This window comes from Podarcis melisellensis (assembly GCF_964234715.1).
Source record: "Podarcis melisellensis genome assembly, chromosome: 4".
NCBI classification, from domain to species: Eukaryota; Metazoa; Chordata; class Lepidosauria; order Squamata; family Lacertidae; genus Podarcis; species Podarcis melisellensis.
The window spans coordinates 36,606,710-36,750,888 of record NC_138531.1 but is presented as its reverse complement, the minus strand read 5'-3'; the positions used below and the strand labels follow the sequence as shown (position 1 = coordinate 36,750,888).

The 144,179-nt window shown below is 42.0% G+C and overlaps 1 protein-coding gene across 2 annotated transcripts; it reads right to left on the bottom strand.

Annotated features, from left to right (window-relative positions):
• Positions 1-52,223: 52,223 nt before the first annotated feature.
• Positions 52,224-142,852, bottom strand: STS (steroid sulfatase). 2 transcript variants are annotated; one of them, XM_081907624.1, is made up of 10 exons: positions 142,831-142,852; positions 131,441-131,623; positions 129,752-129,873; positions 129,240-129,362; positions 125,101-125,524; positions 118,706-118,842; positions 98,981-99,118; positions 82,147-82,306; positions 73,908-74,029; positions 52,224-53,313 (listed from the first exon to the last, which is right to left on the bottom strand). In XM_081907624.1, exons 2-10 carry the CDS (start codon positions 131,584-131,586, stop codon positions 52,934-52,936), a joined length of 1,752 nt encoding a protein of 583 aa, XP_081763750.1. In that variant the 5' UTR covers positions 131,587-131,623; positions 142,831-142,852; the 3' UTR covers positions 52,224-52,933. The 2 variants fall into 2 exon arrangements, with proteins under 2 accessions (XP_081763750.1, XP_081763749.1); XM_081907623.1 differs by lacking the exon at positions 142,831-142,852 and adding an exon at positions 136,944-137,079.
• Between the last annotated feature and the right edge of the window lie 1,327 nt (positions 142,853-144,179).

The window sequence follows — 144,179 nt, the reverse complement described above, 5'->3', positions numbered from 1 at the left end:
CTGCATGCTTAGTCCCCAACCAGCAGTTTGTTGAGCAAGGAAGGTCTTCAGGGGGGTTGTACACACATTCGCCAAATGTGTGTAGTACCCCCTGAATGATGGAGGTCCCTGTTAAAGCAAGGCCCTTGATTTGTGTGAGGCATTCTACAAATGTTCCAGCAAACGTAAGTAGAAGCCCCATGAGGGATGGTGACGCCACAATGTATGGCTGATGTGTCAAAGTAAGGGTAGCAAAAACACAGCTAGGAAGCTCAAATCATATATATGACTACCACTCTTCTTGGAAATAAAACCAATGTCCAGACTTTAACATTCAAAAGCTTTACTTGCAGAAACTTATAGATGAATTTAAACAGGTCTGGTCCTGACCGGAAGGTTACAGGAATCAGCAAGGGAAACCCACATGACCTGAAAGTGTTGCTGTGCAATGCCAGGTCAATGATGAATAAAACCACTGCCATCCACGACCTGATTGTGGATGGAAGATTTGACCTGGCATGTGTGACAGAGACCTGGTTGGATGAAGCAGATGGGCCTGTCCTTGCCGCTGCTTGCCCACCAGGTTTCTCTTACGTGTCAGTGTTTGTAAAAAGCAAAAAAAAGGAGGAAAAGGTTCTGACCTCCCTTTGCCTCTTCAGCCTGGTCCTCGGACCCTTGTCGGCACAAAAAGAGTCCACGAGAATATCCTTGCAGAGTTTTATTCTTAAAAGTCTTTGTGCAAAACACGACTGAATAACTCCACACACCAGCACCAACCAACCCAAACACCAGCCTCAGCAACAAACTAACATTTCTCACTTATATATACAACTTGGTGCAGACCGCTGAGTCATGCTGACCCAGCTTTATTCGCATTAAAGAAACAGCGGCCATTTTAGCCGTGACACCCCTTCTGTTTCTTTAAATGCGAAAAACCCCAACAGAAACAATACATACATACATTATATACATAAACCCAGTTTTGTCATCAGTTCATTATGGCATGTTGCTGGCAAAGGCTTGGTGAACAAATCAGCAATATTATCTTGTGATTGACAATACTCCAGTTTGATTACCCCATTCTGTACACAATCTCTAACATTCGCATGACGGATAGCAATATGTTTTGATGCGGATTTCATTATTTCCGAGCCCGCTAATGCAATGCACGATTGGCTATCTTCATACACTTGGATAGGCAAATCAACTTTACAATCTAGATCTTTTAGTATCTGTATAAACCACATGATTTCATTGCATGCTAGCGACAGGCTCCCATATTCTACCTCACAGGATGAGGTTGCAACAAATCCTTGTTTCTTTGACTTCCACCCAATTATGGAATTGGCAAACATCATAACCATTCCACTTGTAGATTTTCTGGTAGCTACACAGCTTCCCCAGTCCGGATCAACAAATACTTCTAGTTTTTCATCTTGTGTACTAGATATCTTCAAACATACATTTAATGTGCCCTTTAGATATCTGATAAGCCTTTTCAAAGCACACCAATCAGCAGTACTGGGTTTAGATACACGTTGACTCAGAACATTTGTAGCACATGCAATGTCTGGCCTTGACCACTGGCTTAAATATAACAGTGATCCTATTTTTGAGTGATACAACTCAGGCTGATCAAATTTATCATCACACACTGTCTTTGGGAAATCTGGTGTCATGGGAGTCTGAACTGGCTTGCAGTTTTCTATGCCAAACTGCTCTATCAAACGAAGAATTTTCTCTTTCTGACTCAATAGGAAGCTTCCATCAGCCTCCTGCCTTACTTCTACTCCCAAGTAATTGCTTACAGGCCCCAAGGCTTTAAGCTTAAACCTCTTTTCCAGTTGACTTGTGAGCTTCTGGATCTCATCTGTGGAACTCCCTGCCACAAGCAAATCATCAACAAAGACTAAGAGCATTAGATATTTGTTGCCTGATCCCTTGGTGTACAGGCATGGATCAGCCACACTCCTTTTAAAACCAAGTTTTACAAGGGCTTCATTTAAACACTGGTTCCAACACCTTCCACTTTGTTTGAGACCATAAACAGCCTTTCTCAAACGCCAGACTGCACCATTCTCCTCTTCAAACCCAGGGGGTTGTCTCATTAATACTTCATGGTCTAAATTTGCATGCAGATATGCAGCATCAACATCAAAATGGTGCACTGCTAGTTGTCTTACAGCAGCAATGGAAAGCATTAAGCGAAAAGTTTCACTCTTTACAGTGGGAGAAAACACTTCATCATAACTCTCCCCTTTAATCTGAGTGAACCCTCTGGCTACTAATCTGGCTCGAAAACGTGGTTCCCCAGATGCAAGGGTTTTCCTTTTGTAAACCCACTTGCATGACACCACTCTGCCACCAGGTGGCGGCATTATGACCTCAAACACTTTGTTACGTTTAAAAGAGTCCATTTCTTCTTTCATAGCTTGTTCCCACAAAGCACGTTCCCCAGGGGGTAAGTCTAAGACTTCATTATAACTTTGTGGTTCCACACAACTCACATTGCATACTCTCACTCCTCCTAGGGTCAAACGCTGAGGAGGTACACCCTTGTTTGAACGCTGGGAGCGCCTAGGCACTATTACTTCTTCTTCCCCCCTTATCTCTGGCTCTTCTTCCTCTTCCTCTAGAGAAGTATTATCTTTTGCCACATCTTTTGGGGAAATCTGTGCCTCCTCCTCCTCCTGCTCCTGCGTTGCCAATGGCTGAGAAGAAGCCTCTTCTCTTACTTGCAGGGGCAGTAGGCAATCTGGGTTGGCATGGATCACAGTCCATCTGTCCTGGTCAGCGAAGTCTGCACTTCGTGACAGAACTACTCGTCCTGGGCGTAAATTGAAACGCCACCCTTTGCCATAGGACTGATATCCCACAAACCGCAGTCTCTGCGCTCTAGCACCCCCTTTCTGGCGCTGAGCTTTGGGGATGTTTACATGTGCCCAAGCACCCCAGTTATGGAGCATTGTCCACTCTGGTTCTTTCCCAAACAACACACGATAAGGAATATCTTTTATAGAGCTAGACCAGGTTCTATTAATCAAAAAGTTCGCTGTCAGAAAAGCCTCGCCCCACAGCCTATGGTTGTGACCCAATCCTGCATCCACTAGCAGGCAGTCCTTTACTGACTGTATTACAGCCCCACGTCTTTCACACAGACCATTTTCAGCAGGGCTATAAGGGTTAGTCAAACGATGAGTGATCCCCTTACGTCGCAACCATGTCCCAAATTGTTTGTTCAGAAATTCTCCACCCCTATCTGTTTGCAACTGCACAACAGGGCGAGCGAAGAGCTTTTCAGCTTGGGCAACCCATTCTCTGAATGTGGGGAAACACTCAGATTTCTGCTTTAACAAAAACAACCAACTAAAACGTGATTTATCATCAATTACCAGAAAAGCATATCTGGCGCCTCCTTCAGTCTTCTGTGGAAAAGGGCCTATCACGTCACAATGGACAAGTTCTAAAACCTCTTTAGATACTCTGTCACTTTTAGAAGCCACAGGCTTCCTCTTAGATTTGGCCATTTTACATACATTGCAATCTAGGAAACAGTTACAGCTGTTTACTTTTAGGTTCTTGCACACCTTTTGCATCTCTGAAAGCACACGGAAATTGGCGTGACCCAGTTTTCTGTGCAGTTCATGTACACACCCCTTATGAACTGGCAAATTATCCTGAACCACCTGGGCTGCTTTAACAGGCTTGTCCTGCATTACATATAACCCATTTTCCAACTTTGCATGGCCACATACCTGAGTTCCATTCTTTATCAGACAGCCATCCCGTGTGAAGTTAACACTATACCCTGCATTAATCAAACAGCTTACAGACAGCAAACAATAGTCCAAACTGCTGACAAACAGAGTCTCTGGTAGAGTAGTGTTCAAGCACTGCAGGAAACATGTTCCCTGGCCATCAATCTTGCTTCTACGACCATCAGCAAGATAAATTGAGTCTTTTCTATCAGCTGGCTTCCCCAGGGTCTTAAAGTCCTCCCGACTGTTGCAGATAATCCTGCTGCTCCCAGAGTCCAGCAACCATGTTCCTCGAGGTATCTTCCTCTCCTCTCGAGAAAATGCAGAAACAAACTGAGCAGAACGCGTGTTCTTCTTCTCTGAAGAGAACCCCTTCTGCTTACGTTTCTGCGTTGATTGCTGTCTCTGCTCCACGTTGTCTCCTGGAAGTCTTGCCCTGCATTGACGTTGGAGATGCCCGGGTTGGTTGCATCTATAGCATCTCCTCACTGCCATGGCCAAGTCCAAACCTTGGCGTTGCTCCATTGGCAGATTCTGCTGCTGGCCCCCTCGACTGTAACTCCTCCGCTCTTGGAGTTCAGCTTGTTTATCTGACCTTCTTTCTGCTTCTTCGGTCAATCTTCCAACCACATACTCAAGGGTCAGATCTCGGGGACGCATACTCTCCATGCTGTTAATCACGGGCAACCAGCTTTCAGGCAAACTTGAAAGAATAATGTAGGTTTGGTCAGTCTCATCATAACGCTTACCTCTCTGCTGTAGTTGAAGAAACAGAGATTTCAGCGTTTGAAGATGAGTTGCCAAACTCTCACCTTCTTTCATAACAGTCCTGAACAGCCTTCTAGTCAGAGAAATTATAGTTCCAGCAGTTTCTCTGACATGCATTGCCCTTAATAAATTCCAGCACTCAAACGCTGTGCTGGCATTTGCTACATGCAATAACTGAGAGTTGCTCAAACACAGCATAATTTGGGCACGAGCCCTTTCATCTAGCCATTTTTTCTCAGCAGAGTCAGTCCTCAAAACCTCAGTTTCAACACAGTCCCATAGTCCATCTCTCCTTAACAACTGCTGCATTTTAATTGACCAACTCAGCCAGTTGCTTTCTGAGAGAAGTTCAAAAGGGATTCCTCCCCCAATATTTACAACTTGGGAAGACTGGAAATCTGCCATCTCTGCTGGTGCTTGCTGAGCCCCTTCTGTGGGGCCTCCAGCAAACTCTCCAGATTCTCTCTTTAGAGTCCCACTAGATGGTCCTGGCTGGCACTCACCGGCTTCTAGCTGCTGCCTCTGTTGACCCTCAGGTCCCGCCTGGCTCTGCAACTGGTGTAGCCGCTCTGTGAGTCGCCTACTGTGATCCTCTAGCAGTTCAAACTGTTCCAGTAGCCGACGCTGAGTGCTTTTCTGGTCCTCAGATCCTAGCTGCTCCAGCGTCGCTGCAGACAGTTACAGCTTGCCACCAACTGCTCCAACGCACAGCCACCGGCTCCATACACCACCAGGACTCACCAGCTCCCTGCTGAGATGCTGTCAGTCGTTTTGCACTCTGCACATGCTCAGAAACACTGGGCCCATAACCTGTCAGTGTTTGTAAAAAGCAAAAAAAAAGGAGGAAAAGGTTCTGACCTCCCTTTGCCTCTTCAGCCTGGTCCTCGGACCCTTGTCGGCACAAAAAGAGTCCACGAGAATATCCTTGCAGAGTTTTATTCTTAAAAGTCTTTGTGCAAAACACGACTGAATAACTCCACACACCAGCACCAACCAACCCAAACACCAGCCTCAGCAACAAACTAACATTTCTCACTTATATATACAACTTGGTGCAGACCGCTGAGTCATGCTGACCCAGCTTTATTCGCATTAAAGAAACAGCGGCCATTTTAGCCGTGACATTACGCACAGCAACCCAGGTCATGTGGGCGGGGAGGGGGGGGTTGCAGTGATTTTTAGGAAGTCATTAGTCTGCACCAGGCGTCCTATTGGGAAGACCCAGTTTTCTGAGTGCATGTTCTGGAAGTTTGGCAATAGGGGCAGCACAGGATTCTTACTGGTGTACCAACCTCCCCGCTGCACCAAGGATTCCCTGCCCGAGCTGCTTCAGGTCGTGGCGGATATGCTCCTGGAGACACCCAGCTTGGTTGTTCTGGGGGATTTTAACATCCATGCCGACACGACCTTACAAGGGGCCGCTCGGGACTTCATGGAAAGCATGGCCTCCATGGGGCTGTCCCTGAATAAGTTTGGCCCAACTCATAGCTGTGGACATGCCTTAGACTTGGTGTTTACCTCTACGGATGTTGGTGATCTGACACTAACTAAAAGCAAAACAAAGAAGTGCCATGGTCAGATCACTTCCTGGTGCAACTGGACTTCTCCGCAACCCTTCCCCTCTGCAGGGAGGTGGGACCGATTCGGATGGTCCGCCCCCACCACTTAATGGATCCAATTGGCTTCCAGAGAGTGGTAGGGGATGTTTTATCCCAAGTTGATGGCCTTTCAGCTGATTCCCTGGTGGCACGCTGGAATGCGGAGTTAACCAGGGCTATTGACTGTCTGGCTCCGAAGCGCCCTCTCCGATTGCATGGAGCCCAGACAGCACTGTGGTTTTCCCCGGAGCTGAGGGCAATGAAACAATTGTTGAGACGGCTAGAGCGCCGGTGGCGGAAAACTCATTCTGAATCAGACCGGACACGGGCTAGAGCTCAACGTCGAGCCTACCAAGTGGCAATGGCGACAGCGAAGCGGGCCTTCTTCGCCGCCTCCATTGCATCTCCAGAAAACAGCAGCAGGAGACTTTTTCAGGTGGTTCGCAATCTATCGAAACCACCTGTACCACGGGGTCTGGTAGGGACCCCAAGATCTCCTGCAATGCTTTTGCAAAGCTTTTGCAAAGATTCAGAAGGAGGTAGACTCCACCGTGGGAGCAGAGCCAGGGCGGGAGAGTGCTAGAACTCTCCCTGTTACATGGGATCAATTCCAATCTGTTACCTCCCAGGATGTGGACAGGCTGCTTGGACAAGTGAAACCGACCACCTGTCTCCTTGATCCTTGCCGATCCTGGCTGATAAAAGCGAGCCGGGAAGGGCTGGGTGATGGGCTCTGCAGGGTGGTGAATGTTTCCCTCTGTGAGGGAGCCTTCCCAGACCCGCTGAAAAAGGCGGTCATTAAACCGCTTCTTAAAAAAACATCTTTAGACCCAGCCAATTTGGCCAACTATCGCCCAGTCTCAAATCTACCATTCTTGGGCAAGGTGATTGAGCAGTTGGTTGCTGAACAACTCCAAGCATGCCTGGAAGAAGCGGACTATTTGGATCCCTTCCAGTAGGGATTCAGGCCTCACCATAGGACTGAAACTACATTGGTCGCGCTGGCTGATGATCTCCGGCGGGCTAGGGACAAAGGTGAGAGCTGTTTCCTAGTTCTGCTGGATCTCTCAGCGGCCTTTGACACCATCGACCATAACATCCTTCTGGACCGTCTAGAGGGGTTGGGAGCTGAGGGCACTGTCATATAGGAGGCTCCTTCCTCCTGGGCCATGTCCAGAAAGTGGTGGAGGGGATGAGTGTTCAGACCCCTGGGCTCTCACTTGTGGGGTGCCTCAGGGTTCCGTCGTCTCCCCCATGCTTTTTAATATCTATATGAAGCCGCTGGGAGAGAACATCAGGGGGTTTGGACTGGGTGTTCATCAGTATGCAGATGACACCCAGCTCTACCTCTCCTTTAAATCAGAACCAGTGAAGGCGGTGAAGGTCCTGTGTGAGTGCCTGGAGGCGGTTGGAGGATGGATGGCGGCTAACAGATTGAGGTTGAATCCTGACAAGACAGAAGTACTGTTTTGGGGGGACAGGGAGCGGATGGTTGTGGGGGATTCCCTGGTCTTGAATCGGGTAACTGTGCCCCTGAAGGACCAGGTGCGCAGCCTGGGAGTCATTTTGGACTCACAGCTGTTCATGGAGGCGCAGGTTAACTCTGTGTCCAGGGCAGCTGTCTACCAGCTCCACCTGGTACGCAGTCTAAGACCCTACCTGCCCACGAACTATCTCACCAGAGTGGTGCATGCTCTAGTTATCTCACGTTTGGACTACTGCAATGCGCTCTACGTGGGGCTACCTTTGAAGGTGATCCGGAAACTGCAATTAATCCAGAATGCGGCAGCTAGACTGGTGACTGGGAGTGGCCGCCGGGACCACATAACACCGGTTCTGAGAGATCTACATTGGCTCCCAGTACATTTCCGAGCACGATTCAAAGTGTTGGTGCTGACCTTTAAAGCCCTAAACGGCCTCGGTCCTATATACCTGAAGGAGCGTTTCCACCCCCATCGTTCAGCCCGGACACTGAGATCCAGTGCCGAGGGCATTCTGGCGGTTCCCTCATTGCGAGAAGTGAGGCTACAGGGAACCAGACAGAGGACCTTCTGGTGGCGCCCGCCCTGTGGAATGCCCTCCCATCAGATGTCAAAGAGATAAACAATTACCTGACATTCAGAAAACATCTTAAGGCAGCCCTGTTCAGGGAAGTTTTTAATATGTAACGCTGTACTGTTTTTAACATTTGATTGGGAGCCGCCCAGAGTGGCTGGGGAAACTCAGCCAGATGGGCGGGGTATAAATTTATTATTAATTATTATTATTATTAATTATTATTATTATTATTTTATTATTATTATATTTACAGTCACAAGCTCATCCAAGCATAGATTTACAGTCTCTTCTAAGTTTTAAACAATTGCAGCTCCTAAGAGAAATTTCCTCTCTTACCTTCTCATGCAACTTTGCTTTCTTTCAGCAGAGAAGAAGCACTCCAACACTCTATTCAACTTAGCAGTGTTCACAGTGGATTCTAAAACACACTCATCTTGCTTCACATAAAATGGATTCTCTCCTTCACATAAAATGGATTCTCTCCTCCCATGTTATCAACGTTATCCAATCACATGAGGACTACTAGAGAACTCTCTAGAACTCAGTTACCAACCTATCAAATTCAAACACAGTAATGCATACAAGCACTTACAATTTTAGTTAATTAAATTACTATACTTAACATGATGGACATTGTTTAAGTTTTTGAGGCATAGGTTTGACCAGCCTGATGCCATTGCAGCTGAGTAGTAAGAAAAAATAAAGTGAAATGGATCAGCTTGTTTCACCACATGGTATGTTTTGTCTTTAATTACAACACCCACTTCTTCCTAGAGGGGCCTCTTAATTAGCGATTTGGGTTTCAAAAATTATACAACATTCCCGCACCAGAGCATATTTTATAATTAGATGATGATGATGATGATGATGATGACGACGACGATAAGAAAGAATCTCCTAAGATGCTGATATGGCAATCTATCCTTGCATGGGAAAATTTACAAGAATAGATAAAAGGGGGGAAAGGTGGAGAAGGAAGCTGCAAGTGATTTTGATCGCCAAGAAAAAATGCTATGTGATGAGATGTCTTTGAACATTACCAAGGACAATGGTTATGTTAATTTGTCTGTGCCAGAAAATGGAGTTATTTACAGCCTTGGGCTACTGGTTTACGTTCATGTTGTTGCTTCTGAGATTGCTTGAATGAGACAATCAAACAACTTCATAGAGCTGATAACAGAAAGATTTATACCGCTGCAGTAGAAACATAAAGGGGGGGGAAGGCGTCTGTTATTTTGTGATGGAAAACATAAGGAGATGTAGTAAGTGTGGGGAAGTGGGGAAGAAGACAACTGGCATTAAGTCTTAAGGGCAAGTAATTGAACTTCCTTAATTAAGAATGAGGCATATGATAAATCACATTGAATTGACTGAGGAACATGAATGGACTGAAAAGGTACCAGTTTTGAGCTTTCACTCTTACTTTGTTTTATGATGCCATCAGCAGGCAAGGGGACATCTGTGTGTGTCTATATGAGAAACTCAAATGTTTAAAACCCAGCCTTGACCTTGCACTATATAAATGAATGGGGAGGCCCATGCATTAGGGAAGTGATGGCCAAAGGAGATGAGAATAAAATTGCCCTCAGCCACAACACTTCCTAACTTTCTATCATCTTCATATGGACTTTTCTTCCCAGGGATCATTTTCAGTCCGTGTCGGGAGTTCTAAATATTGACATAAATGTAACCACTTGGAGAAAATGTCTCTGAAACATGACAGGATTATGATGCTGGTTTTTAAAATCATGGGTTTTTAAACATGGGTGTTATAAAGAAAGTGAACACGGAAAAGAAATTGGAACTCACAAGGAATTGCAGGCAAAGGAAGAGAGAGGAATGGATTCTATAGATTTTCTTTTTTTCTCTCCACTCCCTCCCCAAGCGAATTGCTCATTAAAGAGAATAGTTAGGTACAGGTTTGGGTTAAATTTCAGCCCCTTAACAAATACCTCAGGACCTCCTGATCCTTTATATCCTTGATTGGTCACTGGTGTCCGCCATGGCTCAGGTATATGCCTCAAATTCACAAGGATATGTTGAGGTCAGACAGGCCTCCTCCCTGTTGAACTTCTAGAGCTCATTACAGGTTGTTGTTGTTGTTGTTGTTGTTGTTGTTGTTGTTGTTGTTGTTGTTCTTCTTCTTCTTCTTCTTCTTCTTCTTCTTCTTCTTCTTCTTCTTCTTCTTCTTCTTCTTCTTCTTCTTCTTCTTCTTCTTCTTCCAGCAGGTTGTTTAATTGAAATTTGATTTTATATATTTAACTAATTTTTAGTCATATTGTATTTAGTCTCCTATAGACTGCTTAGAGGCAACTATCATAAAGCAGTAAGCAAATTGTTGAAGCAATACTAATGATAATAAATAACATCAAATGACTCAAAGCTGTACCCATTCCAACATTCACTGCAGCTAAACTTTCTGACTCTGGATCTTCTTATCATCACTTGCAAGCAGCTTATTTCAAGGCACACCTTAGAAACTCTTGGTGTGAGCTTGATTTCCCCTGCCTTTCTTTCATCAACCACAAGGCAGCTTCCAGACATCTTCAACTCACACAGGGACATGTAAGTGTTGTCCCATGTTCTAAATGCTAGCATATTTCTTCCTCTCACGGAACATTGACTTCTTTTTATTGAATCTGAAGAAACCTTGATACAACTTTGGTGTGTACAAGAAATACATGGTATCCAGAAGGCTGCTTCATACATTTTTAATTTTTACTATTCCACTAGGACAGCTTGCAAGCATACGCTACAACTGCTCATAAAACTCAACTTTCCCTTTCCAAGATTAATATTAATGAAAGGTCAATGGAAAAAATTCTCATATCTACAACTATGATAAATAGGCAATTTTCTAGCAAAGAAAAGGAATCTCAACTAGTTCTAAGGCCTATAAGGGGAGGGGACACTGCAGAAAGCAGAATGTTTACATGACAGAAATATGACTGAACTTTTTTGGTCTTATGATATTAGATATTGATACAGTAGGAATATCACTACAAATGCCTTTATAGAGTCATGGAAAACAAAGGTTTTACTCAGTGCTTTTTTCCCCTTAAAAATGTTTAGGGTTACTCTTATTTTCCTACTCATATTGAAACGCTGCCCCTCAATGAGGGCAAACATAGATTCACAAAATGTTTAGGGGCATGCGTACTGAATGTTTTACTGAATGTTCCATCAGTTTGCTTTTCAACACAAAGGCAGCAATATCAGTGTAAGGGATTCCCCACTCTTAAAAAAACAACAACCCCTCCTTAACCATACATTTTGGTGGCTATTTGCAAATATCACTCCTTCCCACTGGATTTTGCAGTGCTATTTTTTCTTTGTTTCAATAACAAGCACAGCTAATCAGGGGCCATGTCTTTAACATGATGGTATCAAAATGTGGCCTGAGCTATCAGATTTGGTTATGTGCATCTCCTCTTTTCTCACCCCTGTCCCACTCAGAGGTGGGGCAAAGTCCACCCTGTTTCAGATTTTCTGCCAGACGAAAGCCTCCCTCGTGTTGACATGTTCTGCCAGCATCTTTTGGCAATGTATTGGGCATTATGTGGGCACCCGGTGATTCCTACAGCCCCTCCACCAGCAGATCTCTACTATGTAATTGCACTCTTAAAGTATTTATACTACCCCATGTTTTGGGGACGGGAGACTGAAAACATTTGGTTTTATGACGTGATAACCTTTTTTTAAATACTTAAACACTTCCCTGCAAGTATTTTTCCTCCCTCACAAATAATAAAATGGTGTGCCTCAAAGATTCAAGCAGGTTTGACTTCTGCAACATAAACATTCAGTCCCAAGGAATGCATTTCTCTAACTTAACAAGGGTGGGGGAGATGCCTGAAATGATTTTGCTCCCCCTATGCCAAAGGAGTGAGAATAACATAAGAAAGTGATTGCCAAGGCTCCATGCTGCTCTCCGATACTGTTGGCTCCAGCTGGTGCAGTGACGTAACTTGGGCTGTTGTGCCATTCTAAGACTCACCCCTCAACCTCATCACCTTCACAGCAGCAGCTGATGTTGCTTTGAATATTTTACTGTGGCCTGCAATTTACTAAGCTCTAAAGGCTCACATGACTCCATTTGGAGAAAAATCCATATTGGGAGGGAGAGAAAGCTTTGCATTCATGCCTTGTTGAATATTTCCTTTTCAGCCATGCCATGGACTGAGGGGCAGCCTTCAAATCATGAATTTTAACAAAAGACTGCTCTCCAGTGGTCATAAGAACATGCTCTATTATAGTACAGAACAGTCAACTGGAAATCAATCTGGCAGGGTACTTATTGTTAAGGAAATCAAAACAAGTGAAGTAATAAAAGTCTAGGGACAATTTCTCTTGAGACTTTGCTAGTGGAAATGACAGGTGTTTGGGGATAACTATTCTATTGGCATCTAAGCCATTACAGTATGATCACTGGCCAGAGCAAAACTTAACCATAAGTACCTAGGAACAGCCTAGGTGACCTAGTTTGTCATAGAGACAGCAATATGTGTGATCAATAACCACACTTTTGCTGGTGGATGACTGGTATTGGCAACCCCAACTCTACAGAGATGGGGTGCCATGTTCAGGAATAATGACTGAATTGGGATCTATTCTGTCCTTCTTGCTTTATTTATATGAAGACACATTTGAGTAGCCTCACATTCAGGAGGTCAGAGGGGATATCATTGTTCTTTTTTCAAAGTGTGGTTGAAAGGCAGCTATAATTTAGGGGGCAGTGTTGCTGAAGTGTCCAGTTAAATGCTTTATGGTGTCCCGGTGTTTGGTACATTTCTTTTATCAGTATGTTAACAATACACACATTTCAATTCATGCTTCATCTTTTTTTATCACCATTACCTCTAGAAGGAAAATGCCACATAAGTGATAGTTGGGAGGCATGACTATCTCAGTGTGCTCCCAGAAGATGAAGGTGGTTTGGAAATAAGAAAAGAACTAAGAAACAGCAAGAGCAAATTCCAATAATAGCAAGCCTTGAAGTTTCTATGAATCTTTCAAGGACTTTGGATGCTGTTTTTCTCTTTTTTAATAAACGGTCCTTCTGCATTTTCCATCTTGAATCTCTCTATAAAGGACAGTTTCCCAACACCCCATAATACTCTTGTGTGACCAAACAACTCAAATGTCTCATGTAGTTGAGAGGGTGCTGAACCTGTCTTTCATTTGGCACAGGAGACAGATATAGCTCCATCTCTGTTGTCTACTGAGTATGCCTTTTAAAATGTTTCACTTATAAATGAATAGCTCTAGCCTTCTTGAAGTATTCCAAACTGGCAACAAAAAACACATGAGGGGGCAGGGGGGGACAAGTGTGAGCTCCACTGCCCCAACCATTTCTGTTTCAACACCTCCCAGCTCACTGAAGGTGACTATCCACAATGTGCTGCCTTTTTTAAATCTGTGGAGGCTCCTCATGTGTTTCAGACCTGGGAGATATCAGAGCACATGATGAGGTTCCACTGATGCAAAAGACTTGTGTCACACACACACACACACACACACACACACACACACACACAGCCACCTTCCACAAGTTAGTTGAAAACAGCAGTGGTGGTGGGTAGCTAGTACGCTCACTACTTTAGAACAACCGGGGTAAAGAAATGTGGTGCCACAGTTGGGGATACTGTAGCTAATATGGCTTTCCCCTCTGTAGTCTTGACATCGGCTGACCTATCCCTCCTGTGACCCTTGGCAGGTACCCAATGACGCCGACCTCTCACCCTGTCTCTGACACTGAAACAGGGAGGGCTGTTTACTGGGCAGATTACTGGGCAAAACCACTGACAGCTCTGATATGATATAGGGGAGGAGGCTTCTTGCTTTCTACCCTGGTGTTGCAGTGGTGAAGGCAGGGAGTGACCTCTCAGGTGGGCGCCATTGTCATTATAAGAGAACAAGGGAGGTGGTTCATGGTGAGTTTTGGCACCTCTTTTTCTAGAAAAATAGCACTGGTGGTCACTATTGGATTGACAGGCCTCCCGAGCCAACATGGGGTCTCCAAGTTTGTCTACCTTCCTCCAGGTGACAGGTGGAGGGCTTGAATGGCCAGCTGGGTGACAGAGCTTTTGGTTGTTGTTGGTGGTGGTGATGATGATGACGGTGCAGGCAGCTTGTAAGCTGCAAATTATTGCACTGAATCTCTGGGGGTCTACACTTCCCCCCTCCAAATTAACCTTCAGGATGCAGTAGTGTGAGGAAATGTAAAGGAAGAAAAAGAACTGGGTTGGGTTCAAGAGGAGGAGGGGGTTATGAGTACCTGGAGATCTACATTTGGCCCTCAATTCAGAGTTTCAGAGGCTCCAGAGCTCACTGGGAAGTGGGCTGAGGGTGCAGGAAGTACTCTAGTCTGTATTGTGTTTCAGATCAATTTGCCACTAATTTTTTTAACCCCTCATACCGTAGATTCTGGCGTATAAGATGACTTTTTAACCCCGAGAAGAGGTTAACAAGTCGGGGATCGTCTTATACGCCGGGCACAGCTTTCCCCTGGCACAGAGCCTGCCCACTACTGCTTCGGAAGCTGCTGAAGCTGCCGCCACCGCAGCTGCCAATTTGGGGGGGTCATCTAATACTCCCAGTAGCCTAATATGCCAGAATCTATGGTAATTGTGTGATAGTGAAGGAATTCACAATATAGTCAGCCTTGATGATCCATGTCATTATTATTTTTTTAGGTTCCTCTTATTTCATCTCATCCTGCCACAAAAGCAGTTGTGTTGAGCATGCATTAAGAAATGCATCTTTTTTCCTGTGGAAATGGTTACCCATTCACCCTGCTCTTTTTCACCATTCTCAGCAATGCAACCCAATCTTAACATTTGTTGTTGTTGTTTAGTCGTTTAGTCATGTCCAACTCTTCATGACCCCATGGACCAGAGCACGCCAAGCACTCCTGTCTTCCACTGCCTCCCGCAGTTTAGTCAAACTCATGCTGGTAGCTTCGAGAACACTGTCCAACCATCTCGTCCTCTGTTGTCCCCTTCTCCTTGTGCTCTCCATCTTTCCCTACATCAGGGTCTTTTCCAGGGAGTCTTCTCTTCTCATGAGGTGGCCAAAGTATTTGAGTCTCAGCTTCAGGATCTGTCCTTCCAGTGAGCACTCAGGGCTTATTTCCTTAAGAATGGATAGGTTTGATCTTCTTGCAGTCCATGGGACTCTCAAGAGTCTCCTCCAGCACCATAATTCAAAAGCATCAATTCTTCGGCGATCAGCCTTCTTTATGGTCCAGCTCTCACTTCCATACATCACTGCTGGGAAAACCATAGCTTTAACTATACGGACTTTGTTGGCAAGGTGATGTCTATGCTTTTTAAGATGCTGTCTAGGTTTGTCATTGCTTTTCTCCCAAGAAGCAGGTGTCTCTTAATTTCGTGGCTGCTGTCACCATCTGCAGTGATCATGGAGCCCAAGAAAGTAAAATCTCTCACTGCCTCCATTTCTTCCCCTTCTATTTGCCAGGAGGTGATGGGAGCAGTGGCCATGATCTTCTTTTTTTGATGTTGAGCTTCAAACCATATTTTGCGCTCTCCTCTTTCACCCTCATTAAAAGGTTCTTTAATTCCTCCTCACTTTCTGCCACCAATGTTGTGTCATCTGCATATCTGAGGTTGTTGATACTTCTTCCAGCAATCTTAATTCCGGCTAGGGATTCATCCAGCCCACCTTTCGCATGATGAATTCTGCATATAAGTTAAATAAGCAGGGAGACACTATACAGCCTTGTTGTACTCCTTTCCCAATTTTTAACCAATCAGTTGTTCCATATCCAGTTCTAACTGTAGTTTTTGTCCCACAGAGAGATTTCTCAGGGGACAGATGAGGTGACCAGGCACTCCCATTTCTTTAAGAACTTGCCATAGTTGCTGTGGTCGACACAGTCAAAGGCTTTTGCATAGCCAATGAAGCAGAAGTAGATGTCTTTCTGGAACTCTCTAGCTTTCTCCATAATCCAGCGTATGTTTGCAATTGCAGAAGTAGATGTCTTTCTGGAACTCTCTAGCTTTCTCCATAATCCAGCGCATGTTTGCAGTTTGGTCTCTGGTTCCTCTGCCTCTTCTAAATCCAGCTTGCACTTCTGGGAGTTCTCGGTCCACATACAAGGGGAGAGAATTTTCCAGATAAAAAATGGTGGTGTTACAGCTGAGAAGGAGAAATCTGAGTGTTCATTTTTTAGGAATTCACAAAGTTCACCTTGTTGCTTGTTGGGTAACAGCTCTAGAAAAGACATGACAGCACCAAGGTAACAAAGACTACTAACAGTTGGAAATGACAAAGGCTACTCTTTGCTTTTGTTTCATTTTAAAGATGCTCTGCTACCAGCTGTGAAGGATGACCTCCTAAGAGCAGTGTGAAAGATTTGTCTGCTGCGTATGTGTGCAGAAAATAATAATAATTTAATGCAGGTCACACAGGAAGACAAGAAGGGGAAACTATTGAACTGTTGTGATTCCGAGCGTGTTTATCTGGCCATAAATTTTATTTATTTCAACAGAACTTACTTAGAGGCAAGTGTTCTTAAGGACAAAAAGCCGAAGACAAAAGAACATTTTGTTACTTATTTCAATCCCACTCTTCCCTGCAAAGAAAGGTAGATACAAGCCATACACTGAAAGCACATCCAATACACATTTAAAGCATATGTTAAAGGTAGTGGTAATTGTAGTTCTATGACGGGGAAACTAAAGTTCCCAGGATTCTTTGGGTGTTCTTTCAATTCATTTTAAAATAATACATTTTAAAATAAAAGAAAATATATTTAAAGCATTTTTAAACAATTAAGAACATCTAAAAACAAATTCAGACAAAAAGCCATCTTAAGAAATACCTAATCTCATAAAACAATAGAGCAAATAACATAGAGAATCAAAACACACCAATATTTTAACAAGAGAAGGGGAATGTGAGGTATTAAAAAGCAAAGAGAAAAAGGAATTGAGTCAATCACACCTGTAGATTCCTTTTCATACTCCAGAACAAAGGTACAGGAACAGGGGGAGACATAGTAACTATATATTTTTAGGAAAGCATTTGCTGTGTTCCCATGATACTCTTAATCTCTGCGTCATGGATTCAAGCCCCACATTGGGCAAAAAGATTCCTCCATTGCAGGGGGTTGGACTAGACGACCGTCAGGGTCCCTTCCAATTCTATGATCCTATGAAGGAGACTCCACCACCTGTCTTGGGAGCCCATTCCTGTAGCTATGTCTCTGGAAAGCTATCATTTCATTTAAAACAGGGCTAGGGATGAGAAAAAGTCAAAGAGGGGTAGTGGAGTGAATCTCTACCCACCCACATTCAAAAACTACTCCAAGCAAAACAAAGAACAGCATATGCAATCCTAACAGGCAGGATAGCAAACTTGTAGGCTTCTGTTTGTTCAAAGTGGCATGCTTGGAGTTTATTACTATTCATCTCTTGCTCTTCAAGTGCTGTGCTCAACAACTAGGTATGAAGGTGATAATTACCTCCCCGGTGCAGGCAGAAGCTGATTTGCATATCTACCCAAGGGAAGCAGGATGGCTCTAAATGTGTATCAGAAACACTCCCTTGTTTGGAATCTGAAGTGTATTCCTCCCCGCCACACAAAGAGAAAGTGGTAAAAAATAAAGGCAAAAGGCTGGTTCAATAGTAATTATTTTATACTCTCTTGTTTATCCCTTATGCAACAGGTATAAAGGCCATGCTTTGCATCAAGTTGATATATTGAAGGTTTCTGAATGCTTCTTACTGTGTTAATATTAAATCAGTAGAGGTAGATTAAGCTTCTCCCTGTGCAATCCTATGCGTTGTCAGCTCAGAAATAAGTCCCATTGCATTTAATGGGGTTTACTCCCAGGTTACCATCTAAATTCTTTGCTGGCTTGTTTATGGGTGTTGAAGCACAGCAGTCTATGTCTCTGTTTTTCAGATGAGAGGACCATTCAAAACATATGAAAAGTTGCACTCCTGTATCCAGACAACCTGACTTATGCCCAATCATGGAGAATATTGTGTATCCTTAAGGATTCACATATCGTAAGAGGGGGCCCAAGCAGCTACAGTCTTGTTTTGCTTTACTGCGCATGGCTTAAAGAATGCACAGCAGCAATACTCGAGTTGTGGGAGTAGTTATGTCATGGGGAAACCAGCTTTAGTGACATCTGCACTAACCCTTCATATAAAATAGCTTTATGAATCCATGCAAGCTAGTCAAAAAGAGCAACATGACAAATATTTCAGAAATCAAAAGATTTGTTTTTGTTAATTCAACATCTATAAATTCCATATAGAGGAAAAAATACAATGAAATTATGCAAGGAGATAGCACATCATGGGCTATATTTTTCTATCCAGAAACCATAGAAAACTATTGCACCTTTCCCCCCCCCCTCTCTCTCTCTCTCTCTCATCTATCTATCATCTATCTATCTCTCTCTCTCATCTATCTATCATCTATCTATCATCTATCTATCTATCTATCTATCTATCTATCTATCTAATCTATCCATATCTATCTATCTATAATCTATCTATCTATCATCTATCTATCTATCTATCTATCTATCTATCTATCTATCTATCTATCTATCTATATCTATCATCTATCATCTATCTATCTAGCTATCTAGCTATCTATCTATCTATCATCTATCATCTATATATCTATCAACTATCTATCATCTATCTATCTATCTATCTATCTATCTATCTATCTATCATCTATCTATCTATCTATCTATCTATCTATCATCTATCTATCATCTATCTATCTATCATCTATCTATCTATCTATCAATCATCTATCTATCTATCATCTATCTATCTATCTATCATCTATCTATCTATCTATCTATCTATCTATCTATCTATCTATCTATCTATCTAATCTATCTATCTATCTATCAATCATCTATATATCTATCATCTATCTATCTATCATCTATCTATCATCTATCATCTATCTATCTATCTATCATCTATCTATCTATTTATCTATCTATCTATCTGTCTATCATCTATCTGGGTTGGGAGGGTGACTCTGCAGTACCGCCCCCTCACCCCGCCCAACACCAGCTATTCCTGACGCAATGTAATGGGAAAAGGGTACTTTTCTCTTCTGCTGATGACCAGACAAAGACGTTGCATGAAAAGCATAAATTGTTCATCAGAAACCTAAAGAATTCTAACTAATGAATCAGCACAGACCACGGCTCTTGGCCCAGCCTTTCCCAGTACACATTACCTTAGATATTCTCTCAAATGGATAGTTAGTTATAGGCTTCACCTTGTTTGTGAAAAAGCATGACGTGTGGAGAATGGGCCCTGACAGCTTTATTACAAAGGCTACTGACTTGCAATAATGTGCTTATGTTGCATGAACACGAGTCCAGCATGTCCGGGAACTCACAGACCTGATTGCCAGCATGACCAAAATAAGGCCAATGGCCAGGTACAGATGTCTTGCAATATCAACATGGAAATTGACCAGCCAAGGTACAGAATTTGCTCGGTCACCCTTACCATGATAATGAAAAACTAATGAGATTTTAATTGCTCATCAAAATAAATTATTCCCCTCCAGCCAGAGCAGCTTTTTCAGGACTGATATACAGTAAACTATGTTAGCAAATAAATTCACAACTACATATTGGAATGTCAAAAGGATGCTTGAGTCCCGATACCAAGCTAGAACTGACCTTAAAGTAATCTTGCCTGACCTCTGCAATGAAACATATTCCTCCCTACCCAGGAGATTGATGCTAAACTACTCTTTCTAATCCTGGTTCTTCCATCTATAGATACACTGCGGCCTCCATTGTGTTAACAGCAACACAGCTGCCTGTTTCAAGTATAGCGTTGTTATAAAAACAGGGTGGAATTCAACTAATATTGACTCAGTGTAGTCTCACTGGAATTAATGGATCCAATTTAGTCCTTAATTTTGGTGTCTCTACTCTGAGTAGGCCTAGTATTGAATTCCACACACTATATATACCGGTAGATTTTGCACAGAACACCATTCTGGCCTATTTCTCTGCCTGTTAGAAATGCCTGAGGAAGTACATTAACATCAAAGACCTTACGATTAGAGTACCAGATGTTTCTCCTCTATTGGGAACACTCCAGAAATACATCTTAGCGCCAAGAAATGAAGTTTGTTGCCTGAGGTGAGGTGCACAAATATTTAGTTTATTTGACTGAATGTACTTATTAAACTTGCCTTGCTCTATAATTGTAGTCATTTCATGGATCTAGGACAAGGTGAATGCCACCAAAACAGAAACTTTTGTTTCATGCGTACCACCAATGTGGAGGCCACCTACCAGTAATTGAATGAACAGAAATAACTCTTTGCTCTGGCAGAATAACTCTGTGTTCATTTTACTCTAATGCATTTTCTTCTCAGGTTAGATCCAGACTCCGTCATGGTTAGAATAGACCCGCTGAAACCAGTGGATGTGACAGGTATCTGGATCAACCTGTTTTCTTTATAGGCTTTTTCTATATAGCACTTCAAGAAGAGTTACCACTGATTTTGCTTAAATATATGTCAAATCAAATGTGTGGGTTCTGACTTGGGAAAAGAATGAAAATTCTGAGTGAATCGAAAAAGCATTTCAATTGGACTAGTGAATTTTCTCAGAAGACTCCCTCCCATTCTAAGCAAGAGGCTACGGATGAACTGTCTTCAACTCTTTAATAAGCCAGAATAGCTGATGGTAAGTCACTGCTCATTAAACTAATTGACTTCACAACAATTTCGGGATAAACTGCCTATCAGAACCTTGAGTGAAGGATGGTTTAAAATGCAATGAATAAATGTGAGCAGGTCCAATGATGCCGTTAATATGTGAAGTGGATTGCCATCATATAACAAGGGACAAGTGTTCTGTGATGTTGGAATTCTTGGATTGTATCTTTATTGAGTTTATCTTGAGAGATGCCACCTTAAAAAATGAATAGTCAAAACCAGCCAAATGTTACTTTTCTCCTACTATTTTATCATTTGATTACAGTGGTTGTTGAAGAATGGGGAGAGGAGGAAACTGAAATGTACCTTGAGCCTTAAGTAAACAAGTGAAGAGACTGATGCCACACTAGACTTTATCTGCAAGGTATCTATTTGTCAGGGTGTGTGTTTTGACAGCCACATATATCCATTTGCTTAAGTTCTTTTATGTGCCCCTGTGAAAGGACAGTACATCTTAATTTGTTAAACTGAGGGAATTAATGAGAGCTGAGATAGTTACTCAGCAGCCATGAAGACTTGACGGACTGTTCGCATTTTTAACTCATGTCACGTAATTGCAATAAGTCATTTGCGTGTATATTACCTTTCTGCAGAATAGTTATTTAGGAAGTTGTTTCTTGTTCTATTCACCGAACACAAAGTTTGGGAATTGCTGCATGTATCTATGCTGCACAATTGAACTTCTCCTCAGTGGGTTAGGCCGAGAGGCCCAAGATAGATCTAATGTTTAATCATTGCGTGCTGAGGTCCCCCAAAACACCCCTACCCCAATAACTCACACATCACACATAATTTTTGTTTAAGGTTTTTGGCATAATTTTGGCCACAACTTTATTATCATACAAATTGTGAGTGGTTGCTTAGGCATTGGTTATGACTAGCTATCCCCCCCCCCCCCCCGCCTTGGGGGATAGCACTGACTCGCAGATTCCAGCGAGAGTCAGTGTGGAGGAACAAGAACAGGGCAACTGGGGCTGAGACACAGACCCTTCAGTTCCTCCCCGCTTGCTCCTTGGGGTCTTACGCGGCCCGCACCCGATTCCAGGGGTTTGCACAAGGGGATGGTAAGCCCCAGAATTCCTTTAACGGAATTCCCGTGCAGCAGCAGCATTGGAGGGGCAGGCACAGCCAATCCATACCCCTCCACCAACCAATTTAACCAATGCCTAACCGCCAACCTTACAAGTTGTGACGATTTGCTATGCAGTAGGCAAAACCCAATTGGCACACACTAATCAGCCAAAAGGAAAATTCCTACCAGGCCCCCGCACCAATGCGAACGACCCCATGACAGGCATAGCAAGGTCAAAGCGGAAGCCCAATCACGGGAGGGCGGGCGGGTGATCCGGTGTCCACAGCGAAAGAGAAAGGAACATGCTGTGGACCTTGCTTAAATAACCACTGATCCCACCCCTAAATTGGCAACATCAAATTTACCCCAGTAACACCAGCCACCAATCTGATCCAAGCCCCTTGAATCAGCCTGGCTGGCAACCGTGGGTGTTTTGTCTGGCCCCATCCGCAACACGTGCTCTCTTTTTAATGAGAACACGCTTTGTCAATGATCAATTGACAGCTATCAAATTATAACTTGCCCATGATTAGCTTCAACTGAGGTCAAGCTCTAACATCAACACAGCCAGCAGAGGAGGAAGTAAAATCTTCCCTTGCCCACCCACAACCAGCACTCCCCTCCAGCTGGAAGATAAGCAGCCATTTCTGGAGATGGTTTAGGTCAGGGGTGGCCAAGAGACTACAATCTACTTACAGGATTAAAAACTCCCTTTAGGGAGGAGGAAAGCCACGTTTTTAAGGGTTTTGGGGGAGAAACAGCCACTCACCAACAAATCACTGGGGAAACAAACATCCTCACTGAATAAACTCCATCTTCTGTTCTGCAGGTTGTGCAACACTGGAGGGCTGGGCCAGGTGGCGGGGTCGGATTCAATTTTGCCAACTCTAAGGAAAGGGAGCCAGCGATAGACCACAATCTACCAAAACCTCCCAGGGATCTACCAGTAGATCACAATCAGGGATGTCGGACATCCCTGGTTTAGGTGACTTCTGGAATTTAGCGTTTACTTTGGAGTGTGACACAATTTGTTCTGGGTGACCTCTTCTGCTGACAATAGCTAAAGCAGCTTCCTGGCTTTCTTGGGAGCTAAGTGCAATAACTCAGATGGTTCCCCCACTTCTGTAAACTAAAAACTTGATGAATAAACTCTGTAATATGTTTAGTCTGCTTAGTAAAGTGAGTCTGCTATGCACTAAGGCTGCATTAAATGTTATCCCATTTCAATTTTGGAGCTGAAAGAAACAACAACAAAAAATCCTATTGCGAGAATATTCTCATTGACTGATCCTGTTCACAGCTACCGTTTACTTTATCTGTTGCCAAATGTGAGGAAAGCTGAAAGAGCTTTGATAAGATTATCAAATTTCTCCTGGGCTTTGGAGCATCTCCATTTGATTGCCTTTCCAACTATCCACAACTACAATGATATCAAAATTAAAGGAGAAAAGTTCGTGCTGACAACCTTGTCCATCTTGGGCCCATTAATGAACTGGTTTAGAGATAAACAATGTGGTGGTTTGTTTTTTTTTCAAAGTCTGTTTTCAATCTTATTGTTACAAGCCACTGCAGTCTCGGCCGAGCCATGCATGAGATTCCAGGGGCTTAGCATTCAACCAGGGTCTTTTCAGGGAGAAATAGGGCATGGGGGAGTCAGCAATGTCTTTGAAATATGGTTTATTAACACATCTGTACAATCTGAGTGTAGATGAAGGAAGTGCAACATTCCCATCTCAGGAGCGGCTTAGCCTTCCCTGTCACCTGTCATTCAGAGCCATCCTGCTCATTATCTCTTTGTTTCTGCTTCTCCCCTCCACAACAGCCCATGGAATTCTGCCCCAGCCTTCCCAACAAACCTTTAGATTTGAAAAGGACTTTTCCCCCTGTGACATCATCCCCCCTTGTCATCTTGGCAACCTGCCAACTCTCCTGTCTCTGTCCACTGCTCAGAGCAGGTTGACAGTTCTTTTGCATTCTCAATGGCCCTTAATGGCTCAGTGCTTGGTTCCCCATTGTTCCTTAATGGCTCTGCACTTAGCTAACTTGCTCAGGCTGGTTTTCATAAGCTAAACCAAGAATTTATTATCTGGCATAGTTCTGCAGCTTGTATTTTCCCTTCATATCTCAAATATTATCTAAATGCTACCATTTATTAGTTTCTAATATTCACTCTGGTACCCCAGTTATAATATTAGAGTTCTAAAAATGAATGTGCATATGTTTTTATTTTCTTTGAGAGTAGCCTAAAAGGAATGTATTTCACATACATTATTTGATGCAGTATTGACCCAAAGTATTGGCTCATATTTAGGATGTTAAGCATCAACAGAGGTGTATAACTGCCTCTCCTGTTTCATCACAATCTAGAAATATTTCAGTGTCAATTGATGAGAAGTGGGCTTCATACTGCTATTAAAATGCTATAGTAACATTCCGTGGCATTTGGGAGAATTAAAAGGGGAAGATAGTATCCATGAAGAGCCATGTGAAGTCCTGAATTTAATGCTCCCCATCCTCAAAATGTCCCCTTGATTATTGAAAATATCTGCAGTAGGAGAGCATTTTCTCTCTTTACTAAATCATAGTGGTCCTTATGACAAATTAGTATGCCTACATTGTTGTACTGCACTGCAATTGAAAACCAAGGCCAATAGTGGCTTTCTGAAAGCCATCCCAGAACTTCATGGCTGACATGAGTGTTGAATCAAGGATATCAAAACTTGCATTTTCACAATTGTAGATGTTACATCTAAACAAGCTCACCTCTTACCTTTTCTCTTCATCTCTGCCTCTGCCAACAACAATAATAATATTTTTGTGTTGAGTCTCTTCTTTCTTCAATTTCTCTAAATTCTATGCAATGCTGCTGTTGAGTCATAAGGTGCTATAAAAGGAGATCCAATGAACTATCTTCTTCTGATAGAAGGAAGAATCTTTGCAGTAGCCATGTTAAAGAACTGCCAGCATTTAAACTCCATTTACAGTGTGTCAGACGTCACCACACTAAGAGCACCACATTTAACACATTTAAAGGCAAGCTTTCAGAATAATTGGATACCTCTCATTCCCTTTTTAGTCACAAAGTTTTTCATTCCTCTTCTCGTTTACTAAGGGAATTCTTTCTATTTTCCCCCAGAGTGAGTTTTGCTCCCAACAAGTATTTGGTTTAGTAAGAATGTTATTTTATAGCAGTTCATTTATTTTTAAAAATGTATTTATTCAATAAATGAAATAAGACATAACAGAATGCACAAAAGAAAAATACAGTTAATGTCCTTTGCATGCACCTGGGCTAAAATTCACAAATTGCAAAACAAATATTAATAAATTAAAGCCTTAAAGTTAAGTCAGAAGTATTCTGTCGAGTTGGAAAATCAATGAGAAAACTTTTATCTTTCTTACCTGGGTATTTGGAGGTCTTTTGGAAAAGCAAATGTAACATGCAAATTGTGCGGTATTGAGAGACGGTTATGAGTTCCAGATGTTGGCATATTGTACTGGAATAATGTGAACAATTGTTCAGCATTTACATGAAATATAAAGTATTGCAAAGTAGTCAGAATATATATATATATATTCATTTGGCCTCTGCTGAATCTGGGCTTATAGGTAAATTTCTCTGCATCCATGCAGGAACTCCCTTTGTTTACACCTTCTAAATATTTCCAATGTTTCACTACTAGCTTTCTTGTAGCTATGGTATCTTATAGGTTCTTTACTTAACTACAAGCTGTGGGATTGCCCCAAATGCTCCAAAGAGCCAAGGATCGTGTTATGATCAGATTTATTTCTGCAAACAGTGTTTCCTCAACTTGAGTCTGACACTCCCATCATAGGTGATTCCCCTCCCCCAACCACCACCCCCATTCCGAAAATAAAAATTCTGAGATTTCAGGAGGATTCATAGTATGACATTCATTTAAAATGTGCATCTTTTTGCAATATTGTGAGCTTTAGTGTGTAGGTGATCGCTACATAGTCATTAAGTAAAGTGATTTATTCCATCAAGTCATAACAGTGCAGCCTTAACTCTTGAATTCAAACAGGTGGACTTGGCCTTTTTGTTTTTTATGAAAGCTAATAAATAAATAAATATGGCATTTTAAACTTTGCCTTTTTGATATACCCTTTAAACCAGTGTGATGCGCTTTGTTTCCTGTCACCTTGATTCTTCTTGTTTCGATTGACCTTTTGCTAATAATTCCACATATATTCACCGGTATGATAACACATGGAAGAATGTATTCTGTTTGTGAAAAGGAAATTACTAGATAGTGGAAGGGTAGCTCACTATACTTGTAAGCAGAGTCAGCCCAAGACATTTTGCTCCCTGAGGCAAAGCAACAACTACAACCTTCCCCAGCCAGTTATGGTCCATGGTAGTACCCAGTGCACCTGAGACAGAATTATCCACAAGCGTGTTTCCACGTCTATGGCATTAAAAATATACTGATAATACAGTAACTATCTAACCATTTGCTGGCTTTTCATGACTGGAAATCATCAGCCTGAGGCAGTTGCCTCACTCTGTCTAACTTCAGAGTAAACCCTACTCGGAAATCACCCCTACACCCTATGTCATCATTGTAGAATTCATAATCATAATATAGGCCTATATGGAATCTTTCACCAGGTTTATAGATCATGTGTAAAAGTAGACCCATTAAAACAGTGGTTTTCAACCTTTTCGAGTCCAGAGTGCCTTTGACCAACCACATTATTTCTGCAGCTACTCTGTACCTCCATCATCAAGGTGAAGGCCACATGAAGCTGGAAATCCTCAAAGTGCCTCCAGCAGTAAAAATAACAGCAATAATTAGTTAAACAACTACAATATTTGCTGCCCTACCATGAAACTCAAAATCATTTGCCTGTGCTAGCCTACCTACTCTGCTGAATGGTTAGGCTAACTTTTCCACCATCTTGATGATACTAAAATAAAATAAAATAAGATATTCATTTTTAGAAGAGACTTGCTGCGACTGCTTCTATTCACAACAGAAAGCCTTCCCTGAGATCTTCAGAAATGTCACCATTCCCATTCACCCCCGATAATCCACCCCATAGTATCAAGCAAAGTATCAGTATTTGAAAAGTGTTGATTCAGCTTTAACCAAAACAGAGGTCTTCTCTAGACCATGTGCTGTCTGAGCATTCAACCTGATTTGCTTGCACAAAGTTACACAGTTTAGACTATGGACAGTCTTTATTGAGCATTCATTCACTGAGCGTTGTGGGGAGGTTTAGGACAATGAGAACACACCCTGATATGCTTGTGTGGTGTTTATACATCTTCCTGTTCATCCAACACCTTTCAGTACATTTCCCCACCCCTTTCCTAATTGCATGCATTTGGGTGTCCTTGTGAACCTCTTGCATCTTAGCCTGTGTCCTGTGAACGATGAGGGATAATCAGATGACCCTCCTTGAAAGAACATGTATGGGCATTACAGACTGTGTGGACTACCTGCCTTTTCATATACCTCCTGGTAGGTGCCTACACATCTTCATATTTGTCTGGTGTGCAAAGGTGTGCTTAGGACTCCTCTACGCAAAGTGCCTGATTGGGCCAGGGTCAGCACCTCACATGGAGAGGGCTTCTTGAATGTAGGTTAATATGCAAGTAAAGGCCATTCAGATGTAGTCTGAACAGAAAATAGTGTGGCTGTGGTTCACAGCAATGGGGTCCTGCTACTGCCTTTATGTGTCCCATGGTGCGTGGCGGGTGGTGGTGGTCAGGTATCATCTGTATCCCCCTGTAAATAGGAAAACTCATGCAACAAAGCAACTGGGTGGAATTCAGTAGCAGCAGCAGCAGCAGCTACCAGATGCTCCTAACAATTTTTCTTAATGAAAGAAACCTGCCCTTGAACATGTCTGTCTCCAGTTCATTTCTCAGATGTCTTTTACTTTCATTTACCCCCTTCCCCATTGTTCATTGTGTACAGCTGTTTAAGCTATTTTTAGATACAGACAGAGATTGTCTGCAGCCCTGAGTAAATGAATCTGTCACATTGAAAACCAGCAGTTGCAGACATACAATGGCGAGTGAATTCTGGGGCATTTCAGGGTATGTCATCATTAGCTCATTGTGTTTGTGTGTGTGTGTGTGTGTGTGTGTGTGTGTGAGAGAGAGAGAGAGAGAGAGAGAGAGAGAGAGAGAGAGAGAGAGAGATTTGTGAAAATAGTGTGAGAACCTATTGCATCCTGCCCTGGATATTGTTTCATACTACTAATATTCCTCAATTCTAGTTTTACCTCCTGGTTTGTTAGTGTACAATGTTAGCACTAACTTTCCTGTGATATTTTCAGAATATTAGTTATTTGCAAAGAAAGGTAATATTTGAGGGATTATAAACCACTGTCTTCCCACTTCATTATCTAGCACCCTATCTGCACAGTATATGATGTTCATAACCTTTCCACCAAGCAGGAAAGTTACCATGTGGTTAACATCCCCAATCACAAACATTCCATATAGCTCTGGCACCGGGGTGGGGTGGGGTGGAGATCAGGCAGGCGCAGGGCTGGCACATGTCCTGGGGCATGGTACTCCACTTGCAGGGGTGTGGCGCCCCACATGGGTGGGGGAAAGCCGCAATGGCACCCCACCAGGATCGTGCTGCCAGGGGCGGTGCGCTCCCCCTGCACTCCTCTTCCTCAGCCAGTGCATATAGCTAATAAATTTTCCATGGCCAGAACCCCTCAAACTCTTTCTCACCTTTGGGATGTAATGATATCTGTTCCTCAACCACACACACACACTCAGTGGTACCTTGGTTTAAGAACAGCTTAGTTTATGAACAACTTGGATTAAGAACGCTGCAAACCCAGAAGTAGCTGTTTTGGTTTGTGAACTTTGCCTTGAAATAAGAACAGCTTCCTGTTGAGTGTGTTCCATTTGTAAACTGAGTTCCCTGATGCTATGGGAAAGCATGCCTTGGTTTAAGAAAGCTTTGGTTTAAGAATGGACTTCCGGAATGGATTGAGTTTGTAAACAAAGGTACCGCTGTATGTGTAGATAAATAGATAGATATAGATAGATGATAGATGATAGATAGATGATAGATAGATAGATGATAGATAGATAGATAGATAGATATAGAGGTGTATATATGGCTTTTTTGAGTCAAAACTCACTCGTCAGAATCAGTTCTGGCACCTCTCAGGGGGGCACCATTGCCATTATAAGAGAACAAGGATGTGTTCCAGTCTTTTTCTAGGGTTTTTATTTTCAAAGTGGTTTTATTTAATGATGTGAAGTTCAGATATTGTGGTTTTTCCAATTACCTGTTGAGAATCACAAGAGTTGTGATGCCTTGTTGCTGAGGTTCTCTCGTGCAAGCGGTGAGTTAGCTAATTTGACTGTATTCATGGGAGATTGCCACCGGGATGTCACTGATGATCTATTGGTTTTATTTGGAGCTTGGAGAAGTGGTATATTTGGGACGTAGCAGCATGAATATTTAATTTCTAATATTCCTGTTTTATGACAAAGTTATTTGAGTTTCGATAAAACTGTAATATAGTTCAGTACTGTAATGGGGATGGTTTAATACAAGCTATTTTTACACATTAAATTTAGAGAACTCTAATGGCATTATAATGGGGAGAGAACAGACTGAATTTTCCCATCAAGCAGGGTAGAATGCTGGTCTTTTAATTTCATGGAAATGGAACAAAGAGGACTTTGTTTTCCCTTCCACTTACGAAAACACATATTTATATTCCATTGTCACTGTGGAGAAGAACAGTTGTATGCCTTTGAACACTTGTGGTGGGAAGTTCAATCTCCTCTCCAGCGTGGCATAATCAAACCAACACAAATTAATATTGACAGCCAATGTGGCATATCAGTTAGAGTGTTGGACTAGGACCTGGGAAACCAGGGTTCAAATCCCCATTTGGCCATGAAGCTCACTGGATGAAGCAAGTCCAATTAGTGTGATTAACTTCTGAGGTAACATACCTAGGATTCAAATTTAACATAAATTGCAGCAACGTGTGCATGGGCTTTCCAATTTGGCTTGCAAGTGGTTTGCGCAAGCTGTGCCTACTTGCTATACATCTGACATCATTTACAATCAGTTGTAAGGGTTTTCAAAATGTTGTACAAGTGGCTTTGCAAGCCCCACCAATCAACAGGGCTTACATAGCACCATGAATGGGGTCATTGTGACATCACAATTAGAACGGGGGAGATAAAGATCTATCCCACCAGTCAGATCTAGTTCCCCACCCCTGGCATAGCTGGTAGCACCATTTACACACCAGATTAACTTCTGGCAGGCTTATGTGTAGATGGTGCTATGTTATGCACAATTCAGTCCAAAAAGCATATCATATTGGGCCAGATTCAACTAATGGGTCCCACTAGTGGAAGCCCAAGCAAGGACTTCTGCTGGAGCAGTGGGGCTTTCTCCCCCGTGACACCCCCCCATTGCTTTGGCAGGGGAGGATGGGGCATCCTTCAGAATGTGGGGAAGGAGGCAGGGGGAATTGTTCCATCAGGGAAGCAGAAATGATGCTCCTTCGCACTATGCTGAATTCCTCCTGTTGTGTATATTATACACAATGCAGCTCATAATGCACCACTAACAGGAAGCAGGAGTTAAATAAATAATGTGGATTGCATCAAAGTGTGTACAGATCAGCAGATGGCAGGGCCAGCTCCAGGTCTGCTAAGACCTGATTTTGCCAGGAAGCTGAGATCAGAAGGAGATGATTCTGTTACTGTTTGGGTGTGGTGATGGTGTGGTGATGGAGCTACAAGCAAAGCCTATCATTGGTTATATTCAGAGAACTAAAGTTTGAAGGGTTGGATAAGCAGTTGTGATTTCAAGAATATTATTATGTTTGATGCAGATATCACCTTCCCCATCCACCATGTGTTTCTGGCAATGGAACTGATAAAAGTGTCATGGGTTCCAGTACAAAATGGCTGCCATGGGCAGAGAGAGAGAGAGAGGGAGGGAGGGAGGGAGGCTGTATCTAGACATGCCAAAGAAGCATTTGAGTTTAAAGCATTGTAAATTTAAACAGGGAAAACAGGTGGAGAAAAATGGGACTACACATCATCATCTGGTGGCACAACATTATATCGCACATACAATACATATAAATTGTTGGTTTTTTAACCAGTCTAGCTGAGTCCAGAGAAAGAGAAAGAGAGCAAGGGAGGCCAGTACTTTGTATCAGTGAGTATTGTCACAAAAAGGCCCTTGTTTTCTCAGACTGTCATACTCAGAGCAAACCTTCTGAAATAAGTGGACTTAATTTAGTCATTTATTTCAGTAGGTTCACTCTGAGTAAGACTAAGTCAAAGACAACCCAGTTTTAATATACTGAATACTTGGCATTAAGTCAGGGAAGGCTTATAGCTCTTCAGATATCATTAGATTTCAAGTCCTATAAGTCCCAGACAGCATGGCTGTCAGCTGTGATGGGAGTTGGAGTCCAGCAACATCTGGAGGGCACAGGTTAGTCAGCCCTGTGTTAGGTCCTGTTGATAGCAGCTTTACCTGGCTGTGTAGAAAACAGGACAGGATATAGGCTATCAAGGTACATCCTGAAGATTGACACCAAAATAAAATATACTGCTATCCTAGGGACTGGCTGGCTCCAATCATCAAGTTATGCCAGTCTCCTATTAAATTTGCCTTGAACAATTAGGTTTTTTGTTCCATAGAAATCACGGCACCATAATTTCCTTTCTTTATTTTGAGCTCAATCGAGGATTAAGAATAGTAGCAGAATACCAGAACTGAAGGGAAACAAAGATGTGCTTGCTCTAATTTGTATGAAATAATCATTAAAGCCTCTTTGGAACAAGTGGGGGGATCATCAACTCCAACTTACAGTCCAATGCATATATTAGCAATGGCTAGTTATTAATCTTATAACCTTTTCTAATTAACAGTGTAAACTCTAAAATGAATACAAATGGAGACTATCCAAGGACAAAATCTACTTTAGGCAAGCCTCTGTTTGGAAACATTTATTTCACTTATCTCTAAATAATAGCTTTCAAAGGGGGGAAAGCCTGATTGCAAAAGAGCAAAGGCTGTAAACCTAACCCCATATACCTGGGAATAAGCCCCACTGAATTCCAATAGAACTTCTCAGTAGACATGGTTAGGATTGTGCTATAGCCTTAAAACTTGTTTCACAGATTGCTTGTCAAATCTGAATTTTTTTGGTTTAACGATACATGTTTCAAACACACAAACAAATCACTAAAGTTTCTTAGAATGGAGGTCACTGGCAGACCTAGCTAGCAACTGTGGTATACCCATACCAGGCCCTCTTTTTTTGGCGGGGGGGTCTTGATATTATTGCTGAACAGCGGCATAGCATGGGGCAGAGCCACAGGGGCAGTTGTCATGGGTGCAAAATTGTTAGGGGCCCAAAAATTAAACTCCTGGTACTGCCTCAATACGGGATGTGGGTGGCGCTGTGGGTTAAACCACAGAGCCTAGGACTTACCAATCAGAAGGTCGGTGGTTCGAATCCCTGCGATGGGGTGAGCTCCCGTTGCTCAGTCCCAGCTTCTGCCAACCTAGCGGTTCAAAAGCATGTCAAAGTGCAAGTAGATAAATAGGTACCGCTCCGGCGGGAAGGTAAACGGTGTTTCCGTGCACTGCTCTGGTTCGCCAGAAGCATCTTCGTCATGCTGGCCACATGACCCAGAAGCTGTATGCCAGCTCCTTCGGCCAATAAAGCGAGATGAGCACCGCAACCCCAGAGTCGGTTACGACTGGACCTAATGGTCAGGGGTCCCTTTACCTTTACCTTTACTGCCTCAATACAGCTGTGCACTTCCGTTGCCAAGCTCCATTGAAAATGGCTTCTCAATGTGAACTAAGACGTGACCTCTCCAGACAACAGAAAGACTCTTCTTTTGTTATCTCTGCAGCTGCGATCTCCTAGGTGACGCAGAAAATGTTTGGCAGTTGAATGTGCATGTGTACTCTGTCTGTTTTCCTCTCTCCACTCAGCCCCGGGCAGTGGCAACACAGGCTACACCACTGCTACTAAGTAACAGCAGGTTGTGAGGCCAGTACAGTTTGATTTCCTCTAGAGATGAATGGACCGATTAAAGCCCAGTCTGTTCTGTTTCTGAGTGACATTTCAATGGGAAATCCTCAACAACCAGCCCCAAAACACACATTTTTTAAAAATGAAATAGAACAAGGGTTAATGCCACCAATGTTTTACTAGGAAAGCTCCCTTTATCTTCTAACAAGTGATTAGCAATGCCAGAACTGGAACTGACTCATTCTGTGATCCAAAATTTGCAATTGCACATGTAGACTTCAGTGAATGGGGGGAAGGGGGTTCCAGCGCCAGAAACTGTGTGTGTACACCTGTTCACATTCCTGATCCCATCTCAGATGTGTCCATGGAACCTGCTTCCATATGTGCATCATATTTGCTGCTTGGCTAAAAAAATGTGGTTTGTGGGAGATAAACACTTTGAGGCATTTGTGACATGCAAAATATTATGTCAACCCTAATTGATTCAAGTAGATTGTAGTCAATTGGGGAGAGGGTCACAGCTGATTCATCAGTGTGTGGCTTTGGAAAACACAGGCTTTCAGTATAATAAACCTCAGGTTTGGCACAGGGAGTTGATTAAAAGCAATTATCTGCTTTATATACTATCAGCGATAAGGGGTGATAATGAAAATGACATTGTCAGAAGACAGTTATGCTGAATAAAAATTATCCCACTTCCTTATATACATTGTTAATCTCAATGGATGCAAAGGGAAATTTCGCTTTGTGCCAAAATGTCATCTAAGTGCAACTTGGATGGAGTAGCTGTATTTGTCTATTGCAGGAAAATAAGGAGTCTTGTGGCTCTTTAAGTAAAAAAGAAAGAAATAACATTTCCATGCTTGTTCCAGATTAGATTTCATACATCACAAACACATCACTGTTTCTCACACTGATCACTTCTGAAAGGCTGAAACAAAATTAACATAGGATATTTTAATGTACTGTTCCAGAATCCAAGCATTGGGTGGCACTGTGGAATGCTTACACAAGGGATTATACACTCAGAATTCTGTTACCCACCCACAGTCAGGCTGATACCATCAATAATATGTGGGCGGTTCTGTGGTTCTGTGGTCACTCTTTTACTGAATCAGATGGAAGGAATGGCTCACAACTCTTAAACTAGGTCTAGGAACCATTTATCTATTGCACTTGTGTCTTGATGGCTACTGCAGGGCTGTGGCTGGCTACTGCAGAAAACTGAATGATGACCTGGATGGTCAGATCCAATATGGCTGATCTTCAGTTCTTAATAACTGCAACAGGTATGCGGAAACTTAGTTTTATTAAGCAGCTACCACATACCAGGGTTCCTCCTAATAAGTGAATGCTGTGAAATCTCTCTCACTTGAAGGCTTCTAGTATAAATATGTGTAAATAAATCATATTTCAAAGACACTGCAGACTCCACCATGCCTCATTTCCCCCAAAGGAACAAAGACCTTGGTTGAGTGCTGAGACCCCTTGGAATCTTGTGCACCACTTGGCAGAGATTGGAGTGTTCATATGTTTTGTTCTGGAAGAATACCTGGGAGAGCTGTACTTACAGAGAAGTTTCTGAAAAAGAAGAGTTTCCCATCAACATGCCAGAAACAAACAATATAACCAGTGTGACGTCCTTCGTATATGTTAGTTGATGCTTGCCCCCAGGGGAAAGTATGCAAACCTTTCATTCTGGGTGTCATGGCAACTAGAGGTGCAAAATCAATTACAGATTCAGCTCAAAGGATCGGGTTGTCATGCGGCATTTTTAAGAACACTGGGATGGCTTCTCAGATGTAGCCATAGATGTTAAATTGAGGCTGGTGTTTCTTGTTTTCTTTGGGTGTTCCAGGTGGGCCTTAGAACTCCCCTCTCTTTTTAACACTATATCACGTCGCTCAGGAAATCATGTTAATTCTTTATGTTAAGAATGCTGCACAGTTAGTGGTAGCGGCTAAAGATACTACTTGCCACAGAGTCTGTGCAATTATATGGGGGAACTAGCTGGTGAATCACTGGGACACGGGTAGCGCTGTGGGTTTAACCACAGAGCCTAAGGCTTCCTGATCAAAAGGTCGGCGGTTCGAATCCCCGCAACGGGGTGAGCTCCTGTTGCTCAGTTCCTGCTCCTGCCAACCTAGCAGTTCGAAAGCATGTCAAAGTGCAAGTAGATAAATAGGTACCGCTCTGGCGGGAAGGTAAACAGTGTTTCTGTGCGCTGCTCTGGTTCGCCAGAAGTGGCTTAGTCATGCTGGCCACATGACCTGGAAGCTGTACGCCGGCCAATAAAGTGAGAGGAGCGCCGCAACCCCAGAATCGGTCACGACTGGACCTAATGGTTAGGGGTCCCTTTACCTTTACCTATCTGGTGAATCACAAGCACCAGTCCATTGGTGCCAACCTCCCCCTTCCAGCTGCATTCTGCCAGCTGCAAGGGAAGTGGCTCCCAGGTAAGGCAAAGCCACAACACTAGCTTCCTGTCAGTTGGGTCCCAATGCAGTGCAGTGGTTGGCAGAGGTTGGCACAGTGCAAATAAACCAATGGAGTCACCACATGTGCACCACATCGACTTCCCCATCTTCCCTCCCTGCCCCACTCTTCTCAGTAAGCAGTAGTAACCCACCTGTTGGGAAGTTAACAAAGTGGCTCCAGCAGAGCAAAAGAACATTTCAAGGAACACCCCAATCCTCATTATTGTTCCCATCACTGAGGAAAACAATGCGCATATTGTTGCTAAAGGAAATGAATGCATTGATAATAGGACAAAGGCATTTATTTTTTGCAAAATGCCCCGGACTTCTAGAACATGGGGCGGCGGGGGGGGGGGGACCTTTCTTTTATGCCCTGCTTACCACCCGCTCCTTTTGTAAGAAATACCTGTTTTCAGATACATTAACTCTGCAACTTTTCTGGTCAATCAAACTGACAATGACAAAAATAACCTCTCATTTCAAGCATACAAAGTCATATCAATCAACTTCATTTTTTTTCATGGTTCTTTAAGAATTTGAATCCTGCCGACATGAACACAAAAGCTATTTCTAGGGCACTCTGATTACAGAGAACTCAACATTTTTGACATGCTGAGCACAAAGTTGAGGGAATAAATCCTCTTCAAATGCTTGCCGAATCTTTGCAATCCATATGCATTTAAAGATATTGAACAGTTTATTGATAGCCACTGCATCAGGGCTGACAGTTTTAAGGACATAATTCCAAACATATAAAAGACGACTTCTCCAGGAACAACTGTGGAAGAAGTACAAATTGAAGAGAAAGCTCTGCACTGGCGTGTTTAAACATTTCTAGAAAGCTGAATTGTTTGAGGTGAAATATGACTGGAATGCTTTCATTGTTACTGCAGTTCTGTGGGGCACACCAACTTTTCCTCTGCTCGCAACTCAGGTTTTTTACAAGAGACTCACATTGGCACGTTTTACAATATGAGTCTGCTTGAGAATCAATAGTGCTGCCCCAATACATTTGACTGCCTGAAGCGACACATCAAATTGCTAACGGGCAGAGGTGTCTCTTTGCCAGCTTTTCCAACTAAGCCGACCTTCTGCCAGCCGCTGCCAATGGAGTGACACAAGAATTACTTCATTGGTGCCAACCTCTCCCTTCCACCTAGCAATAATGCAGGTGGCATGTAGTTCTGCTGATGGGATTCTTGCTGATGGGAGTCAGCAGAAACCCCCAAATGGAGTGTTCAAAGGACAGGAAGTGGCCAGGACTGATCTGGCCCAGAATCTGTTGGGGCCTGAGCTGGTCTCATTGCCAATGTTTGATGGCAAGGGATTTGATCTGGGGCATCAAGTCCAGCCTAGCCCATTCATCTGTTTACTGTCTTTTCACACCTTCCACCCTGGACACCATCTGCAGTGGTGGACCTTGGAGTCTCAAAATTCAGTGCCCTCCCCACCTGTTGCTTTCTATTCTTAATTATAGTTGTGGTGTCTCCTGCAGGGACCCTGAAGCTCTGCACCCAGTCCTACAGAACCAGTCACAATCCCCTAAATCTGCCTCTGACCTTCTGTGGCATCACCACTCCATACAAGCCTGTCAGTGGAAAGGAAATGTTTGGAATGTATTCAAAAGCTGGTTCCAGCCCCCATATTGTGAAGATGACCACTAATGTAATACACATGTAATCAATTCTATCGGAACCTTTCTCTCTCCCTTTCGGAGATGGAGGAAAGCTTTACTTACTACATAGAAAGGTTTCCAGTTTCCACATTCTAGGAAGCATTTCATTTTTGCAAGAGAGAGCTTGTGACCAATTGCCTGATTCTATGTGCTTTATGATGAGGCCATGGTACAAAAAAAAGGACAATTGTTTCTGTATGCATGGTGGCTGGATCCTTCTGCTGGAATCAGGGTGCTGGCAGCTTCACAGTTTGACACATTTACTACAATTAATTTCAATTAGGAGCAGCAAATGTAAATGAATGTTGAAACACAGTCAACGTACCCATGTGCTGTGTCTCTCATCATTAGACATGATTTTCATTCGAGGCAATTAGTAGAACTTGTAGACAGTGAATTATCTCTTCTAAACAATCAGAGACATTGGGTAAGCTTCATGGTATGACAATCTTTAAATAAATTAATATGCTGCTAAACTTTATAATGAAACTTGATGTGCCCGTGTTATTATTGTTAAGATAATTAGTAATGCATAAGAAAGAGGGAACTTCAACTTTCCTTCTGTGTCCATGTTCTCCATTTCAGAGCTTATGAAAAAGTGATTACGCACACACATATTTTGAGCATATTATTTCAAGGCTCCCATCTTGCAGGTTCTCCATCTGCATTTACTATCTTTAGGATTGATTAGTGAGGAAAGCAGCCAGTTTATGTGGTTAATTAGGGCTAAATGGTCCTTCCAGCATCATTTATCTGGGTCAGGTTGCAACCTCAAAGCCACAGTGCTATCCCTTGTTAAATTCACTGTCCTCTGCAATGAAAATAATGCAGGCAATGTAAAAATACGACACGTGATGTTATTGCTCCTCTGTGCCAGCTTTTAGAATTATGCAGGGTGTCCCCCCTTCCCTGGTGAATGTAAGTTATGTGCCAGAACTGACTTCAGCTTATAAATATAGATGAACTCTTGACACAATAGACACTAATGTGGACTAATATAAATAGAATTTCATTCTAGTTCTTTTTTTTAATAAATGAAATGGATTTTACCTCTTCTTGAGTAAATGCAGGGGAAAGGCTCTACAGTGATTACAATACAAACTCTTGTTTAATCCAGCTATCCCAGCTAAAATCATGGTCTGTATTCACATAATTTAAAAAAAGATGTCACAGGGAAGCTTTATTTATTTTTGCAAGGATTATACCTCACCTTTCTGAGCACAAGTCCTCCCAGAATAGTCTCAACTGCAGTTTTTTTAAAAACCAACCAACCAATACACCTATAAATATATAGACCAGTTAAATATCAGATTACACAAAAGCAGCAATGATTTGGGGGGAAGGATATGTCATCATGAACCATTATGAACCATAGCGTTGTCTTAGCAATGTACAATGTTTGTGTGGCCATTATAAATTAGCCATTTTCTATATCACGGGTGGCCAATGTGTGGGGTGTGTGTGTGGTTGTGGTTCCAGATCTACTGCTACTCTAGCATGCACTCAATTAACTTATGCAGTCCATTGTGTCTTGAACTGGTTGTGCCTCTAGCCTAGGGAGAAGACAAACAGTAGACTTGTGCAAGGATTTTTTTTTCTTGGAGTGCTACACATTTTTCATAATATTCATTTTGTTATTAATTTACTAAAGCCTCATTTATTTTATTATTCATTTATTCATTCATTCACTGACACTGCATTCATTCTGGTACTTCCATTTGTCTTACTTTCACAGTTTTCTGGCTGTCATGTGCAACAGTGTTGGCAAAAGAAGGCAATGTATTACCTTATTTATTTATTTAGACATATATATACCATTTAATTGCAGTCATCTCGAAGCAAAGTAACAGCTCCAGTCTATAACTGGGTGGTGGATTCTCAACAGCACAGTTTTTCTCCCGAATGCCCCAGAAATGGTGTTTGCCAGAAAAAAGATGTCTGATCAATATTACCAAGTACCCTATGCCACAGAATACCACTAGGTGTGAGGCATTTCAGATCAAAAACGGCAGCCACCACAAAAATGGTGACTGCTAGTGGGACTAACATATTTCCTCAACAAAATGCCACAGAACAATGAAAGGTCCATTTTTATTATGGGGGAAGAGGATGGCAGCCACCAGAAATGGCTGCCAAAGTTAGAAATGGCTACCAAAGTTAGTATTATTACTGCTACCGAAATAAGGGAAGTCCTTCAATTCTTAAATTGTATGATTGGAAATCCTTGACAGAAGTCCCATATTATTCCTTAATTCTTCCCTGCATTCATTTTGGAATGGACAGAAATGAAACTGTGAGCACATCTATACAAAGGTGTGCAATACCTTAGAGTAGGTACTGTATGTAGTACAGGTTTCACTTTACATCATAGCTCTAGATCAGGGGTCAGCAACCTTTTTCAGCCGTGGGCCAGTCCACCATCTCTCAGACCATGTGGTGGGCTGGACTATATTTTGAAAAAAATAATGAAAGAATTCCTATGCCCCACAAATAACCCAGAGATGAATTTTAAATAAAATCACAGATTCTACTCATGTAAAAACACACTGATTCCCAGACTATCTGTGGGCAGGATTGAGAAGGTGATTGGGCCGGATCCGGCCCCTGGGCCTTAGGTTGCCTACCCCTGCTCTAGATCTTCTGCAGGGGATGCCATGAATGTGACACTCTCACTGCCTATGACATCAGTGCCACATGGTGTTCATGGATGGGGCTTACATGTTTTAAGAGATCAGGATGCTAGCCAGCTATAGCCTTATATCCTTGAAATGTAACACGGAAAAATGTTCTGGATCTTACTTCTCATGCTTAATTACCAAATTCTATAAATATTCTATTGTAATGCGCTAACAAACGTCGTCTTCATTTTTTTGGCAGTTCTTCAACGATCCTCCATAATGTTCTCAGTAACATGGAAGGCAACAACAAGCATAACAAACCGCAAACAAGAGTTGTGAATTTGTGGCTTGTACAAGAAGATAATGAAGAGTTGTGCCTGGGATGTCACAGCAGATACTACTTGCATCTCTCTCCTCACCCTGACTTCCGCTTTGCTTTTTCAATAAATCTAGATCATCTTCTGCGTACAGAAGTCCGTATGGCTTGGCTTATATTTTATTCTAAGTTGTCTCTCTTCATTCATATAGATATATGTTTTCTTCCTTGTTTGTTGAGGTCTCTGGCCATTTTGGGGGGTATTTTTATCTTCCTGGTGTTGATGTCCTTATCTTTCCACCATAAAGTCAAATATGCTTTATTTTCATGGAACAAGGATTTATTCTGATGGTGGCAAATGCTCATCTTAGCAAGTTTCTAACTGTGTATATAGAAGAATGTCTTTTCATTTTTTATTTCACCCTTTGTTTTCCTAGGGTGATTTGTTTCAATGAGCTGGCACTCCTTTTTCTTACTCTCCTTTTGAAAGCACTTTTTTGTGTACAGGTAGAGTACTGATTGGCAGTGCCATCCCTTAGACTGTTTGCGAGGAAGGAGGCAGATAGTTGGGGGGTGGGAGTCTGACTGAGGGTGAACTGGTGATAGTGGGACAGCAACTGCTTATAAGACTTCCTTGGGCAAGGGGTGGCATTGCTAGAAACACCTCTCCTGTTGTGTTGCTTTAACAATTTTCTCTAAGTCCTGACTTGCTCCCTGGATCTCAGTGACAAACAGTGCATCTTTTTTAAAAGCACTGGTGACAAATATGTTGTTTCCTTTACCTCTGAAAATACTAAAATAAAACTGAAGACCAACCTAGCACCACATCCTGTTCTTATACTAGTCAGCCAGCTACAAATAGGGAGCCCAGCTGCAGCACTCTACCCAATTGGGATTTCCAGCAACTGGTATTCAGAAAAATTCTGCCTCCAACAGTGGATGCAGAAAATAGCCATTATGGCTAGTAGCCAGCTTTATCCTCCATGGATTTGTATAACAACAACAACAACAACAACAACAATTTCTTATTTATACCCCGCTTCCCCAGCCACTCTGGGCGGCTTCCAACAAAATATTAAAATACAGTAACGCATCAAACATTAAAAGCTTCCCTAAACAGGGCTGCCTTCAGATGTCTTCTAAAAGTCAGGTAGTTGTTGTTCTTTTTGACATCTGATGGGAGGGCGTTCCACAGGGTGGATGCCAATACCTACAAGGCCCTCTGCCTGGTTCCATGTAACTTGGCTTCTCGCAGTGAGGGAACCGCCAGAAGGCCCTCTGCGCTGGACCTCAGTGTCAGGGTAGAACGATGGGGGTGCTCTTTTAAAACGAAGTAGCAAATAATTAAATAAATACAGGGGTTGGATTTGGCAATGCGAAACTGACACTCAGGTTTTTTGTATCTGGAGCTACTTACTCGTATCAGACAGTCAGCTATATAAATTATATCTTGGTGATAGTTTCAGTCAGGTTTCATCACTTTCCCCTTACAATAAGCTATTCCTTCCCTGAGGCCTCCTTTCTAAGCAATGCATAGAGTGCTTTTTCTGATAGTAATCCTGATTTCGACTCCCCCTACACTTAGTCCTACAGAGTAGACCGACTCAGGCATCGCATTGAAACAGCAATTCTAGAAGTAGAAATCTTTTATGTTTCTGAATCCCTGCTTACAACATAATGTCTAAATTGCAGGCAGCTGGATCTTCTTACAGACCACTCAAGATCTATTGATCTGTTCACTTTGCACCTCTTGTTTTGACCTCAGAGTGGCTCATTACATTCATAAAGAACAACAGATCCGTTAAAAATCCTGACATTTTAAAAATAAAACCATCAAAGAAACAGAGGTGCCAGGGCAAATTGGATCAAGAAGTTAGACATTCTGAATGTTAAGAGGTACAGATAAATAAATGGCTGAAACAAATAAATAAGGTGTTTTCTTTGCACCATTTCCTGATTTTAATTCCCAGAAGTTGCTCTTTGCTCTGTCAAGCCCAGCTCTACCATAAAGGGAAAAGTGAAGCAGCCACTTCAGGCATTGGATACGAGAGGGTTGAGAGCAGCAGCAAGGGGTTTGAGGACAAAGATTGGTTTGCCAATGCAGCCTACTCTGTACTAGCCTACCAACCTCAGGTACAATGGATATTCTCCTGACACCAGTGTTGAATTTGATTGAAGTGAAATTCCACTCTTGGTATAGGTAGCTTTTATACATGTGCCCTAAGGGGGCTAGATCTTGTTTTTTAGGCAGGTGAGCTATTGAGAAAAGCATATAGCCTCCTTGTGGGTATATCTGTTTCTGTTCTGCATGAGGCAAAATTAATATGGATCATTACTTTCAGTTGTGAAAAGTACAGAGGAAATTTTTTTTTAGAAACCAGGCTGCTCGAACCTCAGTCTGCACCACATTGCCTCTCCTATGCCTTGTGCTTTTACCTTAGTTTTTTTAAAAACAACAACAACCCAACCCTATTAATTGCAAACCACAGACACACACACACTCCCAACAACAACAAACCCACCCCCACAAAACAGACAACAAATACAAAGAAAAATGACTGTTTGATTTGTGATTGCTGATTGTCTGGGGGTAGCAATAAAGTGGAAAGCAAAATATGCTATAAGTCAAGTATGTGCTTATTTGCTTGACATATCAAAAATTTAATGCCACAGATTTAACAGAAATATATGAGACCAATTTAGCCAGCCCTAAAGAGGAAAAGACACACTAAAATATTGTAAAACAAATCCTGTTGTACTATGTCAAGTGAAAATAAATATTCAATCTTAGACTCACTTTCTTGGGAGCAAATTCCATTGAATCCAATGGGCCCTCCTTCTGAGTAGACATGATTAAGATTCAGTATTAACTGCTCACTAAAATTCAGTTGAAATGTTTGTTTTTGATGGCTTGAAGTTATTATATGGTGGCATCAATCTAAGGTACACCCCCACATACTTGAGTAAAGATTGGAGAGAGACTGATTGGAAGTTGTAATGTACTGAATGAAAGACACAGAATTCTGAGTTTCATACTTGACTTTCAAGAAGGTACATTGATGGGCTCTAAGCACATGCATTCTGTTTTTCTGACCCCTTTTTAGGTACAAGTTCAACAGATGCTGATTCAAAGTATAGTTCACTGTCTGTCAGATGTTCTAATGCTTCTCCATGCTCACAACTTGTATATTAATATAAAACATGCCTATTTCATAAAATGAAGCATTTGCATGCACATGCACAGCAGAAGAACCAGAAGAACCAGTTTTAAAAAACCATTAAAAATGGATGATTGTTCAGTGAGGTTGATTCTGGATTAAGGACCTTCCTATAGCATGCATTAAATAGGTGTGACCCACCAGGATCATCACAGTGGGGATTGCTATGGCCCATCAACCCCTGTGTGGGCATCCAGACAAAAGCTTCTTCCTTCTAGACCCCTTTAGCAGGATAACCCATTCTTTGGGAGGTTTGAGACTTCTGGGTCCCTCCCCACTGCCTTGTCTAAATCCATCCCAATGCTTTGTCCACCAACCGAGCTGCCAAGACCTCATGTGCTCATTATTTATGGGAAATCTCCAGTCAGCTTCGTTCTCAAAGTTCATTCACAAAGACACCACCACCATCTCCTGTGATTGGCTAAAGCTGCATGGTGGCCCCATAATCCCTAGGGCCAGCATAGGAGGACATGATACCCCCCCTCACCATTTGAATCCCTTGACCGGCCCTGGTGGCAAGTCTCACCATACCACAATAGCCACTTCCTTGAGAGAACATAAGTGGTCTTTTGAATGTATAAAGTAGTTTCTGGGTGCTCAAACCTCTTCACAAATATTTTCTTAGTCATCCTTACAACAATATCACTGTGTTCTGCTGTGTGAGGGCCTCCAGTATCCATCGCCTTATTAGGAGGTCTTTTCTGTGAAATATAGGTATCAGGCCTTTAGGGTTGTGGCACCTACCCCTTGGAATTCCTTCCCATTCAACATTAGACAGGCACCAACTCAGTTTTCTTTTCAGCGTCTAATGAAGACTTTTATCTTCCATCATTAAATCAAATTATCATAGTGGATGACATCTATATTTTACTTTACCACAAGCATAGAGACTCTGAGCCCTAAAATAGAAATGTGAAATGAGTCCTTGGGTTTTGTCACAGCACATCTAGTCGATGGCTGAAAACATAAATCTCCCTTTCTATGATAAGAATAAAAAATTAAAATAGTCAGCTAAGGAACAAAATGTCTGTTTGCATGGATGAATGGATGGCATCACTACGACTCCTGTTTATAATTAATGTTAACAGCTAATGTAAATTTGAAAAGATCTTAATTTACTACTGGCCAAACTCTATTCTGTCTGAAATAACTCATCTTAGTACCCCAATTAAAATGTTGGCATACTGAATGATTAGAATGACCTTAAAAACAAATTGCTTGACCTACTTAATTGCAGCCCTTCTTTAAAATTCTGTCAATAATATCTTCTATAATGATTTCAAAGGCACATGAGCTAGTATAATTTCTTAGATCCTTAAGCAGCTAAGCACAACAAATTTACTCTATGCTAGTGCCACTGAAGTTAATAATACTATGAGTATTTGAATAGTGGGTTGAGTCCTTTCTGTTCCACCATGCCAGGTTCTGCCAATATATTCTGGTGTGTTTATCTTCTTCTCCATAAACAGTATTTTGAACATATCATACTGGGAAAGTCCTCGATTTCTTATTCAGAGATATAGCACATTTATTTGTCAAGTTGCTGCCACTTACATTCTTCAAAATGTATCTGACAGTCATCTTGTTAGTGCAAAGAGTTATGTCTTGCTCTTCTCTCCCTGTGCAACCCGAATCTCTTCTGGGAGTTCCCTCAACACTCTGGAGCAGATTGTGGGCAGTGGGGAGAGCTCATGGGGCATGTGGAGAGAGAAAAGGAAGAGGAAGTCCCATTGGGTAGACAGAAGTCCCTACAGTAAAGGGACAACTCTGTTGGATAAAAACCCATTGTTTATTTCAATTGCAACATGGCCAAAATGGAGAAGAGATTATCCATTTCTCCAGTGAATACTCATGCAAGCAGAATGAGTTGATCCTATGAAAGGCCTCACTCCCCGATGGTCCTTTAATTCTACAAGCATTAATTTCCCCATTTGAGCTCTCCACTTCAAAAGGATGGCCAGATAAACACTGACTGTGGAGCTAAAGGCCACATTGAGGGGTGCACATGCACAGGGACAACTGTAAACCATGTTCCTTTATCATTGTGCAGCAGATACTGAAGCTTCCAAGACCTAACCCTCAGGGATAGCATTGCTATGCCTAGACCAGAGGCATCTCTTTGTGAATCTCTTTGTGCTGCTGGCTACAAATCCCATCATCCCTGATGACTGGCCATGTTTCCAGTGGAAGTACAACAACGTTGGGTGGATTACAGGTTCCTCATCTCTGCTAGGGTTTAAGAAGAAGAGGAGTTTGGACTTGATATCCCACCTTTCACTCCCCTCAAGGAGTCTCAAAGCAGTTAACAATCTCCTTTCCCCTCCTCCCCCACAATAAACACTCTGTGAGGTGAGTGAGGCTGAGAGACTTCAGAGAAGTGTGACTAGCCCAAGGTCACCCAGCATTTAAGAGTCTCCAGACTATAAAATTTAAGGTATGGATGTTCAATCAGTTTAGTCCAAATTACTTCACAGGAAACTAATAAGAACAGATACAGCCAGAAAACAAAACTGGAGAAGGAAAGTCTAGGACAACTTGTGTTATGTTTTCATTCATTAGGATGTCAAATACTATTACTGTTCCAATTTTATATAGTGAAGGCCCGATGAGTGTATTTCCACTCTTCCCCTCATGTAATGGTATTTGTGGGGGAACACTTTAACAAATTATGCATATTTCTTCATATTATTTCTTATGAAGATGAACAGTCACCTGAAGTTGCTTTTTTCAATATAATTTGGTTGTTGATACATTGAGGTTTTGTGCCTGGAAGTAAAAGAACTATCCAGGATATATATGCATCTCTATCTATCTATCTATCTATCATGTATCATCTATCTATCATCTATCTATCTATATCTTTCTATCTATCTATCTATCTATCATCTATCTATCTATCATCTATCTATCATCTATCTATATCTATCATCTATCTATCTATCTATCTATCTATCTATCTATCATCTATCTATCTATCTATCTATCTATCTATCTATCATCTATCTATCTATCTATCATCTATCTATCATCTATCTATCTCTATCTATCTATCTATCTATCATCTATCTATCTATCTATCTATCTATCTATCATCTATCTATCTATCATCTATCTATCTATCATCTATCTATCTATCTATCTATCTATCTATCATCTATCTATGGTATAGAACCCTTGTATATTCCAATATTCCAGCAATTGTTGATTTAAACAGTGAAGTGAGGGGAACGAAATATAATTTGCTGCTTGCACAGTTCACATGAAAGCAGTTGTTTGGTCTTTGGGGAAACACTTTTGTCACTGTCATGAATTTCCAGAGAGGGCAGGATGCCATCTAGCTTCCAGGGACGCCTGCTCATGACAGCATCTCATTGAAAGATAATCAAAGAGGGTTGCCGTTCAGCTGCATAAATCTCAGCGCCTCAGAAAGGATCACCATTCATTTTTAGCAATCATCAGAATGAAGACGGCTGGAACACCGAGATGGTCCTTCGGCAAAGTAATATGTCTCTTAAAAGCCCAGTGAATGATGAGATGACAATGAATTGCTGCACTTTTCATATGTAGCTGACAGAGGGGTGCTATGGCCTGGATTTCCTTTTCCTAACCATCTCTCTGGAGCTTAAACACTTACATGGACAAGGGCATTTATCAAATGTTCCCAACATGTTATCTAAGATCGACTCTTGCAGACTCTTGCCAAGTAGCAATAGATTGTGTTCGTTTTCTTAGCCTCCATTAGAATTCTTCCTTTTCTAAAAATGAAAAGGAACTGCTGAAGACATAAATATTTGCATATCAAAAACCCTTAGAATAACCATTTTATTCACATCAAACCAGGCAACACATATGCAAACATACACATACTTTTAAAAATTTGGATTTATTCAACAGTGGCAAAGCATGAAACCAGTTATCGTTATTCTATTTGACTAATTAATATTTAATTTATTTCTTCCCTTCTTCTTTCCATGTTGAATATGTCACCACAGCACAAATCCACACCTTGCTCTTTAAAATATTGATATTGTGTTTTGCATTTGCTTTATTGTCTAGTGCTTGGTAATACTTGTCTTATATTAGTATGTCGGCACAAGGGAGGGCATTAGATATAGAACGTTTTGAATTATTTGAGTGTATGGAATAAAAATCATTCCAATAAAATGGCAATTAAATTTATTTTATAAGTTTGCATTTCACAAGATGAGAAAAAAAGTATTTATAATAGCAATGAAGAAGAAATTGAGGTTTTTGATGAATATTATTTAGTCACCTTGAGTGATATCTAACTAAGTCGTACTTGGAATAACTTAAATCAATTGATTTCAATGGCCCTGCTGTATGGCTAAGTTTGGTTCTCACCCATTATTTATTTGCTTACAAAGTTATACGTGGAAAAAGAAATGTCACTTGGTTGGCTGCATAAGCTCATTGTAGAAGTGGTTGCAGTCCTCTACAGAAAAAAGCAACAACTTCATCCAAATTCCCATGACCATGATTACCCTTTAGAAGAAGCAGGACTCTTCAGCCTATATTATTATTATTATTATTATTATTATTATTATTACCCCACCCATTTGGCTGGGTTTCCCCAGCCACTCTGGGTGGCTCCCAACCGAATATTAAAAACATGATACAGCATTAAACATTAAAAACTTCCCTAAACAGGGCTGCTTTCAGATGTCTTCGAAAACTAAGAGAGTTGTTTATTTCCTTGACTTCTGATGGGAGGGCATTCCACAGGGTGGGCACCACTACCGAAAAGTCCCTCTGCCTGGTTCCCTGTAACCTCACTTCTCACAGTGAGGGAACCACTAGAAGACCCTCGGAGCTGGACCTCAGTGTCTGAAGCATGGGGGTGGAGATGCTCCTTCAGGTATACAGGACCGAAGCCTTTTAGGGCTTTAAAGGTCAGCACTATCATGGTTCTCTCAGCATAACAAGAATTTCTTTCTTCTTGGCTTAGAATCTCTAGCATGGAGCTGGGAAGACTATTCAGGACAGGGTGCTGCAGAGGCCTCTGAAAACAATGCTTAAGAAATGCTATTCCATGTAGGATGTCAGGAAGACCACAGGGAAAATCCACAAAATGTTTGTTTTTTGCTTCAAGAAGTGCAAGTGGGTTTTCCAAAGAATAAAGCTTTTGTTGTTGTTTAGTTTTGTTGGATGTAAGCACAATAAGCTAAGAAGGTGCACAATGCCTTTTCTAAACACCTACTGCATCTATAGACATATAACAGCAGGAAAGCACTTACAATTCTGGCAAGAAGAGAAAACAAACATCAAGGCTCCATGTAGTCAATGGATCCTGTGATTAAATAAAGCATTCAAGCAAGCCGAATGGTCGTCACCTATGTTTCAATAGCAATATATAAAAAGACTGAATTGGTTATCCCAGAATTATTTTGTGATATTATACATACCTGCCTGGTATGCATCTGGAACAACAAGGGTTTAAGTCAGAGCTTTCCAAACTTTTCATGTTGGTGCCACACTTTTTAGACATGCATAATTTCGCGACACAGTAATTCAGTTTTCCTAGCAAACCAGAGGTTAAACAAACCCCTTTCCAGCCCCAGGAGGAGCTGGACACTTACACCCTGTAGCTGACACACTAACGTGTCATGACACACAGTTTGGAAAGCCTTGGTTTAGGTTAAGGCAGTGGTTCTCAAAAGTGTGACACACCACACTGATGTGGTGGGAGAGGATGACAAGTGTGGTGGGATGATTCAAGGACAATCAAAGAAACATTTAAACATTCCAGTATAGTATAGTATAGTATAGTATAGTAAGTATAGTATGGTATGGTACACAGGTGGTGCTGTGGTCTAAACCACTGAGCCTCTTGGGCTTGCTGATTAGAAGGTTGGCAGTTCGAATCCATGCAACAGGGTGAGCTCCCGTTGCTCTGTCCCAACCTAGCAGTTCAAAAGCATACCAGTGCAAGTAGATAAATAGATACTGCTGTGGCAGGAAGGTAATTGGCATTTCCAAGTGCTCTGGTTTCTGTCACGGTGTTCCATTGTGCCTGAAGCAGTTTAGTCATGCTGGCCACATGACCCAGAAAGCTGTCTATGGACAAACACTGGCTCCCTCGGCCTGAAAGCAGAAATAAGTGCTGCCCTTGACAGTCGCCTTTGACTGGACTTAACTGTCCAGGGGTCCTTTACTGGTATGGTATGGTATGGTATGGTAGAGAGAAGGGGGCAGTATCCATGAATTCTACAATTCTCCATATTGTTTTGAACAGGGATTTTCAACACTGACAAAACATGCAAGATCAGAAAAAAGAAAGGCTTCTTTGTGTTGATGAAGAAATGAGAATATGTTTGTCTCAAATCAGACCAAATATACATGAGATTAAACAGCAAAAGTCAGCTCTTCGAGCTTGTATACATACTTAAGGTATAAATGTAAGAGACTCATTTATAATTATATCTTGGGAATGATTCATGTTCTCATGTAGCTGCATTGCTTTCTGTTTTTTTATGGATGTCCCATGAGAAAACTATAAAGTAGTTGTGTGCACAGTAGAAAAAAAGCTTGAGAACCACTGGGTTAAAGGATAAGGGATACTACACAAGGGCAAAAATGCACTGGGTTTTCGACGAGCAACATGGCCTCTGTATATAACACTGTTTACTAGAAGCCTAAAGGCACAGATTTGTAGCCAGAGCAAGCACAAGACACAAGTATGTGGGGATGAACTAGGCCCGTGGTTTATTAAATACAGATCTCAGCAAAGGTTTAGGCTATGAAGGAGCAGCAGTGACTCTGCTCAACTTGGATGAGCCACTTACCTGCATCAAACCCCTTACCAGCCTCACTCTCTTAGGCCGTTTTGCTCTCTTTTGCAACCACTTTCTCAGCTATTACTTCCTTTCTTTTCTCCTATCCTCTCCCATCCTTTATCTTGGATAAGAACAACTCATCCAATAGCAACCTGTTGTCTACCATGATATTTCTCTGTAAACTATTAAGAGAGGCTTCATAATCACAGCATCTGTCAAATTATTATGATATGGCCATTATTTAATTTCAACAAAATGAGCAGTTTTACGTTTAGACTTTTAAAATAAGTGCTTATTAATTTTGCCTTTCCCTTAGGCTGAATTCCTAGGTGCACTCTTTGGGAGCAAGTTCCACTGAACTCCATAGCACTTACTTCTGAGTAGCTATGCACTGGCCATGTCCTGAGAATTTCATTTCCAAAAGCCACTGAATATGACCCAATAGTTTGAATAATTTACATTAGTTAGGTAAGATATTTACAAATAGCTATGTGTTTTGGCACTCTGCACTACAAAATAATTAAAATGCCTCGTGTTGTAACATAAAGTGCTTCAGTATTATTATAACGCTGTTCAGAGATGATTGTGAATAATTAATATTATCAGCCATTCTCCAACAGCGCCAATCATCTAATGAGATATTATTGATCCTAGTCATAAGTTGATGCTTTCCCTTATTTTGTTTTCAAACTGTGAAGGAAGTACATATGTTCATTTTCAAGTTACAAAGCCAACCCTAAAATTAGGTAGAATGAGGTGGCCACCTTCGGGGGCAAATCCTGGGTGGTGGGTCTATGTGTGCCACACAGCCTGCCCTGCTCACCCTAAACTGTCCTGTTGCCTTCAAGTTCAGTGAAGGATGCTCTCCACTTTCATCACTGTGGAAATAAAATTCTGCTGCCTGTGTAATCAGGAATTAGGGAGATGAAGCATCTCGTCCATTGCCTCAGGTAAAAATGTTTTCTGGCAAGCCCTTGTCTTTATATAAGATGCCATTGGGTGGCGTGACACAGAAGTTAGTAGAAGGGATATGGTAACAAGGGAATAGGAAATCTGGGTGCTCACCTATGAACATCCCTTCAAGTAATTTGGCCACTACAAAGACAGTTGCATTGATCCTTTGAACCTAATGCTTGATAATAACATGTCCATTGCAGTTGATGGTCCTTAAAGGGGGCTGTGGGGAGAATGCTGTTGCACACAGGTCCTGCTTTTCAGGCTTCCCAAAGGCATCTGGTTGGCTACAGTGAAAACAGGATGCTCGACTAAATGGGCCTTGGGCCTGATTCCGCAGGCTCTTCTGATGCTGTTATATACTTGCCCAATCTTCCAGTCTCAAGATGTCCATGTAGGTAGTGCAACTGCAGTGATGTCTGAACACTCCCTTTCTTCCTAACATGTCAATGTCTTTGTCATCTGAAACCCTGAAGAACAATAATGGGTGCAAACCACTTTGTGTCATGTACTGGTATATCTGTAGCATGTGGGATGAGCTGTGTTGAAAAAGCTGTGCCGTAAAGTACACTTTGAAAAGAGGTGCTCAAGACAACACTCCCTCCCAATCGTTGGACATGATGGTTGTGTGGAGCTGTCCACACTAGCCCACAACCTCACAATGATAATGACAGACCTGGTGGTCATATGTCTGACAGTATTGTAAGATGTACATGTACATCTGTTTGCACACATAGTGCAAATATGTAGGGCCTCGTCCTGCTAGCATTGAACATGTAGCTGTGGAAGGTGCAGCTAGCAAATATCAGCATTTGGGGGCATCCACCCTCACACTTTCTATAAACACATGAAGGGGAAATACAGATGTGTCCCAAACCTAGCTTAAATGGAGGGGTGGGGTGGTAGTCAACTAGATACTTAAAATAAAAGTAATGTCTCTGTGAAGTTAGTAACCTACAAGTGTTCTGAAACTAAACTATAATATGTTTGCAGAACATGGGTATCATTTAGAGCAGGGGTCAGAAAGGCAAGGTTTACCTTGCCTGGGCCAGGTCACTCCAGTGGAGATCCCTCTGTGCCACCACCCACAATTTTCGGCATCTGCACAGACACAATTTCTGGCACCGCAGAAGCAAGTCCCCGCGCCAATTTAGCACAGCGTGCGGGGACTCACCGAGCAGGCAGCTCAGATTGGGGGCGGCTCATGGGCTGGTTAAACAACCCCTGTGGGCTGCTTGTGGCCCATGGGCCTTAGGTTGTTGACACCTGATTTAGAGCTTGCAGCATCATTGTGCATTTTTTCCCCTGAGGGCCCAACAAAAGTGTATACATTTTCAGAGTAAGAGGGGGTTTATCAGCATCTTCCTTTAATTGCCCCCACCTTCCCCTCAACCAATGTCTTGGCCATTTTAATAGGGTGGAAGCAGCAGTGCCCTGCAGCCAGTCAGCCAGGCTGCCATATATTCCTATAAGGACTTGTTGGGAATGATGCTACATCATGACATGACACCAAAGCATTGGGGATAATAAAAGATGGTGTCCCCACTGTGTTAATAATGATGCTGCTGCTTGCTCCATTCCTTGGAAACCTGCTTTTCTCTGAAGACATATACATGTTCATCAGTCCGTCTGCAAGCATCCTTGAAAATGCACGGCCTGTTTATGGAACTGTGAATCTGAGAGAGCAATATTTGCACAGCACTAGTATCACTGCACATCACTGACTATTTGAGCAAAACCACTGAGGAGGCTCAGGAAAAGCCATATCCTTACATTTTTTTTAGGTCAGAGTATGATCTGCTCCCCACCCTCATCTTGTTTATCCCTAAAGCATCGGTGTGATTGTACATTAGCGATGTCATGCTTCTGGCAATTTCTTGTTTTCTCTTGACTCATGGTCACAATAGCAAATCTGGAGGAAGGAAGAACAACAGGGCTGAAGCCAGGGCTTCCACAACATATTTTCCAGGGAAAGCTGGTTCGGAACCGCGACCAGTGACTTGTTGTGCTTGCTCACTGCCTGTTGAATGACTCGAATGATTTCATGGAAATGACTCTCAGTTTCTGGTGTCAGTGGGTTTTTTTCTTCTGGGTCCTTGGAAAGTTCAAAAAGCAACGGTGGGTCATGGTACGTGACTGATTTTCCATAGCAAAAACACACATGATTATCATGGCAGCCATTGGAATCTCCTGGACTGAAATTTGGAGTGAAAAAAAATGCTTTCCAGATAGATGTACCTGTAAGAATGGAGGAAGGGGAAAGAGAAATAACCGTAGAAGATACGTCACAAAGTTATATTCAGAAATGTGAACTATCAGAAATGAAAGAACACACACAGTAGCCATTTATAAAATTCTCTGGTGTGTGCATCTTTCACAGAAACAAACAACGATTTTCAATGTGAAGCTATGGTTTGGTTATCACCAGTTCTTGAAAATACTCAAGGGATGTGAGTGTTTTGCAGATTTTCAGTTTGACACATGAAAGCAAGCCATGTGGACTATCCATTCAACCTCCCCTTCACACCTCTTTGTGTGTTTTCGCCCTCACAACCAGTGAGAACAGGATACTGAACTAGACAGGCATTTGGTCTGAACAAGCAAGACTCTTCTTATGCTCTTATCTGCTCCCACATCACTACTCAGGAAGAACAGAAACATCTCCGTGAGAAAATCTCTCTACGGGACTGCTCAATCCTTTGAATGTGCATAGAATCTCCTTTCCACTGGACATACAGATGTCATATCCTGAGAGAACATTGTCATTGGGGATGGCAAGGGTAGGAAACAAATGGAAAGGAAAGCATTACAACCGTTTTTCTGCAGCTCAGATTTTTATCTGAGCCAATGAAGAATGAATCTGAGACCAACGATTCCTCAGATCCTCTTGGACACTTTGAACACCTTTGCCCAACCCAACCATTGATCAGTCCTCCAAGGCCCCTCTCCATGCCTCCCAACACCATATATCTTGTCACTGATAGGATGGTGTTCTGACCATCGGGGGGAGGGGGGGAGATCAAGATCGCTTTCCTCTTCTTTCCTGCTTCTGACACTTGGTAGCTGCCAGGAGTCCTCTAAAATGTTCATTTCCCCAAGAGCTACTGACACTGCTGTCAGGACTGTACGTGTGAACAGCAGGCACCAGCAGTGAAGAAGGTGAGAGGGGCTGTGGTTTCAAAACTGTTGTTTCTTTAAAAATGGGGAGGGGGAGAGAAAGTACTTGATCAAACTGGGGGGGGGGACATATTCCCCAAAACTTCTTACTCCACTTTTATTGCAAGAGATCTCTCTCACCAGCTTTAATCTCAAACTCCATTGCACTTAATCCTCTCTGCCACCCATGGTGTCTTCATAGAAATAACATGTCTACTATTCACATTTATGAATATCACATTTTAATCACAGCTTCTCCAATCTTCCCAAGTAACTGTTTTTGTGTTTCAAGATCTCCAAAGAGTAAGGTTACTTGTGTAAATTTTACAGATAGGAATCCTGCATTATACTGCTAGAGCCACAGATAATGCATGCTTATTATCTGCTAAGCATCTATAGTGTTAATATTTTTTTTCTAAATGTTTTTGTACAAAAATTATGATTCACTATGCAACACACAAAATGGGAGAGAAAAGGAAATAGGAAATTGGGAGTTCAATTGGGAGTTTCCTTCAGGTGCTCCGACCACTTGAGAGGATCTAGATGGTGACTAGAAAGAGAGTGATTACATTCCATTTATGAAACTTTGTCCCCAAATAAGTGTGCCTGGGCATCAACATTACTATCTTTTTAGCATAAGGTGAATATGGTTTTGACTTTCCAGTTAATCTATGGTTATTTTAATATGTTTTTGTTGTACCTGAGGCATTTTAGATGGATTTTTGTGTTTTGTATATTTATATCAAAAATGAAAACAAATGCATTGCTTAAGCTGTGCCTTCAACTATGTATACAACTGGGAACATCACAACACCACGTCTCCACCTTTCCCAACAGATGAAGTGGATTAAGCTGGAGCTGGTTTTAACATTAGACTTGCAAACTGCCTTCTTCTTTTTTATCAAATGAAAACGTGAGCTCAGAATACTGGCAGTGAATGTATTTCAAGAGTTAATTCCACATGAGACATTTTTCTATCATACATCATTGCTCTCAATATAAGCTATGGGAAAGTTATTCAGTGACAAGCTGACAGAGCTTGGAAATTTCTCGTTGACTCGCTCTGCACTTACACTCAATAATCAAGGTCTTGTGGGTGAGAGGGCTACAGGAGATGAGGGAACAAAAGCCCTGTGCGCAGCTCAGATATCTGAAAATGCAGAGGATCTCTGAGACTGAATTGCCTGTGCAGACAATAAATCACACTTTTAAAATCCTAAGGGGCATTAAGAAGGTTTCACTTGTTGCCTTGCTGGAACAAATGTAAGCAGCATTCTCTTCTGCCCTGCTATTCTGAAAAAGCATACTAGGCCATCGAGATAGACTATTTCCCACATATTAATTCATCTTCTTTCTTTGTTCAAGAGACTTTCAGAATAACAGGAGGTAGAGGAAATAAATGTCTATGGAGAAAAGTGTATTTTAGGTGCTGCTTTGTGCCTTTAAATTGTGCTAAGAAGGAAAACTGGGTAATTTTTGTATTCCTGCCCATGCAGACACTAAGAAGTTGATACTAGGGTGAAGCAGACAGTGGTCCAGAAACAGTGACCCCCACATGCAATGCAGCACCAAATAAATAATTGTGATTGCTTCAAAAGCAATGCTCACTTATTAGATGGTTAAGTGGGGAAGGTGGACCCTAAATCCTAAAGCGGGACGGCCAGTAAGGTCAGCTTTGACAATAGCAGTCATCTTAGGGAAGGGGTGGGGAACTGATAGTGCCCTAAGGCCGACACAGCACTGGTGCCTCTCCAACCAGCTACACAGCACCAGCTTCTTTTTCTGTCCCTGTGCAGATTTTAGTCTTGGGGTGTGTGGTGGGGGGAAGCCATATAGGAAGGTTTTTGCAAGCCTAATTGAAGTGTGGGGAAATTTTGGAGATGGGGGTCACATCTGGGAAGGGAAGGGTTAATGTCCCCCATTAAACCCTCCACTAGAAACATTCTCCCACTGTAATTAAGTTCGACAAATAGAAGGGGAAGAAATGGAGGCAGTGAGAGATTTTACTTCCTTGGGCTCCATGATCACTGCAGATGGTGACAGCAGCCATGAAATTAAAATACGCCTGATAAAAATGACAATGACAAACCTAGAAAAAAGCAATGACAAACCTAGACGGCATCTTAAAAAGCAGAGACATCACCTTGCCAACAAAGGTCCGTATCGTTAAAGCTATGGTTTTCCCAGTAGTGATGTATGGAAGTGAGAGCTGGACCATAAAGAAGGCTGATCGCCGAAGAATTGATGCTTTTGAATTATGGTGCTGGAGGAGACTCTTGAGAGTTCCATGGACTGCAAGAAGATCAAATCTATCCATTCTTAAGGAAATCAGCCCTGAGTGATCACTGAAAGGTCAAATCCTGAAGCTCAGGCTCCAGTACTTTGCCCACCTCATGAGAAGAGAAGACTCCCTGGAAAAGACCCTGATGTAGGGAAAGATGGAGGGCAGAAGGAGAAGGGGACGACAGAGGACGAGATGGTTGTACAGTGTTCTCGAAGCTACCAGCATGAGTTTGACCAAACTGCGGGAGGCAGTGGAAGACAGGAGTGCCTGGCGTGCTCTAGTCCATGGGGTCACGAAGGGTCGGACACGACTAAACAACAACAACAACAAATTAGGTTATGCCAAACAAGCCTGTTCCTTTTCAAGGAGCCGATTCTGAAGGCTCAGTCCTGTGTTACCCCCTTTATGGCAACTCAAAAGGTAAGAGTGGGGTGGGTGGGTGCTGGAGAATCCTTCACTGCATGGCAATTCATGCTGCTTCTCAACCTGTCACTTGTACTGTACTTGCTATAAGCATTAAAACATCTAGATGGTCAATGACAGAGCTATGGCAATGCATTGAAAAGTACTGTTGGGTTGGACAAGCAGTGATATTCTGAGTTTTCTCTTCTCCAGAGTTCGAACTGTCTTCAAAATCCAGACAGTTATAAACCAGGCTGAGCATGCCCGTAAGTGGAGTCAAAGGAAGCAGCAAACAATCTGTAAAGCTTTCTAAGGGATTCAAGAGGGAAGGTAAGAAGCATGCTAATAGCCCAGAGAAACTGGTTTAGGAAGGAGCTGCAGCAAAACAGCGCAAGACCTGGAGAAGGAGTGTGAGGGAGAAATAAACTTCAGCTCCACAGCAATGTCATAATGCTCCACTGCATTATGTGACTGTGAAATGCTGCTGTGATGCTTGACAACAGCAACAGAGCATTAATAGATGCCTTTCTCGTCATTATAGAAAAGTAAAATGCATTAGCTGGATGCTACTTTAGTGGAATGACCAATATAATATGCTGTCAGACACAAAGAGCTGTCAGAATTGTAATCTGTAAATTTGATGAACTGTTATAAGGCCGGTCATTAAAAGGAAGGCTGCTCTCTGTACGTCTCCCAGCTGGTATATAATCTCATTGTGTCAGAAGATCATTGCAAGGATTGAATTAATCTTCCAGCAATTAATAATCCCTTTGTTCTGGTAAATTCCTGTTAAGAGTGAGGCTTCATTAGATACTGGAATTGTTCAATGCCATTATTTAATGAAATCTGCAATCGTATTTTAACACATAGACTTCCTTCCTAGTGCGCCATTGCAGTCTGCAAAAAAAGAAATAGAAAAATGGTCTGTTTTGAAAATGGGAATAGGGCATCTCTGGCTTTCAGTAGGTTGTTCCATAAGAGTCTTAAACCAGCATGTTAAGTCAAAGACTTGGGGCTGAAGGCCCATGGCACAATTTTCATATACAACATACAGTAAAGTAGTTCCATTAGTGCAAGGACTTACGGATGTGCTATAGAGTGTCCCTTCCTCTCCTCTCTCTGAAGGCGCCATCTAGTGGGGCGGGGGACCATGCCTCCCAATTTTCAAGGAGGGGACCAGCGCCCCCATAAAATTTCATGGCGGTTGTGCACATGACATGTCAGGATGCAAGGCGTGCGTACAGCCCCAACACCCTCCATTGTGGGTACAAGCTGGCACACTTGTCTCCCTGTGTGCTCCCTAAAAGTTTTCTGTGCTTTTCCCAGAGAAAATTTGGGGAGGGTGCAGGGCTGCACAGAGAGAAGAAAGGGAGGGGAAGCTCTATGGCACAAATGGAAATCCTTGTACAAATGGAACAACTTCATTGAGCACCACCTTAAATGAATAGCTGCAAAATGACTACACAATCCTTGCCACATTACTCAGAAATAAGTCCTATTCAGTTTAATGGGGCCTACTCCCAGGCAATTGTGTTAGGACTGCAGCCTTAGGCAGACTTGCAGGAAAGAAAAAACAAAACAAAACCAGGCTTCCTCTATCCTATGGGATGTCAGCAAAATTTTCTGTGTCTATCCTATCCACTTCTCTCATCACTCATTAATAGCATTCACACATGATATTCAGCATCCAAAGATCAGCAAATGGAAAGCAGGAAAATGCCTTGCATTTGCTTGTTTGAAGTCAAAGATGGTAATAAACAGCATTAGCGTGGAGAAAAAATACATTTATTTGAGGTCTGCTAATTTTTTAAATATAACTGGCATCCACATAATTAAACTACAATTTAATTATTTTTAGGTAGGCTACTTTCCTGAAACAGAGGGAAGATGACCAGCAGTCAAACAAGACCAGAATGCATCAGGATATAAATAAGTCTTCCTCAAGGCTGAACAATTGCAATGCCTCTGATAACACAGAGCAAAGTCAATAAACTATCATATGACGGCTTTTCATGCTTGTCAAGAGAAACACATTTCCACAGAAAATAGCGTGAGAAGAAGTATGCATCAGTTGATTAGAGGAAATTTTTCTTAGACTCCATCTCAGCAGTTTGACAATATCTGCTTAACTAGAAATGCTCTCCTCTCCTTTGACAGTTATGTGATTTCACAGTTACCAAGTCAAATATCCAAAATGTATCACACAAATTCCTCCATGGGTGCTTCACGGTGGCCATTAAATGGAAAAATTAAAAAGCATAAGGAATCTTAGCTGAGCTGCATTGCCATTTGCTTTGCCTCCTTTAGCTGTTCTGACAGTTAGGGTCATGCTTGGGTTTTCTGATACTTATGCTAACTTTTTTGTTTTCTAGACAAGTTTAGGCTGAGGTCAAGGCCCAAAGCACAGATGGGTAACCTGTGGTCCCCCAGATGTTGTTGTACTACAACTCCCATAATCCCTGACTCTTTGCCATGCTGGCTGGAGCTGATGGGAGCTGGATTGCAACATTTGGAGGGCTACAGGTCCTCATCTCTCATGCAGAGGAAAACTAAAACTAATCTCCTGTGGGGTCAAGGAAAGAATTCAAAAAGAAAAGAAAACAAGAGAAGAACATGTTTCTAAGAAAAATATTGACCAGACATGCCTGTGGAGGTGGAACAAAAGGGCCCATGGGATAACCAGACATTCAGAAATAAGAAACTTCCAATTATATAAGGCTACACTGGCATAGCTCTTCACAGAACACACATACACAGAGAGAGAGATGAAAGAGTCTTTTAAGTCCAGTGCCAAACCTTCAACCATTAAATCTCTGTATACTTGTACCTTTGTTGACGAAAGCCTTGTGAGTCGAATGTTTTGGCTCCCAAATGCCACAAACCTGGAAGTGAGTGTTCCGGTTTGTGAACGTTCTTTGGAACCTGAATGTCTGGCGTGGCTTCCACGGCTACCTATGGGCTGCAGGAGCTTCCAGTCAGGAGCTTCCGCAGCCACTCGGAAGCTGCGCCTTGGTTTCTGAACGTTTTGGAAGTCGAACGCACTTCCAGAACAGATTTTGTTCGACTTCCCAGGTATTCAATTTAAAGTACAAATTGAATGTATTCAATTTAAAGTACAATAAAAATCAGTTGTAGAATGAGTGGTGCCCAGGTGTCTCAAGCAACTGAAGGTAAACATAGCAGGCACCCAAAGACTCATTTGTTTCTTGATGTGGTTGTGGTAAAGGGATATTACACAATCTCTAAATTTCTTCATTCCATAGTTTACTAACTATGCTGCTGAATGTGTATCCAGACATTCTGTAATTCAGTCAATCTTTTCTTTTAAACAATAATGTTGCACTAAAGAAGTTTATAAGGGACGCGGGTGGTGCTGTGGGTTAAACCACAGAGCCTATGACTTGCCTATCAGAAGGCCGGCGGTTCGAATCCCCGCAATGGGATGAGCTCCCGTTGCTCGGTCCCAGCTCCTGCCAACCTAGGAGTTAAAAAGCACATCAAAGTGCAAGTAGATAAATAGGTACTGCTCCAGCGGGAAGGCAAACGGCGTTTCCGTGCACTGCTCTGGTTCGCCAGAAGCAGCTTAGTCATGCTGGCCACATGACCTGGAAGCTGTATGCCGGCTCCCTTGGCCAATAAAGTGAGATGAGCGCTGCAACCCCAGAGTCAGTCACAACTGGACCTAATGGTCAGCAGTCCCTTTACCTTTACCTTTAAAGAAGTTTATATAAACATTTATGTTCATGATTTCCCTAATGTATGAATATTATTTGAAGCCATGAAAGATGCTTTCATTTTTGAACATGAGACCATTAGGAGGCAAGGCGGATGCTCTGCCATTCAGCTACAGCCTCTCCCTAACTTTTTACCATTTACCCACCCCAATAGGTTAAATGAATTGCCTGGCATTAAATGCTACTGTCCCTTTTGCAATTCTTAAGCAGCATTCAACTAAGTCAAAACAAAGAAAATTCCTTCCAGTAGCACCTTAAAGACCAACTAAGTTAGTTCTTGGTATGACAGAGACTCTCACCTAAGAGATCTACAGGAAACCTTTTTAGAACTAAAATACCCAGCAGATGAAGTTAGACAACAGATCAACAGAGCCAGACTGATACCCAGAGAGAACTTGCTGCAAGACAGACCCAAAAAAGAAAATAACAGAACACCTCTAGTCATCACATACAGCTCCCAAGTTAAAACAGTACAACGCATCATCAGAGATCTACAACCTCTCCTGGACAATGACAGTTCTCTTTCTCAAGCTCTGGGAGGAAGACCTTACATTGCCTACAGACAGCCACCCAATCTTAAACAACTCCTAACCCACAATAATACTACAACCAGACCTAACACGGACACTGGCACCAGAGCCTGCAATAAATCCAGATGCCAACTTTGCTGCCACATACACCCGGACAACACCATTACTGGCCCCAACAACATCACACATACCATCTCGGGACTATTTAATTGCTCATCGTCTAACATTGTGTATGCCATCAAATGTCAACAGTGTCCTTCAGCTCTCTATATTGGACAAACAGGCCAGACCTTACGCCAAAGAATAAACGGACATAAATCGGACATCAGGAATCACAAGACAGAGAAACCAGTAGGAGAACACTTCAATCTCCCAGGACATTCTATACAAGATCTCAAAGTAGCTGTTTTACTACAAAGGAATTTCAGAAATAGACTGGAAAGAGAAGCTGCTGAATTGCAATTTATCACCAAACTTAAAACCATGGAGAGACCTGGTCTGAACAAAGACCTTGGATTCTTATCTCATTATACATGACAAAGCCATTTTTCACCTTCTCACCCCTTGCTTTTTCCTGTAGACCTATTGCAGTCGTTAAGAGTCGTCAACAGGCTCATCACAGCTATCTGCCAATCACCCATTCCCACCACCTTCTGAGTAATACCCCTCCCCACCTTCTCACTATATAGAAGGGTCTGGAAACTTCTGTTTCAGTGTATCTGAAGAAGTGTGCATGCACACGAAAGCTCATACCAAGAACTAACTTAGTTGGTCTTTAAGGTGCTACTGGGAGGAAATTTTTTTGTTTTGACTATGGCAGACTAACACGGCTACCTATCTGTAACATTCAACTAAGTGTTACTCAGAGTAGACCCACTGACATGAATGGACCTAACTTAGTCACGATTGTTAATTTCAATGGGTCTATACTGATTGAAACTTAGTTGAACCTGACACTCTCAACAAAACCCAAACCAAAAATGAAAATTTGCATGCAAGAATCCATTCCTTGGACAGCCTTCACTGCCCCCATTCTCCGCCGTCTATTATGTTCTACTAGTTTATTAAAATTATGCATGTAAATAAAGTACACTATACATTTTCTAAGGGTTACAGAACTGGAACACACTACTATTTTCTTGGTAAATCCCACTTGCAGTTCTCACACTACATTGCCTAGTCCTCTGCCTTGATGGATGGAGATTTCTAATAAAGCTTTCAGGTTACTATATTTCTTTTCCTTTTATTATGGAAGACAGTGGTGCTTACATTTTATTGGCAGAGGTCTTTCATTTCACTTTAATCTTATAAATGCTCAAAGTGGACTTCCTCATCTCCATGAATTCCTGCAGCACTTTTAGAAAAACCCACCCGGCCAATTTAGCAACTAAAAGCCATTTGGTTAATTTAGTATCTTGTAAGTTCCAAATTAGTAGATTTGAGAAGCAAGGCTTGGGAAGAATTTATAGGTTTAACTAAAACTCTGTTTAATTCAACTGTTAGACCATGGAGAAGATATTCATCTATAGTAACTCCATCCTCTGTTCACAAAAGTGGATTGTGCACAAATCTATTTTTTGAAGCAGGGGAGACTGAATTGAACAATTTTATTTTTTCCTCTTTCTAAATCTAGATTTGGTTCTCCACATTTTTTGCAGCAATTTTTTTTTTGTTTTAAAATGTACATCAAAAATCATCAGCATGTAAATTTCTCCTAACATTGATGTACATTTTGTGGCAGTTATGACAACCTGGTGGAAATAGAACAATTTTTCCAAAATCAACAGCTACATAGAACTTGTTTTTATATAGAAAAGTATTTAGGTATTAGATAAGGTTTTATAGAAAAAATATTAAATATATTTTGGAAAAGTGCATCGGATCTACTGCACTTTAAGTTTAAAAATAGTACTAATAGAGTTTATTCAGATAATTAGGGAAGAACTGTGCACAGAGCAATATGTCAGGTTAAACATATCTGTATTGGGAAAGAGGAACGAGTGGGAGATTTCCACTTGTAAATATCTGCATCTCAAATGCCTGAACTGAACTCTGCTGTTAATAAGGCGCTTGTATTTAACATACCAGCACATTGTTCCTGGGGAACTCAGAGAGGAAAGTGGTATATAAATTGTTCAAGTAATAATGTAACAATGATATAATTATTAGTGTAAAATAAATAATTTACACAGTTATTAATTATGTCTGTTGTCCCTTCTGGTTTGCAACAAACGCCTGTGAATGACTTACTTTATTTTAAACTCTATTATGTAAATCCATAATTCAACAGGCTGGACGCAGAAAGAAAGAAAAAAGATTTCACAAATATATTTTACAGTGCCAATGTTTTTCTTTTTTAAAAAATGAATTAGCCTCCTTAAAACATCTGTGTTGATATGTGATAATTCAGACCTGTCAACATTTCTCTCTCCTCACAGACATTCCTAATTTAGCTCTGGATGGTTTTAGCTCAGGTCTCAGGATGGTTTTAATTCAAACTGATGCTAGAAACAGTATTTAGTTCTAACGCACTTCCCCACTTTGTTAAACTTTAATCAATTAATTATGCTGTTTTAATTCAGAACCCATTCAGCGCCTCAGTAAATATCACTAATAAATGAATTTTAAAGCACTGCTGTATGGCTGTCATCAACAACCCTGCCAGGTTCTATATAATATGTTCCACTTTGTTTCTCCAATGTGTTAGATCCTCTTCATATTATTGAGGTACATCTCCACCTTCATTATTCTTACTTGTTTCTAATTGTTGAGAAATAGCATGGCACAGTGGGATATCTCAGGCCATTTCCAGACTACACATATTTTAAATTATAGATATGCTCTCTTGGCCATGTGGAACAGACACTGGGAAGTCTGAACACCTTCCTGGTTAGCTTCTCCAGGTCAGGGGCAAAATCAGCCTGTAGCTACCCAGGAGAAAAACATCTTCTGGAAGCTCCTTAGAGTATATCCAGATGGCAACTTTGAAGGGGAATGTGAAATTACACAGTCTGGAGTATTGCAAGTGAAACATATCTGCATTTTGTAGGTACTTCCAGGAAGTACACAACCAGATGACACATGCAAAGGCCCCTAAACAATGTGCTATCATACAGGAACAACTCACACCAACAGAAATTTTCTGCTACAAAACTTAAAAGCCAAGGGTTCTGTTGTTCTCACCCATGCAGAATATCCAGAAGTGGAATGTAAAGTCCATAGTCTTTTCCCTTTTCCTTTCTCTGGCTACATGTGGAGCTCTAACTGACACCTGAAAACCACATAAGCTCTATAGTTTGTGTGCTTCATCACCAGTGGCCCAACATCAGTGTAACAACAATCCTGTTTATCTAAAGAGCAGAGGGTTCACATGCAATTCCAATAGTTTAGGTTGTGCTATAGTGTATCCTGAGCTGGGGGAGTCGGGAGGGGAGAGAGAAGTTGCTTCTCTAAAAGAGATTAATGAAAACTGAAACAAAAAAAAGAGAGAGGCAATATCCATTCTGAGAAGCCTGTTGCTCCGTTCTGCTGTGTTGTGTAGTAATGTAAGCATAATAAATACATTTGACATTTCACATATGAAACTACTGTAGCATTCATTTGCCAGATGACAGCGAGTACAATTAACAACCTTTTGGTATATCATATGCTTAGAACATCATCTATTTTTTGTGAATCAAATGTACTGCTTCCTTGTTTCTTACTCCTGCATTTGAAGGACCAAAATATTAGACAAAGTTCAAGGAAGCAAAAGTATGCTCTAGTAACTGTGTTTTTCCTATCAAGATGAAAAGTCAGCCGGAAGGACTGAGCTGGACTAGACAGAAATGGGAAATTGTCAGCTTGCTGCAACTAGTACTACTAGCAGTTACCAGTGACTGCTGGTAATCGAAAACAGCTAACATGCCTAGCTATAGTGTATGGGCTGAATATTTCTTGGCCATACTGGCATGTGTATGTCTCTATACAATCTATACAGATTGAGGCCAAGGTACTTGAAGGACTCTCTCTCCTTCAAGGAATCTGTCATTTAAGATCAGCTGTTGTGCCCCGCTCATGTGTGCCTATGCTTCGTAAAGTACAGTTGGTGGCAATGCATGAGAAGTCTTTCTTTGTGGTGGCACCTGGTATGTCAGGTGTCTCTAATCGTTTTGGACCAGTGAAAATATTTCAAGTTTTGGCAGAAGGTTGTGAGGGAGGGAGTCCCAAAATGGCAGCCATGCAGTGTGTGGCCTAAGCTAAGGCTGCTATGGGTGTATGGTATAACCCAAAATTGCTGCCAGGGAGAACATGGCATAACACAAAATTAGAGAGACAACCAAATCTGAAAACCATCTGTTTACCATAGGATGTCAGCTATGTCCTGGTTGTGGAAATCACATAATATTGATTACACAGAGGGAGAGAGATGGCGTTGCTATCTAATAACAACAGGGATCATTCCTCAGTTGTGTTGGCATCCATCTGTCTTGAGAGACAATGGAGTGTGCCTCCAGGGGAGAAGTCAAACCGCTGCATTAGCAGCAACCAAGTGACCTCCCTGGGGCACAAGTCTGAGCAGTGTGTATGGAGTATGGTCCTGGGCTTCCCATATGGCTTCACTGATGTGGTTCCACTTTGGTTGGAATGTCCACTTTCTTTCCTATCCCCCTGAGCCCCTTCTGCACACTCCATATTTTAATTGATTGTTTGATTGATTGATTGATTAATTGATTGATTGATTGAATGAATTTATATACCGCCCTATACCTGGAGGTCTCAGGGAGGTTCATAGCAGCTCCATAGCATGACCCCTCCAACACAGGGGAAGGAAAGGAAATTGAAGTCCCACTGTGCACAGCATTGCATACAACCAGTGCTATCTTTCTAGAAAAAGAAGTGCAAGAGCTCACCATGAATATCTCCCTTGTTGTCTTATACAGTGGTCACTAGGGTTGTGAATGTGATCCATGCGGGATACACGTTTGCAACCCGCAGTGTTCACAACCTGCATCTGCGCATCTGCACAGGTGCAGGTTGTGATTTGGCATTTCTATGCATGTGCAAAGCGCAATTTAGAGCTTCTGCGCATGCACGACCGCCAAAAGCCAGAAGTAACCTGTTCTTTCATATCAGTAACCTGATATTTCGGTGGTCAGTAACCCGAAAAGATGCAAAGCGTGTTCTCCTTCATGGAGAGCACATGTTGCGGTGGGGTCTGCTGAGCCACCCCTCTGTTATCAGGCAGAGTCTCTAAAGATGGCCTGGGGCAGTGATTGGTTCACTAGGTTGCTGGGGTAAAAGTTATGTTGCAATTTTGGTGGGAGGCGTAAAATGTTTAAATACTCTGCACGCAGCCTGGAGCTTTCTCTTTGCTGCGTGCAACGGATCACCTGCCCACCCGCCCTTGAGTAAGGGGTTGTTGCATTGACCTTGCTATGCCTGTCATGGGGTCGTCTGCCGTTGGGGCAGGGGCCTGGTAGGAATTTTGTCCATCTGGCTGATTGGCTGGGCCATTTGGTTTTTGCCTACTGCGTAGCAAATCGTCACAACTTGTAAGGTTGCGGTTAGGCATTGGTTATAAATTGGTGGAGGAGGGGTTAGGATAGGCTGGGCCTGCCTCTCCATGGTTGCTGCGGAAAGGGAATTCTGTTAAAGGAATCCTGGGGCTTGCCATCTTTTCGTCCAATCCCTGGAGTGGGACTAGGGCCGGCAAGCCTTCGGAAAGCATGCGGATGAGAATTGAGGGTCTGTGACTCAGCTCCATTTCTCCCCGACTTGCTTTCCCCCGCACTGTCTTTCGGTGGTGCCCAGAAGTCAGTTCTGTCCCCAGGCAGGGGGACAGATACTGTAGTCTTAACCAATGCCTAAACAACCACTCACGGTTTTGTATTTAAATAAAGTTGTGGCCAAAATTATGCCAAAAACCTTAAACAAAAATTAAGTGTGCATTGTGAGTTATTTGGGGGGTGGCTTGGGGACCTCGACGCGCAACCTGAAGCGGCTGTAACCCGAGGTATGACTGTAATGGCAGTGGCGCCCACCTGAGAGTTCTGCGAGTCACAGCTGAAAAAAAGCCCTGGATACAACCCAGTCCTATTCAAACAAGCTTTTGATTCTGTTACTGCTTAATGTACTGGCTGTGAATGCTGCAATTTGTGTTCCTGTGTTCCACTGCTGTTCTTAGTTTGATAATTTGTGTTTTATTGGGTGGAATTAGGGTTGTTTTTTACATTTCCATTTATGCCATTTTGAGCAACTCCTTTCTGGAAGGGGAACACAGAGTATAATTCTTTTAAATAAATCACATATACACACTTACACACACACACACACACACACACACACACAGCTTTGAGACTGAGTAGGAATTTGAACCAAGGTTTCCCAATCCTGTTTTGGCACTAATGATTACATTATGCTGGATTTTTCAAAAGGATATAAGCATGTGCTATAAAAGAGAAATATATTTATTTCTTCTTAATAAAACAGAAGTTTGTAGTATAGAAAAGGAATCTTGATAGGTAACATAAACCCAGATATACTGCTGTTGATGAATCAATTGTCTTGGCATTTATCAGCATTACAATAATGCTTTTCTTATGAATACTAAACCAATGTTAGACTTATTAAATCTTTTTGATGCATAGTTCCAAAGAATGTTTACAAGACACAAAGGAATTATTGGGTATATCTGTTTATGTTAACTTTGTTTGTCTTCAGTGAGAAAAAAATACCTTAGAAAATGAGATTCAGCGGCCATACACATTAGTATAGACTCATTTGCTCCAATATGACTACAACTCTGTAAATGGCCATTAAACGATCCCCTGAGTTTGAGTGATGCAAATGTCCCACGTAACCACAGATCTGCTCCTTATCGGGTGACTGCTCTCCTTGTAATGAAGTTGTCAAAGCAATACATTTTTAATAACTCTGATTCATAGGCCAATAAAGTTCCAGAGCTTTTGCTCATGGTATTTTAAAACCCTACTCCTTTATTTTAATTTTTCCAACCATAACATAAAAATCGCATCTGAGAACAGGGAAATGCAGACCTTGAAAAGGATTGGGTACAAAAAAAGGCTGAAAAAATAGGAATGGGGGAATTACCACATGCAGTTTCTCCTTTCATTGAGGCACTAGGAAGAAGAAAAAGCTATACATGACATTACATTCCACACTGAGGGTACATGAATATCTTTTCTTCTACCTAGTCCACACACAATCTGGACCTGTTGCACATTTTATGCCCCTGAATACCATGTTTTTAAAAAAAGTTTTGTTCCAAAAATAAAATGTCAGTGCAGATTGATTCCCAGTGGGTCTATCTGAAAATAGATGGAGGAGTATATCCAGACTGCCCATTGGCATTGTGGGTGGGTGTAAACCACAGTGCCAGTTACCACTTCCTTCCCCATTCATCTGGGGGACGTGCAGGGAGGAAGTGGTATGGAGAACTTAATCAAAGGGAGGGTTTTCATATGCGTATCAAGTAACCACAGCCATCGTTGTAGACGGCAGGATCTAAAACCAATCTAGTTTAAAAACAGCATGTTGAAGATCTGCAGGCACAATTCCATACTAAGAAAAACTATTTCTTTGCGCTGCAAATGGAAAGAGGCACACAGCCTCGGGCACCCTATATTATACCACAAGAGGAAAAGATTGTCTGAGTTTCTGATACACGATGAGCACAGCATATACAACAATGGCACAATCTGCACTGAAGAGAGAACAATGAAAATTGGGGGAGGATTCTCATCTTAGAACAAGTTGAATCATTCAGGCAGATCTGCGCTAACAACTTATTATTGTATTCCTTATTTGGTAGCCCCAGCACTGTTCTAATGGGAACTCTGAAATTCTCCCACTGTGGCTCTGAACTGTTACAGCCTAAAGCATCTGCGTCATCCAGGCAGGGTGGGTTGGGGAAGAAGCTGGTGCAGAAATTAGCAACCTCCTATGCATGGTGAACATGAGTGTAGCCTAAGGAACATGTGTTCTCAGTACCCGGTGAAAGGAATCCTAAGCAAGCTTGGTATGACACACATACTGTGATTACTAGATATGATAAATGACCATGCCTAAAAGCAAGATCTGGTGGAAGATGTATGTGTTGTCTGTCACTTTTGAAAGCTTACCATAGCATTATGAAATTTGATGTAATATATGGAAGTCGTAAGTTGCCCAGAAAGTCCACAGTGTTCACAGTTGACTTAAAAAAAATGAAACTTGGGGGGGGGGATAGATAAATTAAAAGTTACATTTCAAGGGAGAATGAGGAGGGTCAAATGTTTCCAGGATGCTTGGATAATTTTCAAAACCATTATCATATACAGAATGCATACCACACATTTGGTAAGTTACAAAAAAACAAAACCTGAAGGCTGAAATTCTATACACGCTTATCTGGGAAAGTCCTGTTCAATGGGTCTTTTTAAAATAAATAATAATAACAACAACAACAACAACAACAACAACAACAACTATATATTACTATATATAGTTGTTATCCTTCATTTGATATGCTGCCTGTTAGCCTATAGTTATCCTTCATTTGATATGCTGCCTGTTAGCCACTTGGGGCACAATTTTTTAGGGACATTACAAATAAACAGATGGTGCTGAAATAAACAGATGATGATGACTGAAACTTGTACATCACAAAAGTTAAGGATATGTGTTTCTAAACTTTAGCTGGATGTAACATCTGCTGGTATCAGTGTAAGGTTTACTTTGATGTAAATGTGTTTAGAGGTGGGGGGGGGGGGAGTAGATGAGATGCTAAATGTATGGCCCCTAACAAAAACCACCAGAAAGACATTGTATTGATGTTCAGTTTTTAAAGAGAGTGAGGTTGGGAGAAGGAAGTGCATGGCTGCCATTTTGACAGCAACAACATATTTGGTACCATATCCATTCAGTGCCTTTACTTGCTAGCAATGCATTTCCTTGACCAAAATTTTATGCTGCGATTTTCTTATTATTTACCAACAACATTTGGCAGCATGAGAGCGGTGTTGTACAGAGGAGCTGAAAAACTGGAAAGGCAGAGAGATGACAACAAAACCATCACAAAGAGCAATTCTGTGAATGCCCAGCCTGATAAAATCAACCACACATCAGAATAAGAGAGCTAAAGAACTGCAGAGATATTTTCTTTGTATAACTGTAGTGTGCTGGAAGGAGATAAGCCCACATGGAGGACCTTTTGGTATCTTGAGAATGTTCTCTGTCAACATTTTCCTATTGTGTCCACAGGGGAAATGGTTTTTTTTTTTAAAAAAAATGAAGATCGGTACTGGACAAGAGACCAGTCGCTCAAGTTCTCTCTGGAGGCTAGCAGCTTGAAAGAGGCATGAACAATGTTTTACCGCTTGCCTCTGCTCCCCAGATAAAGCAATGTGAAAATATCAGGGCTGCAATCGGCCAGGCATCTATCTGTTACACAGTGTGAAGAAGCTCAAGCAGACGATGCAACAGGAGTGAAGAATAGCAGGTTCTGCACTTGGGAACATGCTGGGAGGAAATCTGCTATGTCTTTCCAAAAGACCTGAGACGAGGCCAAGGAAAGGCTCTTTTCCCCACTGTGGCTTTTCAAAGGAAGCATCTCATTCTTCCTAGAAACATATTACTGAACTCGGAAGGATGTCTGAAGAACCCTCTCTCTCTCACACACAGCAAATGGTACTTATGGTGAAACCATTCAGCGGAATCAAAAAGGGAAGTGGAGGAGAATGATTGAATCCTGAATCTGTTTGTTGTGTTCTTTTTGAGAGGCTAAATCTCTACCCCTACACATACCCTGCCATCATTTTCCTCTTCCTAGGTCCCTGTACTTCTCTCTCCCAGTCTCTGTGAACTTGTGAGAACTGGTGACCTGGCTCTGCGTACTGACAAGTTTGGATTTGGAGTGAGATGTCATTAGCATGCTTGTTGATATTCATGACATCTCACTTCCAAGCTTGCACAACTCTCTCACTCCTTTTCATCCAACACATGTGTGGCTATAGAAGTGCTAAGCAGATGCCTAGGATCAAAAATGCATTTATTTGTTCAGTTTTTAAACCACACTTCAACTTTTAAGATTCCTGGGTAGTTTACAAAATACACACCCATTTATTTATTGATTTAAAAAAGTTTAAACCTTGATCATTACTGTAAAGCAGTGTCTAAACCACTACAGCAGAAGGCAACATATCTGACCTAAAATACTTCCCAAGGGTAGAGTGAAGAGATATGTCTTAAGGTACCATTGAACACTCAGTAGTGAGGGTGACAACCAAACTTTCAAGAGGAGAGAATGCCACAGGTGTCAAGAAGACCCTAACTGGCATAAGGGGGAATGTAACTCAGTCTAGAACTGGCCATCTCCCTCATCCCTGGTCCATCTAATCCACCATCCTGTTCTCACAGTGGCCAGTCAGATGGCCAGGCAGATGCTTATGAAAATATGCAAAGAGTATGAAAAGACAGCATTGAGTGTCATCCACATATTGGGGACACCAAGTTCCAAATTCCCTGGCTGATGTCTCTCAGCAGCTTTATAGAGATGCTAAAATGCAATAAACTGGAGAGGGAGTGATTAACCCAGACAACAGTAGATAATTCAAAGGACCTGGACAGTAGTATTCTGGGTGGGCTTCAGTCCCCCATAAAGATCAAATTTGCAGCATGAGCAGCATGTTAGAACTAGTCTTAATGTTGGAAGTCAAGCAACATCTTTGGTACAAAGTAGTTTTCAACAGTTTTTAAACACCAACTGTAGTCCCCCCCTGGGCAGAAGTAGGGTTGCCACAATTATCCACACCCTGGCAATATCCATATGATTATTGAAATGCATTGGACATAGGGTGACCATTCAAGACTTATGTACAATGCAGTCAAACCACCAACTGGGTGGGAATATGGTGCCAGCACTTTTGCTTAAGCAGTAATTGGAATATATGTTGTTGTTGTTGTTGTTGTTATTTTATAGACACAATTCAATGTGCTAGCTTTGACTGCCAAGCCCTTACTCATTCATTCATTCATTCATTCATTTTATAGCTCACCTTCCTTCTCAAAGAAGCCTAGGGCAGGAAAACACAAGTGATAAAACAATAACAAACAACTTAAAAATAATTACAATACAATACAGATGCATAATGGGTAAGAACTTGAGTTTAAAGGCTTGTTGTGTGAGAAAGGTCTTCAGTAAGCACCAGAAATACAACGGAGGATTCCAAAGGCTGGTGCTACAACACTAAAGGCACAATTCCTACATTGTGCAGAATGGACATCTTCAACTCCTCAACTGCAGAGTACAGTGATGGATTGAGTACATGTCGAGTGATTATCTTTCAGATATCCTGATCCCAAGCTGCACAGTCATACCTCCACTTACGTATCCCTCCGATGACGTAAACTTCGGGATACGTAAGCAGCAAACCCGGAAGTATATTTCCAGGTTTTTGCCACTCACGTATGCGCAGAAGTGGTCCCTCTGGTTGCAGAAACTTTGGGATTCCACCGGAGCTCCAGAACGGATCCCGTCTGCAACTGGAGGTACCACTGTATAGGGGTTTATATGGCAAAAATAGCACATTGAACTAAGCCCATTAGCTAATTGGCATGCAGTGCAATTATTTCAATGGTGGATTGATGTGTTGGTGATATCCTGACACAACAAGCAGTCAAGCCACCATATTTTGCACCAGTTGCAACTTCCAGACTAACCTCAAGGGCGTCCCAACATAGAACACATTGCAATAATCCAGCCTGGATGCTATACCAGTCCAGAAACAGCTGTAGCTGTCTTACCATCCGAAGCTGGTGGAAGGCATTCCTAATAATATATGGCTTGGGGATAGGTATGTGAAGGATCACTTGCCCTCATGCAAACCTGTCCACCTCTTACGATAATCTTCTCAGGATCTTCTGAGGATCCTCCCACCTTTGGTGGTTAGGCAGATGATGACTGAATATAGACCTTTCAATGTTGTGGAACCCAGGGAACTAATTCTCTGCTCAGGAACATCCAGCTGGTGCTCACCATGTTGGCTGCCAGCTAAAATTAAATCCCATTCCCTTTTAATGCATGATATTTTATATGCTGCCTTGTGCTTTGATTGCTCTTGCTGTTGTTATTGTAGTCTTCTGCATTTATGGCTCTTGTTTTGCTGCTCTGCTGTTTTTGCTTTTATTTCATTGTAATTTAATTTTTAACTATGATTCGGTTTTACCATTTTTTTATTTGCTGTTGCTGCTGCTGTTTTGCTTTGTTGTTAGCCATGGAAGCCTCTGGGTTGAAAGGCAGAGGTCAAAATAAACCAGACTAAAAAGTATATCACACCTAGCGGGCCTTTAGGGATATACTAGAAAGGAACCAAAATTTCCAGGTGGAGAAGGCCTCCTCATTGCTGAGGTAGCATAGGGCGGCTTCCTGTATTCCCATGTAACAGACTCTGCCCAAAGTTTTAAAATTTATTCTGATACTAGAGGCTTTAGCACAGTGACAATGTTAAACTTTGTTATACTGCATGAAATTAATTATCCAATACCAAATTGTTTATAGAAACTGGCTTTTTCACTAAGATAAAAGAATAGCAGAGATAAAGGAAATAAGGAGAAGGGTTAGGCACTTCAAGCAATTTATTTGTAACCATAGCCCAAGGCCTTCCTTCTCTCTCGCCCTCAATTCTTTTCAAGTTGCAATAAAAATTGCATAAAATATTTAAAATGGGATCAGACAATTTTACTTACTGTTTCCTGGATGCCAGCGCACTGCATTTAAATATGCATTACAGTAATGGAAGAGAAATTCATGCTTGGATCGGAGAGCAATACCTTGAAGCAGGGGCATCAGATCATGTCCATCAATAATTCTGAATGAGAAAGCATTTCAAAATCAGGGAGCAGAACCCATAAGCTGCCTGCCTGAAAAGGAGTTCTAACTATGCAATTCCATTTCTTAACAAATACTTTTCACAGATACCACTGCACCAGTTATGACCAGTTATCACATTACATGAAAGCAAACCTGAGTTTCATGCACCAAGTTAGGTCACCTCCAGTCTATCAGGATTATGTGATTCAGATGAAAAAAAGAACTCTCAGTTTGCACATTTCAAGTGGATTAAACAAGTCCACTTTTAAAAAATAAGCAAAAAAACTCCAGACATTTTCCAGTTTGTAAAGTGAAAGGGAAATGTAGTCAAAAGTGTGGGGTCAATGAATGACTAATGGGAAGATGTCAGCAGTTCTCCCCCCCCCCCTAATTTTTTTTATTAGTTTTCCAAATTTATAACAAACAAATAAAACGAAAACATCAAATACAAACTAACTAACAAACAAACATTTATATTAACTATAAGAATTCCACTTTTGTTAACATTGTTAAGTGACTTTCTCGAATCCCCCCAGCTGAGTTTCCATATCAGTCATTATAGCCGTTTTCCAAAACCATTTTAACATAAAATTTACTTAGACAATTAACATCTTTCTTTCTTTTCATATTGACCTCTATCCTTAATATTATACAATTTCACATATTTAAATCCTAGGCCAATCTATTACTCACATGTATTTCTATTTAAAGATGTCAGCTGTTCTGGAGGGAAGTTCCCCCCAAAATTCCCCTATTATCAATGCAAATGTCCCTGCTCATGTCCTTATCTATTGCTCTTTTTATAATGATATACATAAGATTTTTATTGAACCATTTTTATGGAAATTCCCAGATGCATTTTGTGGGTTTTTGTTGTTGTTGTTGTTCCTTTCACATCAGAACATATTCATTTCTTCCAGGCTAGCTAAATTTTGTGCTGCTGCATGTAAAAAAAACCCCACCAAGGACTAATTTTAGCAAACTTGTAATTTTGTTTTATATTCCTGGCATTCTATAGTATAATGCGGTTATTAGCCATTTTATTGTTGCGGCTCTCTATTTTGTTTTGCTTGGTATTGTTTATGCATTTATACAAACTTTCTTTGTATAAAGACTGATAATAAAGAGATTGATTGATAGGAAGATGTGAGAACATCCCACAAGCAATTCAAGATGAATGCATAACCACCTCTCAAACAAATGAGAATGAATGCTCAATAAAGTCCAAATATAATCTAACCTCTCTGTAAGAAAATCAGGATGGGTGCTCAATTAAATAGGTAGCTGGGAGGTATCTTATAATTTGTAGGGACTGTTAGCCAAGCCTGACTCTTTTTGATCAGTATAATTCATGTGTTTCCAGAGATGCATCTGTTCCATTCATAGGATACATTTGAGGTGTACATTTTAAAATATTGGCTATGTCTTCCCTTCATATTCCTGATTATAGGGCTCATTTTGTCTTTTTAAAAAACCCCCATACACATGCATAAGCCCCATGCAATTCATAACATAACAAATTGCTTCATGCATTCAATAAGAGAGTACAGCATTCAATTTGTTGGCAGAGAAGGTAGGAGTTGAAGTTATAAGCTAACCAAACATGTTTCCATTCATTAAATTCTCAAATATCTCATATTTACTCACAGGGCGGAAATGAAGCTACAGTTTTGGCATGGTGCGAATCACAACATTTACAACTGTTTACAGAGAATTAACTCAATCTGGAGCATGTTTTGATTGAAGCGTATTGTATATTAAAAGTCTGAAGATGCTCTGAAGCATATTGGATGCAAATCATGCACTCAGGGCTTGCACCCCAGGACCAGTGTAATAGATTTCATATATATATGTGGTGTTGGCTTCAGGTTTGGGTCACCTTGGCCAAATTCCCCCAGTGGGCCAAGATCCATGCCACTGTCACTTACGGTTGCCCATTTGATAGCACAGTTTCCCAGAGAAGAGCAAGAGGAGCCTTCTCAATCTCCTTACTTTTGCAATGACTGCTCCCCACATTAAATGGAGGGCTCCCTTTGTGTGGGCGCACGCAGCCCCTGGACCCTAAATGGCACCATTAGCACAGGCTTTGCTTCGCCTTCCCTCAGGTGGGATACCTGGATACCTACCTCAGTCAGTTGCCCAATCCCGCCTGGGGAGGCATTGCCAAGGTGATCAGGCCAGGTAGGGGGAGGAACCACCTGCCCACACAATAGAGGGAGGATCATACCTGGGAATCATCAGTTGGCTCCAGAGCTTCTCCTACCCTACCCACCCTCAGTTAAGACTTCTTTTGCAGGTACCTTTTCTCCACAGGTACGCAGGCACTGCTACATCAAGGTCGCTGTTGAAGGGTTGGAAAGGAATTCTCCTGCATTGGCAGGTTTGCCTTTCCCGTAGCAAAACGTCACAACTTTGCTGGTATCAGGCCTTGGGCGGAATCTTTTAGTCTATCTTCCCTGAATGGGGAGGCGTGCAGAGGTGACCCATGCCCCCCTCTTCTTTGCGGCAGCGATACCAGGATTCCCCGTTAAAGGGGTTGTTTGAGGGGGCTTTGGCCATACACCTAGAGGTCGTCATTGCTCTCCCCTGTGATGGCGGCGTAACGGGGGTGGATGCTCTCTGCTTGAACATATGGTCTCCAGAGCCAGCCCATTCCCCCCCCCCACTGGATAACCCTGATGTTCCCCAGATCCCTGGCAGGCGACTGGGAGGGATAAACGCCCAATGCCTGAGCCAAGGTCTACCCACATCTGAAACATAATAAAGTTGTGGCCAATTTTAATTCCATAGCATGTTGTCTTGAGTCGTTATTCCACACAGGGGCCGTCCAGGATTTGGGGGACTCTGCCTGTCCACGCAAATGAAGGTTCTGAGAGTCGACAGTGGGCATTCTGCATGGGTGTGGGCCTTTTCAGGTGTCCAAGAACGACTACTCCCAATGCCAGCCCCACCCAAATGTCTCAAATTAAATCACTGCATTCTTAACAAATGCATGGAACAAAAAATAGGGAAAGTACTTTCTTCTAGTGCTGCGAATGCCTCTTTTTAAAAAACTAGAGTGATGACTACAGTGTTGCAGCATAAAGAAGAAAGACATTCCAAAGGGTTGTATTTCCGTGAAATCTGTACACATCGAGACGACTGGACAAATGAAAGCATGACAGAATTACTATTTATATTGGATGTCCCAAGGCAATGATGGATCTAATCTTTCACATCCTGTACCCTTCCAGGACTGTCTTTTCCCACAGGCATTTGATAAATCAACAGTTGTACCAGAGTGTCTCTTAACTGCAGTTCTGCTGAAATGCCACTGTCTGGTCTGTCAGCTGGTGCTATGTATATGTGTGTGTTGCATAAAAGTAAAAGTGACCTTGCCTTTTTTGCCCTCAGTATAGTTTGATACCCTGGCAAAATGGGATGGACTAGGTCACTTGAAAGCTAATTGGCTGCTGGAGTGGGCATCTTATACTGTAATTGGTTGCATGGCAAGCAGCCTTTGGAGCAGTCACATTTGAGAGGGGGATGAAGAAGGGCTGCCAATGCTTGGATAATTTGTCTGGAGTCATTAAAACTGTGTTATAAATAAATCAACACTGAAAGAAGTAAACCATCACAAAGCATTGTACTCTGCAATGATCAGGTGCTTAAGCATCAGCAAGAATTCTCTATATGGTTTAGGTAAAGGTAAAGGTAAAGGGACCCCTGACCACTAGGTCCAGTCGTGGCCGACTTTGGGGTTGCGATGCTCATCTCGCTTTATTGGCCGAGGGAGCCAGCATACAGCTTCCGGGTCATGTGGCCAGCATGACTAAGCCGTTTCTGGTGAACTAGAGAAGCGCACGGAAACGCCATTTACCTTCCCGCCGGAGTGGTACCTATTTATCTACTTGCACTTTGATGTGCTTTCGAACTGCTAGGTTGGCAGGTTTAGCACAGTCTATATGATCAAATCATAGAATTGTAGAATCAGAAGGGACCCAATGGTTATCTAGTCCAACCCATTGCAATGCTGGATTGGAATCAATATTTCAATCTGTTAAATGGGAAGAAGAGGGGTGATTCAAAGTCTATTATCTCGAAAAACAATGGGAGAAAACGGTCTGAATTCTTGGTTGAACACGTCAGAATGCAAGTCAGTGATTGGCAAAATGGGAAATAAGCAATTGTAAAGAATGGCCCTAACCAATTTAACATAAACCCTGAAAATATCACATAGTGGTGCATCAACCCACTTCTTCACTGTGAGCTAGTGATTTCACAAATACTGTGTTCAAGTCCATAATGGATTTTGCAATATCCCGTGTGTGTGTTTTATGCTTCATTATATTTATTATCTCACTTTTTAGCCAAGATTTCAGACAAAACAGCTTGTAATTATAATCCACAAACAGGAGCACTATATGTTAAAATAATACGAAGGTTTGTGTGGTAGCCTATTCTAGTTTCTGGCAATATGGTCCAGATTCCAGGCTGTGCCCTCTAGACAGAGAAAGCAAAAGAGTGGCAGATGGACTTGGGGGCAGCTGGTGGTACAGATACTGTCTAGGAGCAGCCTGCTATGCATCAGGTTGAAATGGTCTGATTCAGGTGATACCATGAAGGGAGATTAATTGGTGCCTGAACAGTGGAGCATTCTCAGAGCAATTGTGTTAGCCCTGAAGGCGAGCATCCTATGGACTCTGGTTCAGGCAGCTCAATTATTAGAGCCAGGACCAATGGCAGCCCAAAGAAATGGTCCTTTAATTCTGTAGGATTCTGTTCACATAGAATAGAATAGTACATGAATCTTTAGCACCATGTTCTAGAAACTAAAAGGGCATTAAAGTAATATGAAGATTGATTCTTAATATGCAAACATGCATAGAATTGTAATCTTCTATATTTTGGGGCTGATCCTGCTACATTATAGAAAAACTAGGCTTATCCAGCTTAGTGGGCATGCTTAACTCCCAGTGGCCCTGGTAGAACAAGGAAGCCTAACTTTCACTGAATGGCATCATTCACCTATATTACTATACTCCTAAGTAAAAGCGAACTAAAGTCAGTGTACTGAAAGAAGCAAAGATCAACAATGTTGAAGCAATCATTCTTCAACATCAACTTTGTTGGACTGGTCATGTTGTTCAGATGCCTGATTATCATCTTCCAAAGCAACTACCCTATTTCCAACTTAAGAATAGAAAGAGAAATACTGGTGGACAACTAAGAGGTTTAAAGACACTCTCAAGGCAAATCTTTAAAAATGTAGTATAAACACAGTGAATTGGGAAACACTGGCCTGCAAGAGTTCCAACTGGAGAATAGCCTCTAGCAAAGATGCCATGGACTTTGAAGAAGCATGAACTCAGGACGAAAGGGATGAAAACATCAAGACCTTGTTCATGGAAGACAATATTGCCTGGCTACAAGTGATTGCCAAAGAAGATACTCCTAAGATGTGTTGAGTACTGACATTTTGTAAAAAAGAAATAAATAGATAATATTTTAAACAAAATATTTGAGTTAAATATTTGACTGTATTGTCAATTATTTGGCATGGGACTTGAAAAATAGAACGCGCCAGGTATGTGCAGATTTCCATTCCTCATCAGTGGTATTCACCTAAGACCCATTGAAATTATTCAATATTACTAAGTCAGGTCTAATAATTTATAAAGTTTACTTAGTTGAATAGTACCCAATAAGTTTTAGGCCCAAATATGTCCATGTCAGGCAGAACAATTGGTTCATCACAAGAGCAAACTAACTTTTAAAAGACATTTTTTCTCACTTTTCACCTACAACCATAAGAGCTACATTTCTACCCTCTTGACAAAGCTTTCATTGCTGGGATTCCCAGGACTCTGCCATGAACTATTAGAGCCCTAACCAAATGTCGCCTATCTGTGCACTGGTAATTGGAGAAATGACTGAACCCAAAAAAACAGCCTAGAGCAGCATATGGCAAGTCTGCTTTGAAAGAGCTTGCTAGCTGAAGCAAAGAGTAGAAAAGATATTCTGAATTTAGATCAGGGGGGGTGGGGTGACTTTTAAATTTGCATGATGTAAATGAACACCAGTTGTCAGGCTAGTATTACTTTAGATCTGCAGGGGAAAAGTTCACAGCTGGTGATTTATTGAGTGTATATAAGAAAGAGCAGAATGATGCTGCCGTCACGCCCAAGCATCTATGACTTGATCAAAAGGAACGTGTAAGGTAGGTATAGAGTACTGTCAGGAAGGAAAACCCATCTTCTTCAGCCACGAAGAGAAAAAGTAATTAAAACACTCCTACTGATGCTATTACGGAACTCAAAGATCAAAGCACCTGAAGGGCTTATGGAGAACCTGAAAGTTCAGCTATTTAGCATGCTGTGGAAATGACAAATCATTGCAGTAGGGAAGAACAGCTTTAAAAATAGTGTTACGTATGATATGGTCATAGCAAAGTTAAAGGCAGGTCTAATGCAGCATGTTCCCATTGGAGGTCCTGTACAAAAGGTTCAGGTAACATTATGGCATACCTAACCTTATTGCATTTTATCTTCACATCAACCCTATAACATAGTTTGGCCTGAGATAGTGACTTGTTCAATGTTTACTCCTTCTATTTAATGATTAAATATGAATTTTCAAATGCAACCTAAGCACTTGACGAGAGAAAATCAAGCAAATGGTCTGCATGAAAAAGCCATCAGAGAGAAGACCGTACAGATAGAAGCTTCATGTCAACCTTATTTTTCAATGTTCTCAAAATCATCAAATGATGCCCTGGAAAAGACCCTGATGTTAGGAAAGATTGAGGGCACAAGGAGAAGGGGAAGACAGAGGACGACATGGCTGGACAGTGTTCTCGAAGCTACTAACATGTGTTTGACCAAACTGCGGGAGGCAGTGGAAGACAGGAGTGTTTGGTGTCCTCTGGTCCATGGGGTCATGAGGAGTCGGACACGACTAAACAACAACAACAACAGCAACCAGTGGTAGACCTGCATGTGTGATGCAGTATCAGGAAGCATTTGAACCTAAACCACTAAAATTAAACCCAACAGCCTAGGCATTACATCATGTATTAAGAGTATGCCCTACAACATGCTTATTGACAGAGCAATCATATGCATGACTGCTCAGATCTGAGTCCCAAAGAGCTCAACGGGGCTTCTTCCCATGTAAGTGGATATAGGATTGCAGCTTAAACAAACTAATAATGCAGCAGTAGATAACCTTTCACTCTAGAATAGCCCTGCAGCATTCAAAAAGACTTCAGTGGGGAAAAGCTGGGTTAATTAGATGAGTGACTGCACCCTTAGGAAAATCCTACTACTACTACTACTACTACCACCACCAATAAAATAAAATATGGAAACTGGTTTTCCTTTACTCATCATAGCCCCAGTGAGGAAACTATAGTGATAATGAAGTAATGACTTGACTGCTACATTGTGCAAATACTAGTAATAGACATAAGAAAGTAGAATGTATATACAATTTCCATAGAAATGCAACACATCATAGAGAAAGGTAAACTGCAATCCTTGTCCTTGACTTCCCATGCTAAATGTGCAGGAAGTTATATGGAGGAATTTCAGCAATACCTGCTTGCTGAAGCCCAGAAAAAGTTTTACTGTCTGACTGTATTTATTTAATAAAATTTATAGGCAGCTTGACTGTAACACCTCCCCCCCAAAAAACACCCCTTTGAAGCAGTTATGATGACCTATGTGCATAGAACATCCCACAGGGCCATTCAGCCTGCTTTACGAATATGGAGATATTCACACATTATATATGACCCCTTGCCTCACAGGATACATCAGCTCCTGTTAGTAGTGAGACATCTAAGGTGAGCAATTGATTTGGGGTCATTTTAAGTAAAGCAATTATTATGGAGCTGAAACAACAAAGTTCAGAATGAGACAATGGAGAAGGTTTTGAAACAATGTGAAGAAAGAAGTGGCAACTATGAACCAGTTATTATTTGAAGAAATGCCTGACACATGCTGGTTTAAGACATGATAAATAATACTGAGAACAAGTTATCCTTAGGACTGTTGAAAGTGCCTTCAAAAGCAGCAGAGGTTTGTTATTTTTGGGTGTTATGTCTTTTATGACAAATGAAACAACATTCCATACCTGTCACTGGGCAGTGATGCTCCAGCAAGTTTAACTATTGTGGGGAATATATCCATATTACTTGTGGGCTCATCAATATGTGTGCCAGGCTTAAACACTCCAGGCCAGCGGAGAAGACCAGGTACTCGAATCCCTCCTTCCCAACTTGTAGACTTTCCACCTAGAGAAAAAGGATCACAAAAATTAGGGATGGGCAACTTGAAGAAATCCAGATGTTATAGGACTCCAACTCCCATCATACTCAGAGAGCATGGCCAATGGTCGGGGTGATGGGAGTTGTAGTCCAACAACATCTGGCAGGCCACAGGTTCTCCATCCCTGTAATAGTCCAATCAAACAATTTGCCAGATTGATCCATTAACCTTGTTATCAACCCAAATGGTGACCCATTTGTTAACTTTGTAGGCAGCCTACCTTTAGCACAACTGAGAGTCTCGCCAGTTTAAGGACAGGATTATGAAACACTGTTTGGACCAAGGAAGTAAGTCTTGCTGTTGTTGCTGTCTTTGAGCTTTTACAGTAAAATGTTTGATGTCTTACTCTTGTCTCAATTATTAGATACAGCACCATGATTAATCATGGAGCAGATCTTTTAAAAAACAGCATTGTTCTTAATAACAGTCCTTGGAAACTTGAAGATGCAAGCACCACCTTAGAGAGACATTCTCCCACACACTCACACAAAGGAAGAAAATGTTTCCTGTACACCGCCTAATAACAAAGGATGTACACTTTTGGCTTCACAGTGATTATTTTTGCTTGCATAAATTTAATCAACAGACAAATCGGCCCAAACTCACATGAATAATAAATTCATGATTTATTAAATCAGGTTGCACTCTTATACATTTCTTCTGAAAAGATAACACATGCAGCTTGCCCAATCTGCAAGTGGGCACAAAAGATGGCAGTCAACTAAGTTTTATTTAGTGTGGACCCACTGATATTGTAATAATTGTAGTGGAAAGCTGAAATTTCAAGGGAAAACTAGGATTCTGGTTTTTGTACTTTTTCCTAATTGATAAATCTTTCTCAGACTAGCCATAGTGAGACATACTTCAAAACAACAACATCACCATGTAGAGAGAAGTCTACGTACCAGAAAAGGATGGGTGGGTTTTTCATGTCCATCCCTCATGAAGGCTATACGATCCAAATTTCTGTTCACATAAGTAAGGCCACCATTCTGGCAGCATCTTGAACAAAAATATTTCAGATAATGGATTCCACCACCTTACGAGCTAGATAGTTTTTCATCATTACTGCAACTCTGATTGGTGATTTTTGCCAAAGAACACAAGCCTATGTACCAGAAGCAAGGAAGCAATGGCACAATTATGTCCTTTAAAAAGTGGAAGTTTTGCCCAACTGAAGAATTATTATTTTTTGAAGTATAAACTCCAGCTTATTTTGCATCTCTCCCAAAAGGGCCACAAAATGCTTATTTAACTTAAATACTGTTGTGAACTGAATTGTCCGTGACCCCACACAAAAATAATCCTAGGGTTGTGATGCTATTAGCTCACCAAAAATTACCTCTCTATGTGCTGCAGCACTGAAAATGTTGGGAAACATTAGAGTGGATTGCAAAAATAAAGCAGCGAGTATTGTAATTGCATTCTATAAATCTATGCTGCAGCAACACTTGGAACACTGAACTGTGCGCAGTTGCGGTCACCCACTTTTCTTTTCTTTTTTAAGGATATAATAGGATGAGAAGATGATTGTTATGGGGAGGAGACTGAGATCTTTTCCTGCCAAGAAACTGTGGCTCTTTAGAATAAAGATGACCATGAGGTGGAGCAAGCTCAATATGTTTTGCTGACTGCGTTGAAGGAAAAGATGGAGTCTGCCCTCTCCCACACGCTACATAAATACGTAAGCCAGTTGGACTGTTAATTGAACCTTAATTCAGCATTGATGAGGGGACAGTGTTCTCCAAGACAGCTCAGTGAGCAAACTACTCAGGGGCGGCAAGGCAGCTCTGTTCTTCAACACTTCATGGCTGCTGCCTGCTCCCCAGTATCAGCCCCCTGAGGTGGCTGCTTCACTCTGCCAGATGGTAAGCCGGGGCCCTGCTCAGAGATGGTATTTGATGGCTGTGTATCTTCCTTTCCCCTTCCTTCCTCTGGAAAACCTTCTCCAGGGGGTTGCCCCCCATCCACATTCAAGCAGGAGGTAGCTGCCAGGGAAGGGTACCCCATCAACAGCATTGCTGTGCTTATCAGGAGAGAAGGTGAGACTGTAATACAAGAAAAGCATTGCCTGAAATAGGGAGAAGGCATCTCGCTCTAGTTGTCTACTGACACAAGAACCCTTTGTCCAGTTTTTAGTGATTCCCACCTCCCACTGCAGCTCTGTATGATGCACTGCTGGGTGGGTGAGGAACTGACCTTGGAGAGCATCAGGGACTGGGCAGAGGAGGAATGGTGGAGACTGCCTCTCCATCCTAATTCCTCCAGGGAGGAGGAAGAGGAAGACAGTATAGATTTACAACAGAGGGTTGAGGGAGGTAGCAGCTCAGAGGCAGATGAGGGGGAAAGCTGGGAAATCATGGGACAGCTGGAACAACACCCAGCTGACACGTTGTTATTAGAAAGCATTCCAGACCCTCCATCTCCCAGAACCTGGCGAGCCTTAAAAGTAAGAGAGCAAAGAGCTCAAAGACAGAGGGCACGTAGCAGTGCTCGTAGAGGAGACGATGAGAATGATGAACGAGGAAGTGGGAGAGACGGGGGGCGGTGGAGATTCACTTTGGACAACACCATTATCCAAGAGGCTGGGTTCTATAGCCTCTTTCTGTAAAGACTGAAATAAAAAAGGATGGTAGGAAAGTTTTCCTTGTCTTTATAATTTCCTGGGCAACCAGCTGGGAGCTGCTGATAGCATCCTTACAGAGAGATAGGGGGTTTTTTTGGGGGGGGAGGTAGAGGGTACTTTAGAGGAGATGACGACAATAAAGGTGTAGTTGCATGAGCTGCCTTCTGCCAATTAACCCACAGGCAATATACTAGAGATTTATTAAAATTATGGATGGTTTAGAAAGAGTAAACACAACTTAAACCATGTTGAAAGGGGATTAGAAAGAACTTTGTCCATGTTTACAAAGCTACTATACCTCTTAATTCCATATGTTAGTGTCAGACTCTGACTTTCCGAAACCAACTAGATGTCAGATATAATAGCGGTCTATCTGTGAAATCCTACTTATGTGTACTCAAATGTATGCACCATTGATTTCAACAGGACTTACTCTCAGGAACATGAGTACAGTCATACTTCATGTTACTTTTGCTTCAGGTTGAGTGTTTTTAGGTTGTGTCCCGCAGCGACCCGGAAGTACCGGAAAGGGTTACTTCCGGGTTTTACCACTCAAAATGATGTCACGTGCATTCGCAGAAGCGTCGAGTCGTGACCCGCACACACACGCGGGCGCAAGTTGCGTTCTGCTCATGTTGTGAACGGGCCTCCAGAACAGATCCCGTTCACAACCAGAGGTACCACTGTATAGGATTGCAGCCTAAATGGACCTTTGGTCTGAACCACTAAGGCAGTTAATTAATTGTCTCCAAAAACACTGGCAAATGCATTTTGCACACTTAACATTATTTAATGCTTCTCTTTCTTCATCTGGCGTGTGATTGCAGTCAACAGCTTTGTTTGCTGCCTTTCTGTACCTTACCAAACATTCCTTGAGCATGTCACCTTTAGTGCCAACACCCCATGAGGGGTGAAGAGAGAAAGAAGCAAAACTGAAAATCCCCACTTCATGAGTGAGAATGAATAGCAAGCATGCTTTTGTGAGGCAGACAACAACACAGTATGAGAATGTAGAATGGACATGGAATATGCATTATTTCAAAGGCTCCAAAAATATATATATTATCTGTTTGGAATGTGTTGGCCAGAAAAAAATCTGAACAGAATTTCACGAAAGGCAACCAAAGAACTGGTAGAAAGATCTATTATTTCAGGAAATGAAAAGGCCATATTTTTCAGCAAGTGATAGCAACAATAGGTGTATCCTCTTGACAGTATAATATGAATTAAATTCAAAATCAATATGCTAGTAGTTTGTGTTTCTTTTTGCTGCGGCTGAATGTGAGGTTAGGAATGCAATATTCTTCAGTGAATTAAAATGTTGGATCAAGGACAGTCTTTCATTTCATGTCAATATAGCAATTATCACAAGTGGAAACAGCTGAGAAGTTTAGGAGTTAAAGCCACACTAAAAAAAGTTCAAAGCAATGCTCAACCACTCTATTATCTAGCCCAGTAGAAATGAACAGGGAAATTCAAAAGAATAAATCAGGGCCAATGAAGTCCACACGTTATTTCATTTCAGCTGTGTTGTTATATTTTGATCACAAATAATATACTGTGTGCAGTTTGAAGATGACAACTATGTTAAGGATCAAACCCATAAAAATGGCTTTAAAAATCTAAACTAGTTTTAAAAGGGGGGGGGAATCCCAACGTGAAAATATCAGCTGCTTTCAATCTCTCTTATTGGACAGTTAAAGCACTGAATATTTAGTAGTTTCAATTTGAATTTCAGTGTGAACCTTCCTGTTTGATAAGGGAGAAGCTATTGTCGAACAGCTATGCAAGCCATATCAGAATCAAGCTGTGCATTTTTTTTTCTTGCCAAAGTCCTGAAGACCAATCATAGCTCAGACAAAAATGTTCAAAGGTTGGTTCCAATGGTTGAATACAACTAAATCATCGTGTGCATTGAGCAACTTCCACAAGCACAACAAAATTTCCCTCCCCTACACCGCCCCAGCCTCCCCCCCCCCCACTTGCAACTTCTCAAATCTGCTCTGGGGTTTCCCCCAAGTATCTGGAGGATATTTAGGAGTAGTGGAGGTTCACAGGAAGAGGAGAGGGAGGGGACATTTCATTGTGCTTGAAGAAGTTGTCTCATGTGCACCATGATTTAGCTCAGGCTTCCTCAACCTTGGCCCTCCAGATGTTTTTGGCCTACAACTCTCATGATCCCTAGCTAGCAGGACCAGTGGTCAGGGATGATGGGAATTGTAGTCTCAAAACATCTGGAGGGCCGAGGTTGAGGAAGCCTGATTTAGCTGAACACCACCCTGTTGCTCTGGGAACTGTGGAATACTGAGATAGTCCAAAGCCCACAGCCCAAAGAAGCTGCCATGTTTTCAGGACAAATGAGTTATGTAATTCCACAGTTTTTCTGGCAGAGTTTAGACACTCTGTAACACGCCTCAGCCCAGCCTTAGTGCCAGGGTAATACAAAACTGTTAGCAGGGCCAGGTTTACGTAATACATAAATATAATATCTGTCATCATTTTAGTTCCATGGTTTGGATATTTTATCGCTGTGCTGACTGAAGGTATACAATGCTTTAAATGGCTGCTGGTGCAATTGTGTGTTGTACTGTAGATGGTGACCCTTATTGTTCTGCTGAGTTTTATAGTTTTAATATGTTGCGAGCTGCGCTGGCAGGGTCAGATGTGAAAGACAGCACACTAATGTTGAAATATATAAATCTACCCTGAGCATGGCCTGAGAAGCTCATGGAATGCCAAACTGCTTTGCTCACAAGTCTCAGGAATGCCCTTGAGCTGTGTCAGGGTGGCCCAAGACATATTGTTGCCTGAGGCAAAAAACAAGATCGTTTCCCTGCACTCCACATGGAAAAGCCCCCTGGAGTGGTAGTGAAATATTACTTCAGCACTGGTGACATGAGAGGGCTCTTTGGTGTGCTTGTGACAGCAGCCTAGCAAATACAGGTCATTTAACATCCCCAGCTCTTTCCTCCAACAGACTGGAATGACAGGGGAGCTTCTCCTGCTGCCCCAGCACCTGACACAGTTTTACCTGATGGGAGGGTCATCCCTGAGCTATGTCAGGGAATTCATGAAACCCAGAAGTCCTGCCATTGGGGCTTTTGAACACTTAATTCTAGTGCACGGAACATGAAAGATAATGCAAGGCATTCAAAAGAATACAGGGACGGGGACAGCTGGAGTTGCTCTCCAGTCACAAAGTAAGCGAAAATAAAATATAAAATACTGTTTTAACTAAGCTCTAACGATCTGATCAGGTTCAATGAACCTTGATTGGATTCAACAGAATGGAAATAAAATTGGCAATAATTGTGTTTATGACCAGGTTATGTCTAAATAACCTCTGACTCAACTAACATAGAGATACTTCGGATAGCCGGTCTCATGAGCAAGTACTGGAATAACCATGAAAGAGAACAAAGATGATAATGGCATGATATTCATAGCAGCAATAAAAACGGCAGTTGCAACAGCAGCAGCATTGAAACTAAACTAACCAGACTTTGAAAGTGAGACTGAGCAGACTAGAGAGTATTCAGTGTATCCCAAATGTGCAAAATAGAAATTCAAGATGAACCATGTTTCATTTTTAAGTAATGTCCATAAGTTCTTGTTTTGCTGGGCTTTGGACCTGTGCTGATTTTTTTCTTCTTCTCTACAGTTTTTGGTCTGGCTCCTGGTTTAATGTATATATGTTGATGCACTGTGCTCTCAGATGTTATTATATTAAAGGTAAAGGGACTCCTGACCATTAGGTCCAGTTGTGGCTGACTCTGGGGTTGTGGCACTCATCTCGCTTTACTGGCCGAGGGAGCCGGCGTACAGCTTCCGGGTCATGTGACCAGCGTGACTAAGCCGCTTCTGGCAAACCAGAGCAGCACACGGAAACGCCGTTTACCTTCCCGCCGGAGCAGTACCTATTTATCTACCTGCACTTTGAGGTGCTTTTGAACTGCTAGGTTGGCAGGAGCTGGGACCGAGCAACGGGAGCTCACCCCGTCTTGGGGATTCAAACTGCCGACCTTCTGATCGGCAAGTCCTAGGCTCTGTGGTTTAACCCACAGCGCCACCCGCGTCCCATTATAATATAATGGTTATTATATTAACCATGTATAAATTGCACTTTTAATTGCAAGCCTCCTTGGACCCTTTGGGAGCCAAATGGCAAGATATAATTGATTTTACAAATAAATAAATTCAGCTGAAAATGTTCTGTTGAGACCATCCTCACAACCAGAGATTTCAGTCCACACAACTGATGCCATTTTGTTTTATCGAATTTCCGCTAGCTGCAGCCAGGCACTTTATTTCCAAAAGCTCTTATGCTTCATTATTGGTTCTGATCTGGCTGTGCATGATGATAAATGATTGAGTTCAAATTGTGAGCATACACAGAGAGCTTTCGAGTTAGGCTAGTGCCAATTACTGTTAAGCAGATAATGGCATCTCCGATGAGAGGGTTAATTGGTTGGATTGATCTTCACATGTTCATATATGGAAGATACATTATTGAGAATCCTCATCGCAAACACTATAGAAAATTATGCTACAATTTCTGTTTAGACAAACCGATAACCACATGGTTCAACTCACGAACAATACATATGCAATATTTTATTTTATTTTCTCTTCTGGTTTTCTATAGTCCAGAGTAGAAAATGTTTGATATGTTGGACCTTAGGCCTTAATAATCGTTATTTCCAAAGGAAAACATATCAGGGTAAACTTGGGCATACTTAGTTAAACATTTAACTACACGCAGAGACCTTTCTGAAATCAATCTTCTTAATCTAAACATTGAAGATCAAATTATATTTTGATATTGAGCAAACGGTACAAGACAAAGGAAAAGGTAAATATGGTTCTGAATATTTAAACATAAATGTGTGGTGAGAGACTATCTCCAGGATTGGTGAACATCATTCAAAGCAAAGAAAATAGAATAAGTAGCTAAATGGCTCCCAGCAGTCTTTCTCATCCTAGCATGACCAAGAAAAATAACTCAGAATGGGACAGAATGGGCTAAATTGCTGGGTTATGTGATCATCAGCTGAGGCCCTCCTACATGTCCCTCCTTCACAAGAGTTCTAGAGGATGGAAACACAAGAATGAGCCTTTTCTGTAGTGCCTCCTCACTTATGGAATGCTCTCCTCAGGGTGACTCACCTGGCACCATCTTAGGTGCCAGGCAAAAACATTCTTCTTCTCCCATGCCTTTAACTAATTAAATAATCTCTGCCTTTTTAAACTTCTGTGAGTGTGTGTGTGTGTTTCGTTTGTTAATATGTTATGTATTTTTCTGTCTTTATATTGAAAACTGCTGTGTGATCCTTGGATGAAGGGTGGTAGATAAATTTAATAAATAATAATATAGGAGCAGATTTGTAGTCACCAGGGGCAAAGATCAGCTTTAAGCCCCAACCGAATAGTGTGCAATCCTTTACTTTCTCCTGTAAAAGGAATGGGTGGCAGTCATATCTTCATGGAAAAGTAAAGTCATGGACTTTACATGACTGCAAAACCTGCCCTCTATGCCTGACTCTGGGTGGCCAGAAAATGTGCGGAAGAATAGATGCCTGTGGATGATAGAGGTCAGGAGTTCCAATGACTGTGGGTGCCCTGGGCTGTGGGTGCCATACAGCATGCATGGCCCTGGCACCAAAATTTGTGGGTGCCCGGTCTCTTCATGGGTAATTTTGCAGGTGCTCAGGTACCCAGGGCCCCAGGGAGTTGGCACCTATGATAGAGGTGGTGAAGCTATGGGCCTCCATTTATTGTTGGACTCAATACGCCTCAGCCCCAGCCACCAAGGCCAATCAATGATCAGGGATACTGGGGCTTTGGGATGGATTCAATTAAACAGTTGCACTAGCAGGAGTCAGCACAATGAGCTCCACTAGTTCAATGGGGCTTCCCTGCCTCCCCCACCCCACCCCAAATAATCTCTCGAGGGTTGAGGGAACCCCCCAGAACAGCACAAGGGTGAGTGGAGATTGTTTCATCATTGGAACAACAATGATAATGTGGTGCTGAATTCCACTCTAGTCATCCAACAACACATTGGGCATATAACTTCCAGTAACAGAGGCAATATGTGTTGGGGATAAGCAGTGTCCAGTGCACAGCGGAATGATGAGAAGTATGTGCCAACATGCTCTATACTACTTTATTTACAGTTCAAAGCTGGTAAGTTACAGAAAAACATTTTCCCTCTGCCGGAGCAGAGAAAGCGTCATCTCTCCTCTAAAGCACGGAGAGAAAATCTCCAACTGAAACTGCAAAGAGCAGTGAAAAACAGGAAACCAGTGTACGTCATATCCAGTCTCCTATTCCCGTGGGAAAACCTCCAACAGTACAGACTCTGTGGAATGTAAACACCTGTCTCGTGACAAGCACTTCGCTGCACAGAGAAGAAAGCAGAAACCAACATCCTCCCCCTTTCTGTGAACATCTCTGGGCAGCGTGTTCGTACAATATCAGTACAAACCCAACTTCTGCACATAGGTACAGTGTTGATCCCTTGATACAATCTTGGACAATACATCAGCAGGAATTTCATTACCTGGCATATAGGACACCGTTACGAGTCCCTTCTGAATACGTTCCCTAGCATGTTGCACCTTCAATTGCAAGTGCTTCGTGCTTTCCTTACAACCTTCAGAATTCAGCAAAGCCAAACATGCTTTGTTGTCCTGGTAAACCTGGATTGGACATTTGACAGGAATTTTCATGTCTTTGCACAATTGTAACAACCATTCACAATCTTTAAGTGAATAAGACAGTGCATTCAGTTCAGCTTCACAAGTACTTAAGCTAACTGTTGTTTGCTTCTTGCATGACCAATCAAATAGACCCTGATTGTACTTATAGCAAACTCCAGACGTACTTTTCCTGTCTGTAGTGTCACTTCCAAAACTTGCATCTGCAAATATCTCAAGACCACCAGACTTCTGATTGTTAAATCTCAGTCTGTAATGCATAGTGCCTTTCAAATACCGCGCTATGCGTTTCAGAGCTTTCCAATCCTTAACAGTAGGATTGTTGACTTGTCTGCTTAGCAAATTACAGCTTACAGCAATGTCTGGTCTTGAACATCTGGCAATGAAGTTTAGCTTGCCTAGCACACTTCTGTACAGTGTAGTGTCAGAAAATGCTTCTTCAGTGTCATCTACCTGATAACCTGTTGTCATCGGTGTGTCCACAGGGTTAGCATCCATCAGGTTTAGCTTGCTTAACACATCAGCAATTTTCCGTGACTGGTGTACTAGAATGTTACCATCTTGATCTCTCTCTATTTCCAGAGATAGGTAGTTGTTTACCTCACCAAGATCTTTCATGTCAAAGTGCTCTTTCAGTTGAGCTAGGGCGTTATTGTACATTGTGACATCTTTCCAAAAGAATAAAAGATCATCAACATAAAACAAACAATACAGTTTCTTTTGCCCCTCCTCTTTGACAAATACACATGGATCAGATTTCCCTTGCTTAAAACCTAGAGAAAACAATACTTCAGTGAGTTTTGTGTGCCAACACCGTGCACTTTGTTTGAGACCATAAAGGGACTTTTTCAGAGCACAAACAAATCCCTGTTTTACCTGTACGCCATCAGGTGGAAGCATATAAAGTGATTCATTTAGAGATCCGTACAGAAAAGCTGTATTCACATCATGGTGACTAATGTGTAGATTCTCCTCTGCAGCTAGCTTGAGCATAAGCCTAATGCTCTCATACCTCACTGTGGGTGAGTAGGTCTCGTGATAGTCTTCACCTGGTACCTGAGCAAAACCTCTGGCTACCAATCTGGCTTTGTGTCTGACTATCTTGCCATTTTGATCAGTCTTCGCTTTGAAGACCCATTTGCTTCCAAGCAGTTTCATTCCTGGAACTACTGGAACAAGGTCCCATGTTTTGTTCCTTTCCAAGGAATCAAGCTCAGCCTTCATGGCATTTAACCATGGCTCAGCTTCCTTTGAATCCAAATCCTGGATTTCTTGGAAACTTGAAGGTTCAAAAACCTTCTTGGAGCTTTTAACAGCTGTTACTGCTATCTTAGCAAACTCATCAGCAAATCTCTTTGGAGGTCTGCCTTTTGTGGCTCTCTGTGACCTGCGAATTAGCCTTAAGTCCTCAACACTCTCCTCTTCCTTCTTAGGAGAAAAGTGACCTATTGTGAACAATGGTTCCTCCAATTCTTGATCAGAGCTTTCAGAGGGTCGCATAGAGGCTTTCGCACTCTTGAAATCCTCTGAATCATCTGATTCAGTTTCAGACTCAGAATCAGAACCTTCATCAGTGGGTGTGGGTTGTTGTGGTTGCTTTTGACTATCCTCAGTCTCATCACTGTCATCAGGATAACATTGGAAAATTCCCACATTCTCCCCCCACTTGGCATTGTACTCAACACTTCTTGTGAGCTTAATTTCCTTTGAGTCAGTCATCATTATTCTGTAAGACCCTTTCTGATAACCTAGAAAGATACCATGCAATCCACGCTTGTCTAACTTGGAGTTTTGTGGTGAGTGAACCCACATGTCCGAACCAAAAATTTTCATGTGTTTGATGTACGGCTTCTTGCCAAACATCTTCTCATAGGGGGTACAACCAATCGCTGAAGATAACCTGCGATTGTAACTGTAAACAAAACACGAGAGAGATTCAGCCCAATAACTCTCTGGAAGGTTGGCATCATGCAGCAAGGTTTTTAATCCTTGAAGCAATGTCTGATTTGCCCGTTCCGCAAGTCCATTCTGCCATGGCGAGCGAGGACTAGACAAATCGTGTTGAATTCCTTTCTCAGCCAGAAAAGCTTCAAACTGCTGAGAAGTGAATTCTCCCCCCCGGTCAGTGAAAAGAATCTTTATCTTCTTACCATGCACATTTCCCAACCAAGCACAGAATTCCTTGAACCTAGGAAAAGCCTCTGATTTCTGCTTGAGATTGTACACAAAAATATACCTGGAAAATGCATCAAGGAGAACCATGAAGTACCTATTTCCACCCAAAGAGGGCGCTAGTGGTCCAACCAAATCAGCATGAATAATTTGGTATGGTTCTGTAGCTTGCCTACTAGACACCTTACCTTTCGCAGCCATTTTCACCTTGTTTGCTGCGCATGCCTTGCACTTCATGTGGTACCTGCAGGGTTTAATAGTCATACCTTCAACCAAGGCAGGCATTTTAGATACTGCCTCAAAATGCAAATGACCAAATTTTCGATGAAAATCGTGAATACATTCTGCATGCAAACTTTTGTTAGAACCTGCAATGCAACAAGTGTCATCCTGCACAACATCATCATAATACAAAACAAACAAACGACCAACAAATTCAGCATACAATTGATAATCATTTTTCTTGGTGATGATGCATCTATTGTTCTTAAAGGACGTCTTCTTGACCTCTGCAACCTCTGCAACCTTTGCAACCTTTGGAGCGTAGCGTGAGACCATTGCCTTGTGCTGCGTTGTCCTGGACACCGGACCTTTGCCTTTGCCTCGGCCTTTTCCACGCGATGAGCTTCCGCTGCGCTGCTCTGTTTTGGCCCTGGGATATTTGCATTCCCTCTTCATATGGCCTAGACGTCCACACGAGTAGCATCTCACTGCCTTCTTAAAGGAAACGTCAATTTTCTTCTCAATCAGCTGTCCAACGCTGAGCAGATTATGTTTCGCATCCGGCACATAAAGAACATCCTGTATCGATAAGTCCAAACTGTGAAGAACAACAGTTCCGTAGCCTTTACTGGGGATTGTGTGGTCATCCGCCTGGTGAATCGCACCTTCCTGCGGTGTAAAAGACACGAACAGTCGCTTATCGTTGCACATGTGATGCGTTGCAGCCGAATCAACAACGAAGAATGATCTAGACGTCTTCTTGACCTCTGCAACCTCTCAAATTCCCCACTTGCCTCACCCAGCCTTGTGCAGCTAGCCATTATGACTCTGGCATTAGCCTCCTGCATCACCTCTGCTGCTGTAAATCAAGCTGCTTTAATCCAAAGGCAAATTCAAAACAGCCTCTGCTTGTGAGCCTGAGCCACTCTTTTGTTTAAACGCTTTGCTTATCTGCAGCTGCTTGAAACCTCATTCCAAAGGCAAGTTCTAAAGCGAAAGTCCCCAAGTGCTTTCTCTATGTTGCCCTTTAATTCTTGCTGCGTCACATCTGCAGCTGCTGTACTCCTACAGCATTTGTAAAAGTTACTTTCGATTTCCCCCAGCATAGGAAATCTTGCCCTTTTAGCCTTTTGCCTGTGCCACGGCAAAAACCGGCTATTAAAAGTTCAAAGTCCAGCCATAAAGCCATTAATTAGAAGCTGGCAGGCTGCCCGGAGCAGTAGCACATACCTTCATCAATCATCTTGACGCGCAGAGCAGATACCGTGCGTTCCGTCCCTCTGCTGCTGTTCCGATCCTTTGCCGGCACTTCGTCTCTTTGCTCCTTTGTTCCTTTGCCAGGAGCCCGACGTCTGGATTCCATTCTCAAAACACTGCGTTTTTCTGGGCCCGGAACCAAATGTTGGGGATAAGCAGTGTCCAGTGCACAGCGGAATGATGAGAAGTATGTGCCAACATGCTCTATACTACTTTATTTACAGTTCAAAGCTGGTAAGTTACAGAAAAACATTTTCCCTCTGCCGGAGCAGAGAAAGCGTCATCTCTCCTCTAAAGCACGGAGAGAAAATCTCCAACTGAAACTGCAAAGAGCAGTGAAAAACAGGAAACCAGTGTACGTCATATCCAGTCTCCTATTCCCGTGGGAAAACCTCCAACAGTACAGACTCTGTGGAATGTAAACACCTGTCTCGTGACAAGCACTTCGCTGCACAGAGAAGAAAGCAGAAACCAACAATATGACCCTCTAATTACTAGATGACAGAAACCTGACTGGGAGAATGCTTTGAGTTAATGTTCTGATTGTGGGCTTCCCATAGTCATATGGTTGGCCACTGTGAGACCAGCATGCTGGAAAAGATAGGCATTTGTTCTGATCTATCATGGGCCGCCTTATGCTATTCTGGCAGCTGTTATCACGATATCCAAAATTCTATAGGGCTAACTCATTTGTTGTAAGAGGAGCAAAGCTAGTATAGAAAGGAATAGTGTAATTCATCCAACTTATGTTCTTATTTATTTATAGACATTAACAGAGCAGTGCTGTTTCCACAGGGAAACAGCAACCGTGTCACTATGGTAACATACAAATCTACACTTAAGAGATGGGACCCTCTGTTTTACTTTTCTAGCAGCAATTAATAATTTTATTCAAACATTTGGATCACATTTTCCAAAATGTCCCTTTTAATTACCTAATCATACAAACTTTGGATCACACAGCCATTCATTTGTTTAATTTTTTAATATAATTTAATTCCAAAAATACTCTATAAACAGGCACAACCAGATTTTAATATAGCTTTCTAAACTTTCTCTCGAGCTTGGGAAGCTCATTAAACTAATTAGGTACTCAATTCAGATGCTGATGTAGTTCTGCTTCTTCTGATAAGAAAGAAAAAACAAGCCTTACATTAATTTATGAATTTTAAAGTATGACATGTTACAGTAAAAAAATAATGTAAGAAGTGAAAAGGGAATTTATAGTAGTGGATGAACGTGTGTGGTTTACTGTGATTTTTGTATGCTTCTTAAATATCAAATAGCCATGCTGTATAGAGTTCTGGTTGTGTCGTTTCAAAAAGGGAAAGTTGGGAAATGTTCAGAAAAGGGTGGTCAAAATTATCAAGGTGATGAAGCAACTCCCCTATGAAGATTGCAGTGTTTCGAACTTTTTAGTTCGAGAAAAAGAGAGTAAGAGTTGACAAAATAGAAGATAATAAAGTTATGCCCGACATGGAGAAGGTGGATAGAGAAAAATGTTTGTCCCTCTTTCATAACACTAGAACTCGTGGGCATCCAAGGAAGTGGAATGTTGGAAGATTCAAGACATGTAAAAGAAAGTACTTCTTTATGTAAGGTAAAGGTAAAGGGACCCCTGACTATTAGATCCAGTCATGACCGACTCTGGGGTTGCGGCGCTCATCTCACTTTATTGGCCAAGGGAGCCGGCGTACAGCTTCCGGGTCATGTGGCCAGGATGACTAAGCCGCTTCTGGCGAACCAGAGCAGCGCACGGAGACGCCGTTTACCTTCCCGCCGGGGTGGTACCTATTTATCTACTTGCACTTTGAGGTGCTTTCGAACTGCTAGGTTGGCAGGAGCAGGGACCGAGCAACGGGAGCTCACCCCATTGCGGGGATTTGAACTGCCGACCTTCTGATCGGCAAGTCCTAGGCTCTGTGGTTTAACCCACAGCGCCACCTGCATCCCTTGTACTTCATAGTTAAAGTATGGAACTCATTCCTATGGGAAGCAGTGGTTGCCATCAACCTAGATTGTCTTAAAGAAGTTTTAGAAAAATAGATGGAGGAGAGGGCTATCAAAGGCTACTAGCCATGATGACTATGTCCTGCCTCCCTGGTAGGAGACAGTACCAATTGCTGGAAATCAAGCCCTTATGCTTGAATCCTGCTTGCAGGTTTCCCAAGCTGCATCTGGTTAGCCATTGTGCAAACAGGATGCTGGACTTGATGGGTTATTGGCTGGCCAAAGTCCTCTCAAGTCAAGAGTTTTTGTTACTGATGATATTTTTTGCAATGTGAGTCTGTTTCATTATATGCGAATTCATGCTATTATCTTGATCAGCCTTTCCCAACTGTGAATCTCCAGATCCTGTTGGACTATAACTCCTATCATCCCTAGCCAGTAGAGGCATTAGTCAGGAATAATGGGAGTTGTAGTCCAACAACATCTAGGGGCCTGAAGTTAGGAAAAGGCTGTTCAAGATTGCAGTTCTTTGGGCAGCCGGTCTCATTAGGCAAGGCATTCTCCCCAAATAACGCAGAATTTGCATCACTATTTCCTTCCTGTAGAATGAGTTGGATAAGTGAGACATGAACAAATAAAGCTAAACTTCTAACCCCACTCGTATGGTTGTAAGCCCCATTGAATTTAATAGGATTTCTTTCTGAGTGGAGGTCATTAGGAATACACTGTAAGAGAGCATGTGCTTATTCCGAGAGAAAATAAATCTAATGGGTGTCTTTTTAGGATTTTATGCATGTTAATAGAAGCTACACAATAAGATTACTAGACGCTGGGTTAAAATAAACAACACTGTATAAAATTTATCACTTGAATATCAGTGATAAATGTGTTACTTAAACACACATACTTAATATATGTTCTTCAAGTTTTACAACTATTACTTATATGTCTGTGACATCCCAAAAGCAATAAAATTCACAGTCTTATATTAAATGTATATTCACTTTCATGAGAAAAATATAGAGGATTCGAGTATGGTTATAATCCTCGAAAGATTCCACCAACTGTGTCTCCAAAAATTTTTACATATCACTTGGGAAGACAGGCGAACTAATGCCAGTATACTGGAAGAAGCAAAGATAACCAGTGTCAAAGCAATGATTCTTCAACATCAACTTTGTTGGACTGGTCCTATTATTTGAATGCCTGATTATCGTCTTCCAAAGCAACTACTCCATTCCGAACTTAAAAATGGAAAGTGTAATGCTCGTGGCCAACAAAAGAGTTTTAAAGACTCTATCAAGGCAAATCTTAAAAAATGTAGTATAAACACTGATAATTGTGAAACACTGGCCTGCAAGCGCTCCAACTACAGAATAGCCTTTACCAAAGGTGTCATGGACTTTGAAGACGCTCAAACTCAGGACAAAAGGGAGAAATGTGCTAAGATGAAAGCACGTTTGGCAAACCCTGACCATGATCAACTCCCGCCCAGAAACTCATGTCCCCACTGTGGAAGGATATATGGATCCAAAATTCACAGTCACATATGGACACACCGTTAAGACTGTGTTCATGGAAGACAATTTTACTTGGCTACAAGTGATCACCAAAGAAGAAGAAGAAGGTTATAATCATACATTTCCCCCCAGCTCTTGTAAAACACAATAGTAAGAACAGTAAATGGCTCATACCTTTATATATTCCATTGTAACCACCCTGGACTTCTCCGTTGGCTGATATTTCTTCCACATGTGCTCCATGATCAGATGTGAAATACACAAGAGTCTGCTCACGTAGGTGCAATTGATCTAATGCATGGAGAATCTGCCCTTTAAAAATATAAGGAAAAGGGGGGGGATGATAAAAACTTATCAAATCCCTCTGTCAGTGGAAGAACATAACCATCATCGCTAGTAGCCATGGTAGACCTCAAATTTCATGAATTTGTCTAATCCACTTTTAAAGCCATCCGAGTTAATAACATCAATACATCTTAGAATCATGGAATCAGAGTTGGAAGGGAGCCTAATGATAATCTAGTCCAACCCCCTACAATGCAGGAATATGCAGCTGTCCCTTATGGGGATTGAACCGGCAACCTTGGTGCTATCAGTACCACGCTGTAACCAACTGAGCGAATCCCATAGTTTAACCATGCACTACCTTCTTTTGTTAGTCCTGAATCTTTCAACATTCAGCGTCATTGGATGACTCTGGATTCTAGTATCCTGAAAGAGGTAATAAAATCTCAGGAAATTTGGAGATGGGTGGATTCAGTATCTGGTGTCTGGTTTTGGGGCCTCAGCATTTGATCAAACATCCCAGTCCCAAACACAAGCCCAAACACCATCTCCGGATAAAGCTCCATAATTTAGATGACAATGTTTAAGATGACAGAATGTAGATGAAGGCTTTTGTAATAAGCTGATTAGAAATAAAATGGCCAAAAAGATACCCCATGAAGTAAATAAGTGCTATATATCTGAGAAGACATTTGAACCTTGCTGTAAAGCCTGTATTCTAGGCACTACAACATGTAGCCAGAAAATAAAGATATTATGTTATATAAGTATCCGATGGAGAGAGCAGCCTTTTTATGCACCTGCTCTCTCCAGCCAGTAGTTACACTACTTCTAATACATGGGGGGAGAGAATCAAATCTACCGTTCCAATTTCCAACATCTCTTACTGTCAGAAAGTTCCTCCTGATGTTTAGTCGGAATCTCCTTTCTTGTCACTTGAAGCCATTGGTCCAGTTGCAGAAATGGAGATCCATGATACTGGTTCTGCTATTGTAATCTATGTTTAGGCTACAACCCCATTACTTGGGAATAACCCCCAAGGAACACAATGAGACTTACTTTTAAATAGATATACAGTTGTACCTTGGAAGCCAAACGGAATCCGTTCCAGAATTTCATTTGATTTCCAAAACGTTCGAAAACCAAAGCGTGGCTTCTGATTGGCTGCAGGAAGCGCCTGCAGCCAATCAGAATGTGCAGAAGCCCCATCAGATGTTTGGCTTCCAAAAGAACGTTCAAAAACCTGAACAGTCACTTCCAGGATTTGATTGTTCAGGAGCCAAATCGTTCGAGAACTAGGCTGTTCGACTTCCAAAGTACAACTTTATATAGTATTTCATTGTGTGTGTGTCTTTTTGCATGTCCAAACAAGATCCTTCCCTTTTTTTTTCTGCATTCACTGCTACATTCACAATTCTATTAATTGTTTCAGCTTAAACATAGTACATCTTCAGACTTCTCAGGATTCATCATGACATTTCCATTTGCACTCCATTTCAAGCCAGTTCCCATCCAACTTCAGAGCCCAGCGTTCTTCCTCACAGAAGAGTGCAGACCTAATAGCTATTTCGCTTTTTATTCTGCCAGGCAGTTCCTTGTCACATAGACTTGTTACATTTCTCTCAATTCACCCATTTCCTTGTTTTGTGGAACTATGCATCTCCTGTGGAGACCGGTAACACTTATCTTACCATAGATTTTATTTTTTAAAAAAAACAAAAACCAAGTACTCCATAGATGAGCAATAAGCAACACTTTCCACATCAGCTTTTTCATATATATCTATTTTAACGCGAAAAGAGAAACACTCTGTAGCTGGTTGATATGGATCCACAAGAGCTAGATGGATCTCTCTGTAATTGATCAGGCAGATTTGATGTCTGGAAGTGTATCTTGCTCCCATTAGTGTTCAGTCAAATTCAGGCTTGTATGCATTAGACCTGTCATTTATATGTATGGAATTTACCTATTTATTTAGGTTTTTATTCTGCTCTGGTTTCTTACAATTGGTTTTAATGTTTATACTATTGTGTGAGTCACTTTGGGTTACTTTGTGGAAAAGACGACAAATAAAAACAATAAATAACAAATAATAATCCAGGTGCTGAGGAAAAGGTGTAGGATGAAATTCCTTCCCTGAATGGAGATCATTACATCTCCTTAGCAGCGATGCTGTTGCCAATACAGTGGTACCTCGGGTTAAGTACTTAATTTGTTCTGGAGGTCCATACTTAACCTGAAACTGTTCTTAACCTGAAGCACCACTTTAGCTAATGGAACCTCCTGCTGCTGCCGCGCCGCCAGAGGACAATTTCTGTTCTCATCCTGAAGCAAAGTTCTTAACCTGAAGCAATATTTCTGGGTCAGCGGAGTCTGTAACCTGAAGCGTATGTAACCTGAAGCATATGTAACCTGAAGTACCACTGTATTGGCTTGGCCATAACATACTAGTAGGGATGGGAGAAACTGTCAGTTTTGGTTTCTCTTTGTTCTCATTCTTCGAATCTTAAATTCAGTTCTCCACATTTGCATATCTTATTCTTTTCTAAGTCCTTATGAACATTCATCAGCATTTTAACACAATTTTGTGCTAAAATGCTGGGGAATAGTCATGAGGACTATTGTTTCAGAAAGTGTGAATTAGGCAGATTTACCCTGAGGTACAAACTGACACAAATTTCTTTCACATCTCTACATTCTAGATATGTTACAGATGCGGAAAGAATAAATTGGTGAAGTATGACCTGTTCCGGACCTTAGTATTTCATGAAAAACAATCAAAGGGGAATTTATTGGCTTCTGTATTTGTTTTACCAATGGCCCCAGTAACACAAGAAAGAAGCAAGTGAACTGGTTATGATGCAGTAGAGTGAAGAATAAAAAAACAAAACCTGATAAAATGACAAGTTATTTTTAGAAACAATCATTTCTCATCTGTATTTGACATGTGACGACATTCAAAACTGCACATTTTGTTGCTCCTCAGAAATAGGTGTCATGAAAATAAGATAGAACTTGCCTCTCTATTTCCTTTGTGAAGACTGGGATGGGTGATTGAAGGACAAATAAGGCAATGTCTGCGTCTTTTAAGTGAAAATAAATCTAATGGGTGTTTTTATGATCATACTATATACAATGAGCTCAGAAGTATTGAGAGGTGACAGGTGGAATGAGCAACATTATAGAAATGTAATACATGAGCCAGTGTGATAAATGCATTACACACACACACACACACACAATAGGAATGCCCTTTAAGTGCTTTTACAACTCTTACTTACATGGCTGTGACACAATACCAGTAACAATATTCATAGTCCTATTGTAAATGTTTTATGTTCACTTAAAAATAAAAATAAAGTCATTTTACAAAGCGTGTTCTCATTAAAAAGAGAGCACGTGTTGCGGATGGGGCCAGACAAAACACCCACGGTTGCCCGCCAGGCTGATTCAAGGGGCTTGGATCAGATTGGTGGCTGGTGTTACTGGGGTAAATTTGATGTTGCCAATTTAGGGGTGGGATCAGTGGTTATTTAAGCAAGGTCCACAGCATGTTCCTTTCTCTTTCGGTGTGGACACCGGATCACCCGCCCACCCTCCCGTGATTGGGCTTCCGCTTTGACCTTGCTATGCCTGTCATGGGGTCGTTCGCATTGGTGCGGGGGCCTGGTAGGAATTTTCCTTTTGGCTGATTAGTGTGTGCCAATTGGGTTTTGCCTACTGCGTAGCAGATCGTCACAACTTGTAAGGTTGGCGGTTAGGCATTGGTTAAATTGGTTGGTGGAGGGGTATGGATTGGCTGTGCCTGCCCTCCAATGCTGCTGCTGCACGGGAATTCCGTTAAAGGAATTCTGGGGCTTACCATCCCCTTGTCCAAACCCCTGGAATCGGGTGCGAGCCGCGTAAGACCCCAAGGAGCAAGCGGGGAGGAACTGAAGGGTCTGTGTCTCAGCCCCAGTTGCCCTGTTCTTGTTCCTCCACACTGACTCTCGCTGGAATCCGGGAGTCAGTGCTATCCCCCAAGGCGGGGGGGATAGCTAGTCATAACCAATGCCTAAGCAACCACTCACAATTTGTATGATAATAAAGTTGTGGCCAAAATTATGCCAAAAACCTTAAACAAAAATTATGTGTGATGTGTGAGTTATTGGGGTAGGGGTGTTTTGGGGGACCTCAGCACGCAACATGTACAATTGTGTAGATTTTAATGTATTTTGTTCATATGGCTCTTTCTCAAGAATAAATAGTTAAGGAAGCTCTCTGTCAGCGATAGCACAATCGTTGTATAATAACCTATACAGGTTACTAAGAAGTAATTCCCACTGACTTCAGTTGGGCTTGCCCCCGGGGGAGTGGGCATGGATTGTTTGCAGACTAAGAGAAATTCTCACATTTCAAATCACAAAGGAATTGCTTTCTGAAAAAGTACAGTCACATACTCTTCCTGTCACTATGAAGATGTCAAAATAGGTTTGAAGCGGGTACAACCCAGAACTTTCTCTCCAAAGCCTGGTACTTCACTTCCACCTGCTGAAGTAAAGAGGACTATAGTTTTGCCCAACAAGGGAGAGAAAAGAGGCTATCCTGCATGGGGAAAAACATATAGGAAAAGCTGCGGCCAGCGGCAGCTGGTGTTTGTTGAAACTAGTAGGGTAGAAGGCAGATAGCCCAACAAAACACACACAAAAAAACAGTTTCAGCAAGGAAAAATAGCAGAAATGGGTTCAACACAGAAGCTAAAACCAAAAAGCTCATGTAGCAGAGCCTTTCATAACTTTCATATTGCTGTTCTCAAGCCTCTTCCCAGTGTCTTCCCCTGTTCACTCTGCTCAAACCTCTGTCATTGTTTAAAATTGCCACTTGTTTCTGCTCAATTTCCCCAATCCCTGCTTTAGTCAAACGTCTATTGATGTTTAAAGCTGCCACTTTCTTTTCAATTTCCTCCACCTGTTTTAATTAAACTTCTGCCGTTGTTTTAAACCAGCACTTTCCCCTCTATGGTTCTCCCTCCTCACTCCCATACCGTGACCACTAGTGTTGTGCAGTCTGCTTTCTCTTTTGCTCCCTTATTCCACCCTGACTTCATGCAAATTCAGGATTGTGGTGCAGTATAACAAATTGTCCAATGAGAGCTGTTCAATGACAGCTTTCCATCTTTCCATATTATGGTGGTAGTGGTGGTGGGGACCATCAAGGATATATTTATGAATATATATGATACTGACATAAAATGCTCGCCCCTGTCTTTTCTTGTATTTCATCTTGTTTTTCCTCCCTTGTTTTTATTAGATTAACACTTTTTTAGTTACAAATGCTATCTACGTTCTAAAGTATAAAACTTAAAATGAATATAGATAAGACCAAATGCAAATTTGAAGGAATAAGTGTTAGATGTGGCAGTTGTGTTATTCCATCCGTGAATAGCACGTATTCTTCAGCAAAAATTCTGAAAACAAAAAAGTTGCAAATCTCTCTCCCCCTCCTCACACACACACCCTATGTGAGCAAGGCACACATCATGAAGGACACAATTCACTGAGTAAACAAGTTGTGACGTTGAGATTTTCCTTTGAGTAGTTAGCCCATGATTTAAATATCTCAAACTGGAGCACATTCTACTAAATTATGGTTCTATTAATTACTAGATATATTAGTGGAGTGGGTTGGTTATTTAAAAGTTTGACTTTGATGTCAGTAATAGAAGTAAGTGTTAAAGTCCACTTACATCCCTTCTCAAAGCGCTGAAGGAGAAAATATCATTCCTGCAGTCTCTTTAAATCCTACTTCACATTTGCTTAAATTATGACGAGGTAGCAGACCTGCAGGTGCTGTTTCATGAAAAGTCTCTTTGTGCCCGAATTTCATTAATTTTTAGAGTGAAGAACTGTGACACAATAGAACCTAAAGAGGCCTCTGGGATGGCTTGGAGAATGTTTCACTTTTACATTATTATCCAAGGAAGAAATGTAATACACTCAAAAATACACCTAGATACATTCAAAGATTGGACTGGAGGAAGAAAACACCACAGAGTCCGACATTCTGCTGCAAGCCCAGATCATCTAACCACTGGCCCTTCTCACAACAATCTATATCAAAGATGTTGGCACAAAGGTAGAGCAGGTGCAATTCAGAAAGGTGTCCATAGGCCAAGTTACTCTATAGCCTCATTCTGAGATAAATGATCTGACCTTAATGGATTGTGAGTGAGCTTCAGATTCTTGCACTCACACCTACTCTCTCCACCTCTGGTGCAGCTCTAAGTGAGAGCTCAGAATGTTTTGCTGCAATCTTCAGTTCACATTAGCTTAGGGTTTGTACATAGTGCTAAACTATGACTAGTTTAAACTAGATTCTATTGATACAAGCTAGCTTCATATAAACCGTAGTTTGAAGTTGGCTTCCTTCAACCATAGGTAAGAGTAACCATAGTTTGTCCAGATTCTGATATAATGCTCCGAAAGCCCTGCTCTAAAACTATTACAATAAAATAGCAATAGTTTACTATACTATTTTACAATAGCTACATTGAACAATAACTACATTAGTCTTCTTAACACAGTGCTTAAGTGCAAAGTGCACAGTTTTCTTTGTGGGCAAAATGATTAATGCATTTAGGACTCCTTCCAGTAGCACCTTAGAGACCAACTAAGTTTGTTATTGGTATGAGCTTTGATTTCTAAGGTGCTACTGGAAGGAAATTTTTTATTTTGTTTCGACTATGGCAGACCAACACAACTACCTACCTGCATTTAGGACTAGAACAATGGAAGGCACCACACTGAGCCGCATGAAATGGAAGTCCATGGTATCTGAAGAAGTGTGCATGCACACAAAAGCTCATACCAATAACAAACTTAATTGGTCTCTAAGGTGCTACTGGAAGGTATTTTTTATTTTGTTTTGACTATGGCAGACCAACACGGCTACCTACCTGCATTTGGGATTCTTTGTGTGTCAAATCAATGAACAACAGAGTTGAAAGGGATCCTGAGGATCATCTAGTCCAACCCCCTGTAGTGCAGGAAAATGCAGTTTCCACATATGGGGATTGAACCTGCAACCTTGACATTATCAGCACCATGTTCTGACCAACTGAGCTATTTTGTTGGCCCATTTAAATCCTTACTATCATTATGCACTTTGTGGAACTGCCTAGAGATTGGGGCGTTCCTGGGAAATAACCACCCACAGACCTAAGACTATGACACAGAGACAGGATGGGGAAGGGGGGGAAAGGCTACCTTTCTAAATGGCACCTCTATCTGCATGCTAAGAATAAGAAAGGCAAATTTCCTTAAGCCCAGCACTGATACAGAAGAACTACTGACGCTTAAATACTTCATTTTCATGCAAGAACTTTCTAGCTAAAAATGTGTTGAGGCATCAGCTGCTGTAAACAAAAACTTAACATATTCAGATGTATGCACTTGAAGTAGAGAGGAAAGATGAATATGTGCCAAAGATGAGGAACCTCTGGCCCCCAAGATGTTGTAGGAATGAAACTTCTAGCATCCCTGACCACTGGAGCTGTTGCGGAGTCCTGGAGTCAAACAACATCTGGAAGGCATGTTCCTCATCCCTGATATATACAGATGAGTTCAGTCCTGTGCATATGGAAAGGGGAAAGATATACCAAGCAAAGTTAAAATACCAGAGCTTGGAATTATGGCCAGTAAGGTTTTTCAATGCACCATAGCACTGGAAGTTGATGAGAAGCACATACTAAAATTATTTCTTCTTCAATGCTATTTGATGCACATAAGCTCTAGTACTGATCCCCCCCCCCCAGTGGAAAGGTTTGTGGTTTCATCTACTCTGAAGTATCTCTTGAAGAATCAAGAGGAATTACAGGCGGGAAGATGGACAGTGCTTTTGAAAGGAAAGTACAGTGAAGAAATGTCCTTGAGTATGGCAATCTCCTTATGAGATTGGAAGACGGCAGGATAATTGCAACACAGAGGCAGCTCACTGGGACGTTTCTCAAGGGAGACACTGGCTCCAATAGCAGAACCAGTATCATGGATCTCCTTTTCTGCAACTGGACCAATGGCTTCAAGTGACAAGAAAGGAGATTCCGACTAAACATCAGGAGGAACTTTCTGACAGTAAGAGATGTTGGAAAGTGGAACAGACTCCTGTGAGAGGTGATGGACTCTCCTTCCTTGGAGGTTTTTAAGCTGAGGATGGATGGCCATCTGTCATGTATGATCTACTTGACCTTCCTGCATTGCAGGGAGATGGAATTGATGACCCTTGGGGTCCCTGCCAACTCCACAGTTCTGTGATTCAGCACAATTTCTTTTAAACTGGCAGTGTTTTAGCAGGCCAAAGTTTACACCACTCTTCCCCTCACTGTCCTCTTGAGAAGGCACATAAAGGCTCCTCTACACATAAGTCAAAATTAGTTGTTCTTAAGATTTGCCCCCAAAGACATGACCTTCCCAGCTTAGGTTGTCCATTTCTTCCATGATTAGAACCTGTCAAGGAACAGAAACCCCAACTACAACACAAACCTCTGGAAAATACAACCCTTTCTTCGGTGGTTGCTTTTCAGGTTTCTAAATCATAAATGTCAGCATCTTTGCATGCAAATCGCTGATAAACAGAAGAAATCAGTTTAGCAAAGCTTCCTCTGCCTCCAGCCTGTATAATTCTGTATAAGAATCAATGGAGAAAGTGCTGGCTGCTCCTGTGTTTCCATGAATGTGTCATGGCTCCTTGCGTATTAGAGCAGGGATGGGGAACCTATTAGCCTCCAGGTGGACTACAACTCTATCATACCTGGTTATGGTGAGAAAGGTGAATTCAAGAAGATCTTACATTAATTTCTTGTTAAGTCATGACAACACTGAGCCTACTGACATAATGAAGGCATCCTGTGCACGTCACAGTTATTTATTTAGGAGGTCATCTATTACGATCCTTATTTATCTCAAAGCAAGCAGCATGCACTGAGCAGTCCTCCATAGGTCTAATATGTGGTCTTATATGTGGCCTAATACACAGTGGCACCCAAACTGACTATCAATATGCAACAGAAAACACCCACAGGGGATGTTCACCAATGAGGATACCCACAGTATTACAAGGTAATACAGAGATGGGGAAGCAGGTTGAATATTTATTGTTGCAATCGCTGTGTAATACATATTTGTTGTGTGTATATCTAGAAATAAGATTCTGCTTTGAATATGCAAACAACTTATCCAATATTTCTACAATTTATGGAATCTTGCTGCTAGTTTACATCCCACCTCCCTATTTTTCCTTATCACTTTCGTTACCATCAATGTGTAACTCTGGTGAAGAAACTGTGGCCAGCTTTTGTGTTTCCCTCCCTTAATTTGCCCTTCTGTTCACAGAGGTGCCGGCACTGTTGCATCTCTGCCTTGCACTACACTGCCCTATTAGCTTTGTATATCTTAATGCTGTTAAGACACTTGAAGCTTGTTCTGTACTTGCCATCTGTATACAATGCAAGCTGTGAATGAATCTCTTTGCAGACATTGTTAAGAAGAAGAAGAAAACGGAGCCTAATTATGAATTCCCCTCTCGGGAGTCTCACATTGCTGAAGGTAAACTTTGCTCTCTGTCTTTCTGGTTGACATTTGGATTTAGGAAGCAGCAAGAAGCAGCAATAGATTTAGCTGCATTCAGTTTCTTATCTGCCAAAGCACTCCAACATATGTGCTAAAGGATTTGGTTGCAGGAGTGATGGTGACACTCCAGCAGATATTGGCCAAGCTTCTCTACCATCACAGAGGGCAGCCAATATGATCTAGGGAAGAAGGAGTAGGAAAGAAATGGACTTCATAAAGAAGACAGCAGAAGTCTAGGTAGGCAGAAGCATGCCTTCCACATATTTTCCAGATAGAAATAAGGAGATGCTCGTTGTACCAGATTTATCCGTATACCAAGAGTCACTTTGCATACTCCAACTGGTCCAGATTGCTCCCAGGAGATCTTTCAGGACAACACTACTCACCTTAGGGGAGCATGGCAGCTACTGCTATATGGATGTTGGGTTAGTATGTGTGTTGGCAGGTGACAACATCAGGATTGTGTGGAAAAATAACAGAAAGATGCTGCCATTGCTGAAGTAGCAGCGAACCAACAACAACATATTATTTATACCCTGCCCATCTGGCTGGGCTTCCCCAGCCATTCTGGGTGGCCTCCAACAAAATATTAAAATACAGCAATGCATCAAACATTAAAAGCTTCCCTAAACAGGGCTGCCTTCAGATGTCTTCTAAAAGTCTGGTAGCTGTTGTTCTCTTTGACATCTGATGGGAGGGCGTTCCAAAGGCGGGTGCCTGTACCAAGAAGGCCCTCTGCCTGATTCCCCGTAATTTGGCTTCTTGCAGTGAGGGAACCGCCAGAAGGCCCTCGGCGCTGGACCTCAGTGTCCGGGTGGAACGATGGGGGGTGGAGACGCTCCTTCAGATATACTGGAACGAGGCTGTTTAGGGCTTTAAAAGTCAGCACCAACACTTTGAATTGTGCTCAGAAACGTACTGGGAGCCAATGTATGTCTTTCAAGACCGGTGTTATGTGGTCTCGGCGGCCACTCCCAGTCACCAGTCTAGCTGCCGCATTCTGGATTAGTTGTAATAATAATAATAATAATAATAATAATAATAATAATAATAATAATTTATTTATACCCTGCCCATCTGGCTGGGCTTCCCCAGCCACTCTGGGTCACCTTCAAAGGTAGCCTCACGTAGAGCACATTGCAGTAGTCCAGGCAAGAGATAACCAGAGCATGCACCACTCTGGCGAGGCAGTCCGCAGGCAGATAGGGTCTCAGCCTGCGTACCAGTTGGAGCTGGTAAAAAACTGCCCTGGACACAGAATTGACCTGCACTTCCATAGACAGTTGTGAGTCCTAAATGACTCCCAGGCTGTGCACCTGGTTTTTCAGGGGCACAGTTACCCCATTCAGGACCACGGAATCCTCTACACCTCTGCTCCTCTGATCTCAGTTTTCTATCCCCCCCCCTTTCAAACATATGTGAAGCTGCTAAACTCTGTCTGAAACATCAACTCTGACTGACAGCACCAGCTGATCAAGTTCTGCCCCAGCCCTCCCACAAAATATCTTTTGAAATAGTGATGCTGGAGATTTGAACCTGTGACCTTCTGTATGCAAAGCACATACTTCTCCATAGTGCTAAGTAGCATACTTTCATCCTCTAATGACAAGGGATTTGGCAGCTATATGTGTGTTGCTTCTTGCAAACTATCCACAAAAAGCTGCTCATGTATTGCTTTATCTTCCTCGCCAATCCTTGACAGAAATAGACCTTGCACAATCTTGGACATATTTTTGGGAAGGTCACATTACTTGGTTGTCACACCGCTGACTTTATTGCTGTACCTCGAAGCCAAATATGCACCACTTATGCCTCATGCATTTCAAAGCTCTCTTAAAGGAATGCTGTGCATTTTACAAGACAGGCAGATTTGAGATGGGACAAGTCATCCCAAATCACTGGTATTATATTAGTTTTATGTGATCTGATCATTTTGCTTTAAGGCATATAGTTCAAATACATCTTACTCTTTTCCCCAATAAACATCTATGCATGAACAGATTGATTACTATAGTTGGTTCTCTGTACAGGGCACAATTTCCTCAGATGGACAATGAGTAGCCTACAGGATGTACCATAGAACACATATGTGTTCTCCGCAATCTGAAGAATCCTTGTGTGCTGACTGAAAGGAGAAAGAGCTTTTCTGAGTAAAAATCCTCAGCAATGGGAATGGAGCAATCGGAATCTAATTTTCCAGAGATGGCAACAATTAATTGTTGATGGCCTTTCAGCCGATTCCCTGGTGGCCCGCTGGAATGTGGAGTTAACCAGGGCTATTGACTGTTTGGCTCCGAAGCGCCCTCTCCGATTGCATGGAGCCCGGAGAGCCCCATGGTTTTCCATGGATCTGAGGGCAATGAAACAATCGTTGAGACGGCTAGAGCGCCGGTGGCGCATAACTCATTCCGAATCTGACCGGACACAGGTTAGAGCTCAACGTCGAGCCTACCAAGTGGCGATAGCGACGGCGAAGAAGACTTTCTTCACCGCCTCTATTGCATCTGCAGAAAACAGCAGCAGGAGACTTTTTCAGGTGGTTCACAATTTAGCGGAACCACCTGCAACATCAGGGCCCAGTACGGGCCACATGTTCTCCTGCAATGATTTTGCAAAGTTTTTTGCAGATAAAATCGCTCAGATTCGGGAAGAAGTAGACTCCACCGTGGGAGCAGGGCCGGGGCGGGAGAGTGCTAGAGTCCTGTCTAGTCAAGTTGTGTGGGATCAATTCCAATCTGTTACCTCCGAGGATGTGGACAGGCTGCTTGGACGAGTGAAGCCAACCACCTGTCTCCTGGATCCTTGCCCATCCTGGCTTATAAAAGCTAAACGGGAAGGACTGGGTGATGGGCTTCGTGGGGTGGTGAATGCTTCCCTCCATGAGGGAGCCTTCTCAGACCCGCTGAAAGAGGCGGTTATTAAACCGCTTCTTAAAAAAACATCTTTAGATGCGGCCACGATGGCCAATTATCGCCCAGTCTCAAACCTTCCATTCTTGGACAAGGTGATTGAGCGAGTGGTTGCTGAACAACTCCAGGCACACCTGGAAGAAGCGGACCATTTGGATCCCTTCCAGTCGGGATTCAGGCCTCATCATGGGACTGAAACTGCCTTGGTCGCACTGGTTGATGATCTCCGGCGGGCTAGGGACAAAGGTGAGAGCTGTTTCCTAGGTCTGCTGGATCTCTCAGCGGTGTTTGATACCATCGACCATAACATCCTTCTGGACCGTCTTGAGGGGCTGGGAGCTGGGGGCACTGTCATACAGTGGTTCCGCTCCTTCCTCCTGGGCCGTGTTCAGAAAGTGGTGGTGGGGGATGAGTGTTCAGACCCCTGGGCTCTCACTTGTGGGGTGCCTCAGGGTTCTGTCCTCTCCCCCATGCTTTTCAACATTTACATGCAGCCACTGGGAGAGATCATCAGGAGGTATGGGCTAGGTGTTCATCAGTATGCAGATGATACCCAGCTCTACCTCTCTTTTAAATCAGAACCAGTGAAGGCGGTGAAGGTCCTGCGTGAGTGTCTGGAAGCAGTTGGAGGATGGATGGCAGCTAACAGATTGAGGTTGAATCCTGACAAGACAGAAGTACTGTTTTGGGGGGACAGGAGACGGGCAGGTGTGGAGGATTCCCTGGTCCTGAATGGGGTAACTGTGCCCCTGAAGGACCAGGTGCGCAGCCTGGGAGTCATTTTGGACTCACAGCTGTCCATGGAGGCACAGGTCAAATCTGTATCCAGGGCAGCTGTGTACCAGCTCCATCTGGTATGTAGGCTGAGACCCTATCTGCCTGCAGACTGTCTCGCCAGAGTGGTACATGCTCTGGTTATCTCCCGCTTGGACTACTGCAATGCGCTCTACGTGGGGCTACCTTTGAAGGTGACCTGGAAACTACAACTAATCCAGAATGCGGCAGCTAGACTGGTGACTGGGAACGGCCGCCCAGACCATATAACACCGGTCTTGAAAGACCTACATTGGCTCCCAGTATGTTTCCGAGCACAATTCAAAGTGTTGGTGCTGACCTTTAAAGCCCTAAACGGCCTCGGTCCAGTATATCTGAAGGAGCGTCTCCTCCCCCATCGTTCTGCCCGGACACTGAGGTCCACCTCCGAGGGCCTTCTGGCGGTTCCCTCACTGCGAGAGGCCAAGTTACAGGGAACCAGGCAGAGGGCCTTCTCGGTAGTGGCGCCCGCCCTGTGGAATGCCCTCCCATCAGATGTCAAAGCGATAAACATCTACCTGACATTCAGAAGACATCTGAAGGCAGCCCTGTTCAGGGAAGTTTTTAATATGTGACATTTCAGTGTATCTTTTATCTTTGTTGGAAGCCGCCTAGAGTGGCTGGGGAAACCCAACCAGATGGGCGGGGTATAAATAAATAAATAAATTATTATTATTATTATTATTATTATTATTAATTCTACAGATATCAGCAACAAACTAATATTTGCAAAAATTTGTACAGTACACGTATTATTGTTTTCCTAGTTCAACATATATGTACTTCCAATTCATGCTAACAGAATCAGATTTAGAAATGGAGGCAGTGAGAGATTTTACTTTCTTGGACTCCATGATCACTGCAGATGGAGACAGCAGCCCTTAAATTAAAAGACGCCAGCTTCTTGGGAGAAAAGCAATGACAAACCTAGACAGCATCTTAAAAAGCAGAGACATCACCTTGCTAACAAAGGTCCGTATAGTAAAAGCTATGGTTTTCCCAGTAGTGATGTATGGAAGTGAGAGCTGGACCATAAAGAAGGCTGATCGCTGAAGAATTGATGCTTTTGAATTATGGTGCTGGAGGAGACTCATGAGAGTCCCATGGACTGCAAGAAGATCAAACCTATCAATTATTTATTTATTTATTTATTTACAAATTTCTTGTTTTACAGAAGTATGTGTAATGTCTCTCGTATTTTTTCCATGTAACATTTTTACAAAACAGTTTCATTTGTTGAGGCATGGGGGGGGAAGGGGGGAAAAGATGGGCGAAGGTGGGGTCGGGTGACGATGTTTCTAGTTTGCTTAATGTATGTAGGGTTTGGTGTCAGCGTTGCTCGTTCAGGTTCTCTGCTGCTCATTTGTATTTCTTTGGTGGTGAGAGAGGTTGGGGTTGGCCTAGGGTGTGGTTGTTTGTTTGTGATTGGCTGTTGTGATATTTTTTTTCATGTGTGAGTGGGGTGGGTGGGTGTTTTGGATCAGGTTAGCCATATTGATTTGTATGCTGTTGGTGGATTATTGTCATTGTCTTATTGGGCTGTGTATGTGATAAAGGGGAGCCATTCTGAAGGAAATCAGCCCTGAGTGCTCACTGGAAGGACAGATCGTGAAGCTGAGGCTCCAATACTTTGGCCACCTCATGAGAAGAGAAGACTCCCTGGAAAAGACCCTGATGTTGGGAAAGATGGAGGGCACAAGGAGAAGGGGACGACAGAGGATGAGATGATTGGACAGTGCTCTTGAAGCTACGAACATGAGTTTGACCAAACTGCGGGAGGCAGTGGAAGACAGGAGTGCCTGGCATGCTCTGGTCCATGGGATCACGAAGAGTCGGACATGACTAAATGATTAAACAACAACAACAAAACCTGCCGAGTACAGAGTCTCATGGGTGCCACAACTATGATGTAGAAGGGAAGGTGGGGTGGGCACCAAATTTGACTGTTGCACAGGGCACTGCTGAAATTTGAGCTATGAACTTCTGCAATAATGCTGGGGAGAAATGTAAGAGCAATGAGTTTTCAGAACACATCTTCCCCACCCTCATGAAGCACATAATGTTTTTCCAGGAAATGCTCACTGAACCATTCAGTAGTACAGTCCAAAGAAGCATCAGGTTCTGGAAGCATGCACAGGATTGCAAAGGTTCTGTATTTTTTTTTAAAAAAAAAGACCCATACTTTTACATTATTGATGCAGCAAAGTGAAGATTCAGTTTGTCCACTGTTTACAGATTAACTCAATTAACAAAAGCAAAGCTATGTCAAGAAGGAATCTTAAATACAATCCTCCACCCCCAAGCTCCGGTTCTTACAAAACAGCTTTGATGTTTTTGGCAGTATCATAATAGCTTGCTTTGATTCCCTTTACATGTCCTTAAAAAAAACCTCCAACTTTTAAAAGCAAATGTATGAATATATTTGTTAGGACATTATCACTGATGCAACCTGTCAGGAAAAAATAGCCTTGTATATCAAACTAGTTGACAGGCAAATTCTAACTTCAAGTTTCTGACGTTCAGAACTAAGATATCATTGGCTGTCCAAAGTTTATCCTTTTCTGCTGACTTGGATGCATGATGAATAAAGCCCTTAATGGTCTACAAGAATAGCTTTTGTTTCCCATGAAAGGGATTCCTCCAATTCACTTTTTCTGAACGTGGAACCATTGTTTATGTTCACTGTTAAGTTGATGCTGTGGAAAGGACTATCTCATGACTGCATGATCCCTATAATTCTTTAAATGTATGTGGGTGTTGTTGTTTGGAAAAAATCATTTAAAAAATGTAACTGTCAAATATCTTATGGTGTAAAGGTTCAAATGCTTTAAATAAAACAACAGGCCACAAATATTCAGAGGACCAGTACCATATTGCACAACCCAGAGGTGTAACTGCCATTGAAACAGTAGAAACACCTATAACACTGTCATATCTGCAAGCCTATCTGTCTATGACTTGCAGATTACATATCAGGTGGACAGCTGGCCTTCACAATGGATTCTACGTGCTTTACTGTTTTAGGTGGTTGATGGTACATTGGACCTGTAGCTGTGCACTGCTTCTAACCCCTGTACAAAAATCAGCATTCACAACATTTACAGATTGCACTCACTTGAATTTGGCCATTGCTATTCTTTGGGAAAAACTGAGCATGCTTGAGCAAAGGTGTTCAAGCTGACAGCTTTGCAATGGATACCACTGGGGCTGTCACAGACTTTAGCACTTTTAGAATAGATTATCACCATCAGAGACTGCTTAATCCTCTAGTTTCTCTCAGGGAATGAAAAGGAGGGAAAATGTATACCAGCAGAACAATGTCATGAGTGCTGCTACATAGTACACAAGTACGCTCATTTCTAGCCATAGAAATGTGGGTTTTTAAAGAAACAGATCTACAATCAATGAAAGTTTTAACCAAATATTAATGCAATGATGAATGACGGTATTGAGCAATAGTTATAGTCAAGTTACTTGCTCTTCAGTAGTCTTACAAGCAGGGCCAGATTTAGGTTTGATGAGGCCCTAAGATACTGAAGGTAAGGTAAAGGTAAAGTGACCTCTGACCATTAGGTCCAGTCGTGGCAAACTCTGGGGTTGCAGCGCTCATCTCATTTTATTGGCCGAAGGAGCCGGCATACAGCTTCTGGGTCATGTGGCCAGCATGACTAAGCCGCTTCTGGCGAACAAGAGCAGTGCACAGAAACGCCGTTTACCTTCCCGCCGGAGCGGTACCTATTTATCTACTTGCACTTTGACGTGCTTTTGAACTGCTAGGTTGGCAGAAGCAGGGATCGAGCAACGGGAGCTCACCCCATCGCGGGGATTCGAACCGCCGACCTTCTAATCGGAAAGTCCTAGGCTCTGTGGTTTAGCTCACAGCGCCACCCGCATCCCATACTGAAGGTAATGGGGCCCTTTATATGTCCAGCTGTCCTTGGTCAACAACAAATTGTTGCTGTTTTTTGTGTTGAATATATGAAATATGGTAATTTATGGACCTAATATATAAAGCCATTTGCACATGCAGAATGTAGGCACCTTATATATAGAAATGAGCAAACCAGTGATATTTTAGAGAGCAGGCAAGCAGTAGGGGCATTACTTACATCATAGGAGCCAACACAACACAAAACACTGTTGCTGTATGTAGGTTTTATTTTATTTGTTTTTTATCTTATATTTTGGAAATGTACATCCAGGTCTTTTTTACTTTGATTTTTTTGGGGGGGGGGCAAGAGAGTGGGGCCCTAAGCTACAGCTTGTTTAGCTTATACGTAAATGCGGCACTGCTTACAAGAGTCATTGTTTGATGACAGTAGCCTCACTTTTCAAACTATTTCAAATAGCAATTCATAAATGCCTTAACAGTCAGGGAGTGGGAACATCCATCATAGCTTTGGATATGTTGGTTTATTCCCTTCCAATTTATTGGTCATCTCATCACTCACTGGCTGTTTTCAATTGTATCAAAAAGTCTGAGCGTGTCTCTTGATTTGATAAATGACTATGCAAACAAAAAAGTGCCTCCCATTGTTTTCTGAACAATACAACTATTTGTTGGATTTGTTCAAGATTAATTGCTACCACAGTACTCAGTGATGTTATCAAATCTGCCCAGTATACATTTTTTACTATCACACATGCTACAGAGGAATTTCAAAATAAAAATAAAAATCAGTAAGCCTGAATGTTTGTGAGTGATATATTTCCACAATGAACTGGTATCATTACAATTTCTATGCCAAAACTGTAACTTGATTTTACAATGAAATGAAAGAATGCACACAGGTCCCTGTATTCAAAACCTTGCAGTATAGTTATGGGTTTACCTGAAAAACTGATAATGAGTGCCACTGCTTTCCTGACTAAAAAAGAATGAGCACCATAAACATATGAGTTACGAGAAGTTCTATGGTATTAGCCAACTAAATCCTGGAGAAATTATTGGTAAAATTACTGAATTCTGAGTGGTAGACCACTATTTCCTGTGTTTCAATAAAGATTACACAGTAATTTTGGGTAGAGCATCAATCCTCGTCATCTCCTATGTTCCTGCATCTTCCTACATTCCTATATTAATACTAGTTGCCATGAGAAAACTACATTCGTGGGGGGGGGGGGAGTGGGAACCATCACTGTAGCCTTGTATTGTTCTTGCAATTCATAAGCGGAAGTTTGGTGCTAAATTTGGACTAGAAATGTGAATGAGGTTGAACTCTGTACACTCGCAATCAGAGCGTGCCGTTTCAATGTTCCTTATAAAGCAGGCATCTACTGCAGAGGTGAAAGTCAGTTTGCGGTAATTTAATAAATATGGCATTGTTTACTGAAAATAATTTTGTACTTTGCTTTATTGAACCAGAAATGAGTTGGAGGTGAACGGGTGGGAGGAATGAAAGGTGAATATTATCTTTTAGTGTTGCTGCTCTTCAGCTTGATTGTTTCAAGCACGAACTTGTTTTCACAGATGATTACCTCTAGAAATGGAGAGTCGTTCCAATACGCTGACAAATAAATCAGGACCCTTTGCAGAAACGGGTAGATTAGCATTCCTTGGAAGCCTGGGCATTGCGAGACTTGGTGCCCTGAGCAATTTCTTGCTCTTTCTTGTTTGTCTTATGCCATCCTTTGTGAAAAGTCACCACTTGGTTGTTAGAATGCAAAATAATAACTAGCATTAACTAATGGATACAGTCTAGCAGAAGGAGAAGCACACTTAGCTGCCATTGATTTCAAAAGGGAACCAAGGCTGACAGTAGGTTTAGATGCTGCAAGTGCCGGCAAAGACCTGTGCAGTCTCTACCAGCTGGCTGCCAGTGTTTCATTTGTATGTGTGAAAAGGGATAAAGTTGGGAAGGCTGTAGCAAACAGATATTTTAGTGTGCACCACAGGAACTTTGGAACTCCCTGCCTATGGACATCAGGAAGTCACCTTCTCTGTACCTGCTTAAGATTCTTTGTTCAGGTGAGCCTGTTCAGACAAGTTCAGAAGCTGTCCTGTGTTTCTATCGGGTTTTAGTTTATTATTGATTTTAATTATTTTTCTAATATTCTGAATACTTGTTTTAACTGCTTTTTACTGATAATTTTATTGTTTTACTCTTTTCGTAAAAGCACTCTGACGTTTAATTATGACCAAAGGCTGTATACATGTTGTGAAATAAATACCGCTTGGAGAATTCTGACATATTAAGCAGTTTAGCAATGCTTTCAGATAAATAAATAAAAAAGCTACATATATTTCTAAAATGCAATTAACTCAGGTGATGTAAAGCCACATAACATACCTACACTCCAGTCCATTTCTTCCAGGGCATCTCCATATAATCCGTGTTTGCTTTTTCCTCTGAAAGCTTGGGATGCATAAAGAGCTGTATGGACCTGAGTGTAAGCCACAAAAAGAAGAAATGGTGCATTGGTGTTCCTGAAACAGAAAAAGAGAGAGGAGAGAATATAATATGCAGTGAATTGCAATACAAGGCATACATAAAAACAATTGCCACCCTTATACAAATAAAAAACAGCTTTTGGAGCTTTTCTCTTGGTCACCTTCTCTAGAGAATTGTTGGGTCATTCTGGTTCCACCATTCAGATATATTTGAGGTCATTTCTCTGTGACTTGACTCCCATTTATTTATTAATTTATATCCAACCTTTCCTCCCAAAGGAACCCAAAACAACAAGTTCCGTGCAACAAAATAAATGGCTTTCTCATTGTAAAACCATGTCCTCTAAAGTGTCAGGAGTGAGAACAATGATTCGTAACATATCCCTTCACTCGCACCGAGGATCAAGACCTGAATTTCTCACACCAGCCACCAGTGGAAGGGTTTCTTGCCTTGAGAATGCAGGGCATACATTTTGAAAATAAGTACATTTTATTAGTTGATAAAGATTCCAATCCAATACCCATAAGCCTTAGTGAAACCTGTTTCTGAGTAGACCTGTGTAGGATTGCACTATAAATCATAATAAACACAATACACAAACAATTACATGTTGCATAATTTGCCTTGTACAAAAAAATAATCTTATACATATTATCCAGACAGCGATGTTCCTGTCATCTTCCTTCCCATGCAAGAAGTTGTGACTGGGAATGGAAATGCTTAACTCTTGTCATCTACCACATAGTAATGAATCAAACAGAGATCTTGAGAGCCCAAAGCTAAAATTGCAAGACAGCAATCCCATTTCCCATGTAGTAGGACCAAATAACTAAGGCAGGTTGATTAAAAACAGTAGCAAAGGAGAAGTTATATCTCTTGCAACAGGCATCTAATGGGAACATAGGATTAGAGCGATAAATACAGGACAGGTACAAGTCACCACTTCTATTACAAATGCCCATTTTCAGGAGATAACAACCCCAGAAGCAATATAAAGGATGCCACTACAACACAGAGTTCTTACTCCAAGAACAGGTATCTAATCAATGGTTCATACCAATGGATTTAAAACCATTCACTGCTTTTGCTTTTTCAGTCTACCAGCACTGATTGACAGCTAGCTTTCAGGTAAAGAATCTCACCTATTAATATCCTTTCGATTAGAAAATCAGAGATGGCTATTTTTCTTACACCAAACCCTGGTGGGGATCATAACTGATTACCTCTTCTGTAACCTTGAAAATAGAATGGCACACCAGCTTGTAAGTGGGAGGGAGATTTGACAATAACAGTTAAAGTCCTGTTTTATTAACTGAAGCACTTCAGCAAACAGCTCCTTTGAAAATTTATTGCCATTCCCTTCTACACAATTTACCAAGACCTTCCTTTCTCAACACACCTTAAGTTTTATTCATTGAGGGGACAATAAAGTAAACTCTGAGCTTGAATAAAGAAAACATCATACACATTCATATGGCCATGAAACCTTAGAAGCCCAATACAACATTGTTTAACATATGAATAATTCTTCTTCATGGTGGTTAAATATATTCCTCTCTGTGTGTGTGTCACAGTTTTTGAGATAAAAAGAACCTGAGTAACCCCCCATCCTCCTTACTCATGTATGTCTTGTTTTATGGAAAGGAAAGAAGCATCAATAAGCTTGAAATGGAGTGGCCTCCATTAGCAATTGTTTACATTTACACCATACCTTTAAAGCACATTTAAAGTGCATTGCTTCCCATAAAGAATCCTGAGAACTGTATTTGTTAAGGGTTCTGAGAATTGTACCATTCTGGTGTCCAACATGGCACCTATTATTACCGTCCCAAAGCCTGAATGGAGGAAAGGAGCCTCCAAGCTGCTATTTCAGCAAGTAGACCAGTAAGAGAATTGGCAGCATAGGTTCGTTTCTTCAGCTGTTGCAGCAAGTATGCCTAGTGAGTGCCAGGCCTGTTGAAACTGGCGCCAGGCTTCCTTGAACCAAATAAAGGTGGTGTTACAACAGAGATTAGCAACTTACTTATCAAACCTTTATTAGGCATTATGCGAATAAAACCATAAAAGAGAAAATAACATATAAAGGCCTTGAAATATATATAAAAGGGCAGCAGTTGGCTACATACATATATATATATATACATATAGAGTCAATGGTTTTCTTTGTTAACCTGCTCCTTGGAGGACTGCTACCAAAAACTCGGCTACCCCCAACAACTCTTCTATTGAGACCTGCATTCCCTCAGGCATAATCTGCCAGGAGCCATATTGGTATCCTTATTAATATTACATTTCAATCTAGCATACTTCCTAAGGACACCAGACTGGTGAACAAAACAATACAAATAGAAATAAAATAAAAACAGTAAAAAAAAAAAATCCTGTTAATTTTTTTTGAAAAAGTCCAAAATCTGCAGATACATTCTGAATTCCACCTTAAATTGAATTTAAGGATCAAACTTTAAAGTTTGACCATTTCCCTTTTGATAAAATGTGAATTGGATTAAAATGCCTCATGATAAATACTTGGAGGCCTTGCAAGGGAGGGAAGTAAGTACTTGGAAAAAATGGATTTTGGGTCCACTGGTTATGGGTTAATGCAGATTTGTAGACTTATGGAATGCCTCTACCATGCCAACTGGAGGGTACCATAGGATGCTGTTGGTACACCTTCTCCTTGCTTGGGCTCCTCCTCTTCCTTACTGCTCCCCCTTCTCTTTATTTCTTTGCAAATGGGCTCAGTTGTCACCATGTCACATAGTAAGAAAATACATGGGGATCCTACTGCTCTCTCTGTTTCTTTCTCTCACTGGTAGAGGGCAGGTGAATAGGCAGAAATAGCAAAGCAGAAGAACAGCGGGCCAGGATATGGGACTTGCCAGGTTCCAATAATGCCCTCTCTGCATACCTATGTACTCATTTTGCACTCTTTAATTATGGAATTGCTTGTTATATACTATTATTTTAAAAGCTCATACCTCAAAAAGAAACGCTTTATGGCCTTCTCACTAGTAAACTACATATACTTGTAAGGAGTGCTATTTTTCTAGAAAAAGAGGCACCGGAACTCAAAATGGATGCCTCCCTTGTTCTCCTACAATGGCAATGGCGCCCACCTGAGAGGAGTTCCGGCAGGTTCCGGCTGAAAAAATGCCCTGCTTGTAACTATAAAACTGAAAAGTGTGCCATTTAAACAAAATATTATTCAAGCCAAAGAGAGTTTGATGTTGGTACAGCTCCCATTTTATAGCTTTAAGTGTGTCATATCAAAATGGCATTTAAAAGTAGGACTAAATTTAAACATGAGTGTAAAATAAAAACCTGAAGTGTCAGGAACAAATAAAAGCTGAGTTTTACTATCTTGTTCAAATATAGAATAGAAATGAGAAGAGCTTGGCTTCCATTCAAAGGTTAAGATTTATATATTTTTAAACAAAATAATTGTATGTCTCAGTTATCTATTCCTATGCAGAGTCATTTTTCTATGCCCTCAAACAGCTACATACATTTTTGACATTTACTTTTTCATCCCTATTTCACAGCCTTAAATCTTCAGATATACAGCATCAGAGAATGATATATGCTTTGCTATCCATGAGACTATAAACAGGCTTTGTCAGTCTCAAGCAAATGTCCAACTTTTCTTCTTCTTGCAAATGCACACACTCTCCATTCTCTATTATGCCACATATAAAACAAACGTTTCACTCATAATTCTTGTGGGCTACCCCACAGACGGTTTTCTAAGCTTTTGCCACACAAAATTTCAGAGAAATCAGAAGCTTCACCAATTTTTAAAAGAAAAGTGCTTAAGAAGCATTCTTTTTTTTCCATTTAGAGTTAGGTGAATGTGATTTTGTTTCTTTTTCTCCAAAAGTAGTGGCTCGTCATCCCAGTGCAGAAATGCACTGAGAAAACAATAGCTTCTAGACTAATTCGAAAGAAGTAAATTCCCTTTAAAAGTGGTAACATCTCCTAAAGACTGCTCTAGCAAGGCATGAGTGTCAAATGCACTGACTATAGTGTTAATTAAAATAATTAACACATGAGGGCTGCTGTCTTTACACCATTAACCACTTGTAAATTGAAATTAATGTGCTATATAGATAGAAAATAATAAGTTCTGTTGGATATAACTGGGACTCATGTATATCTCCTTTGTCTTCCTTTTTAGAGAGGTGCTCACTTTAGTAAAATGCATCTTTACTGTCAGGGAACTGACATCAGAGCCAGAAGTGGAGGCAGGGCTCCCAAGCGATGCCGGAGAAGGGCCAAGCAGGGAGAGAGGGAACTCATCGGCTGGGGAAGGAAATCAGCGTAACACCAGGAATAAAGGGGGGCGGATGGGGGAATCGGAGAGGGGGCTCCAGGACTCCTCACCAGAGACCAGCGGGGAGAGCACAGGTCCTCCGCTACCCACAGCCACCCTGCACAGAAGACTTCCGCGCAGGGAAAGTAGGCGTAGACTTGGCGTCAAAGAACTTCTTTGCTGTAAGAAGTTCAAGAAACGCCCACTGACGGATTCTGCTAGCGACTGAACAGCCACGAAGTGAAGGGCTGTCCAGCCAGGAAAGGTTTAACCTGGCTACCTAGCCAGGAGTGGCGGCAACTTACGCACAAGCAACCCCATATAACCATTACATTCACCATGCTAGTTTCTAGCAGCCAGCCCAGCTTGGGGCCATACCTGGAGTATATGCTTTGCATGCAGAAGACCCCAGGTTCAATGCCTAGCAAAACACGTGATACAAAAGACAAACCATGGTGAATGAGGCTCGGTGCAGCAGTGCTGCTGCTTACAGGACTGGGATGGCAAGTCAGGGTGGTGGCGAAGACATAGGAGATTTAGATTGATGACTGTGGACACAAATGTGTAGGTAGAAGACAGGTAGAAGACACCTCCCAGAAACCCAGAGCTGGGAAGTCAAATCCCAGAATTCCTTTCCTCTAATTGCAGATGTGTGAGGGTTGACTGTGGTTCTGCAGTACAGAGGGGAAAGTACTCTGCACATGCTCAGAGGCACCTCATTATTGTTTTTTTCAGTGCCAGAGTCAACACCAAGATATCAAACACAACTTCCAGGGTCGAATGCTATTCCAAATTATAGTTTTCTGGCAGAGTAGAGTGCAACACTTACTTCCTAGACAAGGCATAGGCAAACTCAGCCCTCCAGATGTTTTGGGACTACAACTCCCACCATCCCCAACCACTGGTCCTGTTAGCTAGAGATGATGGGAGTTCTAGTCCCAAAACATCTGGAGGGCCAAGTTTTCCTACGCCTGTCCTAGACCTCTTTTCCTTGCATAAATAAAAACGACAAGCCTACTGGGGACCCACACCTGTGTATCTAAACAGGGGATTGCTCCTCCTCAGGGTATCTCCCTTCATAGTGCATTCCCATGAAATTTTGGAGGAAGTCCTGGTTGGCCCTCAAAGTCCGGTTCACTGCACCATCAAATTAACATTAGCAATACTTCCAATTATGAAAGGAAGAGTGAGCACAAGAGACCACATGATCCTTACCCACCCTCCTGAGCCACTGCCAACCTAGTGCTCTCCTCACCACTTCACTAAACCATCCTGGTCCTGGCAAGCAGCAGAACCTCCACAGCTGTGAGGGTAGCACCCACCCAGCCCCCAACTCATGCACTGTGACTACAAAAGACCTCTGCTAGAGAACATGGACAGCTGCTGACAGTCAAGAGTGGACAATATTTGGCTAGGTGGACAAATAGATTAGCATACAATACATCTTTCTATATTATATAGAGCAAGCTGCAAAATTTGTGAGTCACCACCATTAACACTAACTACCAGCCATGTGCTGAGGCCTGCATTTGTGGTGTTACACAGACAGCAGATCCAGGAGATTTTCTGTGTCCCTGGTAAGCTGATGGCCGCCATTTGACTTCATGACAACAAGCTGAGCAGCGATCCTGAGCTGTAGAATGTATAGGCAGGGCCTAGAGATCAGAGCAGGAATTCAAGGAAAGGACTGGGACTTTGGACAGTAGTTTGTAGGCAGGATGGGGAGAGAAGAGTAAGAATTCATGCAAGGAGCTGAACCTCAGAGATTTCTGAATGAACACAGATGAAGTTCTGGGCTGAATTAGAGGGTGTCTACAAATATATGGTTCTTTCCTGTCTTCACGCTCAATGTGTTACCTTTCAACAATAATGCCACAAAGGGATGGGAAATGAGTAGGGCTTTGTTCACCTGCCAAATCACAGGCACCTCTGTAAACAAGCCATCACTCTGAAATTCGAACACTTTAAAACTGAACACCCTTACCTTCCTATGAATCTTTTGGCTTCCTCTGTGAATCTCTGAGTGAGGTTCTCATAATTCCAGGGTTGTTGGATAATACTGTGATTTCGCATCAAGAAGCAGTTAAGATTCCGGAAGTTATAAAAGAAGAGCAGCAAAACTCCAACTATCACTGCAGCTATTAAGAAGAAGTAGCCCAGTACTCTGCAGGGAACTCTGACAAGGCCAATGTAATTCAGAACCGCCAAAGAGATCAGAGCAATTGCCGTGACCTGGAGTGCTGCACGAGTGTGCATCTTCAGTCCAGCACTAAACACGCTTCCATGACCAGGTTTACAGTCCCTAAGATTGTTCACAGGCACCCCGTAGAAGTAATCAAATCCATGATTTAAAGGGTGGTGGCAGAAGTCATCACTGCTGTTGCAGTTAATCCCAAGATGCCATTTTCCTAAATGCAGGGGAAACACACATATTTCATACAGATATTTAAATAAAATGTAGACTTGTATCTTTTCCACTGTATGTATATATCTATACAATTGGTACACCTCCTTCCTCTTTTGTGCAAATTTTGTGCAATTTTTGCCTCGGTCCAGTATACCTGAAGGAGCGTCTCCACCCCCATCGTTCTGCCCAGACACTGAGGTCCAGCACCGAGGGCCTTTTGGCGGTTCCCTCACTGCGACAAGCCAAGTTACAGAGAACCAGGAAGAGGGCCTTCTTGGTAGTGGCACCCGCCCTGTGGAACACTCTCCCAAAGATGTCAAACTACCACACTTTTAGAAGACATCTGAAGGCAGCCCTCTTTAGGGAACTTTTAATGTTTGACAGACTACTGTCTTTTAATACTTTGTTGGAAGCCGCCCAGAGTGGCTGGGGAAACCCAGCCAGATGGCCAGGGTATGTATGTATGTATGTATGTATGTATGTATGTATAAATAAATAAATAAATAAATAAATAAATATGCATCTTTTGTGCACGTTTTCATCACTCTACTGGACATTGCAGAGCTGCTATGCTCAGGACCTGCTTCCTGGCTTGCCACAGGCATCTGGTTTGCCACTGTGAGAACAGGATGGTGAGCTAGATAGCTTTGGCCTGATTCAGCAGGGCTCTTCTCACGCTCCTGTTCTTTGTTCTTACTCTTCAGAGAATTTTCCGATTCTTATGATTAATTTGGAATTTCACAGGGTGTCAGGCAGAGCGGTAAGGCCTCATATCATCAAAGTGCAGCGCTATATCAACATTACATTTCAAGTTGAAATGACTGCTTTTGTGCGAGTAAATTTAAAGCTGGCTAGATGGCAAGGTGAGTTGTAAGCTGCTTCCATGAATAAGTTAATTGAACTGAATGTAGATGACTGTAATAATGAAATTAACAGAGCTTTCAAGATCCGTACTATAGTTTTCCCATCAAGAAAGCACACATGATTTAATAACCCAAGGACAACTCGAGCATTACATCTATTTAACTTCCAGAGAGTAAATTAGAATATTCTGGGGGAAATTCTCCTCGCAGTACAGCACCCTACAGAACATCATAGGGCAGTTGCGTGTCGAGGTCCCCAAGCCACCCCCCAAATAACTCACAACGCACACTTAATTTTTGTTTAAGGTTTTTGGCATAATTTTGGCCACAACTTTAATTAAATACAAAACCGTGAGTGGTTGTTTAGGCATTGGTTAAGACTATCTGTCCCCCCGCCTGGGGACAGAACTGACTTCCGGGCACCACCGAAAGTGCGGGGGAAAGCAAGTCGGGGAGAAATGGAGCTGAGTCACAGACCCTCAATTCTCATCCGCATGCTCCCCGAAGGCTTGCCGGCCCTAGTCCCATTCCAGGGATTGGACGAAAAGATGGCAAGCCCCAGGATTCTTTTAACGGAATTCCCTTTCCGCAGCAACCATGGAGGGGCAGGCCCAGCCTATCCTAACCCCTCCTCCACCAATTTATAACCAATGCCTAACCACAACCTTACAAGTTGTGACGATTTGCTACGCAGTAGGCAAAAACCAAATGGCCCAGCCAATCAGCCAGATGGACAAAATTCCTACCAAGCCCCTGCCCCAACGGCAGACGACCCCATGACAGGCATAGCAAGGTCAATGCAACAACCCCTTACTCAAGGGCAGGTGGGCGGGTGATCTGTTGCACACAGCAAAGAGAAAGCTCCAGGCTGCGTGCAGAGTATTTAAACATTTTACCCCTCCCACCAAAATTGCAACATAACTTTTACCCCAGCAACCCAGTGAACCAATCACTGCCCCAGGCCATCTTTAGAGACCCTGCCTGGTAACAGAGGGGTGGCTCAGCAGACCCCACCGCAACACGTGCTCTCCATGAAGGAGAACACGCTTTATCAAAAAGGAGCATTTCCTGCTTTTTCCCTTATACAATGAGATGCCCTTCCATCTTCTATATGTGATACATTTGGGTTCTATGGCCTGCAATTAAGCTGTGTGTATGTGTGTGTATTACAATTAGCTGCTTCAGAAATCTTGTAAAGACCTACATTTTGCCCAGGCTTTTCCTGACCCACTGGATCAGACCCTGTGTATGCATTATTTTTCTTTGTTTTTATACTACTCTTTTACTGCTTTTATGCAGCACGTTTGTTTTAATGATATTGGGTTTTTCATGTTGCATACTGAGTAGGGATTTTAAAACATTGAGCAGTTAGTAAATGCTTTAGAAAAGATTCATAAATAAAATAGGATAAATTACAGATATTTATCTAATAATGTAGCAAGAAACAACCATTCTTTTAATCTTGCTATTATTATTCTCTGGTTCTTCTGTTTTATTTTTATGTGAGCGATCAATGTTTTATTGTTGTCATGTTGACTGAGAGGTATGTTAGCCAGGCTAAAGGACTACTGTTTGGAGAGCAATGTATAAACTCTTCAAATAATAATAATAATAATAAAGCAAACAAATAATATGGGATCTTGAAACAGTGACTCAAGATTAGGGCTACGTACATATGGATCCAATACCTTTATATCTGCAGCGCTCCCCCCTTTTTTTTATTCCATGACCATAATATCCATGGAAACTGCAGCATGTGTTCAGCATCTCGTTTTCAGGAACTGCACTTTTGAATCCACAAGCGAATGCAAAGGCTATCAATTGTTTTCAGTGAACATTCTCATTTTTAAATTTGTGCCTAGTTTCCTCAAAAGCGTTTGGAAATGCAGATGCCATTATTTTGTGTGTTTTTTTACCCTCATGGTGGAAAGTAAATCAGGTTGGATAAGTTAGGCCAGTATTTTTGGTTGCTAATGTATCTGATCCTACAAAAGGGGGCACAGCCACTAGGTAGGTTTGTCGTCCCCCTGAATGTTCTGTTTCCCGTTAAGCTTAGTTTTGGCTTAGGTATTCCTGATCACTGATCACAGTGGGGTGTGATGCTTCTTATCTTCTTGTCAGGTGGACTATAACCATCTCACAAATCTAATGCTGCCATTTCCTGTTTAGGAAAGGTGTGGGGCTGCTGTTACTACTTATGGCTAAAGTAAAGGTAAAGGACCCCTGACAGTTAAGTCCAGTCACAAATGACACTGGGGTTGCACACTCATCTCACTCTAAAGGCCGAGGGAGCCAGCATTTATCCGCAGACAGTTTTTCTGGGTCATGTAGCCAGCATGACTAAGCCGCTTCTGGTCAAACCAGAGCAGTGCACAGAAAGGCCATTTACCTTCCCACTGGAGCAGTACCTATTTATCTACTTGCACTTTTTTTGGCGTATTTTCAAACTGCTAGGTTGACAGGAGCTGGGACTGAGCAATGGGAGCTCACCCCGTCACGGAGATTTGAACCGCCGACCTTCTGATCAGCAAGCCCAAGTGGCTCAGTGGTTTAGACCACAGTGCCACCTGCGTCCCTACACTAATGGCTAACCTCACCCCAAAGAATTTTCTCCTGCATTGAAAAGTCATATTCAAAGAAAGAGTTATTTCAGAAAGTCTCAGTGACTATATTTTATTGTTTGGAATTTCTGTAGGCATTTCCAGTTTTTTCCCTTTCCTAATTGCTTTATTTACTTAGTTGATAGCCCATCTTTAACATGTAGATTGCTTTGAGGGACAAGTCTGGGTCAGAAAAGCAGGATATAAATTTCTTAAGACCAATAGATAAAGGAAGCATGTTAACCAGCCATACCTATGAGAGCTGTAGAATAACCCCTCTGCTGGAGAAGTTTAGCAAATGTTATTTCTTCCATAGGGAGTCCACCAGAAGAAGCAGAAAACAAGAAGACCCCAACTTTGTGCAGGCTAGCCATTCCTGAAGGAATCAAAAAATAATTTAAAATAGGAGGCAAACCAGTTTTCATTAGCACACACTTTAAGTGATATATAACGCTGGTCATAGTCAGATGAGGAGATGCACTGAAACCAATGAATGCATGTCTAAGGTAAAAATAAAGGACCCCTGAATGGTTAAGTCCAGGCAAAGAGCCCTGCAGATCCCCCAAGGGACTGATCATCAGACTCCACAGCTATGCCAGCCTAGAGCTGGTGTGGTGGACAAGTTAAGATGCCCTTGCCTTCTGTGTTGGCCAAGACCCAGCAGTACAAGGGGTGCAGTGGTGGCTCTTCTGCTTTGTTCCTCTCCATGTCTACTTTGAATTGCTGTGCCCTGATATCTAACAATGGCGTAAGAACATCCTTTACCTGATCTGACAGAATAGCGGCCTGTCAAGAAAGATGCCCTGCTTGGGGTGCATAGTGGTGCGGCTGCTATGTGTTGAGTCAGTGTTACTCCTTCTTTAGATAACTTGTCAATGTTAGGAGTCCTGGAGGGAAAAAAGAAGACAAATTCAAGGGCATGTATTCTGAATATGTAAACACGAGTGAGTTCAGACTATTTAAAGCTCTCATTATGGTTTATAGTGCATCAGTTGGTGTCATACAAATCCAACATGAAGCCAAATTTTATGGTGAATTGAGTGCACCGTTGATCATTGGAGTGAATGCAATTAGGTGTGTCTACATTTGTCTAGGGTTGCAGCCAGTTATAGGTGGAATCTACACACATATAAAAAATGCTGTGAAAATGCTTTTTTAAAAAAATACATTTTGAAAAATACATTGAATTTGGCATAGCTCACTGTCTCCATCTAGTTTCACATTTGTATATTGAACTTTACAACACACTTTTTTATTTTTTTTATTTGCGGCTTTATTTGAGTCCATAGTCCTTTTCTCTTTTAACATTTCAATCATCAAATCAAAATCAATACACTAAGAACCAACATGTCTGCATTTTAATCTTGCAACCTGATGCATGAAGTGAGTCTAAATTTTAAGGGTTATATGTTCTGAAACAAACTGTAACTCATATTTCCCAATCCATTGTATTTCTTCGTTCTTCTAGTCTATGCTCAAATATTTGGGAGAGAAAGATGTATTTTCATGATAGTTTTGTTCTCTCAGTCTATATGTGTGTGTTTGTGCTCTGACCACTGTAATGTACATGGGGTTATCTTTGAGGACTGTTTGGAATTTCTGCATTTACCGTATTTTTCGCCCTATAGGACACACCGGCCCATAGGACGCACCTAGTTTTTTGGGGGGGAAATAAAGGGGAAAAAATACCCCCACCTCAGCCGTGGGGCTGGGGTGGGGGAAGCCCGAGCTTTTAAAAACGCACCTACCGTAGTTTTTAGAGGAGAAAAGGATATCTGCCCGAAGCGCGGGGTGCTCTGCATCAGCGCGCCCCACGCTCCAGAACTCCCGCAGGGCTCCCTAGGCTGCAGATATCTGCCCAAAGCGTAGAGCGCTCTGCTTCAGCGCGTCCCGCGCTCCGGGCAGCAGGCTGCTATCCGCAGCCTAGGGAGCCCTGCGGGAACTGCCGCGGGCTCCCCAGGCTTGCTGATAGCTTCCTGAAGCCTGGAGAGCGAGAGGGGTTGGTGCGCACATCCAACATTTCTCCGACATTTCTAAGGAAAAGCGGGACATTCTAGGATCAAATCAGAAACCAGGGTGGGTTTTATAAATTTGGGACTGTCCCTGGGATATAGGGACACTCGGAGAGTCTGTTGCTATACCTTTAAAAAAAGATTGTGCTATTTTCTGCTGCTTACGTAGCTGCCCTTTGGATTTTTACTCTTGTTTTCTTATCAGTAGTGGCACAAGTGGGGGGAAAGAGACATAAAGCCATCCCCTTAAGACCAGTTTCTTGGATTAGGATGGGACTAACACCACCAATCCAGCACTTGCATGAATCAACCAAACCATGGGATATGTTTCTATTTCCTAATACAATTGTGGTTGTCATCTTCCACAAACTCTCTGCCCAGAACAATCTCTTTCGTAGCTAAAGCCAAATGTACATATATATCATCAAGTGTGTTGGCAAACCTTGAAGTTGTGTTTCCATAGCATCCCAGGTCTCCAATGCCAAGATCATCAGCCATGAATAATACAATATTGGGCTTTGAAATCCTTTCGTTAATAGCATTGCTTACAGGCCACAGATAAAGCATCACAGGAAGAAGGATCATCATTCTGCTGCTTTAGGGCAAGGATGCTTCAAAAAGTTACCTGTTTGATAAAAGAAATTTGTTTTATACATTTGTTGTTTATATAAAACAATATAAAATGTTGCTTTATATTTATTTTCATAATCGGCATAATAATTGACCTTGCCATTACAATGAGAACACCATGAAAAGGAAACACAGTTCTAGCAATTACTTGTGTTATTAAAGTTTAGAAGCAGCCTGTTGAGTCCGACCTTTCGCATTTTAAAACTTTTTAATATATTTCCTTTCATAGTTTTGCTGAAAGAGAAAAGCTGAAATGTAGCAAACAATAGGAGTCAATCTTTCACATATTAGATGATGTTCAAGGACTTTTGAATATTTTTTCCCAAAATGTTCTTTCTTGCAAAAAAAAAAATTCTGTGGAATTACCATCTGACATAAAGTAGTATTAAGGTATATTCACATTTTCCATCTAGGCGAAGGTGAGGACATGATTTTAGGATACCTAAAGAACCCAATAGTTGTTTATGCTGGTGAAACTGACAGTCTGTTTAAGGAAGCTGAGAAGGCCGCTCCACTTCCCTGTGGGACGGTGTTGCAGGCAGGCCACATGCTCTCCCTGTGCACAGTGGGGGCTTGGAAGTGCCCCCGTATCATAGAGAGGTGCCGGCCATGTCCCGGCCCCCGGCTGACCAATCCGGTTGACCAGGGTGGGGGTGGCTTACAGCATTTAAGCAGCCATGTGGCCGGGGAATTTCCTCTTGGTTCCTGCTTCCATATCAACCACCCTCCCACCCTCTTTTCATGTGTTTGACACCTTGGCCTTGCTATGGACCTCGGTTGGCCACCTGTTGAGGGGGCCTGGTAGGAATTTTTCCACTTGGCAAATTGGCACCAGTCATTTGGCTTTTGCCTACCTCGTAGCAATTGCCACAACTTTGTAAGGTTTGGCGGTTTAGGAACTGGTAAAACCTGGTTCATGGGAGGGGAGGTTGTGGCCATCGCCTGCCCCTCATCTTTAAGGGTATTCCGTTAAAGGGATCCGCGGATGTGGCTCTCATCCGAAGCCCTGGTATGGGCCATGCCACGACCCCAGCGGGGACCCTGGAGGAGCTCTCAGTTGATGATCATCAACAAAGCTCGCCCTACTGGTAATTGACCCTTACTGGACTACCTGCATGGCAGGCAGGAGTCAGATATAGTCGGTTCAATTCCAGTGCCTAAGCCAATACCACTCACATTCTGTAACCAATAAAGTTGTGGCCTTAATTCACCCATTAACCTAAAATACTGGTGTCCATGTGTTTTATTATTCAGCAGATGGGGGGGAGGTCTCGGGGCCTTGACACGCAAGGCATTGCCCAAGCCCAAAGTAGTGCACTCCAAACTAGTGAACAAACAGCTTCTTGAGAGCTCCATAAAATTGTGAAACCCCAAACACAGGAGCGGGATATGAAGACCTAAACAGACCATTCTCTTGGAGTGGAAGAGTAGGGAGCACACGACAGTCGAAAAAACTTACACTGTGCACTGAACTTGTACTAAAGATGTGATCGGGGTCACATATGTGAGACATACAGAGGGCTTGCAAAATTAAACAGAGAGGCATCAAGGGGGAAAAAACCTACATGTGTCAGCTTCCATGTGAACTGGGCTCCACTTACAGTATATAGAGTTTCAGATCACATGAAAGTTTATGTGCCTACAGCTGTATGCTTGTGCTTCGAGCCCCAAAACCCATCCCCGATGGAAATAAAAACATAGTGGAGACAGAATTTCGTTTAAATGTTAATGGGCATATTTTGGCCACAACTTTATTAAAATATACAAATGTGACTGGTATTGGCTTAGGCATTGGTATCAAACTATATCTGGCTCCTGCCCCACCCTGCAGGAGGCCTGGTAGGGTAAACAACCAGCAGGAGGCCTGGTAGGGTAAACAACCAGGTGACTGGTGCTCACCCCTGGGGGTCCTGGTATGATCCTAGCCCCTCTCCAGGCTTCGGACGAGATCCAGACCCCCAGATTCCTTAACGGAATATCCTATTCATTGGACGGGCAGGTGATGGCCACACCTCCCCTCCCCACATTCCCTAAACCAATGCCTAACCACTAAACCTTACAATGTTGTGACAATTGCTAAGAGGTAGGCAAAAACCAAGTGGCCACAACCAATCTGCCACTTTGGAAAAAATTCCTACCCAGCCCCCATTCCAAAATAGGCGACGAACTGAAGTCCAAAGCAAGGCCAAACACGACCTAATTAACGGGTGGGCGGGCGGGTGTTTGGCAGCGTGAAGCAAAAGGAGGTCCCTACGTCACGCTGACAAATAAATACCCCCAACCTTGCCCACGCTGCTGATTGACTGAAGGCCACTGGCATAACTGTGGCACCACCGATTTCGAGTGGAGCAAGCCCCACCCACAAGCTGGTTAGGGAAGAGTTTCAGGGCCGAGCACAACATGGACCCTCTGTTAGGAGGATCCAACTTGCAGATTTTCCCTAGTCAAACATCCATGCATAAATTCAGGCTGATGCACACGATAGATGGATAACATAATAAACAAACACCTGAAGGGGATTCAAGTTTGGGTGTGTGTTTGTGCCTGAAGAAAGGGGATGAAAAGCTTGAAATGCTCTTGGCAGTGAATGTTGATTCAGCAAGAAGCAATTGCTTCATCTCCCTTTTCATTTCATATTTTCTGGGGAAGAAAACTGCAGTCCTGAAGACCAGCCAGATCTTTTGAAGAGTACAGTTTGCACAGTACTGCACAATGTTCCATAACAATAAACCAATGTGCATACTTGATGACAGCAAAGAATGCCTCTGTTTGAGAAGCACAATATTCCTCGTAGGTGTCACTGTGTCAGCCTCAAGGAAAAGGGCTTGCCAGTCTAATTAAAAATAATTCACGTCTGCCACACTCTAAGCAAAATGAAACATTCACAAGCAAGCAAAAGCATTAGCTGCTATCTTATCCTGTAACAAAACCGACTAAGTGTTCAGCTTCACTTTTAGTGTAAGACTTTCACCAGAAGCAATGCCCTTTTCTGGTGGTGGACAGGATTCCCAGTTTTAATAAAATGTTAGGGGGGGGGAGAATGCCACAGCTGAAGGCAGACTATGCTGCTGTTTCACACATGTGTCAGCGCATGGGATATCTATTCTTTGTAGTACTATCCCACCATTCAGGTTTAGGCGTGCAGATAACATGAACACATAGAAGGGATGATTGCGTGGGTCTTTTTTCATGCAATATGGACCCTGCAGAGAAGGAAGTTGCCAATCAAGTGGGAAAGAGCCACACAATCCGGCCTGTTCATGTGGTTGCATAACATTATTCACACAGCATCCCTGGAAAGCAGGATCATATTATTCAAATATGGTTCCCATGATATTCAATATTTTCCTAAAGTTTTTCATTATTGTTATACAAAGCTTGAGTTTTCGCCAAGCCTGTTGCTATCTTTCCCTTGTGTGTAGATGTTGGCTTGATAAGGATCAGTACTCAGAGAATGGGTTTGCTATTAGTATAAAGGATATTGATAGCCCAAACAGATTTATGAGCCCAGGGATAAGGGCAGGAGGGATCAATGTTATTGCAACCTGTTGAATATGCATTTGACATCGGAGATAGTAAACCTGCTTTCAAACAAATCTTACTGTATAGCCCCAGCATCAGTTACTGAAATACACCCATTGATAGAAACCACCCTTGAGCCAACAGAGCACAAACAATACAAGATGCTACACGCGAAATGTTATGTTCAACCTGTCTGGGAATGAACAGTTTAAACCTATAATACAAAACCTTTCCCCCCTTCTCCTGTGCCTAAGAATGCTCAGCGATTGATTCCATCACACCACACTATATTATTTTTTCCTTTACAATGATCTCTCTAATAAAATGCTATCTTCCCACTCCCCTCTGGTCTTCTACACAATAAATTGACACTTCATTAGTATCTGCAATCCTGTACACATACTTTCACAGGCTGAGAAAGTAGTAAGCTCAGTCTTCTCACCTATTAGCTGCTTGTCATCACTTGATCATTCCAGAAACACATAGCAGATGCAGCCCACTTTGTTTTGAAGAACCTTCAAATCCATTTTCACCCCCTAACACATTTTTCAAAGCAATGAATAACTGCCTGTTTTTTACAATGTTTCTTTAATTCAATATTCCGCAGAAGTGTTTTAGATGTGTTGCTCCTGGCTTTCTTGTTTAGCATGTAAGATGTTATTACTAAGAGAATCAATATTCAGAGGAATACATCAACATATAAATACAGAAGGAACCGTGAGAAATTAATTGGTTCAAGGAGTTATCAAGAGTATCTAGGAAAGGCAAGTATTAAACTTGTCAGATTTGACAAAATAAAATATTCCATACTACACTAGGAACGCCTATACTAACAATCACATATTAATTTTTTAATTTAAAAATGTACATGGAGTGACATGGGCCACACACCCAACAATGGGCATTTGTGTGTTTGAACAAATATGCTTATTATGTTCTGCCCATTGGGACATGTGAAGCTAGGTTCTGGGTATCCTGTTATTTCGGTAGTTCATTTTATTATTTTTGTGGGGTGGTGAAGAAAGCAATTAGAAGACTGTCTCCCATACATGATCTGTGGCAGGATCCCTGAGACATCTGGCTGTGCTGTAACTCAAAGTCACCTCAGATGCCAATCACATGACACAGATAGCATCCTGGGGCAGGACGTAGGAGGGACCATTCTCTCACTGGTCTACTCCTTCAAGATTCACATGTGGCTTCAACCAATGTCATCACCATAATACAAACACAGCTTTTTTCTTTTCCTAATAGAGAAGGAATTGGGGCAAAACCATGTCAGAGGGGAGTGATGTGAGCATCTCCTTCCACAGGAGGCCACACTGAGGTAAGCCTTGACCTATAAACATTATACTCAGGGAAGCATGGAGCATGTTGCAATATAAGGTAACACATGTAGAAAGAATTCAGGTGAGTGTACATTTGTGTATGTGTTTTAATCCATCCCACAAAACAAATGAGCATCAGCAATTTTTCAAAATACCTGTACATTGTCACTTCTCTCTGAACTGAGTCGAAAAGATCAGATCAGCCAGTGTCAGGGATAGCTGTTGGACTACAATTCCCATCAACACCAGCCAGCATGGCCAAAGGTCATGGAAAGTGGGAATTGTAGTCTAACATCTGGAGAGCAGCATGTTGTCCACCCACCCCTACTGTATGTGGACACTTCAGTAAGTCTTGGCTGAGAAGGATCCGATTTCATTCACTTTGTAGCTCCGGTGAGCATAGAGTATAGGAATGGTAAACATTCAATCCTTCAGAATTCTAGAATAGGAGCTGATCAATCCTACCTTTAGAAGGCTCTGTCCGTATCCGGCATGTCATCCAGTTCTAAAAATACTACGGGCAGGACAGAGTTTAAATTCTGGATATAGCCAATCTCTGAGCTTATCCTCACAGTCTCTACCCTTGTAAGAGACTTCCTGCTGCTCTCTTCTCCAATGTAATTGCCTCAGCATCTGGCTGAAATTAATAACCTCCTTATTCTGGCCCTGCCCTATTCCTCCAGGCTGTTGGCCACCACTCACTCATGACAGTCTGGTTCCAGTGTCTGAATATAAGGTTTGGAAACTAGCCTTGAGGAGAATCCTAAGAGTGCTTATGCCAGGCTCAAAGAGTGCTTATGTCAGGTCAAATGAAATTCCATGCACCTACTGAACTTCCAGGCTACTGTATATGGAATGTCTTAGATCTGATTAACAGTTGTACAACAACACTGTGGTATCAAGAGAGACATGAGTGAACCTTTATTATATAAATAAATCAACAAATGCTCATTTAATCAGATATATGGAGCAGCCTCAGATTTTATATCTTCCCCAACCTTGTTTGAACTAAAACTGCCACCATCCCTGTCTATTGCTTTTGCTGGGTGAGGCTGATGGAAGTTGTCCGAAATACATTGAGAGCACCAGCTTGGGAAAGGCAGATTTACATGAATAACAAGGGACTCATACTACTTTGACGTCCTAGGAATTTTAATGTCTTAAACAACTTCGCCAAAGTAGATGGGCGTATAGTCAAAGCAATGGCATCAATTGGCTTGCATAATTCTACAATAATACAGAATATTGTAATCTGTCTAGACATTTAATGTTTGCATGCTTCCATTAAAGGAGATGCATCATTAATTCGGGACGCGGGTGGCGCTGTGGGTAAAAGCCTCAGCGCCTAGGGCTTGCCGATCGAAAGGTCGGCGGTTCGAATCCCTGCGACGGGGTGCGCTCCCGTTGCTCGGTCCCAGCGCCTGCCAACCTAGCAGTTCGAAAGCACCCTCGGGTGCAAGTAGATAAATAGGGACCGCTTACTAGCGGGAAGGTAAACGGCGTTTCCGTGTGCAGCTCTGGCTCGCCAGAGCAGCGATGTCACGCTGGCCACGTGACCCGGAAGTGTCTTCAGACAGCGCTGGCCCCTGGCCTCTTGAGTGAGATGGGCGCACAACCCCAGAGTCTGGCAAGACTGGCCCGTACGGGCAGGGGTACCTTTACCTTTACCTTTATCATTAATTCAAGACACAAGTGGACATGTTTTGCTGGTGCACCACTTTGATTCAAAATGCAAAAGAAACAAAACCAACAAAAACCTGTTTGCGGAAAACACCAAATACATTAATCCAAGTATGTTTATTTGCAGTGCAAATTAGTCCTGGGTTAAAAAACTGGAGACTCAACCTCTGCCTTCCACAAGCAAAGAATCATTTGTTGTGTTGCCCAAATAAAATGTGAATCTGATATTCATCAAAGCACAATTTAATTAAAAGTCCTGTTAATATCCTGGTACTACAAACAAAGCTACCAAAGGAATGTTTCAGTAGACAGTATGAAGCCCAATTAACATAGACACTATTAATTACCTGTAAACTACAGCAATAATTACATATATACATTAGGAAAGAGATTGTGGCTGTTTTATATTATGGAAAATATCCAAGGAAGAAATCGTTGTCAGCTTTTAAACCAATCTTTAATTAAACAAATGTTAAACTACCTAAGACATACATATTTCAACTTGCCAATTGCAAAGAGCTCAACAAAACTGGGGGTAGAAAGAATTTCAAAACAACACCACCAATAACAGCACATTTTATTTCTTAGTCACTTGTTACAAAATTTTAAGAGCATGAAGTATAACAGATATAAGGAACATTTAAAGGTTATGGAGCAGAATTGTAAATCTCTATTATTGTTGTTGTTGTTGTTGTTGTTGTTATTTTCATGTGTATAATGACTGTCTGCTAAAACACAATAAACTGACTTGACCTGTCCTGCCAATATTGCTCAACTAGAACTCCCATAGTCCCAGCAAGCATAGTTAACGGCTAGGAATGTTGGGAGTTGAAGTTCAGCAATATTTGCATGGTCAAAGGTTTCCCACACCTGAAATATAACTTAAAATTGGAGGGAGGGAGGGAGGGAGGGAGGGAGGGAGGAGAGAGAGAGAGAGAGAGAGAGAGAGAGAGAGAGAGAGAGAGAGAGAGACAGAGAGACTTACAAGGAAAGCCACACAATAATCCATAAAATTGTAGCAATAAATTTGAGTCTGCCATCTAAGAAACACAATGTATGTTTGAGAATGTAAACTTGTTCTATTACCTAGGACTTGCCCAGATATTTAAACTGGGGATTTGGTACCCCCTCTTCCCACCCCACTCCCAACCCCCAGATGGCAGCATTGCTTTTTGGAAAATAAGTTTGAAAGCAGTGATCCTTGTTGGTTGTGACTAACTTAAGCCCCTTGAGATTACAATAAACACACTGGGCTGAATCCAATCATGACTGACAAGACCCATTGCTTTCAGTGGATCTACACTGGCCGTGAGTGGATCCAACCCATTTAAGATCACAATCCTATACATGCCTGCTCAGATGTAAATCCTCCTGAATTCACTGTGGCTTTCTCTGGAGATAAGTACAGACGTGCCGTCCCTGTCCCCCCCACTTACACACGACCGACTTGCGTATGACCACATATATGTGCTGTGCCATGAAATAATTTAATCATTCAATTCCCCCCCCCCCAATGGTGGGAGAGAGCTGGAGAGTCCTCATGGCTCATGAGCAGACCCTCTATGGAGCCCAAAGAGGACATCTGTGAGGGTGAAGGGAGCCCCAAAGAGACTAGAGGCACAGTGGGGCTTTCCTTAGGCTGCTCAGCCTCTCTCCCTAACAGCAGCCCCCCACTTTCCCATGCACCCTCTAGCCTTCTGCCAGCCTCAGAGCTTCAATTCTAGTTGCGGATATTAATGGATGCCGTATTTTTGCTATGGATTGAAGATAGAACAACAGCTGGGGTGTTTAAAGCATGTTTAGAGTGTCCTCCCCACATTCTGCAATTTTACTTATGAGCACAGGGGCCTGGAACGTAACCCCCGTGTAACTTGGGGGGGGTGCCTGTATATGCAAGATTGCCGCCTAAATGAACTCCATATTCCTGAGTTATAGAACCATAGCTGTCAACCTTCCCTTTTTTTGAGGGAAATTCCCTTATTCCAGCGCTGTTTCCCACTGCTATCCCAGATTGTTAGATATCCCGTAGACTGTCCCCGGGACAGGTGAGGCTGCTGATTCCTTATTTTCAAGGCTGCTGATCCCTTATTTTCAAATCTGAAAGTTGACAGCTATGTATAGAACACTGGAGAAAAAATGAATTCATAGGCTTACTCTCTTATTTATGAATAATAAAACGACTGAATATGTTTAACTAGGCAAACTATTAAGTAAATAAAAATGAAAACATAATAGGATTAGGAAAAGAAACCCAAGAATTAAAGTATTAAGGTCTTTAAGATAATAAATAAGTTCCATAAGTAAAGAATCAGAAGAAAGGCCAAATAGGTCTTATAAAGCCTGAAAGAAATAAGCCATAATAAAACAAATTAAAAACAAAACAAAATCAATTCTATCTAGAAATGAACACTATCTTTATGGTATTAAGATTTACATATTTCTTTGGAAGATTCAAGAGCGAAAATGCATTGCTTCACTTCTCTCATTAAGAAGTTTGACAGAGTCAACAGAGAGTTTTATCAGTTCTTTATGACACAAATAGGCCTTTACGTATATTGAAATGATAGTTCAGAAATAGTAAGAGGGAAAATTGGCTATGGTGCCACTGTGAATGAATGTATGTTTGAGAGAGGGATTAATTGGAAGCCAGCCACAAGCAGCAAAATATCGGGGTGGTGGGTGGGGTGGCATCCTCATTGAAAATTTGGGGGGCGCTCGGCTCCTCACCTCCCCGTGGCACCTATTTTGATTAGTGTCATTCTAGATACATCCTAGAGCTGTTGTTGCTGCTGGTTTTACTACTACTATAACAACAACAACAACAACAACAACAACAACAACAACAACAACAAGGTTAACCAATTTTTGTAATTTTATGTTGTGAACCACCCTGGGATCTATGGATATAGCGTGGCATACAAATTTAATAAATAATAATCAAAATAATAAATAATAATAAACAAAACCAAGTAATATACAGTGGTACCTCGGGTTACATACGCTTCAGGTTACATACGCTTCAGGTTACAGACTCCGCTAACCAAGAAATAGTGCTTCAGGTTAAGAACTTTGCTTCTCAAATCTGCCATTCTTGGGCAAGGTGATTGAGCGGGTGGTTGCTGAACAACTCCAAGCACGCCTGGAGGAAACGGACCATTTGGATCCCTTCCAATCGGGATTCAGGCCTCACCATGGGACTGAAACTGCCTTGGTCGCGCTGGTTGATGATCTCCGGCGGGCTAGGGACAAAGGTGAGAGCTGTTTCCTAGTTCTGCTGGATCTCTCAGCGGCCTTTGACACCATCGACCATAACATCCTTCTGGACCGTCTAGAGGGGCTGGGAGCTGGGGGCACTGTCATACAGTGGTTCCGCTCCTTCCTCCTGGGCCATGTCCAGAAAGTGGTGGTGGGGGGTGAGTGTTCAGACCCCTGGGCTCTCACTTGTGGGGTGCCTCAGGGTTCTGTCCTCTCCCCCATGCTTTTTAATATCTATATGAAGCCGCTGGGAGAGATCATCAGGGGGTTTGGACTGGGCGTTCATCAGTATGCAGATGACACCCAGCTCTACCTCTCCTTTAAATCAGAACCAGTGAAGGCGGTGAAGGTCCTGTGTGAGTGCCTGGAGGCGGTTGGAGGTTGGATGGCGGCTAACAGATTGAGGTTGAATCCTGACAAGACAGAAGTACTGTTTTTGGGGGACAGGAGGCGGGCAGGTGTGGAGGATTCCCTGGTCCTGAATGGGGTAACTGTGCCCCTGAAGGACCAGGTGCGCAGCCTGGGAGTCATTTTGGACTCACAGCTGTCCATGGAGGCACAGATTAACTCTGTGTCCAGGGCAGCTGTCTACCAGCTCCACCTGGTACGCAGGCTAAGACCCTACCTCCCCGCGGACTGTCTCGCCAGAGTGGTGCATGCTCTAGTTATCTCACGCTTGGACTACTGCAACGCACTCTACGTGGGGCTACCTTTGAAGGTGACCCGGAAACTGCAATTAATCCAGAATGCGGCAGCTAGACTGGTGACTGGGAGTGGCCGCCGGGACCACATAACACCGGTTCTGAGAGATCTGCATTGGCTCCCAGTACGTTTCCGAGCACGATTCAAAGTGTTGGTGCTGACCTTTAAAGCCCTAAACGGCCTCGGTCCTGTATACCTGAAGGAGCGTCTCCACCCCCATCGTTCAGCCCGGACACTGAGATCCAGCGCCGAGGGCCTTCTGGCGGTTCCCTCATTGCGAGAAGTGAGGCTACAGGGAACCAGACAGAGGGCCTTCTCGGTAGTGGCGCCCGCCCTGTGGAACGCCCTCCCATCAGATGTCAAAGAGATAAAGAATTACCTGACGTTCAGAAGACATCTTAAGGCAGCCCTGTTCAGGGAAGTTTTTAATATGTAATGCTGTATTGTTTTAATACTGATTGGGAGCCGCCCAGAGTGGCTGGGGAAACTCAGCCAGATGGGCGGGGTATAAATAATAAATTATTATTATTATTATTATTATTATTATTATTATTATAACAGAAATCGTGCTCCGGCAGCGCGGCGGCAGCAGGAGGCCCCATTAGCTAAAGTGGTGCTTCAGGTTAAGAACAGTTTCAGGTTAAGAACGGACCTCCGGAACAAATTAAGTACTTAACCCGAGGTACCACTGTAGTCCCATTCTGAAAATACCTACATGCATTATTATGTCATTTTTGTGTCTAAGATCTTGATTACATCATGGGAGTCACTCTCCTTGAAATGGCAAAATGTTGGTTCCACTTTTCCCTAAAAATGATAAAATACACTGTGCTTTCTTTTAGAACTTCTTTCTCCATTTTGATGAAAGATATATGAAAATATTTTTGGTATTTTTGCATGTGTACTAAAACATCCGCTCTCTTTTTATCTATTTATCTTTTCCTCTTCTGCTCTATTAACACATTTTATGGACAATATCTCAATACAGTTACTTATCTTGCTTTGACCTGTAAGAGAAAGAACAGTCCAAATTCCAAAACCATGCACATAATGTAACAGTGTTAAGTCTGTTTTTTATTTCCAGTTCATGACCAGACAGCCTTGGGTAGGTCAAATTACACATTAACTTTGTTATATAACATATGACATCAAGGAACATTACATATTTCACAACTTAAGGCTTGTGACACAGCATATCTTAAGAAAGCACATTACAAGCTACTAGCTTTCACTCTGAGTAAAATCAATCTCCAGGTAAAAATTACAAATTTCTTGAATTTAACTTTTCTTCCCCCCTTTTTTGAGCATACAATGGTAAAAATGCTGGAAAGAAATCAGTGTCTCACAGCAGGCAAAGGCTGTTCTTAGGAATCCCACTGCTCTTTCCATACCATCAGACTAAAAAGTTAAGAAAGGGTTTTCTGCCTTTTGTAACACAAAACACACAACAAACCCAATAATGTTTTGTATTGGAATTTTCTCCGGTTACCTTATTTTGCTCTAGAACAACCAACTTGACCATGCATAATTCTGCACAAGAATGGGCCTGTTAGAATCTCTTTTTATTTGGGAAAGTTACTTTGATGATCAATGCTTTTTATGATGTGACTTTTTGAAGGGAACATGGGAATTATTTCCACTTTGACACGTTACCATTAGAAAACCTTTGAAATAATTATTCTTTATTTGTTGCCCTTCACCATAAGGTCCCAGGGCAAGCCAAGGTAACTTAGAAAGTAACTTACCAATCATCATCATCATCGACCCTCAGATTCTAACTGCCAAAACTGAGTTTCACCACAAAATTAATGTAAAATGAAATTTTACAGGCACATATCAGAGGGAATGCATCTCTGAATGCCAGTCATTGAAATGAGTACAGTTAGGCCCTGCTTTTAAGCTTCTTATAGGCTTTTGGTTGGCCACTGTAACAGAGTGTTGGATTAGAAGGATCATTGCATGATCCAGCAAGCTCTTCCTACATTCTTTTTTTAAAAATAAAAATTATTGCGTTTTCAAATACACAAGCAAGAGTATAGAGTTCACATAGAAAAGATAAAATAA

Excerpts from the sequence above, each read along its gene's own strand:
- STS (XM_081907624.1), bottom strand. The coding sequence starts at position 131,586 with ATGATGATCCTTCTTCCTGTGATGCTTTATCTGTGGCCTGTAAGCAAT. Across the intron at positions 129,363-129,751 it reads CCGCTATTCTGTCAGATCAG|GAATGGCTAGCCTGCACAAA; the intron begins GTAAAGGATGTT and ends TGATTCCTTCAG. Across the intron at positions 99,119-118,705 it reads AGAAATGGACTGGAGTGTAG|GGCAGATTCTCCATGCATTA; the intron begins GTATGTTATGTG and ends ATATTTTTAAAG.